Below are 144,179 nucleotides of genomic sequence, written 5' to 3' on the forward strand. Positions count from 1 at the left end.
CAACCATTGGTTGTATGCCTTTTCATGAGATCTCCATGGCAAGCTAGCATCCAATGATGCATCAAATTCATCATGGCATAACATGGGATTAGAGGTCCATATGGCCAAGGTACCATAGGTGTCTCACCAAATGAGGTGTTTCCACCTCTGAGTATTTGTATTGTGGGGCCCTCCCACACCATTAGGGTGTTTCATACCAATATTTATATTGCGGGCCCCTCGCATCCTTGGGCATTTATTCCATGAGCCTTGGCCTCCTACACTAGGGTGTTTAATACCATCACGGACTTGGGAGGAAACCACGAGTTCCTCACCAAGATCCAATTCTACCGTGACCACTTCTTGAGAGTATCAAAAGAGGGATTGTTAGGCCCCATTATCTGGAGGATACACAGACTCAAATTGGGGTGGAGATATTGTTCTCAACTTTTGACTACAGGTGTTGTTTCTTCTCAGAAGTTAGATCAGGTCTCATTTCTTGTGAAGTAAAAAGCAACAATGGTGGTTCTCTTATCGAGAGAAGCCAAGTACCAAACATCACGATTGGCTTGGGAGGGCTTGCTTGCATTACATGCATTAGTCGTGGAAGGTCAACATGACCCTCTTGCTTCTTTCAAAAGCAAGTGCAATAAATAATTTCTTAGCTTTACTTGTTTCAAATAGGAAAGCCCATTCCTAAATGGATGAAAAAGATTTGAGAAAAATGACACTTGCACACTCTTGGATTGACGTATTATACCTTAAAATTTTGATCAACCAGCAAAAGGTTACTCAGCATGCTTTCATCATTAGATTGGGAGGTCTTCATGGATGCTCCTACTTTAAGCACAAGCATATATGTCTCTTTGCAAATAGGAAATAAATGAAAAAGGGCTAAGAAATTAGCTTTCTTTTCTATTTAGAAAACAAATTTGCAAGGTTGAGCCAATGAGTTCAAACATCCTTTCTCCCTTCCTCTCAACATTTCACATTTAAGAGATCAGAAGTTCGTTGAATTTATGATGACGCTAAAGAGTGCACAAGCTTACATTGCTCCTATATACAAACAAATATCCATTTTATCACCATTCCATCCATAATGACATGCATTAATACAAATAAATAGAACGAGATTTGCATTTAAAGTGCTATTTGTGATTTACACTACCCTTCATTTTTTGAATATGGAGACAAACTTGTTTTAGGTAGTAAAAATATACCTAATATTTTCAAATTATTGTGTTTATTGGGCTCTTTTACTTTGTTCTCTTCATTCGAAATTGAAGACCTCTTTCATATCATCTCCATATATTACATTGGTTATATTTTCTCCACATCAAAGCTGACTTTGATCTCCTAATTGACCCATTTGTTGGATCTATATTATAGATGAGCTCTTCCACTTGTGGTTAAATCATGTAAACTTTTTATTAGCTTGCCATTGAGAAACATTGTTATAGAAATTCATATAATTAGTGTGACTTGGGCAGCTAAACTATTATACACATTTTAGCTTAGGGTGAGAAAGATAGTTGTAAATTCATATCTAACTAGTAGGGGAGAGGGGTTGTAGTAGTGGAACAAATTTTGTGGCACTTAGGTTGCTAGCCCAATATGTCATTGAATTTGCTTGCCAACTTGAGGTTAAATGACGTCCTCATCATTGTGACATGGCGTGCTCACAAGTCTCATCTCAAAAGATTGCTTGCCAAAGATTGTCAAAGATTGTCATAGTGTCGCAAAGGTCTACTAGTGCTGAAAATGAAATAACATGTATGCTTAAAGGTGGTTGATTCATACATTTGCGATGAGGAGAGGAGATCAACAAACAAGAAGTGGACATCGTGATAGATAATCTTATCAATGCAACTTTGATGGGTATGCATATTCAAGCCAATCGCTCCTAATCGGTAGTATGCCTAAAACCATTAAGTAGTTTCTGTCGTATCGCCTTTGTCGCAATTAACCTAAGGCGAATGTTTGATTAATTTACTCCCCTCCTTTGCTCCCTCCTCCCACTCTTCAGTCTCTCGCCTGCTGTTCCCTCTCCCTCCACCTCTCAACTTCTCCTTCCCTCCACTCCCCCCCTCCATCCTCTCCCTCCCTCCACTCCCTTCGCCTCTCTCATTGTCTTCAAGAGGCTTTCACAGCCCCCTTCTCCAATAGGCTTTCACAGCCTTCCCTGGTCTTTATACCACGGTGCAGAAGCTTCTCCAAGAAGCTCCCCTCCATTCCACACGCACTGGAATTCAAAGCTTCTGCAAGAAGCTCCCCTCCATTCCACACGCGCTGGAATTCGAAGCTTCTAGATTTCGCCTACTGTGCTTAGGTTAATCGGCACCTTCTGGATTTCGCCTAATCTATCGCTGGGGGCCCTATTCAAGCCAAGTAATTTGGCATAGGAATATATTTTTGTTATTGTATGTAGTATGCCTTAAGTTTTAGAGGCTTGATCTTCCATTTGTGAAGTTTACATATAAAGTTTAGAGTTACATTGCACGTGAATTCATTGTGATGTCTAAAATTCAAAGATTGAATACACGTGTATATATTGGATCTCTCAAGTGGCACATCAATGATTAATACGTTTCCACATGATTAGCTATGAGGGAATTTGTGTGGATTAGTCATATCTTAGGTCCTTTAAGGAGTTTCCAATCCCTTTGTTCAAAGACTAGGAACACTTGGTTTACCCTTTAGAAATTCTCTAAACATCTTGATCAATAGTTTCATTTTATATGAAGTAAGGTTAGGGATGTTGTACCTCTATACATCTACCTCGAAATGAGAGACAAGTAGTGAAAAAAAATAACCCTTTTGGCGTTAAACATCTTATGAAGAATGTCATGCCCAATCAATGGCCTAATCAGAATTTCTAAACATGTATACCCACTCAAAAAAGGTTCTTATGTGAGGAAAACAATGTCCATGTTATCTCCTTTGAGCACAAGCATAGGTGCCACCAAACTTGTATGCTTGCTTAGACGCTATGCAATTGATATTTATCATAATCTTCTATCCAATACACTATCATGTCATAAATGTATGCAAAATCCTTTGTTTTGATCATCTACACACAAACTTTTTCCCAAAACATTTGTTTCTTGTCCCACCCTATAAAAAGTTTCGTGATTTCATCAATAAAAGGACAAATGAATGCAAAGCATCACCTATAGAGAGAGTGGAAGAGGATGTGATGCTCTACAATACACAGTATGACAAGGCAAGCCCCTTGACAAAAACTGATTAGCTTTTGATACTATGTAGCGGCGAATATCCTAGTGATTGACGCTAAAGATGATGCAAACCTCTCAAACTTCACTAACCGTTTTTGCAGCTTCTAATTTTTTGGGATGTCCCCTTTCCTCTTCACAATATTTGCATTTGCATATTTGGACGTCTTCATTTACAGACCTAACATAGTATATTATAAACAAATTTATAATAAGTATGCCCTATTATTATTTTTGGACAATTTGTATTAATATGCCCCACAATTTTCCAAAATACACATTTCATGCATGAAATGCTTTAATGCAAACCTTACAATGGTCAATTTTCCAAAATACACATTTTATGCATGAAATGCTTTGGTCAATGGCAACCTTACATCTATTTCCATGATGTTACTTGATCCACAAACCGTAGCAATAAAAGCACGAAAGGAAATTCTTGTTTGTTAAAGCAAAAACATCTATTGTCCCATGGATCTGACATGTAGGAACCCAAAACGATTGAGGTATTGAAAAGAGCACATGGAGAGTATAATAGGTATACGTTGATATTAGGCACGTTTTGGCCTAGTTATAGCTAGGTCACTGAATGGACACATTTAAATGCATCACAATTCTTTAGCTTTTCAGGAACGCACACATGGTTATGTTGTGAACAAAGGTCCTTATTTCAGGCCAATGTTCCTCTTAATCCTTTCTACACTCGTAATGCTGCTACACTATGCTAAAAATCTCCCAACATTCCGCCAAATCAACAACTTTCGGCAAATCTCAAATTTTTTTCGGAGATAAATATGACAGTGATCTTACACCTTCATGCAGGACTCAAAATTGCATCTCCAATGCCATTCAAGCGGTAGGTAAGCATCACTACTAAATTTTAGAATCTGACAACAAGAGAACGTAGTATCATTACACCGAGTTCTCTGACCCTTAACAGCTTCTATTAGGGCTTCATATATGGCACCCACTTTGCTTTTTTTACAAATAGAGCTGAATTATTTTTATGATGATGAGTTCAGTGCACACTGAAGTTGGAACTTTGCTCCAGAGAAATTGTTCAGGAAACTTATAATCATTTTCTTACGTGCTTGTACACTTTTTCTCTTTCAAAGATCAAATAGGAACTGTATTTGGTAACTCAACCTATGGTAAAAGACTGCTAAGCAATACCATACACAATGACTTTGGCCACATTTACAATGATCTTTCATCATTTTTGAGGCCTAGTCAGGATGTATATGTGATGATCCTATCCTGAATTGTACTTCTGCATAGTGGACATTCTGTACAGGCTACTGCACATGATTTACACACTGCATCCACTCAACAAACGAAATTATAAGTTAAGGTTACGTACATACATAAACTTCCCAGACACACAAGACTGACTAAAGCAATGTATCTTACAAGAAAAATGCCTGCAAGGAAGGAGAACTGCTGCTGTTGGTGCTTCAAAGCACACTTTACAAATATGAGCAGTCCTCTCATCTATATTTTGCTCAGAATCTGCTGTGATGAGTGCATTGTCTTTATCATTTACCAACTTCTCTTGCATTCTAGCCTGCAATTAAATGAAATATGAACAACACTACTGTGAGAGCAAGCAAATAACATTGTACAAGGTTTGGTCACATTCATATGCCTTATAGGAGGATATCAAAAGCTAAAAGAAGGCCTATCAAGATCATGTACCACATTTGTGTCCATTTCATGGCAGCAAGGTCTTCAAGATGAGAAGAATGCAACAGACCTTTACATGGCACAATCGGGTCAATGCTTCAACATGAAGGGCACTAAGATCTTCAAGAGCAGCAAGGTCTAGCCCATCAAGATCTTCACTCTGTGTAAGACACAATAAATGAGAAACATATCTGGCCAATGTCTTTTGATCATTTTCATAACTCGCCACAAAAAATATAATCATCACAAACAACCAACTGGTGTTTGCACATTGATTTACGTGCTGGATATACAAAGCAGGATGGTTCATTTACCCTTTCTCTTGAGAACGCAAGACGAGGTCAGCTCCCATATAATTAATATTACCACCTCTTTAGAAGGTCTGCTACTTCAATGACTATGACTATATCTGACTATATCTTAATCAAACCTCAGCTTGTTCCCCTAGACAAATTATGGCTTGACCAGTCTAGATAGTCTTGTGTTCACAAAAGTCCCCACTCTATTTACAAATGTCAGACTAAATTTCTTGTTTAGACATCCACAAAGAGACCTGGTGGCATCTTATTGTCAAGAGGCCCAGATCTGGTGGCATCTCATTGTCAGTCATCAATCAAAATTTTGCCACTGTAAATGCCAATTTGTCACTACTGAAATTCTCATTATGGTGAAAGGCTTTGTAAAAGAAAAAGGGGCTGTATTACTTTGTGACTTCCAATCAAGACAAGTGAATTAACAACCAAACATAAAATCACTATACACAATTGGAAAAGCAGCTTGGAGATGCAGAAAGATATGAGTGGAAATTCTTGCCCTTGGTCTTAACACTAAGCCTATCACCTGAGCTATCAAGAGAATTTAGATTTCAAGATCACACAATTTGTCATGGCTTGTAAAAGAGATAGTATGCCATGAAGATACCGGCAATAGACTTCAGTATAGATTTTCTACTATTACATTACAAGAGGAAGAGGCTGCCCATCACACATCAGTGAGATGGCTTAGATCTGACATTGAACCATACACACCACCTACTTAAATAGCAATAAGTACATTCAATGTTCCGTAAATGAAGCTGTTGAAGAAGCTATACTTGATAGACTTTGCATTCCAATTGATGCCACCCAAAGAAACACCGAAAGGCGAACAATGGGTCAAGCAATGAGCTCCCCGTTCGGCCTGCAAAAAGGATATAGAATGGACCATCTAGAATGGATGTGGCTTAATGAGACTAAATTTCAGTAAATTTTCACAACCCTGATCTGATAGTCATTAGATGCTCGCGAAAAGGAATACTCATTCATATGATTGACATGAAGAGCAGCTATTATCAAATTAGGATGACGACCAAAATATCTTGAAGATGGCATTTGAGACCTGATTTGGATGTTAGGAGCTCCCATTGGGTCATCATGAACCAAATTGATGTGTTGGGATCTCATCCATGTGGACTGTATCGTGTGTTCTTTACACCTTTTTTAGGAGGTTGATACCACCCATCATCACCATGACTTGAGACTTTGCACCCTATGTGACATGAAAGAGGTCGAGACAGAGGAACTTGGCTCATGATGCCCTCAATACTATGAGATCCGTGAGAGATTCCAGTGCCTCTTTGAGAAAGGGTTTCAACGTTGAGCAGATTCATTGATTACCCGGATCAATGATGGGCTGCTCTTTTTGTCTCAGAGATCACACATCTCAAATGTATACTTATGTGACCAATACCCCTCGAGCATAGAGAGAAGAGGACCACAAACATCTTCCTCACAAAGGAAGAGCCACTTAGTGGATGATGTTGGACACATGGCCCTACGCATGACCTCCATATATGCTAGACGAGCATGAGCGCAGAGACAGAGCAAGAGAGCATCCTTGTGGCAAAGTTGGTACCCATGTGATACTTAGAGTGAGCTATGGGCAGATAGGGAGATTTTTGACATGCTCAAGAGACACCAAGATTTAGATGGGATCCCAATAAAACTCGTAGCTTCAATCACTCATGGCTAGTTTTGGACTGAACCAACCAACTTACCACAGTTGATAGTTCCACCATGCCCATGTGTGAGATGCATTAGACATGTTCCAAGCCTAGTGGACCTAGCTTGGACACCTCACACTTTCTAATATGATATCGATGAGATTGTGTGAGGCAGGATGAAATTGATGTACTTTACATTGATTTTGAATGGTCTCGTGGCATGGATATTTAGATATACTAAAGGTAGACACCTTCGCCTTGTATAATATTGACCTTTCACTTTTCTATGTACTTGTGCTATGATTATGTTTTGTATCCTTCATAAAATTAGTTCTTATGGTATGCACGTATCATGCATGTATGTTATGTTATGATATGCTATGCACTTATGCTATGCTAGACACGTATCTATGGCCCTATGTGTGAGTCATTGCTAGGGTCTACTCTTGGATGGAATACATCGGCTTAACTACCGTTTTACCATGGGTGAGGTTGTTTTAATGATATCTGTTGGGAGGCCGTCTACACGACTAGCACTACTTGCCCCTATTTAGGACCCTACTATGTTTTTTTATTTTACATATTTTTTGCCTTTTAGAGTTCAACTTTTTATTAGATATTTTTAGAAGCCCTTGCAAGTAGCCTACGCCAAGGGTGGAAGTTGATTATTACACACAGCCAGAAGAAAGACCCACTAGTAATTGGCTGAGGTGTTCCAGAATACTAGCAAGTGGTAGGCCATTGTGGCAAATATAGTCTGAGCACTCGTCTACTGAGAGTTTGGACCTGGATCAGTTAGTCATTTCCTCTATTAATCCTCAACATGAGCATGAGGATTCTGACAATGAAAGAAGTATTAAAACTATTTGATCTCATAGGTATTTCTAGACTTTTAAAAACGTTAATACATTTCTCTCAATTGATTTATGAAACACAAAGCAGCAGGTAAGAAGATGATGATATTGCAATGGAACAAAAGTTACCTTTAATTGCGAGACAAGTGTTTCAAGTTCAGCGCTGTGGTGTTTCTCTTCCTCTAGACAGCTTTTTAACTCCTTCGGATCCATAAAAGCTACTAGTTCTGTACATCCTGTGACATCACTTCCACTTTGGGTATCTTCATAAAATTTGGATCCTTCAGGGAGCCCTAATAAATCCTGAAATTCCGAGCCAACAGAGTCAGAATTGCCTATCCCCTTCTTAAGTTTTGCAACAAGCACCCACATGCCAGCAAGATCATTTTCCAAGTTCGCTTCCCGTCTCTTTGCTTCCTCCAACTTTTTTTGAATCTCTGTTTCTAATAACTCCTTCTCTGCCAATGCCGCTTCAATGACAGCCTCTCTCTCCTTGGTCGCCAACAACTCGCGCTTCAGATCTTCTATCATAGCTTCTTCTAATCTCCTTCCATTGTTAGAATGCATGCGTTGCCTTTCGGCCCTTCCAGCACTATTCAATGTTGTATGCGCTCCATTCAACACAGATTTTGATGAAGCCCGAGCACGTGCAAGCTCTTGAGCAGTTGCTAGCTCAGCAGCTAGCTTTGTATTTTGATAAGCTAGCTTTGTAACCTCTTCAGCTAAATTTTTCAGTTCTATTGCAGCAGCAGAAGCTAGCTCCTTGGCATAAGATGACTCCTCGTCCAGTTTACTGCTTTGAATCTCGAGAGCATCTTTTTCCTCTAGTAGTAGGTCCTTCTCCTGCTTAAGCTTTTCAATCTCTGCTCCCTGAAATTTACAAAACATTAAACAACAAAGAGGTCAAGGTTACTCTGAACTCAACATTCACAGAATATAGCAATGCTTGTAAGGATTTGATACAATTAAATTCGTTCAAAAGGCTATGAAACTACAGTCCTCCATGCACTATGTACACTACATGATACGGCTATTCAATGCCAAGAGTAGAGAGAATCACAGTCCCAACTATCTTTCCACTTTATGCTCACCCTTTATGTACAAACCAAATAATGAGTTTCTGAAGGTGGAGCCCACACAGATAAACTGTGTGTGTGTGGGTGTGTGTGCACACAAATGTTGTCGTTCATGTATATGTGCATGTTTTTGTGCACGTGCCTGTGTGCATGCATGCTTATCCATGAAAAGAATTGGTTCGTTCCCACATTTAGCATCATGAACAGCAACATGCCCTTAGTTCCGTCATAGCAGCCAAAAAATCAACTGAAGGCCACATGCATCATGACAACCATGATATCTTGTGTATTCATATTCCCTACACAACACCAACAAGCTGATCTTCTATCAGCCATGGCAAATCCTGCCACTAGAGAGCAGATATAGTCCAACGAATTTCCTTCCCTATCACTGTTGCAGGGATTCAGTTTTGCAACCACAGAGGAGAAACCACCTCTATCACTTCACATGCTTAATTCAGAGCTTCACAAAGCTAATTAAATGAAGTAGCTTGCTGGACCCTTGCATTGACAATGAAAGCCCTCGTAAATCAGCTACACAGACAATTTGAACGAAAAACCTGAGTGATATTCGCATGTCCCTCTCAACACACAAACTACTATGCAGGAGACTGATGATTATAGCAGAACTTGCAATGCCTTGAATTATAGTGAGATCAACTTGAAGCATACACCACATATGATGATAAGAAATTTGTGACTTCAGCATTGTTAACCATGAAAAAACACAAATCAACTCAGTTTCACCTGTTGAAGGACTTGGGATTGCAAGTTCGCCTTCTGGTCAGATTCCTTCGAAAGTTGTTGCAAAACGATCTTTGGAGTGAAAGACCATTCAGCATCTGCTCCCTCGACATATCTAAGCTCCCCAGATACATTTTTTGTGTCCAACCAGACATCTGCATCCTCACTATCTTCCACAGGAGTGTTTGTGATGCATTGACCTTGAACATGCACACGTGTACTTGCTTGCTGCATACTTTCTTCTGTTAGTCGAGCATTTTGTTGTCGAAGAGCTGCAATGGTAGCTTGCAATTCTATATTTTCTGACACCTGCAAAAGGAACAGTGTATAGACCTAACAGCATTTACAGCCATGATTATTAAAAACTCTTTCTCCAATTTGATTTACCCACTCTTCCTCCTCTCCCTATCTCTACATATGCAAAAGTGAGTACAGTACCAACCATATTCTCCTGTCTTTACAGATGCATTCTTCATTGAAGCTCTAGTGACAACTAAGTGGTGGGAGTTGTCTCTAATTCTAGCAACTTGCCAACTTAGACTAAACATTGACTCCACAATATTAATTCAGAGAAGTATCATTCTCTACTGGAAACATTTGATTTCGCATGGCCTTAATCTGAGAATGGCCTTAATCTGAGCACACTTTAATTAAGGGCTTTCATGCAACTACTATAAGGTCATTGTGTTCTTCCTGCATATGATACTGACAATTATACTCTTTCCTTCAGCTGTCCTATAAAATCTTTTCAGGAAGGAGCACACATATTTAAATTGTCTCTCTTCAGATAATATATGTGTGCACAAAATGGAATTTGTCGTTTTTTATTTCTTCTCATTTGGCTCATCTACTTGGGTCTATCAAGTACGTTGATCTGCAGTAGAAATTAGACACTACTTGATTTGCGTATCCAATACTCAAGGCTTGTACATCAAATCCTTCATGAATTTTATTTTTCAGAAAATGGCAGCTGTATAGGTGAATAATAGGTAACCTTGATGAGATGCATAAAAGGCAAAATCAAAAGCAAAGAAGAGGCCAACGTATCCTGCTTAAACCTTACCTTTGCTTGAAACTGCTCTTGAAGAATCCTGTTGTCTGCACTTTTGATCTTCAGATAACAAAACAGAAATATCAGGATAATATAAAATAATACTTTCACGAAAATCAGTAGACCTTTCTGCAATAATATTTTATGCAGATTAATGAATTTTGTTTAAAGAACTCTGCATTAGGGCTTAGAAATGTGATGCACCTCAAGTTCAAATGACTTCTCGTTGAGCTGGCCTGTCAACTTAGAGATTGTCTGTGCATTGGACATACAGTGAGGGCCCCCTGGTTAGTGTTCTCTGTTCAATACGGAGCATGCTGAGAATGAACACTCTAACACAACACATCTCCTACCAGCCTATGCACTGTGCATGTGCATGTTCTATCTTCGATAGTTTCGAGCATTTACAACTATGCAGTGCCCTACTGTGCATTTTCACCTGGCATCTTGCTTTTTTACTATACAATTGAAGTCAATATAGTGATGCACTATTATTGGAATCTTTTTGAATCTCCTTACCTTGTGTCATGGTGGCCTCTAAAGTTAAGCTGGTGGAGAGCTTGAAGGAAAGACAGCGGACAGATTCAAGGATATATCAAGGTATTTGTGCATGCATCATGACAGTCTAAGCTTAGGTCAACTAATATTGACTGAGGTGATCGGGGAAGCTTCAATTTCTGAAGTCCATTAATTACAATTTCCAACATATGTATGCAAGCATGCATATAATATACATAAGCATAAATATTATATACATACATACATATGTGTGTGCATGCATGCATGCCAGTGTCATGAGCAATTCACGAGTCACACCATATCTTTACTAGAATCTGCACAAGCGCATTAGCAAGGCATGGTGTGGGGGGGGGGGCGGGGGGGTAAGAGAAAGAAAGAAAGAAAGAAAGCTTATTAAAGTCTACTAAAGACCGACGGGTCTATGAGACTGATAGAAAACCTGATACAATGAGCAAAAGGGTGGAGCTACTAAGCCAGCATCCTAACCATGCTAGAGAAAACTGTGTAGACATAGTCAATGATATCATCATACATGTTCGCATCATCATCCCCATGGAAGATGCAGTCTGATCCAATACAATACGATACCGTGCATAAAAACGTCAAGATGAGTGCCATAGTAACCCCGGTTGGTCGTACCCCAAGTTGAAACTAGAAGAAATGTTGGTGAGTGTGATCTATGTATCTGTTCTCTATCAAGTGTGCCACATCTCGATCTCGGCGTCTCTGCCTCTCCTGCTATCTGTGGCCGGGGGGCAACATGCTCTGACTGGAAGAACTCTATGATCATACTTTGGGATGGACCAAGCAAGGCCCCCCACTCCTATCTCCGTGATCTGATGAGATGTTGTCTATGTCGGACCGCCGCCTCGTGGATGAAAACAACTAGGCATCTCTAATTTGGGTATGAAAGGAGTCTGGACAGGCCCTCGAATCTGTCTCTGAAAAGGCAGTCGTGTTGTCCACGGATCTCATAGTAGATTGGGCAACAAAAGACAATGTGCTCCTTTGATTCCACCTCGTGCCGCTCACATAATGTGCATATACGACTCTCTCAAGGATCCCATCTGCTCGCCCCCTCTCGATACAAAGTAGATGTGATGACACACGGAACTGTCCAACGGCAATCCTGAGTGACACCCTACCGGGGTCATCGTCGCTCTCGTTCTTCAACATAGGGCCTCCCACCGCCCCCGACGATCGAGCTCGACTAGGCAGCGTGACGTCAAAGGCCAATCATCCATCGCAGGGTTTTTTCGACCTCCCATTTGACGGGCCCTCTATGATTGGCCTCTGACGATCACCACAGGCATATATATATATATATATTTGTATCTCCCCCCTTCTACTGCATTTTTTTTTGTGCCATTTTTTTGTATCATCTGGAGATAGATACACATTTTTTGCACCAGGACTAGACACACCGTCCTTCATAACTTTTTTGAAGAAACGGTTGGCCGGACCGTTTTGAGACCGCCACTGTTATGCTCATTGTACTAGTTATCTTTAGTCTCATAGACCTTCACGGTCTCCTGAAGACTTTAATAAAATTTCTTTCTTTCTTTCTTTCTCTCTCTTTCTCTCTCTCTCTCAACACCTTTAAAGCAGTTACGTTTGACAAGGTACTAGTTGAGATTGTCTCATCATACACTTACCTGGGGGTTCTGTTCTCTAGACCTATCTTCACGATGTGGACGATTTTTTCTCCAAGTATGCCCTAATTTCGAAATTCATGTTCATTACCCTGCAAGTGCTTGTTTGGTTCATCGGTTAAGGGAAGTGTTTAAGATTAGAAGGCAGAGGGTGAGTGAATTCGAAGTTGAGTTGAGGCATTAGGTGAGAGAGAGAGAGAGTGAGGTGTCGCTCGGGAGGGCTAGAGAATGATTGCAGGGGAGCGAGATTGCAGGAGAGAAGTGCTCGTAGGAGTGAAGATATGGGCTGATCGTTGGTAAGCGATGGGCTGAGGCGGAGCTTCGGTTGAACCTAGGTACGGTCGGACTGCGCAAAGACCAGGAGAGCACCATAGGCTGGAGCAATTCGTTGGAGCAGTTCGCAGCCAAGGGGCAAGTTGTGGGGTGCGCCATGGGTTGGAGCAAGTCGCAGGGAAGGCTGTGCTAATTCGCGTAGGGGGGGGGTTTGGATGGTAAAAAAAGTACCACCCCTCCAACTTAGGAGGGTGGGCCTTTTAGAAAGCTGAGCTCTCTAAAAGTTTCGCCCACCTATTCTAGAGCATAGCGCAGCAGCAGCTCCTCCCCTTATCGTGACCCATGCGTAAGACTCTACCCCTCTACGCCCCTCTTGACAATTTCACTCTCAGGTACCACCTGTTGCAGATTTCCGTACAGGCCAGCAAGGAGCTCGGCTCCTGGATTGATAGCCTCCGCCAGCCCCTTCTTCTTTCGACCAGCCAGCCTCTTTCTCTCATCCCCCTCTGTTTCATCAGTTTTCCTCTCTGTTCCAGTCTCCTAGTTTCGAGCCCACCTGTCCCTTCTCTTCTCTCAGCCTATTTCCTTCATCAGATTCGATTCAGTGATGGCTCAATCTGTAGACCCCGAGCTTGCGATGGGAGATCAGGATATGAACTACCATGCGGAGGATGACCAAGGTCTCTACAATGATTTGATTACGAAGTCAGCCTTCAGTGAATTCACCATTGCTCTTGATGAAAAGTTTGAGCAGTTTAACATGAATCAAACGGGGTTGACACAGCAACTCCAAGGGATTCAGACTACACTCACACTTTTGACAAGCACTGTTCATGCACTCATGCATGTGGATGCAGCTTCAGTGTTAGGTCCGAACATCACTCCATATCCTTTTCCCGGAGATCAAAAACTCGTACCAAGGAGGTTGTTGACACTTGGTTGCACAAGTGGCAAGTACACTTCCAGTTTCACCCTTATCCGGATGACAAGAAAATACAGCTTGCAGCAGGGTTTATGTAAGGAAAGGCTTTATTGTGGTGGACGGAACTCCGACCCAAGCCTGCAACATGGATAGAATTAGAAGGGGTCTTCAGGAAAGAGTTTCTAAAGGAGGAAAATTACGATATCGTAGGCAAGCTTAAAGCCCTCGATATGTCCAAGCTGAATCTGACTTTTGAGGTTTATCTTCAGAGGTTTCGAGATTTGAAGACCAGAGCTACAAAGATGGATCCAGTGACCTTGTTAGGTTTCTTTGTGGATGGTTTGCCTGACTCGTACAAGTTACAGATCAAGAACAACAAGTGTACCACTTTGCAAGAGGCCATGAATTACGCGCGCATCTATGATGATACCATGGCCAGTGCAAAGGGAACCACAGTTGCCGACACGGGTGGGAAGAACAAGAGGAAGTTCTTCCAGTCTACCACTGGTACCAGGGAGTCGAAGTCTTTAGACAACGCCTCCAAGAAACATTCGACTCAGGCAAAGAATGGTCATACTCGTTTCCTTCGTGCCTTGAAGCTAAAGAAAGAAGGACGTTGCTTCATATGCGAGGAGCGGGGCCACACTAGGAATGATTGCCCTAAGCACAAGAACAAGAAGCAAGCACCGGGACTGAAGCTCCATGCAGGTCCATGTACCAAAGCTAAGGGAGCTAATCAAGTTTCGATGACACGTAATTCTGTAAATGTCATTACCTACCCACTTTCTTGTAATTGCACTTTTAATAATTCGTTATTTGGTTCCCATGATCTTTTCCGAGTTTATGGAGAAGTTAGGAACCAAAGAGTTCACATTCTCTTTGACCCGTGCAGCTCTCACAACTTTGTTGATTACAAACTTGTGCAGAAGATGGGGCTGTCCACAATACCTAGTGATCACACCTACGAGGTGTAGCTTCCAATAGGGAACTATTTTTGGGATCGCAAGATTGAAGCGTTTTCTATTCGGATTCAAGACTACATAGCTACTCTTACGTGCTATGTCATGCACTTGGAGCATGTGGACTTGTTAATCGGAATAGAGTGGTTTAAAACCCACAATATTCGAATTGGATGGAAGGAACATACTCTTTCTTTTTTGGATAAGGACACTCAAATTTGTATTCAAAATGATGATATTTTCTCTTCTCACGGACCTATTGTATCTGCGATGCAGCTTCGGAATATATTAAACACTTCTCATTATGATGTGTATCAGTGTGTTTTGATTCCGCTTTCTTCATTTGTTATTTCTGTTAATAACAAGAATGATTTTAGTGTGTTTGAATACCATAAAGAACGTTGTTAGATGATTTCATGGATGTATTCCCTGCTCAATTGCCGGAAGGTTTACTTCCAGAACGGGCAGTAGACCATCGCATAGATTTAGTACCTGGGGCTCAACCTACTAGTGTTCCACCTTATAGGATAAGCCAGCTTGAGGAGAATGAGTTAGCTTCACAGCTACAGTATTATCTGAATATGGGCTATATTCGCCCAAGTAAATCACCTTGGGAAGCACCTGTGCTCTTAAGAAAGAAGAAAGATAATTTGTGGAGAATTGTGTATAGATTATAAACGATCGAATAAAGTGACAATTAAGAATCGATACTCTCTTCCTCGTTCCGATGATTTGATAGACCGTTTGGCCGGAGTGAAGTATTTCACTAAGATTGATTTGCGTACGGGTTATCACCAAATCCATATCTATGCTAAACACATAGATAGAACCACATTCCGAACTAGGTATGGCCACTACGAGTTTCTCGTATTACCTTTTGGTTTGACCAATGCTCCTACCACCTTCCAGCAAATGATGAACGATTTGTTTCGAGATTTTTTGGGCAAATTCGTTGTCGTGTTCTTAGATGACATCTTGGTATATAGCCGAATGCTAGAGGATCACATAGGACACCTCCGGATTGTCTTAGTTATTCTAAGACAACATAAGCTTTATGCCAAGATGAGTAAATGTGACTTCTTTATGAAGGAGATCATTTACTTAGGACGCAAGATTTCTTCAGAAGGTATTAGCATTTATCTAAATCGTATCCAGAAGGTTTTGGAATGGCCTATCCCTCAGACTGTGAAACAACTTCGTTCTTTCCTAGGATTCACGGTATTTCTACGAAAGTCTGTGCATGATTATTCACACATCACGACACCCTTGACCAACATATTGAAAGGTCGTGGACGCAGGTCTACCTAGCCGATCTCTTGGAATGATGCATTGAACTAGGCTTTTGAAACCTTCAAGTTAACTATCAAGGAAGCACCCGTTCTTGCATTACCTGATCCTACCCGGCCTTATGTTTTAGAGGCCGATGCGAGTCATTTTGCGATTGGGGCAGCTTTATCAGACCTGTAGCTTTTGAGAGTAAGAAGCTAGATGACACCCAATATTGTTGGCCCACACTAGAAAAAGAACTCTATGCAGTTGTGTATGCTCTAAAAGTTTGGAGACACTACTTGTATGGTTCGAAGTTTCTTGTATTGACCGATCACCAGTCAATCAAATATGTGTATGATGGGTTTGAATTGAGGGGACGAAAGGCTAGATGGGTAGAGTTAATGCAAGATTTTGATTTTGAAATACGTTATCGAAAGGATTTGCTAAATAGTGTGGCGGATGCCTTAAGTCAAGTCAAGTTTGTAAATGCAATGTCATTTACAAAAATATCCTCAGACCTATTTCAATCCTTGAGAGGGCTTTGTGCAACTGATAGTCATTTCAGTTCTTATTGGCAGAGAGTCCAAGATGGAAGCTCCATGGTTGACCAAGACTCAAGGATTGTGCCACCTACGGTACAGGCGGCAGGAGCTCAGTGGATGACTAGGAACGGCTTGCTGTTCCGGAATGGAAAGATATGTGTGTCAGATGTTATGGATCTTCCATCCAAGATTCTCTCGGAGTGTCATGATGCTCCTAGTGCTGGACATCCAGGTATACATTGGACTTTGTCTCTTGTGAAGCATACCTTTTATTGGCCTAAGATGCGTGCATTTATAGAAAACTATGTCGTAGGTTGCCGGGTTTGTCAAGTTACTAAGGCAGAATGCCTTAGAAGCGCGGGTTTATTACAGCCATTGCAAATCTCGGGTAATAAATGGAAAAGTATTTCCATGGATTTTATTACCGCTTTGCCAAGAACGCGCAAGGGTCATGACTCCATTTGGGTCATAGTGGACCGTCTGACAAAAATGGCTAGATTCTTACCTACTAGAACAACCATCTCAGCTGTTCAGCTGGCTCACGAGTTTGTGGACCACTTGTTTAAGCTGTATGGTTTGCCCTCTGACATAGTCAATGACAGGGACTCGAAGTTTACAAGTAACTTTTGGACACTTGTTTTTGAGAAGTTAGAACTACTCTAAGTATGAGTTTCTCAGATCATGCACAATCTGATGGTAGTATAGAAAAGGTCAACCAATTGGTTGAAGATATGCTTCGAGCATATGTTTCTAAGAGATAATCTTCATGGGAGGATTATCTACCTATGGTAGAATTTGCTTATAACAGTGCAAAGCATTCGAGTATTGGTTACAGTTCTTTTATGCTTATGTACAGGTTTCAACCTAAGTCACCAGTTATGGTTGGGTTAAAGGGAATCCAAAACGATGCTGCAAAGACCTTCTTGCAAGACATGCAAGAAATGTTGCAGTTTGACAAGGAGTCTATTAGAAGTGCACAAGATCGGGTCAGATTTTATGCTAATAGACATCCTTCACCTAGAGAGTTCTCTAAAGGAACGACGGTATATTTGCGAATTCCCAAGGAATCCAAGAGCCTAAGTACTGGTTTGGTTCCAAAGTTATCCCCCAGATACTGTGGTCCGTTCAAGGTTATTAAATGAATTGGACTAGTTGCATTTAGACTAGAATTGCCTCCTGATGTTAAAGTACATCCAGTATTTCATGTCAATAGACTGAAAGAGTTACTGGGTGCGGATGATCAAATTGTTTATCCTCAAGAAATCATAGAAGTTACAGATTTGACTTTTATTCCACACGAGCCTGAGAGTATTCTTGAATTTCGTGATAGACAGATTCGTAATAGAACTATCACAGAATACAAGATCAAGTGGAAGGATCGTGTTGAGGAGGATGCAACATGGGAGACATTACAGAACCTCTAGAGGACGTTCGGTTTTTTAGCAAACTCAGAAGTGAGTTCTTAGAGGAGGGGAAGTATGTCATGTGCACAGATTGGTATCTGACGTGTACGGGGTACACAAGACTAGCTCCGGTAGCCTGGGGAGGCTTAGAGCTAGGCAGGCTTGATTCTTGGGTTGAGTGGCAAGGGTACGAACCAATTATAGGTCTTTGCTATTTTTGGTGCTTGGGGCCCGAGTCTATATAAGGGACCCAGAAGTTCAGTTCTCAGGGAGCCGATGGGAGCAAGTCTCGTTCCCTGGTGCTAGGTCTGATCCTGGATTGAGTCGCAGACGCACGCCTGCATCATAGCGTAACCCAAGGCCCAGCAACAGATCCCAGGCTTCATAGTGCCACCTAGTGGTATGGGACACCAGGCTGGTTAGGATCTGGTTGGGAGTTCGTGCCAGTAGCTCAGCTCGTGGCTCGGAGGGGAAACCTCTTGATTTGGGATCGCATCCCATAGATGTCATGGTTGGGTGGTGAGCAGCCTACTCAGTTTCTTCACGTTCGGTCTGTTCTTGTGTTTGCTTGTAGGTCAGAGGTTTCAGGAGTGCTGGGGTCGTGTCATGCCTAAAGAGGATGGTGGTTGCTGGTGACTGAGGGGTGTCAGTGTAGAGGCTACTGCTGGTGAAGGTGTCACAATATCCAGTGGAGGGACTACTCTGAAGAAATCAGTCACAGATCTCTAGTTAGGTGGAGCACGTCTAACAAAGGTCCACTCTCTCAAGATGGTCGATCGGCAACACGCAATCTCTAGCAGGAATAGGACCAGACATCTATGATCCTCAAACTCCATAACCTGACGCAAAGGCCGCAAACCCTCTCTGAACAAGCAATGATACCTCCCTTGGATATCGTAATAAATGGTGCATCTACATATGTAATGCTACTCTGTCTCAAGCTCTCTCCCACAAAGCTGGCATATCCACTGCTCTGCATTCACACGAGGTCCGTAGCTGAGAAAAGTGGCCACACACCACTAATTAGGATGTGCCTGGAACTCTTTGAGTTGCTAACAATTGCTGCTGAATAGACAGTGATGTTGTCCACGGATCTCATAGTACCCCGGCATCGGAATGCAAAGTGCTCCTCCATCTCTGTCTCTTGTGTATCACATAAAGTGCAGATCCGTCTCACATGCGATGCCCTCTGCTTGTCCTGTCCCCCAACCTGTAGTCCATGTTTCTTTTCACGGACTACAGGTTGAGACAGGACATGCAGAGGGAGCGAGATACTTAGTCGCACCGGATCATCCAAGCAAGAATCAGAACCTGTAGTCCAATCTAGACACAGACTGATCTTGTATAAAGAGACTCTAGGTTCTGCTTCTTGCTTGGATGATCCAGAGCAAGCCACTGGTCCCACATCATATTCTACTAGCAATGTTTGGGGTATAGGTTGATGCAATCTTTCAGGTGGTCACTTATCTCCACAGAGTCAAAGACTTAGGTAACACGACAAATGGATGGAACAAATTGCCAATTCAGGCCTTGACTTCATCTATCGCATGGAGGCAGAGGGGGATCAGCAGAGCTAGTATGTGCGGACACGTAAATGGTTTGCAGGCTTCGGACTACAAATGGACAGACGGCCATTGTTCCAATATAGTCTTGAGGCTCCATCCATTCCGCTTACCTATCACTAAGTGAATCAGGCCAACAGAGAGGATTTATTGTAGCTCCAAATGTACAGAACTTGCCTGGCACGTCCTGAGCTTTCAGTAAAACTCAAATTCTACAGGGATCACTATTTGCAGATCTCAGAGGAGGGTTTTACCAAACAATTGGGCTACACTCGTCTCCCACATGCACTAAGGATCTTGCTCCGGATCGTCCAAGCAAGAAGCAGAACCTATAGTCTCTTTATAGAGGACCAATCTCTCTCTAGAAGGGACTACCATACATCCCCACCTCTCCAATGGACAAGCGAGTCAAAGAGAAGAGACTTGATTCTAGGAGATCAAGAAAATGTGAGTGAAAGCACTAACGCTCAAGTCTGGCTAGTCCGGCATGCCCTCTCCTCAAATGGGCCTGCATAGCTCATTGGAGGACCACAAGAGGCAGGAATATACACATGGGGAGAAATCATAAAACTCTTGAGAGAGGTTGGAGGGTGTATTGTGAGTACCCTATTGGAGAGTATCCCACACTGAAGACGTTAATACAACTCTCTCTCTCTCCGCTCAGTCCCCCCGCTCACCCCTCCGCTCAGCCCCCCCGCTCACCCCTCGCTCGCCCCCCCCGCTCACCCCTCCGCTCAGTCCCCCTGCTCACCCCTCCGCTCAGCCCCCCCACTCACCCCTCGCTCACCCCCCCCGCTCACCCCTCCGCTCAGCCCCCCCGCTCACCCCTCGCTCACCCCTCCGCTCAGTCCCCCCGCTCACCCCCCCCCGCTCAGCCCCCACAGCCCTCACAGCCCCTCGCTCAGCCCCCCCGCTCAGCCCCCCCCCCTCGCTCACCCCTCCGCTCAGTCCCCCCGCTCACCCCTCCGCTCACCCCCCGCCCCCCCCCCCCCCCGCTCACCCCCTCGCACTTGCAGCCCCGACCCCCCCCCCTTTTTTTTTTTTTTTTTTTTTTGGGCAGCCCCAACCCCAACTTTTCTTCCCACTTTTCAATGTTGCCGGCTTCCTGTAATTAAAAATGGCCGACACCGTCAAGCATGTTACAGAAGCAGCAACAGCAGCAACATCAATGGCCGCCACGACCGAGATGCTGCACTATAGTAGAAGAGGACTCGCATCTTCTACAAAGGACAGCGCACTGCCCGCACTTGCCGCACTCCCAGTTGCAGGTACACTGGTTTCAGCTCCATTGTCCCATCTTCCGCCCAGCGCAGTGCCCGCACTCCAAGTCGCAGGTTCACCGGTTTCAGCTCCATTATCTCATCTTTCGCCCATAGCTACTTTGTACCCGCAGTTTTTTTCACCCCTCTCCTCTCAGGTTCCTTCTTCTCCTACCCCTTCTCCACCCTTTTTTCTCTCCCTCTCACAGCCCTCTGTCACCTCTTCCCCTTTGTTGCCTATTTTACCTACTTTGCCAGAGGTTACCTCCTCCTCATCCTCTCTACAGACTTTACCCATCCCCTCCTCTCCTTCCCTGGTACCCGTTTTCTCTCCCCCTTTCCAGCCTTCCCCTTCATCCCCGCTACCCACCTTACCGGTTTCCCCCCTGTCTCCCTCTCTTTCTCCTTCCATGCCTTGCACTGTTTGTCCTTGCCGCCACATCCTGTCAGAGCTTCAGCACTTTGAGACCCATCTCCGAGCTGCACTTCAGATGCTTCACAGAAAGGACGAGACCATTTCTCTACTTACAGCTCAGGTTGCATCTCTTGCTGATCGAGTGACACAGCAGGATCGGGAGGTCTTATCTATTAGGACAGATCTTCAAGTCTTACAGGCGACCCATAGGACTCTTTCTGGAGAGATTCATGGACACACAGAGCGAGTGCAGCAGATCGAGACTCGCGTTCAGCACATGGATACATCTCCCACTACAGCAGTAGCAGCAGTTGAGGAGCGTTTGACCTCCCTTCAGACAGAGGTCCAGAGAGCCACAGAGTGGGTGGATGTCGTCCGCCGTCAGCCATCACAGCCTCAGAGATCTACTGTATCAGCTACATTGGTCGAGTCACAGCAGAGGGCCACAAAGGCCCTCAACATTCGCATTCGTGGTATCTTGCCCTCGGCGACAGAGTCCACGATGACACAGGCTGTGACCTTTGTCTCTCAGACATTGGGAGTACAGGATCATGGCATAGTAGGAGCATATAGAGTCAGGAGGGATCCTACTAGAGAGCAGCCCCTCATTATCAGATTCAGAGATGCCCAGGCACGTCTAGCTGCCCTCAGGAGGAGAGGGACACTCAGAGACCACCCACAGATTTCCATGGACGAGGATCTGACTCAGATACAGGTTGAGGAGCGCAAGGCGCTCATGCCTCAGAGAGATGCAGCCCGAGCTCAGGGCAAGTGGGCAGTGATTAGGGATGGCAGACTCATCACAGGCACCTTGAGGCGTGCTCCCACAGTGCTTAGAGATGGCAGACCAGCAGATACAGCCCCACCTCCACCTCCACCTTCTGCCCTGTCCGCTTGACGGGACAGGGCCCATGGGACACACCACCCGTCAGATAGTCTACGCATCGCTGTATGGAACTGCAATGGTTCTTTTACAGCACAACCAGGCAATCTACGGGGGGCATTCTTTGGGAGAGATATCATCTTTTTCACGGAGACACACGAGAGTCCAGAGAGACCTTTGCCACGAGTGACAGGGTATACATGGAGATCTGCCTTCAGGCAGCACGCCCGGACATTTGGAGTGAGGATCTGGAGGAGTGGCCATGTTGTACAGAGAGCATCTCGATCGGATCATCACAGTGGAGAGAGCAGATTCACATGCCCGATTCTTGTGGGTACGCATCTGCCGCAGGGCCCCTCAGCGAGATCTTTTTATTGCAGTTTGCTACTTCCCCCCGGCGCAGTCGATCTATTCTTCCACTGGACCAGGCCAGTCCATATTTGAGGATCTCTCAGCGGACATTGCAGATTTTTCACGTCGCGGAGAAGTCATCCTTTTAGGAGACTTCGACGCGAGGACCTCAGACAGACAGGCCTTCACTTATGACTTCATGGAGGATCCGGTCATACTCCCAGCATTTCACGATGATAGCCTCTGTCGGACTTCATCAGACTGCACAGTACAGCCCACAGATCAGGGACGTCAGCTACTGGAGCTCCTCACCTCGCACAGTATGGTCATTTATAACGGCTTGTCCAGGTGGCCACAGTCTTCCATGCCTACATTCTCTTCTGCTTCTGGGCGTGGTACTAGCGTGATCGACTACATCATAGGTCCCCTCACTCTAGTCCCTTCCATCCATAGCCTTACTGTTAGCCCCTTCATGCCCTCTGCCGACCATGCACTCATCCACTTTACTTTGACTCATGTCTCCCATGACCCACCTCCCCCTCGTTATCACGACCGCCAACCCTACTACGAGGTTCATTTCGACCACCAATTCGATGATGTATATAGCCAGAACCTCAGCCGCCTACTCCGTCCTCATCTATTAGATGCTCTACCATCCACGCGGGACCGGTGGGAACTTGTACATACTTCACTCGTTTCTGCCGCTCACATGTCGTTCCCTGCCACATGTCATTCGTCTAGTCCCCCACCGGTTGGTCTTGTTCCTTGCAACGGTTGGTATGACGAGGAGTGTAAGGAACTCCGCAGGAAACTTAACCTTGAGACCAAGGAGAAGTCTCCCCTCCTTGCCGAAACCAAGAGAGACTACAAGTGGTTGGTTAGGCGCAAGAAACGCCAATTTCTAGCCCGGAATGAGGAGGAGCTGAGAAGCTTGCTTTTCAGCTATGACTCCAAGGAATTCTGGAGAAAATTCCTCCGCTCGAAGTCTCAGAGCCCCCTCACAGATCCACGTGTCTGGTCTGCATATACTTCAGCTCTATACGATGTTCCAGATCAGCCAGATATCGATTTATCCCACTCCCCTAGGCCAGCTTCATCTAGTCTCTTCACAACGGAGAGTGTCCGTGCAGCAGTCCACCGATTGAAGAACGGGAGAGCTAAGGATCATGATGGATTGCAAGCGGAGTATGTAATCCATGGGATTGATACCTTAGCTTTTGTTCTCTCCCGTCTCTTCAATGAGTCTGTTTGTACAGGCCTACCACAGTCCTGGTTAGGCAATACCATAGTACCTATCCACAAGTCGGGGGACCCTATGGAGTTGTCGAATTACAGGACCATCATGATTGGCCACGTTATGGCCAAGATCTATGCATCAGTTTTGGAAAGCCGTATAAATGACCATGCCGAGACGACAGGACTCAGAGCCAGAGGACAGGCTGGATTTCGCACGGATCATTCGACGCTTGACCACATTCTCACACTCAGGGCACTAGTAGAGGAGGCGAAGTCACGAAGGCAACGGCTTTATTGTTGCTTCGTGGACTTCAGGAAGGCATTTGATACAGTTCCGCGATTCAGATTGTTTCAGAGGATTCGCGAGATGGGCTTCAGTGGAGAAACACAGTGGGCTATCATGGCTTTGTATGAGAGGGTCACTGGTCGGGTTCGAACACGTGAGGGGCTCTCAGAGGAGGTATGCAGCACGATTGGGGTAGCACGATTGGGGTAAAGCAGGGTTGCCCGCTCTCTCCTACTCTCTTTGGACTATATATTGATGAGAGCTAGAGATGTTCGTACAGATGACAGGCGGTGTGGGCTCTACTCTCTCAGGATCCTCCATTCCTATCCTCCTGTATGCGGACGATGTGGTTCTCATTTCCTCTACTGCTCAGGGCCTCCAGGCACATATTGAGGCACTCCACAGGTTTTGCCAGGACAGGGGATTGACCGTAAACCTTGGCAAGACCAAGGTTATGGTTTTCAACACCTCTGATCGTATCTACAGCACGGATGAGTTTTGCTTCACTTATGACGGACAGCCCATTGAGCTTGTTAGAGAGTACACTTATTTGGGGGCAGTTTTCAGGGGACCGATCTTTACCATGACATATGCAGCACGAGATAGGATTAGTAAAGGGTATGCTTCGTTGGCTCATCTTGAGCGTCAGTGTTTTCAGTCCCACTTTCAGCATCCCGATACGAAATCCCTGCTATTTGACACATTGGTGAGACCAGCTGCGATGTATGCAGCTCCTTTCTGGGCAGGAGACCTTGGCGCTGCAGATTGGAGACGAGTAGAGAGGTTACAGATCATCATGTTCTCTCGGCTCATTAGGGCCAAGGCTACAGTTCCGCACGAGATCATGCTAGCAGAGTTTGGAGCTACTCCCCTTGCATTGGATGCAGCGTTTCAGTCGGTCATGTATTTGCACAGGGTTAGGGAGTTTGGAGACTCAGTAGCAGGCAGAGCTCGGTTGCCATGGTTAGCACTTGCATCTTCTATGGAGTTGGCACGATCTGGGGCCCGATACTGCTGGTACTTCAGACTCACTAGGTGGCTCACATCTCTTGGACTAGACATGGATAGACTGCCTCCCTTCCGATACAGCATAGATGCCCCTCATCTCGAGTTGACTCGCCACGAGCTTAGTCAGGTCACGAGAGCAGACTTGGCTGCAGCTTCATACGTACCGCACTTGGATTTATCCCACGCAGCTTCCGACGAAGATGGCCACATATCGTGACCACTTCCTTCGGATCTCAGAGGATGGATTTGTCATTCCACCAGGCTACACAGGTATCCACATGTCCCACTCACTGAGGATTGCCCTTGGCCAGCTTAGAGTCTCTTCGCATCAGCTCGAGATAGAGGCTGGTAGGATGCGACGCATGGAGGATAGACGGCGTCCAGGCCGAGAGACCAGGATCTGCCCTTGTTGCACCATGGGAGAGGTGGAGTCAGAGGAGCACTTCATTTGCAGATGCCCGCTATATTATGAGATCAGAGGGAGATTCCACTGTCTCTTCACGGATGGCTTTGGACCTCTCTCACGAGTGATGGATTATGAGGATCAGCATTGCCTAGCTCTTTATGTCAGGGAGGCCACTATGCTTCGACGACACTACCTCAGAGACCATCAGCACAGACCGGAGCGTGATAGAGCCCAGCCCGATAGAGCTCAGACACACGCTATACCAGATGACAGGTATCAGGAGGAGCACGAGGAGGTCAGAGCTCACACAGGACACATGCCTCCACCCTGTGGATGTACATATGAGATGGTTTGTAGACGCCGCAGGATCTTGTTACATAGGGGACGTACTCGCCGCTTCATCTCCAGACGATCCAGGATGATGGCAACTTTTCGGAGGAGACTTACTCATGGAGATCTCGCCCTACCAGCCGCTCACCTCACTTTTGCTCAGATTCGTACTCTCATAGCAGGAGGCAGAGTCGATGGACAGGATTTCCAGTATTATTTTGGTTCTCAGACTCCGTGATACATGGACTTGTATCTTTGCATTGACATATTGTACTCATCCCCCCATTTTGCACCCAGGGGCGGTTTCCTTGCATCTAGCTTACTTTGTATTTAGGCTCGGATTTGACATTATGTACTTTCACTTGCATTGTATTGCGTAGCACTTAGATGATATTCGACGATGCCTCTTCTTTGTGGCACGTTGATTTTGTGCTATCTTGTACGCAGAGTTCTTGATGTCCCATGGGCCCATTTTGGCCTTTAGTGGACAATAATACACTTTCTTTCTTTCTTTCTCTCTGGAGGACTTCAAAAAACACAGCAGGAGCAGTGTGACACAGTGGACAGCACCGCGGCCTAGAAGAAAGGGGTCCACCCAAAGCCCATGCTGTTCACCACATCCTCGACATCTATGGTTACCACCACTATTTCACCACCATCATCCACCTCATCATCTACACCACCTCTCTCCTCCCCCTCTCCTGCATCATCATCACAAGTCTCCTCTCCACTAGCCTCACCACTGGCCCCACTAGCCACGGCTCCACAGTACTTTCCCCTTGTATCACCTCTACCTCTCAATCAGCCACCCTTCATCACCTCGCCCGGCCTCGCTACTCCTACATATCACTCCCCCGCCCAGATCATGCTGTCCCCACCCTCATTACAACCTCAGCAGCCCACCTTCATTCCAACCCCTCTCGAAATCCAGATCCCACCTGGACCAGGACATCTTAGGCCCCCGCCAGATGCTTGGGACTCCCTATTGACTGAGATACACAGCATCTGGGCCCGTCAGGCAGAGCTGACACATTACACCCAGGAGCAGGCCCGCATTATACAGGAGCAGGGCACCCTTATCCAGGGACTCAAACACGACATCACACAACTTCGAGAGGAGCTTGGGACCCTCAGAGCAGCGCCTGGAGGGACCCTAGTCACAAAGATGGAGGCACAAATAGCCATGATACAGTCGGCTATAGCAAAGACGACTAGATGGGTGGACATGGCGAAACGGGAGCCCGCAAAGGCAACCGTTTCAGCCGGCATACAGGAGCAGCAGTAGAGGGCTTCAAAGGCCCTCAACATCCGGGTACGAGGGATCACGCGAGACAACACCAGCACCACTACGATGCCCATGGAGGAGGCGATCACCTTTGTGACCACCACCATGGGAGTCCCCGACCATGGCATAGAGGGAGCATGGCATGTTGGGAGAGATCCCAACCGAGCAGCCCCTAGTCATTCGCTTTAGAGATTCGCATGCTCGACTAGCGACCCTCCGACGCCGAGCCTCTCTACGAGAGCATCCCACCCTATCCATGGACGAGGATTTGACACCACTACAGATTGAGGAGCGATGAGTTCTTCTGTAACAACGGGATGTTGCCCGCAAGGAGGAGAAATGGGCCGTGGTCCGAGATAGTAGGTTGCTGACCAACACCCGTCCGGCTCCCACCTGTACCTCCTAGGGGGACAGGGCCTATGAGACTCAGGTTTTCAAGACCCTAGACTGCACCATTTGGAACTGTAATGGTACCTTATGGTCAGACCCAAGGAACTTCTCAGAGTCTTATATAGGACGAGACATAGTCTTTTACACGGAGACACACCAATGGCAGAGCGTCCACTACCGATAGTCAGTGGCTACACATGGGAGTCAGCCTTCAGGGATGAGACAAGGGATACACGAGCCGTCCGAGGATCAGGCGAGGTCGCAGTATTGTACAGGTCTTCCCTTATTGGAGCCATCTCCATTGAGAGGAAGGACGCACACTCCCGATTCATGTGGATCCAGATCCGACGCACAGACACCCGTGACCTTTTCATAGCTATACGCTACTTCCCGCCAGACACATCCCACTTCGCCAGAGTGGCACGAGAGGAGGGTGAGACATCTATGCACCCTTACATCAAGATATCCCAAACCTTTCAGCCCGTGGGGAAGTTCTCCTCGTTGGGACTTCAACCCCAGGACGAGCATGCGCCAGGCACCACTCATGAACTTCCGAGACGACTCTATCATGCTACTAGACATGGACCTAGATGGTCGGAGCAAGAATGACCAAGACCTCATCGGACCGACACGCGCCTGTTACACCATATGGACACGCGCTCCTTGATTTGGGCAGGATGCATGATCTCATCATCTACAACAGGCTCGACCTATGGCCCTCCTCAGGTGGTTTTACTTGCTTCCCACATGGGGGGGAGCACTAATGTAGTAGATTACATCATGGGATCCCCTACCTTCACTTCATGTATCAACGACTTCACCGTAGCACCACTCCCTCCAGGAGCTGATCACACATACCTATTCTTCACTATCGCCACCCCACGCTTAGCCACATCACACACACCACATAGGAAGCACAACACCTACCACGGCATACACTTTGATCACAGCCTCTCACCGGCCTACTCCAGATGCCTAAACAGACTCCTAACCTACATCGATCACATACCACTCATAGAGGGCCATGCTGCCCTGATTAGTTGCACACTCCACGAGGCTGCCCTCCAAATCTTTCCCCACACCACACAGTCCACTAAACCACCACCTCTTGGTTCTGTACCCTGCAACAATTGGTACGATGCGGAGTGCAAGGCTTATCGCCGACATCTCCGATTTGAAACCAAATGTCACCTCCCGAACACACCAGACACGGTACGTAAGTACCGACGTCTCATACGTCGGAAGAAGCAGGCATTTCTTCGTCGAAATGAGGAGCTGCTACTGCACACCTTGTACAGCAGCAACTCTAAGGATTTTTGACGGAGATTCCTTGAGCGTAGGTCCCCATCACCCCTCACTGACACGAGAGTCTGGCACACATATGCTCACCATATTTATGATGTCCCACACCAGCCCACTCTAGATCTCATACACAGACCTCGCCCCACCACTTGCACATTGTTCACCAGAGGGGGAGTCAAGGACGCGACATTGAAACTACACAATGGCCAAGCGAAGAATCACGAGGGGCTATGCATTGAGTTTATTGCATATGGGATCGACACGTTAGCCCCAATCCTAGCAAAGCTATTCAATATTGCTGTTTGCCTTGGCTTCCCCCGCACTTGGACACTCAACACCATCACCCCCATCCACAAGGCAGGGGATCCCATGGACCCGAGTAACTACAGGACTATCATGATTGGACATGTGATGTCCAAGATCTATGCAGCTGTATTGGATGCATCGGTCAGCCTATTCGCAGAGATGAGAGGGCTCAGAGCAGAGGGTCAAGCCGGTTTCAGGTGAGACCATGGGACTATGGATCACATACTCACACTCAGGAGTGTCATTGAGGAGGCCAAATCACGGAAGGAGAGGATATATTGTTGCTTTGTGGATTTCCGCAAAGCCTTTGACGGGTGGAGCGCCTGCAGATCCTCATGCTCTCACGGATGATTCGGGGGAAACCGTCTGTACCACATCACATCATTAAGGCCGAGTTTGGTGCTTCTCCACTCCAGCTAGATGCAGCCTTTCAGACCATCACATATCTACACTGGGTTAGATCATATGGGGACTGCACATCAGGGAGACAGAGGTTGCCATGGTTGGCTCTCGATTCCTCCATGAGGTTGGCAGCAGAGGGAGACGAGCGATGCTGGTATGCACGGACTCACAAATGTTTTGTGAGACTAGGGTTCCACATCGATAGGATACCTCCTTTTCAGTACAGTTTAGATGCCCCTCTGGTACTCCCACCCGCCATCCCAATTGGGCCACACACCAACCAGGTCATTCGAGAGGATCTCCTGCAGCTACACACCTTTAGGACATGGTTGGAGCCGAGGGAGCTCCCAGTAAAGCTGAGTTTCTACAGAGATTACTATCTTCGTATTTCGGAGAAGGGATTCATGACACCACCGGGGTACACTGAGCTTCATATGCCTCACTCACTACGGATCTCCATCGGAAAATTTCGCGTATCATCACACCGCCTCCGCATAGAGAGCAGCAGAGCAGAGGGGATTCCTAGGGAGCATCGCTTATGCATATTATGCAACTGTCAGGAGGTTGAGCCGGAGAAGCATTTTATTTTCAGGTGCCCAGTGTACTACGAGATCCGAGGTCGCTACCACTACCTCTTCAAAGACGGCTCCGGGCTCCTTTCCAAATTCCTTGCCTACCCAGATCAGAGATGCCTCGCGGCCTTCATTCACGAGGGGATCCGACACAAAGAGTACTTACTCAAGCGACGAGGCTTGCCCACATCAACAGACACCTCTCAGAGCATAATCACAGAGTTCTTCCCATTGAGTGACATTGATCGTCCAGTCTCTAGCCGCAGATGTGACAGAGACCCCGACCCGACGATCGCAGCACGACACACGAGACATCGAGGGGAGACACAGATCACTCTGGGGAACCTCCCGTCATTGTTTAGACCCGGGATACATCCCATGGGAGTCAAGGTGGCTTTGGTCTTGTGTCAAGCCTCGTCCAGGAGACCGAGACGTACGGCACACCTTGACGGGCGCCAACGTCCCATCACCGGCTATGCACGAGCCAGAGCGACATGACATACGGAGTATTCCGCTCCGCTCCAGTCCTTTTCTTTTCTTTTCATTGTTACATCCAGATGTATTTGATTATGTATGATCAGACTTAGGGTTCAGCATGGGTGATGATGCTCGTTTCAATAGCTCCACCCTTCCTATGATTTGTATCAGGTTTTCTTTCAGTCTCATGGACCCATCGGTCTTTCAAAGACTCTAATAAAATCTCTCTCTCTCTCTCTCTCTCTCTCTCTCTCTCTCTCTCTCTCTCTCTCTCTCTCTCTCTCTCGCTCAGTCCCCCCGCTCACCCCTCCTTGCTGCTCCTTTGCCCTTAGCTCACCCCTCCGCTCAGCCCCCCCGCTCACCCCTCGCTCACCCCCCCCGCTCACCCCTCCGCTCAGTCCCCCCGCTCACCCCTCCGCTCACCCCCCCCGCTCACCCCTCGCTCACCCCCCCCGCTCACCCCTCCGCTCAGCCCCCCTGCTCACCCCTCGCTCACCCCTCCGCTCAGTCCCCCCGCTCACCCCCCGCTCACCCCCCCCGCTCAGCCCCCACAGCCCTCACAGCCCCTCGCTCAGCCCCCCCGCTCAGCCCCCCCCCCTCGCTCACCCCTCCGCTCAGTCCCCCCGCTCACCCCTCCGCTCACCCCCCGCCCCCCCCCCCGCTCACCCCCTCGCACTTGCAGCCCCACCCCCCCCCCCTTTTTTTTTTTCTTTTTGTGGCAGCCCCAACCCCACCTTTTTTTTTTTTTTTTTTTTGGGCAGCCCCAACCCCAACTTTTCTTCCCACTTTTCAATGTTGCCAGCTTCCCGTAATTAAAAATGGCCGACACCGTCAAGCATGTTACAGAAGCAGCAACAGCAGCAACATCAATGGCCGCCACGACCGAGATGCTGCACTATAGTAGAAGAGGACTCGCATCTTCTACAAAGGACAGCGCACTGCCCGCACTTGCCGCACTCCCAGTCGCAGGTACACTGGTTTCAGCTCCATTGTCCCATCTTCCGCCCAGCGCAGTGCCCGCACTCCCAGTCGCAGGTTCACCGGTTTCAGCTCCATTATCTCATCTTTCGCCCATAGCCACTTTGTACCCGCAGTTTTTTTCACCCCTCCCCTCTCAGGTTCCTTCTTCTCCTACCCCTTCTCCACCCTTTTTTCTCTCCCTCTCACAGCCCTCTGTCACCTCTTCCCCTTTGTTGCCTATTTTACCTACTTTGCCAGAGGTTACCTCCTCCTCATCCTCTCTACAGACTTTACCCATCCCCTCCTCTCCTTCCCCGGTACCCGTTTTCTCTCCCCCTTTCTAGCCTTCTCCTTCATCCCCGCTACCCACCTTACCGGTTTCCCCCCTGTCTCCCTCTCTTTCTCCTTCCATGCCTTGCACTGTTTGTCCTTGCCGCCACATCCTGCCAGAGCTTCAGCACTTTGAGACCCATCTCCGAGCTGCACTTCAGATGCTTCACAGAAAGGACGAGACCATTTCTCTACTTACAGCTCAGGTTGCATCTCTTGCTGATCGAGTGACACAGCAGGATCGGGAGGTCTTATCTATTAGGACAGATCTTCAGGTCTTATAGGCGACCCATAGGACTCTTGCTGGAGAGATTCATGGACACACAGAGCGAGTGCAGCAGATCGAGACTCGCGTTCAGCACATGGATACATCTCCCACTACAGCAGTAGCAGCGGTTGAGGAGCGTTTGGCCTCCCTTCAGACAGAGGTCCAGAGAGCCACAGAGTGGGTGGATGTTGTCCGCCGTCAGCCATCACAGCCTCAGAGATCTACTGTATCAGCTACATTGGTCGAGTCACAGCAGAGGGCCACAAAGGCCCTCAACATTCGCATTCGTGGTATCTTGCCCTCGAGACAGAGTCCACGATGACACAGGCTGTGACCTTTGTCTCTCAGACATTGGGAGTACAGGATCATGGCATAGTAGGAGCATATAGAGTCGGGAGGGATCCTACTAGAGAGCAGCCCCTCATTATCAGATTCAGAGATGCCCAGGCACGTCTAGCTGCCCTCAGGAGGAGAGGGACACTCAGAGACCACCACCCACAGATTTCCATGGACGAGGATCTGACTCCGATACAGGTTGAGGAGCGCAAGGCGCTCATGCCTCAGAGAGATGCAGCCCGAGCTCAAGGCAAGTGGGCAGTGATTAGGGATGGCAGACTCATCACAGGCACCTTGAGGCGTGCTCCCACAGTGCTTAGAGATGGCAGACCAGCAGATACAGCCCCACCTCCACCTCCACCTCCTGCCCCGTCCGCTTGACGCGACAGGGCCCATGGGACACACCACCCGTCAGATAGTCTACGCATCGCTGTATGGAACTGCAATGGTTCTTTTACAGCACAACCAGGCAATCTACGGGGGGCATTCTTTGGGAGAGATATCATCTTTTTCACGGAGACACACGAGAGTCCAGAGAGACCTTTGCCACGAGTGACAGGGTATACATGGAGATCTGCCTTCAGGCAGCACGCCCGGACATTTGGAGTGAGAGGATCTGGAGGAGTGGCCATTTTGTACAGAGAGCATCTCGATCGGATCATCACAGTGGAGAGAGCAGATTCACATGCCCGATTCTTGTGGGTACGCATCTGCCGCAGGGCCCCTCAGCGAGATCTTTTTATTGCAGTTTGCTACTTCCCCCCGGCGCAATCGATCTATTCTTCCACTGGACCAGGCCAGTCCATATTTGAGGATCTCTCAGCGGACATTGCAGATTTTTCACGTCGCGGAGAAGTCATCCTTTTAGGAGACTTCGACGCGAGGACCTCAGACAGACAGGCCTTCACTTATGACTTCATGGAGGATCCGGTCATACTCCCAGCATTTCACGATGATAGCCTCTGTCGGACTTCATCAGACTGCACAGTACAGCCCACAGATCAGGGACGTCAGCTACTGGAGCTCCTCACCTCCCACAGTATGGTCATTTATAACGGCTTGTCCAGGTGGCCACAGTCTTTCATGCCTACATTCTCTTCTGCTTCTGGGCGTGGTACTAGCGTGATCGTCTACATCATAGGTCCCCTGACTCTAGTCCCTTCCATCCATAGCCTTACTGTTAGCCCCTTCATGCCCTCTGCCGACCATGCACTCATCCACTTTACTTTGACTCATGTCTCCCATGACCCACCTCCCCCTCGTTATCACGACCGCCGACCCTACTACGAGGTTCATTTCGACCACCAGTTCGATGATGTATATAGCCAGAACCTCAGCCGCCTACTCCGTCCTCATCTATTAGATGCTCTACCATCCACGCGGGACCGGTGGGAACTTGTACATACTTCACTCGTTTCTGCCGCTCACATGTCGTTCCCTGCCACATGTCATTCGTCTAGTCCCCCACCGGTTGGTCTTGTTCCTTGCAACGGTTGGTATGACGAGGAGTGTAAGGAACTTCGCAAGAAACTTAACCTTGAGACCAAGGAGAAGTCTCCCCTCCTTGCCGAAACCAAGAGAGACTACAAGTGGTTGGTTAGGCGCAAGAAACGCCAATTTCTAGCCCGGAATGAGGAGGAGCTGAGAAGCTTGCTTTTCAGCTGTGACTCCAAGGAATTCTGGAGAAAATTCCTCCGCTCGAAGTCTCAGAGCCCCCTCACAGATCCACGTGTCTGGTCTGCATATACTTCAGCTCTATACGATGTTCCAGATCAGCCAGATATCGATTTATCCCACTCCCCTAGGCCACCTTCATCTAGTCTCTTCACAACGGAGAGTGTCCGTGCAGCAGTCCACCGATTGAAGAACGGGAGAGCTAAGGATCATGATGGATTGCAAGCGGAGTATGTAATCCATGGGATTGATACCTTAGCTTTTGTTCTCTCCCGTCTCTTCAATGAGTCTGTTTGTACAGGCCTACCACAGTCCTGGTTAGGCAATACCATAGTACCTATCCACAAGTCGGGGGACCCTATGGAGCCGTCGAATTACAGGACCATCATGATTGGCCACGTTATGGCCAAGATCTATGCATCAGTTTTGGAAAGCCGTATAAATGACCATGCCGAGACGACAGGACTCAAAGCCAGAGGATAGGCTGGATTTCGCACAGATCATTCGACGCTTGACCACATTCTCACACTCAGGGCACTAGTAGAGGAGGCGAAGTCACGAAGGCAACGGCTTTATTGTTGTTCGTGGACTTCAGGAAGGCATTTGATACAGTTCCGCGATTCAGATTGTTTCAGAGGATTCGCGAGATGGGCTTCAGTGGAGAAACACAGTGGGCTATCATGGCTTTGTATGAGAGGGTCACTGGTCGGGTTCGGACACGTGAGGGGCTCTCAGAGGAGGTATGCAGCACGATTGGGGTAAAGCAGGGTTGCCCGCTCTCTCCTACTCTCTTTGGACTATATATTGATGAGAGCTAGAGATGTTCGTACAGATGACAGGTGGTGTGGGCTCTACTCTCTCAGGATCCTCCATTCCTATCCTCCTGTATGCGAACGATGTGGTTCTCATTTCCTCTACTGCTCAGGGCCTCCAGGCACATATTGAGGCACTCCACAGGTTTTGCCAGGACAGGGGATTGACCGTAAACCTTGGCAAGACCAAGGTTATGGTTTTCAACACCTCTGATCGTATCTACAGCACGGATGAGTTTTGCTTCACTTATGACGGACAGCCCATTGAGCTTGTTAGAGAGTACACTTATTTTGGGGCAGTTTTCAGGGGACCGATCTTTACCATGACATATCCAACACAAGATAGGATTAGTAAAGGGTATGCTTCGTTGGCTCATCTTGAGCGTCAGTGTTTTCAGTCCCACTTTCAGCATCCCGATACGAAATCCCTGCTATTTGACACATTGGTGAGACCAGCCGCGATGTATGCAGCTCCTTTCTGGGCAGGAGACCTTGGCGCTGCAGATTGGAGACAAGTAGAGAGGTTACAGATCATCATGTTCTCTCGGCTCATTAGGGCCAAGGCTACAGTTCCGCACGAGATCATGCTAGCAGAGTTTGGAGCTACTCCCCTTGCATTGGATGCAGCGTTTCAGTCGGTCATGTATTTGCACAGGGCTAGGGAGTTTGGAGACTCAGCAGCAGGCAGAGCTCGGTTGCCATGGTTAGCACTTGCATCTTCTATGGAGTTGGCACGATCTGGGGCCCGATACTACTGGTACTTCAGACTCACTAGGTGGCTCACATCTCTTGGACTAGACATGGATAGACTGCCTCCCTTCCGATACAGCATAGATGCCCCTCATCTCGAGTTGACTCGCCACGAGCTTAGTCAGGTCACGAGAGCAGACTTGCTGCAGCTTCATACGTACCGCACTTGGATTTATCCCACGCAGCTTCCGACGAAGATGGCCACATATCGTGACCACTTCCTTCGGATCTCAGAGGATGGATTTGTCATTCCACCAGGCTACACAGGTATCCACATGTCCCACTCACTGAGGATTGCCCTTGGCCAGCTTAGAGTCTCTTCGCATCAGCTCGAGATAGAGGCTGGTAGGATGCGACGCATGGAGGATGGACGGCGTCCAGGCCGAGAGACCAGGATCTGCCCTTGTTGCACCATGGGAGAGGTGGAGTCAGAGGAGCACTTCATTTGCAGATGCCCGCTATATTATGAGATCAGAGGGAGATTCCACTGTCTCTTCACGGATGGCTTTGGACCTCTCTCACGAGTGATGGATTATGAGGATCAGCATTGCCTAGCTCTTTATGTCAGGGAGGCCACTATGCTTCGACGACACTACCTCAGAGACCATCAGCACAGACCGGAGCGTGATAGAGCCCAGCCCGATAGAGCTCAGACACACGCTATACCAGATGACAGGTATCAGGAGGAGCACGAGGAGGTCAGAGCTCACACAGGACACATGCCTCCACCCTGTGGATGTACATATGAGATGGTTTGTAGACGCCGCAGGATCTTGTTACATAGCGGACGTACTCGCCGCTTCATCTCCAGACGATCCAGGATGATGGCAGCTTTTCGGAGGAGACTTACTCATGGAGATCTCGCCCTACCAGCCGCTCACCTCACTTTTGCTCAGATTTGTACTCTCATAGCAGGAGGCAGAGTCGATGGACAGGATTTCCAGTATTATTTTGGTTCTCAGACTCCGTGATACATGGACTTGTATCTTTGCATTGACATATTGTACTCATCCCCCCATTTTGCACCCAGGGGCGGTTTCCTTGCATCTAGCTTACTTTGTATTTAGGCTCGGATTTGACATTATGTACTTTCACTTGCATTGTATTGCGTAGCACTTAAATGATATTCGACGATGCCTCTTCTTTGTGGCACGTTGATTTTGTGCTATCTTGTACGCAGAGTTCTTGATGTCCCATGGGCCCATTTTGGCCTTTAGTGGACAATAATACACTTTCTTTCTTTCTTTCTTTCTCGCTCTCTCTCTCTCTCTCTCTCTCTCTCTTCAAAGAAGGAGACTTTTTGTGACATTCCATTGGGTCCCATGGGTCGATTTCAGGCCCCCAGAGGACGATAATAATAGTTTCTTTCTTCTTTCTTCTCTCTCTCTCTCTCTCTCTCTCTCTCTCTCTCTCTCTCTCTCTCTCTCTTCAGCTCGTCATCACTCAACCCGTCGCCCGTTGTCGCTCAACCTGTTGCCCATCCCATCGCTCAGCCCGTCGTCATCCTATCGTCACCCGTGCCTCATCCCGTCGCTCCTATCGCCTACCCCGCCTACCCTTCAACAGCTGTAGCTGCACCTAGCTAACTAGCTAGCAAGGCCGTCGCCAGTAGCCAGCAGCTCCCAACAGCCAGTAGCGGCCAGCCACCAGCCCCCCCAGTCTTGTCGTCGACAACAAAACCCCCTAGTTTTCTTCAAACAACAAACTAACCCTAACCCTAACCCCGAGTTAGGCTAAACCCCCAACCCAACCCGGGGGTTAAGTTCAGCTAGAAGGTTCTATAGACAACCGATTATGGACTGGCCTACCCTCTCCTCCAAGTCCCCCTCAACTCCTTCAACCTCCATCAGGATTCAGTACCCTACAGTTGCCGCCATGACACCCTCTCCGTATACACACAATTACCAACAAGAAGGCTCAAAACGACCCATCCTTGGGCAACAGGATCAGATTTTTTATCTACAGCAAGCAGTGAGAGCTACGATTAGAACTAGCAGAAGTAAAGGCTCAACTTCACATTCTAGAAGGGCCTGGTAAGCAAGCAGTAATTGATGAGGCTGTAAAATCTTGTAAGGATTCCCCCCTACCCCGGACCTAGTCTCTATACTCAAAGATCTTGTTCACATTGAAGTACAAACTGCTAAGAAGGAAGTGATTGTGGAAGTGGACACCAAAGCAAGTAAGTCTGATATTCAAGCATAGATTAAAGAACACGAAGCTAGATGTGATAATGCACTGAAGATTAGAATAGGGAGACTCCCAAAAGGTTGATACAAAGAGAAGGACACTTATAGCGAAATATTGACAAAGATCAAAGCAAGCTTGCCCAACATTGAATGGACGGATGATGATGAGCAGGATGATGATGACTCCAGGCCAAGCTTCTATTACACACTATAAAGGTCATGTAATCCTTACACTGAAGTCAAAACATATGTGAATCAAGCTTCTTTGACAATCTTACAAGCTGAAGGGTACCAAAGTATGGATAGCTGAGGAGCTTACACAAGCTCAACTCAAGAATAAGGCAATTGAATTAGCTAAAGTCCGGGCTGCCAAAAAGGATGGAAAATGGGCAGTTTACCATGAAGGTGTAGTCCTGGCATAGAAGAATGGCTCACATTAATCCCACAAGCGGATTCCTCAGATCCGGTAAAGCCACATATATATTTTTTGAGGGCTGTGTTTATGGGAATATGCACAAGTTGCCTCTCCAAAAAAATGACAAAAGAAGGACACAGGCTCCTCCTGATCTTGTGCACACAGATTTAGTAGGGCTTATGAACATTGAATCATTTGGTAGAATGAAATATATCTTGACTTACATAGATCATTTTTTAAGAAACGTTTGAGTGTATTTGTTAAGCAATAAGTCGGTTTCTTGAATTCAAGGCTCTTGCAAAAAGAAAGTAGTAAGAAAATTTGAATTCTAGAAGTGACAGAGAAGGTAAGTACAGACGTAACAAGCTCAAAATATTTTACAGCAAACAAAACATAGAACAAAAGTTCACTATTGCATCCACTCAATGGAATGGCATGGCAGAGAAAAAGAACAGGCACCTTCTTGAGGAAGCCATGTCTATTCTTAAAGACATGGGAATGCCAAACATATTTTGGGCAGGAGCAGTATTTACAGTTGCAGTATTTACAGTTGCTTATGTGCTTACAGGTACTAAAGCAATGAAATACACGACAACCTAGAAGAGGCCAAGTGTAAATGCATTTGTAATTCTTGAATTCGACTTGTTATAATCATGTTCCAAAACAGCCAAGACGAAATTGAACAGCAAGACATAGAAACGCATGTTCTTTGGTGTAGTGAGCAAAGAGAGTATAGGATGTACTACCTTGAATCCCACAAGATAATCATGAGCAAGAATGTGATCTTTAGGGAGAGGGAAAGTCACAATGATGTCTCAAAAGTTGCAGCCAGATGTTGGGATAGATTAAGGCAAAAAGGAAACCGCATATTGCCAATTTCAAAATCCTCGCATAAGAAATTATACTAGAATACTAGAAATCCCACAAGAATAGAAAAATCACTCTCTTCTTTTGGCTTTCTATCCATGGTGGGATTGCAGTGAACCTTTGGAGATCCACGTTCGGAGCCGACCCTACTTGCCCTCGTTGCCTCTCTGCTTCGGAGACTATTCAGCATTGTTTATGGGATTGCAGACAGGCGAGGATGATTTGGATGGGGGTAGCCAGGATTTTCAGTCACTTTGCCTAGTCCCCATTCTTTATGACATGGGGCTTAGTGGCTTGGCTTTCTCTTACAGGGCCTCAAGTATTCTATGAGAGACTTGACTTCTCTCGGGCCATTTTGGTTCGACGTCATCAGATTGAGTCCTGTTCATTGGATGTGGTACCACACCTTCCTTTTACAGATGTACATGCCTCTGTGGATACTTCTTGGGAGATTTTAGTGAGCATAGCATCCTGGCATATCTAGAGAGCCAGATGCACAGAGGCTATGGAGGGTACTCAGGTTCATCCCTCGCACACTTTGGCTAGTATCTGGACAGACATCTGGACAGACACCGTACATACTTTGATGGCCGTATGGATGAGTATACAGGGAGACTCCCATGCAGCCTCGGCTAGGAGGGCTTCTTTCTTCAGGGAATGGAAGAATTCTCCTTTCTTCTCTGAGACTCCTACAGGGTTGAGGTGGCACTTTCAGCCTCAGCCTTGGTTGTTTTCCACCTCACTTTGAGAGGGTTTTATTTATCCTCATGATTTCATGATGTTGTATTTCCGCTCAAAGCTTGCTCTGGCGAGTTTCTTTCTTACTTAATAGAAGTCTCTTTTTTGCAAAAAAAAAAGAAATGATACTAGAATATGACACTAGACAACCTTCTGAAGAATGCCACCAATCATCAAATTTACTTATTTATCACACTTGTGGAGCAATGGCTAGGAAAGATAAACAGCCTTGTGTTTTCGATAGACAATCTAAGAGACCCCTCGTAGTGCCATTTCAATGTGACTTACACTTCTGGTGAATCGATGTCAAGTACATGCATGATAACCTATTCTGCATAAAGAGCAAACCTTATTTTTCTGTGATGTTTGTCCTCAAAAAAAGGGGACTGCCTGTATACCTGAGATAACTCAAAAGAGGCTGAAGTATTGGGTACAGCTTCTCCACTACCAACTATTCGATGCTCAAGCACACGCATTTGCCTTTTCTTTTCTAGAATTTCATTCTTCAAGTTTTGCATTTGTGCCTGGAAATATGAAAGCAAGAATAAGCAAGAATAAAGGCTCATGATAATTGCATTAACACACATTTGCCTTTCTCTTCAACACTCTCATCCTCCAAATTTTGCACTAATGCCTGGAATATATCAAAGCAACAATAAACAATCAGGATAGCTGTATTATATGGACAACTCTTATTCTTGACAGTACAAGATTAGGAAATTTCTTCATATAAATTTTGCTTTGCACTTACAGAAAGGTTACCTACCTGTAGCTGAGTTTCGTCTGGATTGGCTGCAGCTTGTTCTGATAACCTCTTCAAAGAACTAGTATACAGTGCAACTTCTCCTGCAAGCATCTTGACTTGCTCTCTTAAAAGATCCATCTGATCAGCCACAGTTGTCCCTGTCTGCAACATAAGCATATTAAGTTTCCAGGACCGGTTTGACTAGCAAGTAAAACATATGCAGCAGCATAGCAACCAACGAGGTTGGATCGCCTGAGTTTAACGAGACTTTTATGCACACACCCTTAGGATGTCGGAATACCTTGTCACAGCACAGAATGATATTTATCCATAAAGTCATTCAGCCCCTCTTGTGGATGTAGGACAATGTCAATTAGATGGAAACTCTCATCCTGGTACTGGTTGAAAGGGAAAGCCATGAGCAATGGTCTCATTTTTTAGATGGCAGTTTTGCAGACAACTATGCAACTCCAAAAAGAAATGGCAGTTTTGCAGACAACTATGCAGGGCAAACATGCAGAGTTTACTCAGCAAATCACAAAGGGGAAGGCAGATATGCTTGCATGGAAAGATGTACTATAAAAAGGTACAGTAGCACCCAAAAGGAGCTCATCTCTAAAACTTTGGAGGAAGAAAAGAGGCGTAGCAGCAAGGCTTTGAATTTAATGGTTAGAGGCCTAACAGTAGGTGACCCCCATGTCAAATGCCCAAGCTCTATTTGCCAAGATGGGAGTCAACCTCACCTGTGAATCAGCTTGGAGGGTGGCACCGACAAGGCCCATGGTAGTGAAATTCCGGACAGCCATAGATAGATCCACCTTTGTGTGCATGAGAGCAACACTGAAGGGCATGAAGATTTTCTTGGATGATGACCTCACACTCCTACAGCAAGAGCATAGGAAAGAAGGGATGGTGTGAGTTATGGCAGCAAGGCAAGAAGGAAAATGGGCAGCCTACAGAGACGGCAAGGTGATTATCCGTGAGAGGGCACCAAGAGGAATGAATGCACAAAGCAAGCTGAGAATGGCTGTGTGGAATTGAAGGATGGTTGTGTACTAGTGAAATGTGACCCCAATTGTGTGAGCAATGGTCTTGCTGCAGTGTTTTTTGAGGCAAGGTAGAAGAGTGGTAAAAGGAGGCAATGACGTGGAAAATTTACGTAGAGAGGTGGCTTGCATGAGGAAGCTACAACTTTTTTTGCCGAAAAAAACAGTGCTAATTATATTACTTCGAGAACAAGATACAAAAGGTCAGCTTGTAGCTGACGGGCTGCGTTCACAAATCGGACACAGCCCTAAAAGGTAACACAATAAATCACTCTCTCACGTCGGGATAAGGTGAGTGTGAATGAACAGCCATCGGGGTGGTGAGTAGCGCCATCGAAGGCCCTGCGAGGCCTGCTCGAAGAAGAGGCCCTGAGTGTTCCAAGTCCGAAGGAAGCGTCTCCGCTTCTCTTGACCGGACCGGGAATCTCCCTGAATCTGGTCCCACTGGCCTCTGAGGGTATGAATAATCTCGCTCCAAATATCAGTCATGATCTAGGCAGTCGATAAGGAGGTGCCACCGAGGATCTGCGCGCAACGCGAGGTCCAAATGTGCCACCCTGCTATACTGCTAATAATCTCCCAGACTGGCTGCCTCTCCTGAACTCCTGTATCCGCCTCTGCTAGGTGCTGCGGGATACCCTCGAGCAGCCCCCATGTACCCTGCGTGATAAGGAAAGTGGGGTCTTGCTGGCATGCCTCGAATAAGTGATATAGACCAGGTACGGTGCTGCACCAACAGAACGCGCCCCACGTGATCAAGCCTAGCTCTGGTGCTGCGCGAGTGAGAATCCCGAAAGTCCACCTCCACACTTCCTGGGCGCGAGTGCAGCTCCACAGGCAGTGCTTTGGTGACTCCTCAACCTCATGGCAGATTTGACAGCGTCCATCCTGGCCTACCTGTCTCAACCAGCTCCCCACCGGAAGACCTTTGTGGGCGAGAAGCCACAGGAAGTAGGAGATCTTCCGCAGCCGCCAGCTCTCCCACAAGGCCTTCCAGAAGGCCTGCAAAAAGAATCTGGAAATACCCTGTGCATACCAACTGGGCCGCTGGGTGGGGGGGCGGCTCTGCATCCTCCCAAGAACTCGCCTGCCCAAAGTCGTGCTGTAGGCGAAGAAGGAGGTCGGCCCCTGTCCTGTCACAACCTCTGGCCAGCTCCACTCTCCTGGGTCCCACTCAAGCTCTGACAAGGCCCGCCCCTCCCAGAGCCAGAGTCGCCAAAGCTGCAGCTGATCCTGCTCAATGCTAGGATCGGTACACCAGACCTTCCCCAAAAGGCCTACGATCCGAACCCTCTGCCATGGGAGTAGGGGGTCGATGAGTGCATCCTCTCTCTTGAGTCGTCCATCCCCCATAACCGCGAAGAAAGAAATAGAGGAGTCGACCATACGTCCTGCGACCACCAGTGGGATGCCACGGGGGGTGAACTGTCCCAGCCAACGGTCGTCACCAGGCATGAGGATCTGAGGCTCCGGTGGAACCAACCAATCAGCTGGGATCGCGCCGTCGATCTCCGTGCGGATCGCCTGGGCTCCACGAGCACCTCCAGCTGCGTCTGCGAGATCAGCCGTCTCAAAATATCTGTACGTGTCCCTCCAAACTCGAAGGGACCGGGCTGGCCCCCTCATCCAACCATCCCACCTGATATGTGATCTCTCCCCCAACTGAAGGCCCTCGGCATCTCTGACCTGATCATTCCAGATAAGTGGCTGGCGATCAATCTCCTCCTGACACCGGGGAGGGGACTGAATGAGACTGAGGTGGAGCCGCCTCCAAACCATGAGGAGGCTACGAACGAGTGGAGAACAGGGCTGAGTAAGCGGGGCGGAAGTGAAGATCCACCTGAGGGATGGGAGCCACTCTCCACCTCGTCGCGGGACACAAGAACCGACCCCCTGCTGAAGTAGCATCTTCCACATCTGCCCCCCCGGGGTCAAACCGTGGATGACTAACTTGCCTAACAAGGCCTGACTCTGCAGCTCTGGATCGATGACTCCCAGGCCTCCCTCAGCCTGCGGAAGAATAACTGTCTGCCAAGCAACCCTGGCTCTGGTATCTCTGAGGCCATCCTCCCCAGACCAAAGGAAGTTCCGAACCAGCCTCCTAAGCTGTGCCACATTGGATCTCGAGAAACACCAACAGGAAGCCACATACCAAGCCGTGGCAAGGAGGACTTGGTTGACTACCAAGGCACGACCTGCAAGGGAAAGCTTAGCAGTGCTCCAGAAAGCCAGCTTCCGTCGGATGGAATCTAGCACCAGGAGAAACTGCTGAGCTGGCGTGATGTCCAGGCCGACCTGAAAACCCAAGTATCTAGCTGTCTGTCCCCGCGGGATCCACCTGAAACCCAAAAACCTCCCCCACTAAAACGCGCCCCGGGGTCTGTGAGGAAACCAACTGATTTGTTTTAGTTGATTTTCGCACCAGCAGCCGAACAGAAGACCTCCAGGGCCATCCTCACCCTCTCCAGCATCAACTCATCGTCCTGGACATACAGGGCTGTGTCAGCCGCGTACTCCGAGTCCAAGAGCTTCGTGTCCTCTCGGAGGGGAAGGCGAACACCCCTGATCCCTGTAGACCTCGCCCGGAGGTAGTAAGTCATAGCCTCGGCGAAGAAGAGAAACAGGTAAGGAGCAAGGGGGCAGCCCTGACGCACTGATCTCTCCAAGCTAAAACGCTCACCCATCCTGCCTCCAATGATGACTCTGCTAGAGGCTGTCCTGTACAAAGCTGAAATACCCTGAATCCAACCTGCTGGGAAACCTAGCCGCTCCAGAGTCCCCTCCAGAAAGGACCAGTCCACCCGATCGTAGGCCTTCTCAAAGTCGAGAAGTAGGATGGCAAGGTGTGATCCACTGTGCTGAGCCCACTCCGCCGCCTCTGAAAAGGTGAAGACATTATCCAGGATACTGCGATCCTGAACAAAGCCTATCTGAGTGTCGTGAATGAGGTCTGGAAGTACAGGCCGAACTCTGGCACTGATCATCTTGGCTAGGATTTTGTAGGCAGTGGTAAGGAGAGTGATCGGGCGCCACTGACGGATCTCCTGTCTATCTCCTCCCTTCGGGATGAGGCAAATCAGTCCCGAGGAGAGACTCTCTGGCATATAACCACTGCTGAAAATCCTCTGAAGAGCTGCTAAGAGGGGCTGATGGATCTGGTCCCAGAAGGAGGTGAAGAATGCCCGGGATAGCCCATCCTCACCTGGGCACTTCTGTCCATCGATGGCCATCAAGGCCTCCAGCATCTCATCCGTGGTAAACGGTGCCAACAGCGTCGCCTGCATGCTAGGCTGGACCAAGGAAGGAGTGTGTCTCCACACCTCCTCACGGGCACGACGAGTGCGAGGAGCAAGCGGCTCCTGCTGAAAAAGGGTCCTGTAGAAGTCGGTGGCCAATCCCAAGACCTCTCCCGAATCCGTGACGATGTGTCCCGCCGCTGTCCTGATACTCCGAAGCTGATCACCTGCAGCTCTCTGGCCATGTGTCCTGAAGAACTCCCTGCACATCCGGTCACCCTTTCGAGCCCAGAAGGAGAGAGAGGCGTGATAGGAAAACTCTGAGCGACGCTGGAGTGTCTCCTCAAGAAGGGCTCTGGCTCGAAGGGCCTGGATCCGAAGCTCCTCCGAGCCCGGGGATGCCTGCTGGAGCCGCTGAATGGAGGCGAGGTCTCTCCAAAGGGCTCTCTCTCTACCCCACCACTCCTGTCGAACCTGTAGGGCTGCGAGCTGGCAAATCTGGCTGGACTCCTGCAACGCCTGCGCCACCAAATCAACCAAATCCGCGCACTCGCCCCAGTCTCTATCCCAAAGACCGCAAATACTGCTGCGCACGTCCTCCCTCGAGAAAATGGAGTCGGGAATCCGGCATGAGCGGGGGGGAAGGGCCTGAGCTGCCGAATCTAATGATAAGAGCACCGGCGCATGGTCGGAGAGTGTCGTCCCTGGAACTATACCGGCCTGACCGCCTCTGCTGATGGCCCAATCACTGACATAGAATCTATCCAGCCTCTCCAAGAGTCTGCCTCCTTCCCTGCGGAAACCCCACGAGAAGTCCAAGCTCCCGTGCCAACGCCGGAAGGACGGGTCTCGCCAACAGTCCCTTCCTCCTGTCGCAAAGATAAAAGAGTCCCAAGCGGACTGCTCTGCCTGAGACATACCTGTAAACTCCGGTCCTCTGCCCTGCTGGTCCTCCAAGGTCTCCAAATTGTTGAAGTCACCTCCAACAATCCAAGAATCCATGTCTGGGAGAATCCCTGTAAGTGTCCTCAAGAAGGTGGCTCTACAACAGAGATCTGTGGGGGCATAAATGTTGAGAATTCCAACTCTGGAGCCCTCTAATTCTAGGCCTACCCAAAGGGCACGACCTGGAATCAACGTGCCATGACCAAAAACTCCCTGGGCTAGCTGCTCTCCCACGGAAGTACAGACACCACCACTCCTCCCCAGTGCGCCGATCGAGGGCTCCCAATAAGTGTGAGAGCGACCAGGGAGGATCTTCCCACATCTATAGGAGTGAGCCGCCGAAAGCTTGTGTTCCTGGAGCAGAAGTACATCCAAACGTCCTATCACTGATGGCTGAAGTTCCTGTCTCAAAATGAGCTTCCTGGGACCACGGGTGCCAGAAGAATGAAACCCGTTCACATTCCAGGATACGAGGTGTAGGCTCATGGTGAGGACTGGGAGGCAGCGAACAACTGTCTGCTCGCGGTTGAGGTCGAAGAAGAAGCTGACATTTCGGAGTAGAGGCGCTGGCGCTTATGGGAAGGTTTGGAGGGGGAGGCGGGGTCGTCCTGCCCGTCCTTCAACACCTTCAGCAAAGGCGAGAGGCCTTTGGTACCATGAACGAAGGCTTTCTCGAGCCAGCTCGAGATCTCTGAGGTGGACATCCCGTAGAAGGCACACAGTTTCTGAGGCGTCCAGGCTCTGACATCTTGGGGGAGGGGCCAAGACAGGGGGGGCCTCAGGATCACAATCAGTCTGAATCGTTTGGCGGCGCAGCGCCACCGCAGGCGCACGTCACCCTCGGACCACTGAGTCTCGAGAAGCTGCCCTCCGGACGGGCCTATCCAGGAGCAAATCTGAGCATGTGTCTGCTCCCTGAGAGCCTTCCAGACCGAGTCGTCTGTCCAGGTCTCGGTGCCGTCACTGAGGAACGTGAAAGCAAAGCTAGGGCCATCCCTAGGGGCCAAGGCGGCTATCTTCCCATCCGCCCCTTTGCGGAGCAGGAAGATACTGATGTCGAGGCAAGCAGGGAAGGTCCCGAGGTCGGCCACATCCAGGTAGTCCCAGGGGCCAGATCTGTAAAAGTCGCGGGGGAGCTCTCTCTCCTGAAGCTGAGGCCCATCAGAGTCTGCCACTGAGGGGCTAGCGGACGGAGAAGCCTGCTCCGGTGGTGGTGTAGACTCCGGGTGTCCTACCAGCGGAGGGGGAGGGGGAGGAGGCTGGGGAATAGGCAGCTCAGACTCCTCAGGGGCGGCTGGCGGAGGAGAAGAAAGAGGGGGAGCGGGAACTGCCCTCGGCTGAGGAACCGTCGGAGCAGCTAGCTCTGCGGGAGAACTGAAAGAGGCGGGGGGGGGAGGGATGGGGCTGCAACTGGAACTGGGGCTGAGAAGGAGGGGGAGAAGACTGAGGAGGACGAGGGGGCTGAAGCTGCGGGTCGGGAGACAAGGGGTGCCGTTGGGGGATGGGCTGGGGCTGGATGGGGAGAGGCTGGGGAGAGGAAGAGAGGGGGACCTGAGGCTGTGGAAGGCGGGCTACCGTCGAAGAAGATGCTCTCCCATGTCCCTGGGGCGGCTGCCTATCGGGTCTCTGAGGTGCAGCTACAGGTGGGGTAACCTCTGCCTCCTTGCCTTTATCAGAAATCTTGTTGTTCTTTCCTCTTTTTCTTCTAACCTCAGTCCAGCCGCCAGCTATCTCTGGTCCGGGCTCCGGCTGCCTCTGCTCCTCCTGACATGGCTGCCCGGAGGGGGGAGGTTGGGGCGGAGAGGGGGGAGGCGGGGGAGGCCGAGAAGAGCTGGCGAAACGTGGGCAGGCAGCCGCCAGGTGTCCAAAGCCGTGACACCTCAGACACTGTCCTGGCTGTCGAGTGACTACCATGCTCTGTCTGGGTGATGCTGCCGGCACCTGTCACGATCTCGATCACTGCCGGGAGAGTCGCAGGATCCGCCACAGCCACACGGACTCGGGGGGCTCCTGCCGTAGTCACCGCATCGGCGAAAGTATCGTGCATAACCCAACCGAAGTGGGACCCCAGGTCCCTAACAATCGGCCGCAGCTCAGCAGCAAGACCAGGAAAAACTAGCGTCACTGGATGGCGAGGTATACGGAACCGGGCATCAAAATCTGCTGCGCTGAATCCACGGTACCACGGGACTATCATGATAATCTTTCCGTCCACTGACATGGGGGAGCCAGCAATCAAGTTGCTCGTAGCTTTCGCACTGGAGAGTTTAAGCCAGAAGATGCCCCTTCCCATAAGGGCCACCTCCTCAATATGGCCGTCCTCTAGCATGAGAGTGGACTGGAGCCAGTCCCTGATGGCTGATCTGGAGGGGGAATGTCCAATGACTCTGCCATAGACTGAGGTAAGAGGGCGGGGGGGAATGGAGGGGCGGAGGGGGCGGGGTGGGGCGAATGAACGGGGGGGGGGGGCAGGGGTGAGGGCGGGAGGGGAAGGCGGAGGTGGAAGGGGAGGGCGGAGAGGCGGGAGGGGGCGGGGCGGGAGGCGAGGGGTGAGGGGACGGACTGGCGGCGGGGGTGAGCGGAGTGGAGCGAGGGGGTAGCGGGCTGGGGCGGTAGCGGGGCGGGCTGGGGTGGTAGCGGGCTGGGGCGGGGGTAGCGGGGCGGGGGTAGCGGGCTGGGGCGGAGGGGGGTAGCAGGGCGGGGGTGAGCGGAGGGGGTAGCGGGGCGGGGGTGAGCGGAGGGGGTAGCGGGGCGGGGGGTGTGGAGCGAGGGGGTAGCGGAGTGGAGCGGAGGGGGTAGCGGGGCGGGGGGGAGCGGAGGGGGGTAGCGGACGGGGGGGTGGAGCGTGGCGAGGGGGACGGGGCGAGGTGGGGGTGAGGGGGGAGGTGAGGGCGGAGGGGTAGGGGCGGGAGAGGCGAGGCAAGGAGAGGCTAGGGGGAGGTAGAGGTACGGCGGGGGAGGGGGGGAAGCTCGCAGGAGCTCGAGCAAAGTCACTCTCTGTGCTTGATTGTACAAGCTACAATTAGGAAGCTACAACTTTACATGGAGCCAATGCTGCAATACGTGGGGACTTGGCTCATTACGTGGGTGGCATGAAGGATTTTCCAGAAGGAGTTGATGCTGCGTTATAGAGGAGGAGCGCAGACTGTAGAGAGGGGGAGAGAGGCTTTCCAAAAAGCAGGAGAGAGACGACTCTGGTTTTTTTTAAGAAGAGAAGGAGGTGTGCACTGATTGCACGTCGCTGGTGATCTATGATGCCTTCTGTGCTGATTGTGAAAGAGAGCTTTGCTTGCTTGAGGCGCACGTACAAAGCTTGCCCCCCCCCTTCGATGGATTTCTGTCGTTGGTATTTGAAGAGCTGCTGATAGCTTGTTCTTGAGGTGAACGAGAATTTGAGGAGAAAAGCCAAAGGATTGCGCAGGAGACTGCTCATACACTGAGGAGAGATGGCTGCGTATGTGAAGACAATGCTGATTGGAAAGTCGCCCATACGTGTGGACAAGGAAGGGTGAGGACCTGTTCGACTGAAGTCTGGAGGATCTTGGATGATCTGCAGGAGTTGTGGCTCATTCCTATCGCTTGTGGTACCATAGATGTGCATTATTCCTGTCTGACTGAGTCTTGTTCATCGTGTCACTTGTGCCATCTCAGTTGAGAGTCTTCCTGGTGTCTTTGTGCTTGTTCGTGGCCTGTTGAGGGTATCATCTCAAGTCATTGTGGTCCAGGTACATGCTCTGGGCGTTGTGCATTTGCTCTATTTCTATTGGAGCCCATCTTGCTAGTCTGATCCCATCATCTACAGAGCTAATTGAATTATGGTGATTTGCTGGTTGTTTATTTCTCTCCTTTTGCTTTCATGAATGTTACTCCTGGCTGTCTGAGGCATCACCATGCCTGCTGAACTGGTAAACATTACCATGGAATGAAAAAGAGTTGCTTCACACCCGTCCTGTCTTCAGTTGCATAGGTTTTTCACTAGGTTTCCTACCACTTTTCTTTCATCACCGTTTGGTCTGACCTGGGGGGCTTCTTGGAGACATACACAGATAGAGACATTATCTTCTACACCGAGACACATGAGAGCCCAAAGAGAGGACTGCCCACAGTGACAGGGTATACATGGGAGTCAGCTCATAGGAAGGAATTGAGGAGAGATAGTAGTGTATGAGGCTCTTGAGGCGTGGCTGCCCTTTTTAACACACACTTGAGACCACTCATATCTGTCGTACAAAGAGAGGAGCATGCACGCCATATGTGGATATGAGTCCAGCTACCAGAAGCCCGACCGATCTTCATTGCAGTGCACTACTTCCCCCTAGACATGTCATCATATGCACGAGAGGTCACGACACAGCCCATATGAGACATACATGATGACATCATAGAGTTCCCCAAGCAGGGAGGTACCCTCCTTTTGGGGGACTTCAATGTACGGACAGGAGATAGACAAGTGGGTCTACTAGACTTCGCATATGAGAGAGATCCCCATATGGTTCCGGAGCTAGATGCAACAGAGCTCGGAATACTGAGACACTCCGCATATGCCGCACATGTAACAAGGTATGGGAGACATTTACTTGAGTCAGGGGCAGTCCATGACCTCATCATCTATAATGGTCTTCAGAGATGGCCATCACCTGGGGCACTCACTTGTTTCCCACATGGTTGGGGAACAAGCATAGTGGACTACGTACTCGGCCCATTAGCCTTTGCCTTGCAGATACACGACCTCATTGTACCCCCTCTCCACCTCGGAGCTGACCACTCATACTCACATAGACTTCGTATCAAAAACGGCAGAGCAGAGCACCTAACCAGGGAGAGGCGCATATGCACATTATGTGACATGCAGGAGGTTGAGACAGAGGAGCATTTCATCTTCATATGTCCTGTTTACTATGAGATCCGAGGGCGTTTCTACTGCCTCTTCAGATATAGTTACGAAATTTTGGCCCAATTCCTCTCCTACCCAGACCAGAGATGTTTGGCAGGCTTCATTCATGAGGTACTCAAACACCCCGAGAGGATACTTCAAGCGCAGAGACAGGAGCAGACTTCTTCCTTGGCTGATCCTTCTCAGAGATCTATCACAGAGTTTTTTCAGCCAGATCACATGGACCCCCATGAGATGAGGCCTCGACATGACCGTGACCAAGAGCCAGTGACCCCATAGCTCAAACGGAGGGTTGACACACAGATTACACTTGGGGATATCCCCTCCCTGTTTAGAGTCAAAGCCCAACCGACAGGGGTTACTGTAGCCCTTGTTAGGCGTAGATTTATGACCAGGAGACGTGCCAGGGGCACACCCATGAGTGGCCGACAACACTCTATCGCCGATTCCATGCCTCCATTGCCTCATCCACCCTAAACGTGTGCGCGTGCGAGAGAGAGAGAGAGAGAGAGAGAGAGAGAGAGAGACAGAGAGAGAGAGAGAGAGATGTATTAACATCCGCAGAAGGCCTCGCAGGCCTATGGGACAAAGTGCACAAAAAGAAGACTTATACAAGCCTCAATGGGCTGGGGCAAAGGGCACGCTAGGGCCATTGCTGAGTACTAATTCACACAAAGGGAAAGCCACCCATCCCCATCATGGAATTGGCCTTCTGGCGCACATACACCTTATCACTCCATTATGGAATGTGCACACTGCATTGCGTTGACTCCATAATAGGAGAGCAAGGACCACGAGCGGCTACAAACCAAGCATTTTGCAGATGGATAGGAGGTCGTGGACCTGATCCTAGCACAGATGTTCAACCATGCTATGTGCTATGGCTTCCCCCCTTCTTGGAGTACCACTACATAGTGCCGATACACAAAGCACGGGTTTCCATGGGTACTGGAAACTAATGCATTCTCATGATTGGTCACACAGGCTAAGATTTATGGGTCGGTACTAGATAGAGAGATCAATATACACACAGAGGCACAGGGGTAGAGAGCTTTGGGATAGGCTGGATTCCGGAGATAGCACTCTCCTCTAGACTGCCTCTTCACTCTACAGGCCATCATAAAAGATGTGAGATAGAGATCCTAGAAAGTCTACACTTGCTTTGTATACTTTCGAAAGGCCTTTGACACAGTCCCACGCTTTCGCATGATTAGGAGACTTCAGAAGTCGCAAATCCCAGTAGTCATGATTTAGGAGGTGATGCTATATGCGTTAGTCAAAGGGAAATATGCATATGTTCTATACGCCACAGATTTGGGGGGGGGGGGGGGGGGGGAGTGCCAGCAGTTCCCCACCAAGATCCAGCTCTATCATGATCACTGCTTGAGAGTACCAGAGGATGCAGTGATTATCAGACCCCAGTACCTGGAGGACAAATGAGTCTCACATGCAAATGAGGATTGCCATTGGGCAGCTATGGATATCGTTCCACCTGGCGAGGATTGAGACGAAGAGAGCCACAAGCACACCTAGAGAGTAGCACATCTATAGGCTATGCACACTAGAGGAGGTGGAGACAAAGGAGCACATCTGTAGGCTATGCACACTAGAGGAGGTGGAGACAAAGGAGCACTTTTTATGTACATGCCTACTCTACTATGAGATTCGTGGATGATACCACTGCCTTCTTTAGGAGGGGCACGGTTTAAGACCTTTTCTCAGCTGATCCAATTTCATAATCAGGTTTGCATTGGTCTCACCTAATCGAGATGTCACGACATAGAGAGACCTAATGAGAGAAATCAGACAGCAAGAGGGTGATGGTGGCACAAAGGACAAAGCTAGACTGGACACAGTGACATGTCACAAGCTTCCAAATGTTTGAGTCAAGCCCAAGGCATAGTGGAGTGGAGGAGCAGCAGCTAGCTGAAATGAGGGTAGAGTGGATTAGTGGGAGAGACGATGTGGAGTTGTGGAGCCAAAAGCCTGCTGGGAAACAGTAGGGAGCTGGTAGTTGTATCTGTTGAAAAGATATGGATTCCAGACATTTTTACCCCCAAGAGGTCCCCTGTGGAAACTCTGTCCCCACATCCCAATTTTTACAGATCCTCGAAGATATATGAGGCAATGGTTAAATTGCAGAATGAAAACACCTTGCTAATCAAAGATGTCAATCAGTTGAAGGAAATCATGAATGAGCTGTCCCAGAAGATGCTAGCAATGGAAAGCAAAACAGAAACGGGGTACACCAAAGTAAGCAACATGGAGCAGAAAATAGAACAGAAAATGATGTAGCCCCCACGATGCCAAAGCCATGAGATATCATCAACACCATTGATGATTTGGTGGATAGCAAAATGGATGAAATAACGTTCAAGCAGAGAGAACATAAGAAGGCAGCAGGACAAGGTCCTCAACCTCTGAACTGTAGGATGAGGACATGCAAAAGTCCTCACCCATGTCTTCCAAAAGACTATGCACATCTCAGCAACAAAATGGTAGGATGCCTTTAGAGTGGAGAGGAAAGGTGACAATCCAAGGCAAATACTTGTTAAATTTCAGAAAACACTATCCCACTTTAAAGTGCTGAACCATAAGCATCACCTCAAGGGACACATATGAGGATCTTACAAGGAGCCAATACTCCCAAAAGCTCAAGGAACTTGATAACAACAATACTGCAAGAAACAGACAAAAATTTGCTTTACAAAGAGCAAAGGAAGGACATGGGTATGCCCTTTTGCAACTGGTACGACCAGGAATGCAAAACAGCAAATAAGACTTGGAAAACAACAAATACAGCGAGGAAAGAGTCCAAGGGGTAAGAAGCAAGGAAAAAAGGTTTTTCAAGAGAAAACAACTTGAAGTTTCGAGGAGCTTAAAAAGAACCCCAGAAAGTTTTTTCAGAAGCCACATGGCAGCAAACGTCAGGAGAGGAAATCATCATGGGAAGACATTATACGATTTGTCAAGGACCTCTACGAAAGAGATGGGAAAGATCACCCATGATTTCTCTATAAAAGCAGCAAATGACACCCAAAGAAGATGCAGGGAAAGGTCTGAAGAAACTAGTAAACAGGAAGGTTAGGGGAGGAGAAAAGACAAAGGGAATGCTCACCAAAGCTCATGAATAAGGATCTAGAGGAGATTTCCCCTCAAAACGGCAGCTTAAACCACAAAATAATCATGGTGAGCAGTCTAATGGACAAACTGTAATGCACCATCATTGAAAATCAGTACATGGGCGGAGGCACAAGGAATTAGAGCACCACCCCAGGTAGGGTTCCCTCCCAAGCATCCACAGTGTATCATTTAGTCACCATAAGAGTGGCAAAGAAGGGAGCCGCGAATAAGAAAGGGTCTGTCTACTGCTGTTTTGTACACTTCAAGAAAGCCTTCGACACAGTTTCACGTAAAAAGCTATGGGAAAGACTAGAAGCTCCAAGTTCCTATACCAACAATACGAGATGGATCATGCTTCAAGGGAAAGGCCATCATAAGTAGCGACATAGGGGTCAAGCAAGGCTGTCCGCTCTCGCCGACTCCCTTTGGTTTTTATATCGATAAATTGGAAAAATGGATGAGAATAACCAACAGAGGATGGGTTGCAGGACATGCTTTACTATTGCTCATCTATGCAGATGACATACTATCTTCACAAAAGACAAGATGGACATGCAAGCACACTTGGATGCACTAGGCAAATTTTGCGGACACTCAGGCATGCAGGTCAACATAGCCAAGACAAAAGTAATGGTAATTGAGACTCAAAATAAACAGATGGACTTCACATTCAAAGGGGAGCCTTTGGACATAGTGAAGATAATTACAAGTGGAATGCATGTGTGGAAAGGAGAATTTTGAGAGGTTTAAAAGCTCTATACCGATTTCAAAATAAGTGCAGGAAGGCACACCTATGGAACCGGGAAATGAGAAAGTTTATATGTACCATGCTTGTGCAAACAGTGATCCTCTATGGATGTCCAGCATGGGCACTAGGGCTCTCTACATGTAGCTTATGGAGAAGAATAGAAACATTACATAAACACTTTCTCACAGGAGAGCTAGGGGTCAAGGTACAGGCACCTTACCCCATTTTACTCGCTGAGACTAGTATGATACCTCTCAAAGGGGAGATGTTATGCCAACACATGGTCTACCTCAACAAGATTGAGAAGATCAATGCAAGCAGGAGACCACACAAAGCAATGGGGCCTACACAGACCACTGGATGGCACAAATAGGGAAGGAAATAAATGGAGTGATGGGGTATAGAGGCTGCAAATATACCAGAAGATATAAGTGAAATCATGAATTTAGTAATGCAGAAATTGCTATAGAATCTATGGCAAGACCTGGGGACAAAAATGCAGTTTTACAAACAGGAAATTAATCCGATGGACAGATATGAAATGCAAAATACCTCGGGAAGATATATCAATATTCAAAAGGCATTTAATCTGCAAAATAAGAACCAGCTCACACGACCTATAGAGGTGGAGCAGGTGTGCAAGACCTAGGATCCCAAGAGATGCAAGAATCTGCAAAATCTGCCCACAGGGGAGGTAGAAAATGAGCAGCACGTGCTCCTAAAATGTCGACCCTATGCACAAATCAGAAAAAATATGTAGTGACAGCAGGAAACACCTGAAAACCCTGTTGGAACAACCATCCAAAAAGCTGGGGAGCTACCTAAAGAAGCGTTGGAATACCACAGCAAAGTCCTCGGGCTAGCACACAAGTTAGCTAAGCAAGTCCTCACGGGTCACAACATAGCAACCTTTGTAAGGATTTCTGTCACCAGATGTAAGAGATTACAGGAGAAAACACCTGAAAACCCTGTTGGAACAACCAGCCAAAAAGCTGGGGAACTACATAAAAAAGTGTTGGAGCAGCAAAGTCCTTGGGCTAGCCCACAAGTTAGCTGAGCAAGTCCTCACAACATGGCAAGCTTTGTAAAATATTCCTTTCACCGATGTTAAAGACCAACAGTGGTCAACAGTCCCGTAGATCCTAAAGGGTCTCAAGCAGACTTTACTACAATCAGATTGAGGGACCATCCACAGATTCACATGGATGAGGACCTTACAGCTCTTCAGTGGGAGGAGCATAGACGTCTCATTGCACAGAGGGATGTTGCCCGTCGTGAGGGCAAGTGGGCCGTGATCAGAGAGGGCAGACTTTTGATAGGAGCTATGCGATCTAGACCGGCTGGAGCCCACAGTTGACGACACGAGGCCTATGGGACACGTAGTCTGCCAGATAGCTTGAGTTTCGCAGTTTGGAACTGTAATGGTTCCCTCACAGCTCAGCCTGGCAACTTACGAGAGGCCTTTTTTGATCAGGACATCGTCTTCTTTACAGAGACCCATGAGAGCCCAGAGAGAGGCTTGCCGCAGGTGACAGGGTATGCCTGGGAGTCTGTCTTTCGACAGCAGACTAGACGATCAGGAGGAGTCAGAGGATCTGGCGGTGTGGCAGTTCTTTATAGAGAGCATCTTAGATCGATACTCACAGTCATGAGCAGAGACCATCGGGCCAGATATCTTTGGGTACGGATCAGGAGACCCCCCCTGAGAGACTTGTTTATTGCAGTATGCTACTTTCCCCCGAGACAGTCTCGTTATGCCTCAGATGGACCAGGACAGTCACCTTTTGAGGATTTGTCAGCCGATGTATTGGAGTACTCACGCCGCGGAGAGGTCATCCTTTTAGGAGACTTCAACGCGAGGACATCAGACAGACAGGCAGAGATTTTGGACTTTGCTGAGGATCCACTCTTAGTTCCAGCTGCCCCAGATGAGAGTTTTCCACGCTTATCTTCAGATAGAGGGGTAGAGGTGACAGATCAGGGACATCGCCTATTGGAGCTTCTCTCATCGCACGGCATGGTCATTTATAATGGACTTCGACAGTGGCCGCATTCATCCACAGCCACATGTTTTCCCTTCGCGGGTGGTGGTACGAGCGTCATTGATTACGTCTTGGGTCCCCCGACTTTAATCCCTTTTGTACATAACCTCACAGTCGACCCTTTTATGCCTTCAGCCGATCATGCACGTCTGCACTTTATTCTTACCCAGATTCCTCATGCCCCCCCTTCTAGACATCATGAGCGTCAGCCATACTATGAGGTTCATTTTGACCACCAGTTTGATGATATTTATAGCCAGCACCTAAGTGGTCTTCTCCGTCCGCACCTTCTCGATGCCCTACCCTCCACACAGGATCGGTGGGACCTTGTACATACCTCCATCATCTCAGCAGCCCACAAGTCCTTCCCCGTCACTTGCCACACATCCAGTCCTCCACCAGTCGGTCTTGTGCCTTGTAATGGATGGTATGATGAGGAGTGTAAAGAACTCCGCAGGAAGCTTCGCCTTGAGACACAGGAGAAGTCTCCCCTCCTCATTGAGACCAAGAAGAGTTACAAGCGTTTGGTGCGACGCAAAAAGTGCCAATTTCTAGCCCGGAATGAGGAGGAGCTGAGAAGTTTACTTTTCAGCTGTGATTCCAAGGAATTCTGGAAGAAATTCCTTCGCTTGAAATCTCAAACTCCTCTTACAGACCCGCAGGTTTGGCTTGCCTATACTTCCACTTTATATGATATTCCAGACCAGCCACAGATCGACTTATCCCATGTGCCTAGACCCACCTCCTCTGCCTTATTCTCATCCAATAGTGTCCGAGCAGCAGCTCATCGTTTGAAGACTGGGAGAGCTAAGGACCATGATGGATTGCAAGCGGAGTATGTAATCCATGGGATTGATGCCTTAGCTACAGTCCTCTCCCGTCTTTTTAACGAGTCCATTTGTACAGGTCTTCCACCTAGTTGGCTAGAAAATACCATAGTACCCATACACAAGTCGGGGGATCCTTTGGAGGCGTCGAACTACAGGACCATTATGATTGGCCATGTCATGGCCAAGATTTATGCGACCATTCTAGAAGGACATATAAATGACCATGCCGAGGCGACAGGCATGAGAGCTAGAGGGCAGGCAGGATTTCGTGCAGAGCACTCGACTCTAGATCATATCTTCACACTCAGGGCTTTGATTGAGGAGGCGAAGTCACGTAAGCAACGGCTCTATTGTTGCTTCGTGGACTTCAAAAAGGCATTTGACACTGTGCCGCGTTTCAGACTCTTCCAGCGACTTCGTGACTTGGGATTCAATGGGGAGATTCAATGGGCGATCATGGCCTTGTATGAGAGAGTCACAGGTAGAGTCAGGACACGGGCGGGGCTGCCGGCGGAAGTACGCAGTACGATAGGGGTGAAGCAGGGGTATCCTTTGTCTCCGACACTCTTTGGTCTCTATATCGATGAGTTAGAGATGTACATACAGACGATGGGTGGTACAGGTTCTTTACTGGCAGGATCCACGATACCGATTCTCCTCTATGCAGATGACGTGGTTCTTATTTCTTCCTCCCAGCAGGGTTTACAGGCACATCTCCATGCACTCCACAGCTTTTGTCAGGACAGAGGGTTGTCTGTAAACCTTGGGAAGACCAAAGTCATGGTCTTCAACACGTCATACCAGGTTTATAGGAGAGGCGAGTTCTCTTTCACATTTGATGGGCAGGAGGTGGAGCTAGTTAGGGAGTATACATATTTGGGTGCCACATTTAGAGGTCCAGTCTTCACCATGACGCATGCAGCACGAGATAGGATCAGTAGAGGGTATGCCGCCTTGGCTCTTCTCGAGAGGCAGTGTGCACAGTCACATTTTCAGCATCCCGACACGAAGTCCTTACTTTTCGATACGCTGGTGAGACCTGCAGTCATGTATGCTAGCCCCTTTTGGGCAGGAGATCTTAGGGTTGCAAATTGGAGACGAGTAGAGAGGTTACAGATCATCATGTTCTCCAGATTGATCAGAGCGAAGCCCACGGTACCGCATCAGATTACGTTCGCAGAGTTCGGAGCTACACCCCCAGCGCTAGATGCAGCATTTCAGTCAGTTACGTACTTGCATAGGATCAGGGCGCTCGGAGACTCAACAGCAGGCAGAGCACGATTACCGTGGCTAGCACTGACATCCTCGCAGATGTTAGCGGAGAGAGGTCATACTTTTTGTTGGTACCACACACTCTCCACATGGCTCACCTCGCTGGGCTTGGATATGGATAGGCTGCCACCATTTCGATACAGCATAGATGCCCCTCGCCTCCCTCTCACTCGACATGAGCTCAGCCAGGTTATCAGGGCAGATTTGTTGCAGCTACACACGTTTCGCACTTGGGTTCATCCCACGGAGCTTCCTACGAAGATGGCCACATATCGTGACCATTTTCTCAGGATTTCAGAGGATGGCTTCATCATATCCCCAAGATATATCGGCCTTCATATGTCGCACTCACTCAGGATTGCCTTGGGCCAGCTCAGGGTATCTTCCCACAGATTAGACGTTGAGGCTGGCAGGATGCGTCGTACAGCTACCGGACATAGACCCAGGCGAGAGACTAGGATATGCCCTTGTTGCACTATGGGGGAGGTGGAGACTGAGGAGCACTTTGTTTGCAGATGCCCTTTATATTATGAGATCCGTGGCAGATTTCACTGTTTATTTGGGCACGGATTTGGACCTCTCTCTCGGATTATGGAGTATGAGGATCAGTATTGCTTAGCGTTGTTCATCAGGGAGATCACCAGATACAGAGAGAGATTCCTCAGAGAGCACCGTCGCATCCCTGCCAGAGACCTGGTTATTCATGAGGAGCAGGACGAGGCGCAGGACCATGAGCACAGAGATAGCCCATCTTGCCAGAGAGCACCGATGGTTCCACCCCGAGGATGTACATATGACATGATCCGGCAGCACCGCAGGATGATCTTACACAGAGGCCGTACCCGTCGCTTTATTTCTAGACGACGGAGGATGATGGCAGATTTTCGGAGGAGATTGCTCCATGGAGACTTGGCACCGCCAGCAGCCCATTTGACACTTGCCCAGATCTTCACACTCATGGCAGGAGGCATGGTCGATGGCCATGACTTCCATCATTTCTTTGGATCACAGACCCCTTAGGGAAGACGATGTTCCTCATATTTCATATTTTACATTTTGTATCTAGGCAATTTTGGTACTCTATTTCATTTCATTTTGTACCTAGGATTTTTGTAGCCATTTTTGGCATCTTAGCGGTATTACGATGAGGCCACCTAGTTGGCGCATCGTTGATGATGTATTTTCCTTTCGGATGATTTTGTGTCCCATAGGCCATGTATGGCCTTCCGTGGACCTTTAATAAAATTTCTTTCTTTCTTTCTTTCTCTCTCTCTCTCTCTCTCTCTCTCTCTCATTCCTCATAAAATGAAGGAATGCCTTGAGGAAAGGCACCTTGTTTCCTTCATAGAAACATTGTGAGTGCACGGAGGGGTCCGTAATATTGAAGAACCCAATAAGGAAGACAGACTCTTGCAATTTGAGCTTGATCAGCTGCTTCCTTCCTTTCTGGAGCTTATGTCGACTATCGAGCAATTCTATTTTGACTTATGTAACCCCTTGACACAATACAGTGGGACAATCAGGACCCACAAATGGATGTTTCTGCTGAGGGAAAAGCTATTGTTCCTGTTGGCATCCCAGATCAAAGCTGAAGGATCACCCTAACTAAACATGGTTCCTTGCATCCAGACAATCTCCCCTCTGTGCTTTCAAATGTTTCTGTAGATCTTCCTTCTCTTGGACTGACCCTCTCAACCTTGCTAAAGCATTGTCTGCTAAGAAGAGGTAGCACAAACCAAAATACTGAGACAAGAAACACTTGGGTTCTCATCAGTTCCCAACCATAAGCTGCTAGATGTTTTCATAAAAGTCATGAGCTTCATTCTTTCCTCTCTATCAGTCATGACCATCCTGAAGTTTAAAAATCAATGCAAGAACCTCAGTACATAAGCCTATAATTTTAATAGATAAACGTGGTACTAAAAGTGAAAGAGTGAACAATTGAAGAACAAGATAATGATGGAAGACATAATGGAGAAAATTGGGCTGGAAAGAACATTAAAAATTCAACTTACAGGAGGTGGCCTCCTGCCTCGAGTAGTAGCACTGAACAGTTCACCAGCTTGTGTAGGTAAAGAATCAAGAGGAGCCGCCTCATCCACTCTCCGACTAAGAGGATTGAGGCGCCCTTTGACATCAACAGCATCCAGATGTACCGTCAAAGACCCACTTGTTGCAGACGACCCACCAATAGAGTTGTCTGAATCCAAACTCGCAGTGCTACCATGCTCATTTTTCTGAAAGAAGGATACCTATTCAGTACACACTAGCACTAAAACCTTACAGACCCAAGCCTTGAACTGAATTGTCATTCTCATTTTATGTGCATTCAGTAAATAGTGCAGTCTTGCCTTACAGACCCAAAGCTTTGAACTGAAATTGTCTTTCTCGTTTTAATGTGCATTCAGTAAATAGTGAAGTTAAAGACTTGAACTCAGCTAGCTTGATCTGTATAATTTAAGCATGTCCGTGACACACAAACACCCATGCACACATGTCTATAAACATGTATACCTGCATATATGCACAACTACAAACGTAAATATGTTATTTTCTATATATTACATTTGTCTTGTGAATCATATGGCACCATACATACTCAGACCTTCCGATTTGAGCGTACCCACAAATCTGTAAAAATGGGCGAATGTTTAACTGACAGCAGACACTAGATAAGAATCCTCGTCTAAATGTGTTGAAGAGAAAGAGACTACTGATACTCATCTCAATACTCAAGTATAATTAATTTCAAAATCTATTGTCATTCTTCTAGAAAAGAGCACATTTCACACCTTTTGCATGTCAATAGGCTTTTCGAGCATTGAAATCTAACTAAAGAGAACCACATCTCTCGACTAGGGGTATGAAAAATTAAAACTGAAATTTTTAATATTGTTTACTGTTTTGGGATCTAAGTCAATCATGTTTAGAAATTTGTTAGGTAAAATAGAAGAAAAATCTTCTATCTTACAAAACATACATTTAATATACCAAGCATATGTGCATTACAAGCTGTACAAGCTTAGCTACTTACCTTGAGTTTAAACCAGGCCAACATACTTCGTCTTTTGGTCTTCTTCTCCCCTTTTAAAAGTTCATCGACCAAGATATTGTCAACTCTCCCCTCTAGAGATAATTCGGAATCCTGACCATCTTCATCTTCATATGTACCTCCTCGTCTTCCCTCTGGTAAATATGCAAGCTGCAGAAAAACATAAATCACCAGTTTGTTAACCCTTCCATACTCAAGTCTCTTTGAAAAAGATATTTCATTCCTTTCCTCCTCATCTTCCTTCTCTCAAAGAGTCCATGCACATAACACGCCCGTGGGCTTGCAAAGTTCGAGCAAGAGTATCAAACAGGTAGCACATGGACATATTTCCCGCCTTGTTAAGTCATATGCAGGAGCTTAAAGTTCTTTGAAGAAATCCATTCAGTACCTCCTCTTCACCAAAAGAGTGCCTTCTTCGATAACTTTGTCTCTCAGGAAGACTTTGAGGAACTGTGTTCTTGGTGGAAACAAGTATAAGCTTAGTTAGTCTTTGAATTCTGCCCATTAAAGCTGCCTTTGCTTGTTCTTCCTCTTCTAGACGAGATTGAAGTTTAACTTGGCCAGCTTCAAGCTGTCATACATGTTTAAACAAAAACGAGGATCACAAAAAAGAAAACTCAGGTTAAAGCATAACAGCATTCTTTTAACAAAACATCGTACGTGATGCAATTATTCACTATTTTTGGTGAAAAGAAATGTGATAACATACGCCTTGAGTACAGAGCAACTAAAGAAAAAAGAGTTTAGAGAAACCACTCTTATACCAAGATAAGACTGATTCTGTGCTCGTTAATACTTTGAGATGGGTGACTGTCCTACAACATATCTCCCTCATTGACAAGCAACTGGAGATGGATTCCCCCCTATGGGAAAGACCATAAAGGATTCTTAAGTTGTGCAAGAAGCATCCTTTGGTGGAGTTCATGGAAGATTATTTGCTGAAGATTGTCCTCCTTATTAAGTAGGAAAACGAAAACACAACATGCATGCCTTGGTTGGACAAATCTCAACCCCAAAAATTCATTGCAACCTAAGATAAGGAAAAGGAAAAAAAGCACAACAACAGGAAGTCCATGTACATATAAAACAATCACCAAGCGTGGAAGTAGCTTATGGATCAACATAGGTATCTAAAAGAAATTAAACTGTTTGTAGAAGGTAATGACAAATCCTAGTATGTCTATGCCTGATAACAGCCCTCGTTGAAGTACCAAATGCCACCAAGAATGCAAATAAAATCTGGCCAGATGGCTTCTAGAATATTCAAGTTGGCAGAGGCTCTTTGTGGCCAAATGCCAGCATGACCAAATAATAGAAATATAAATAACTGGCACCCATGTATTAACAAAAAGCCCACAATATGGAAGTACCAGAAATTTGATGAAATGCATCGTACTCGACAACTGTCATAAGGACATGCCAAAGGGCTAACAGAAACGGGCTGATATGCCTCGAGCCTGCCAAGCAAGTAGTAAACCTAAGAACCCTAAGTACAAAGCTGATCTGACAGCCAGCCCAAGTTGTATACCAATAAGAAAGTGGCTGGATCTCCAGAAGGAGATGGAAAGGCGACGTCTGTTCTCCAAAAACCCAGTGCACCATCAGAAATGAAACTCTCCAACGTCACAATCGCCACAAAGGATCATCCAAAGGGTCTTGAAGACCAGACCAACAAACTAATGAGGAATCTCTTATCTAGAATGAGGACTGATGCAAGTACAGGTTAAAAAAGGGAACTCGGGGATATTGATCATGGCAACCAGCATCACCAATGGACAAAATCCTGTTGGATCAAGCAACAAGGTCAAACTACCCCTCCTTGCCCTCCGCCTCTTCCTACTTAGAGTCCCACCCTAGTTTCCTCGGTCTCTCCCTCTCGCATTTTGGACCAGCTTCATCCTTTTCTTAGGTCTAGGGGGAAAGGGCAGGCCCCGCCCAGGCCAACCACTTGCACAAAAGTTTTGGCAATTGGGGCCCTTAACTACACAGAGGACCAGAGGTTCCTACGGAGTGCCCCTTGCAATGGAGGTCTCAGCGTTGATTTTACAGCCCTTGAAAGGGAGCATCATTAATGTGCTTGGAAGCCTTGCTCGTCACTTCTGGAAATTTTATTTTGCTTCCACACGAAAGGAGCCTTGGAACCCTGTTCTCTTCAACATGGAGGTGGGGTAGCACAAATGGGATCTATGGTTACCACATGGCCACAATACCACAAGGCAAACCTGGAATCGGGTGTGCAATGGCAGTGATTCATCTGGATGCGACTGACAAGTTTCTCATTGGCTATGGATCAGTGTGCTACTAGATTGGGTTCATTAGCTTCCTTTTTTATGAACTGGGTCCTCAAGGTGGGTTTGGAGTGCATCGTCGCACAGATTTGGACTACCCCCTGAAACTCACTCGCTCAAAAGTGATCACATAGGCTTCTAGGCATCGGAAGGCCTTGTTGGTCATCCTTGAGCTAGACACTAGTGAGTTGGAGCTAGAAACTAGTAAGTTGGACCGTGCACATTGACAACTGCAGCGCTCATTACGATAGGAGTTGCAAAGAGCCCTTGTTAGGTGGTCAGTGGACATTTTGACACTTCAAGAGAATTGTTCTCAACCTTGGACAGTTACAGCCGGAGCCACCTCCTTACTTTAGTGATAGAGCACCCTTTTGGCAACAAGTTACATACAGTCTGCCAAACATGGCAACAACTTACAAAGAGTCTGCCAAATATGAACTTCTAGATTGTTGGAGGCTTCAATAGTCTGGGGCTTCCTTCTCCACAATGCCTCCCTCTAAGCTTGGCACATGGAGTAGTTCATCTTCTCCTTAAGTGGTCAAGACCCTTGGTACCAAGCAAAGTTTACTAAGATGAAAGTAAGCATCCGATAGTCCTTTAGCCACTATCGAAATGATAGGCTCCTAGAGAGATTGCTAGATTCTACATTGGTGATGGGGCATGCATAGGGATAGGTCCACACGTATACTGGCAGGTATGATGATGTCGGATCATTCACCTATTGTTTTACATGTGGAACAGCACAGCAAGGGCTTCCCCAACAAGGGGTGAGGACTCTAGATGCATTGTAGTAGGAGGAAGAGGTTTAACAAGACACGTCAGATTTGGTCCACCGTGGAGGATGCCCTCCCGCAACATGGCTGCACTAGGATGACAAATGCCATTAAGAGAAGCAACATAGAGCCACATGTTCATGACTATGGCACAAGCTGACCCTCCAAGATAGAGAGCACGCACTCAGATGGGATTTGGCCTCTATCAAGAAGCTGAGGGAGCAGGGACCAGACTCAGAATGATCCGCAAATAGATAGGGTGCCAAACTTGACTTGCAAGCAACACAGTTTGACAAGCGGAATAGTCCTATCACTCCTCTCAAGCACCCTAAGTCCAACAGGGTGACAAGATGACATGGCAATTCTTCTAGATCAAAGGCCCCCGCTTAGCAAGAATTCAGCTCGTACACTTGAGAGATGATGGGGGGCAGCTTCACTAGGACCTGCAGACTCATAGTTATCGGTAATTAGATATGAGAGTGCCAACCTTGACTTACAAGCATTGACGAGTAAAGTAGTCCCCAAGTCCAATAGGGTGACAAGATAACGTGAAAATTCTTCCAGATGATCGTAGGACCCTGCTTAGCAAGAACTCAGCTCCAACACTTGAGAGATGATGGGGGGCAGCTTCACTGACCTGCGAGAGATATGGGATATGACTACCTCCTTCTACTGCCAGCTCTTCTAGGCAGAGGAAGAGACTCCACTAGTGGTGGCAACTAGAGAGAAAGGGACATCCAGGACTCAGCTCAACCACTCCAATGTAGGAATATCCTAGATTCTCATTTACCTTGACCATATCCTTCAATATGGGAGGTCTTACTTTACTGTAGAATTCTAGCTCGAAAGGGTTTACACCTAGGGCTTGGGGATTTCTCATCATTGAAACTTTGCCTAAGAACTCCCTGTATCCAATTTGGGACTGGTTTATTTTTAATACTAAGATTTTTATGTATCAATTGAGCTATCTTGCAACAGGCTAGAAACTGGTCTGTGAGTTGTGACACCTTGCAACCCCTCCAACTCAACTCCAACCAGTGCCATCCGAAAGAATACAGGAACCTGTGTTACAACATTCGATATTTAAATAAAAAGCAGAAATAATTATAGGGCACAATCCATGGATGCTGAATTTCAGGAGAAATGTGCAGCTTGAAATAACCAAAGCTTGTCCGCAACATCCAAAGTGGTAATGCCAATCGGAGCAAAGTGTGCATGTCTGTCCTACTTGTAATTACAAGGAACCACAGAACATATGAGCCCAACGAAAGAACAAACTATTAATCACCATAATACAACCAGCAGATACAAGATTAAATTGTTTCTGTGCACAAAAAAGATAATAAACAAGGAGGGGAAAAAGTGAACAATTGCAAAGCACATCACGCAATAGCACAAGAGGCATACATTGTCTTACCATCTACAGAGACATAGTAGACCTGTATGAACCAAATACAAAGAGATGTCAACCAAGACAGGGAAGAAAACCTAGGAGAGAACTAAGGAAAAACCAGGGATGGCAAAAAGGAGACCTCCAAACCTGTTGTTTGAGTGTTGCAAGATCCTCTTGATTACCCATTAGGTATGTCTTGTCAAGCATTCCTCTCTTGACTTGCTCTAGTTCATGTTTCAAGTTTAGAATCTCCTTTTGATATTTCTTTATCAATGAATTTTCATCCATAATCTGCAAAATAAACAATCTTTAAAGTGAGAACGGCATGGTACAGGAGTAGAAAATCGCCAAGAATGAAAAGCAATAAGCCATGTGAAACTATAACCTGAAGAACAAAGCCTTCACATATTAACTTCCATTCAACATGTTCAAGGAAATAAAGAAAGATACGTTTCAAAAACTGGTTTCCTAACATCAAATTTTAGATCCTTCCCTCGCTCACAAGCACGAACCCCAGCACACAAAAAGCAGCATTTAAGAAAAAAGAAAACTGGTATACCTTATTTTGAGAGGTTTGAATCTGCACATATTTAGCTCTATGAGCAAACTTTAGTGTATTGTGTGTCTCCTCGTTAGTGCTAGAAGCAGGAGTAACTGTGCATATGAGCTGCAAAAAGACAAACAGATTGGCAAGCTATAGTGTCCCATTAGGGATGCTCAAAAAAAAGCATTCTTCTGTATCCCTACAATTCTGCAAAGACAAGGATCCAGACTTTACCGATACACGGCCATGCCCACTTAAAGAAGACTGCAGTAATCTAGTCAGTTTTGAGTCTCTAAATGGTATGTGTGTTGCTTTATCATCTGTTAATTTAGATATGACCTGCATAAAGCATGCATCCTAACATCAATGACTGAGATGACACTCTAGTACCTCCAGGTAAATCGTATCAAAATTTCAACTTGTTCCAAGGGATGGAAGCATATTCTGCAAAACTTACAGTTCCCAATGTTAATAAACTCTTGTTTATGTAAGAACCTTCCTTACGCCGCAACCCAGTAGTTTCTGTTTTTGAGCTCTCAGAGCCTGCTAAGTCTATCAGGTTCTGCATATTCACGCAACTGTAAGACTGTACATCTGCCAAAAACACCTTTTTTATTTTTTATCGAGACAAAAAGCCTAAAAAAAGATGCTCAGACAAATACTTATTGTTCCTTGTCAAAGCCCTTAAAGCCACACTGGCAAAAGCATATACCAGCTGTGAAAGAGACACTTCTTCGTCACTGAAATTATCCCCTCGGGGGCTGCTTTCAATTGTCTGCAAACAAGCCACATCAGCTTCCAGTTCTAAGGCTGAAGATATAATAACTATGAGAGTGGATGAAAACTATGAATTAATGATCACAATAAAGAGTGGTCCATTGCACAGCCAATCCCAAGAAATTCCTACAAGTATCTTAGCAACTGACATCATGATTGAGCCAAAACTGCCTACCAAAGTGAAGATCGTATGGCTGCGGCTGCTCAATAAATTAAAATTATTTGAACCCACATGGCGATGCTCTGATTACAGGCTCATACCAAGAGAGAACGGGTCAGAAAATCAGATGCACAGAACAATTTGTAGCCCATGTTTATATAGAAAGCTTTAAGTATGAGCGCAGAAAGTTGAAACTACATTATCTTTCTATGAAAACTAGTCGACTCTATCCTCTATTCCCTTTTTGACCATTATAACACTAAACTAAGCCCCTTATCCAGATGACCCCATGTAAATTAAAAACCACATTACTGCTACACTTTAGCAGGTTCCAATGAGTGCCAGATAATAGTATTCTTGTTCTCACAAAAGCATTTTTTTTCCCTCCCCTCTTTTATTCAGTAAATGCACAAGAGAATGGTTTTGTATTACATCATAACTGGCATAGATTTTTACACAATGCAAATCCGTATTCAGCACCTTCTCCTGTGGCAATTAGAGAGAGACAATGAGCTGGAGAGAGAACAACTTCCTCCTTAATTCCTTCAACATATGTGCCCTACACAAAATATATCTGTCATTTAAGGGAAACCCAAGGTCCATGATAAAAATCCCACCTATACATTTAAAGATCATTTTTATATGTTTGTAAGATGCAGACTTTTCTGTTTTCCCTACATCCACCCCCTGAAGCTCCAATACAATGTGAATTTCTCATCCATATTGGACACTTGGTAGGAATCTTTGTAAAATCTATGTAACACCATAGTTAAACTTGCATTATAGACCTTTCTGGATTAAGCATCTAAAGTACAAGAAGACTGTAAAGCAGATGAAAGAAACAACTGAGAAGCAGATAGTGGAAAGTTAAAACACAATTTACACAGCAAGATCCAAGTCCTTCGTAGACATGATTCCTCACCATCTGTAGTCATTCCTTAATACTTAAGCAGCCCAGGCTTTGGTTCTTAAGCACAACTGCTTATCAATGCTGTCCCTAGGCATGCCTTTGCACATCATGGAAGTATTATAACACTGAACCAACTTATTCACATGGACTACCAGCCACAGATTTGGCTGTGGGTTTGGGCATGTGAATCTGCAACGTGTGTGTGGAAAGGTTAATCAGTCCCACAAGGGAACCAAGGCTGTCATTATCCCTTAAAAATGGCATTGTTAATCTTTCCCCCTAGAGGAAAAGGAGGGCAGAGTGCGTGTTGGGGCTAACTCCAGGCTTCTGTAATGTTTCCTCTTATAGGATTTTTTCATAAGATGCCTTAAGAGTAGAGAGCACATGTAAACCTTTAGAGCATTAAGAAGTCTTTTTTATGCATGAATTTTTAAAAATGCCTCTAACAGGTAGAGGTGCTCTTGGAATGCGATCATTCACATTTATAAGTTGCCTACGGAATTAATGTTCCGGGAAGTCTCAAGCTGCTAGACTCAGAGAAAATGCTCTTCTTACCGGAGAGATTCAGGATTTTTTTCCAGTTAAAGTACAGCATGACTTGGTTTCAACTCTCATGTTCCAAATTTTAGGGGTTGGAGAAACTTTTGCTGCCCCTTCCCTTCTTTCACTTGCTGAGACGTATTACCTAGCTGCTTTTGGTATATAAAAAGGTCTAAAGCCTCTAAAGTTGAAACTACAACATGGCTGCATAGCATAAAGCCTATTTGATTTATTGAATTTTGAATATTCCCTCAGGGTCCCAAGGGACATTTTTGAACATGAAAAAGGAATCATGCAAGAATTGAAAGAGTGCCCTCTGTCAACAATGGAGCTTCTGTTCCTATACGATGACCTTTGACAGGAGTTTTGGGTTTCAAGAAGGCAGCTGCAGTCAGCCTTGTTTGATGCCTGAATACCCAAAATCTAAAAAGAAGGAAGAGTCACACATCATGCAATTCTATCAAATATTGAATGATTTTGACCTGAGAATCCTCCCGTATCCTCAAATTCTGCCCTGCAGGATCTAGCAAGTCATTGATGACCTGAAATCCAATTAAAGCAAGAATAAACTACTTAAGAAACCAGGTTCATGTGATAAAGCACTTATCTTCATCAAACACGGACAACAGGCATATAAACATAACAAACTTGAGACAAAGATTAAAAAGCTGTGTTGGAAACTTTATAACAAGGAAAGAGCTATATAAATAAGACCTCGTTATAGATTTCAAGATAAGACACTCGAAGAAGGAACTCTCGCCCTGGAGTCTGCAAAATAGAGTCAGAAAACAGATTTCAAATGACCTAAAATGGGACATATTTTTCCAAAAAGATCACCTTATATCTTGTGGCTATAAGAAATGTGTTTATGGTCTAGTTAATAATTATGTTATTTCAACAGGACAGCTCTACTGTTTGCAGATAGGATTATCTTGCACTCTAACTGGAAATAAAAGGCAATTTTGTGATCGACAATCATCGCATAAAAAATAAAGTAAAGATTCATTAACCATCTAAGGGCTTTGTGAAAGCAAGACTTTGCAATATATTGGAATGTCAACATTCAGATAAAGAGCCACTTTAAAAATGATGAGCAAAGCTAGTAGCTCTTTTTTCTTTCGAGAAAGAGACCTTTACATCTTACATGAATTAGCCTTTAAAGCTCTACTACAAAAGTCAGTTTGAATACTCCACTCCAAAATATTGGAGACTTTCCAAGGGTACCTCAATACAATGGTGAACAGAATCACTTCAACAGCAGTTATCTACAATGGACCCTAATCGAACATGTGCACAGACCCATCAAAGAGTTGTAAATGGTTCACCGTTACTTCTATTGTGAAATTTTGACATACATCCAAAGATGCCTTGCATCACATTGGTAGATTTCTATTGTTACCACTGATCCCAAATTCTGGAGAAGTGGGCAAGTTACGAAGCCATCTGGTGGCAATGACGTTGTGGAAGGTGACGACAAAGAGGATATGAAACCTGAAGACATGGTGGATGGGGCAGGAAAGATAATAAAACCAGCTGACCTAGACAAGGTAGAGGCATGGGATGAAAAGGATGTTGAAGCGCTGTCAATGATCATTGGGACAGCAACAGATAAGTGATTTCGTACATATAGCTGGCAGCTACTTTGAAGAAGGCATGGGACATCCTGAAGGACCTGATGAAATCAACAATACTACAAAGATCCTCAACCTCTAGAATCGATAGTACACCATGAGGATCGAGGCGGGAGATACCGTGTGTGACTACCTCACAAAAGTGAAGGCGTTGAGACATCAACCTGGAGCAATTGGTGATAAGGTGGACCTGGTTATGAGCTGGCAATGCTCATGCTCAACATGTTGCCAAAGATCTTCAGAACCATTCTAACCAACATGAGGAAATCAAAAAGGTCAACACTGCTCACTTTTGAGGAGCTAGGGGCTATGTTTGTATAGAGGAGGCTAGGGCAAGAATCTATGACGAGGATAATGGCAAGGACAAAGCCTTAGTTGCACGAGGCAAGAATAAAAGGCACACTAACAATGATGAGCCCAACAAGAAGAAAGAAGACAAATCTGATGAGGAGGACGACTCTTTTGAAGGAAGAAGAAAGAAAAAGAAGAAATGATTCTATTGGCATCAAGCGAGGGATTGCAGAAAGAAGAAGGTTCATCACAAAAGGAGTCCAAGTAGGAGTTAAAGGAGACCAACGGCAAATGTGGTAACGGAAACAAGAGAGCCCTTCTTAGTGATGCTTGACTCCAAGTGTTGCCAAGATCAAGCATGCAGATCTAGGTGGTTTCATATTTGTTAGAAATATTATTCAAGGTAGTGGCCAATGGATTAACTAATTAAGAGGATTAGGGGAACTTTTTCCTTCTAAGATCCCCCCCCCCTTAACCATAGTTGTAATTGAGTTTAGCTTTGCATGAGTTTTAACCCTAGTGTGGGTTAACCTAGGGTCTTAACGTTTGTCATGTTGACAGCCCCTTGTACTCTCATTCTTGCAACTTCTTTTCAACAGAGCTCCATGTTTTTCTCTCTACACCATTTCCATTTAGTATCAGAGCCTATTTGTATCGCTGCCCTGCACTCCCCACTCCACTCATAGCCTGGGACAGGAATTCTGGGGAAAACTCTTCAAAGAGCCATCGACTGGTTTTCCTGCAGCCACCTCATTTAGCCTGCTGTACGGACCTATGCGCCCTGTCTAGTGCACGCTTGAAGTAATTTTGCAGCCTTGCAACCACTTCTACTTCTGTTTTTTAGGACATTCTGCTTCTGTCTTGGCACTGAAATCACATAAAAAGCTGCTCTCCAGCCTATGCTATAACTTCAACTTGTTTTTGGAGATGCTTACGCAGTTGTCAAGCTGTTTTGAACCGTTTTGAAGGTTTTAGGGATGCTGCAGCTGTTGACAAAGCAGCCTACAGTGCACCAGCCAGGAACAGCAGCTGGAAGCACCTTCTGAGATTTTTTTGGACTACATGCAGCTGTGCGGAACTGTTAGTACAATCACGCCTAACAGACGTAGCTGTTGAAGGGCATTTCTACAGTTTTTGCATGTTTCAGGATGTGCGCAGACATTGGGAGTTGTACAAAATCGCCGCACAGTTGAAGCAAGTTGCACTCTTGTTTGAGGCCCTACTAGCTGTGGAACAACAGTTACAATCTGCTGCAAATTTTTGGATGCCTTTGGAACTACTTTCATTCAAGGAACATGTGCAAAACATTTTTAGGGAAGTTTTGATTCTGCATTGGTGCTGTCCTGAAGCTGCCTAAACAGAGGTCAGGCTTTCAAGATTCACGTGGAGCAGACTTTTCTGGTATTTTGCTGTCCAGTTTGAAGAAGCACAAGTGTGTATTCGGAAAGCTCAAACAGCCACTTTTTCAATTCTAAACTGCTATAATCAGACTGCATATTTGCCTAGTCAAGCATTGGCTTGTGGAATAGTTTTCTTTTGTTGGTGTAGCACAATTCACAACACGTGAATTTCTGGGACTATTTGTGCATTCATCTTTGACAATGGATCAGAATCACAATTAAAATCTAGGAGATGTTTTTGGAGTATTGATCTAAGAGGATAAATTGGATGGCACCGATTATACCCCGTGAAGTTTAATGGTAAAGAATCTATTGGTTGCAAAGAGTCTATGGGGTTTTGGTACTGGTGAAGATGCCCGTCCAAGACAGCTAGTCATTGCTCAAAGTTGCACTTCCTCTGAGCAAAATTGTATGAGCGAGGTTTTATGATTAGCAATACACTCAAGGAGTGTTTAGTAGAGAAATTACCTTGGAGATTCAATCTATCTCTTCTATATCTTCATTTTCATCCTGGATTGTATAGTAGAACGCGGCTATTTCTAGAGTGTTTAGGAGTGTTTAGTAGAACGAATTTTACAGATTGTCTATTCTATTAAGTAAGCACAATTAGAAAGCATGAAAAACCAAGGCAAAAACAATGACCCTATAACTAAATACCACACTTCCATCAAACCATAGCTTATTATACTCCTCTCCATAGATTTTTCTTATCACTTTTTGTGGCTCTCATCAGAGGCTTCATCAATGAGAATCAATTATTATTTCACTAAAAAGTCTAAAATCTACTAAGACTAAATATATATTATGACTATTTTTATACCCTTAAAAATTAAATTCAGAATTTAAGACTCTAAATGATATAATTTATAACTTATAACCTTGTAGATGTGCTCAAATGGCCTTTTTCGTTCAAATTGAGTGACTAAATGACTATATTGGATGTTGGATTTGAACGTTGTGACATTTTGAAAAATGTTGTCCAAGATAGTTTCGCCAACAAAACTACCTTGGAAGGCTTCCTGCAAATGGCTTTCTTTGGAGAAACCCCCCATGAGGAGGGTGATGAAAGCGTTTGTTCAAAGTCAAAGGTAGTTTCACAATGGAACTGCTTCCTTCAAATGAGTTTCTTTGGAGAAACCCACCAAGAAGAGGGGTTATGAGAGATTTTCTTCAATTTTACTCCCCTATCAAATAGGACTTATGAGGGGATTTTCTATGAGAAACCCACTCTACATGTGGGTTTTTTCAAAACCCTTTCCATCCTAGTATCCACCATGCCTAACATCATTGTCATTGTTTGATGAAGTGCTCCATCTTTGTGTCAAGATCTATGGACACGATAGATAGTCTCATTTGAAGCGGAAATGTGCTTTTTTTGTAATTAACGATAAAAATATAGTTTCTTTGCGAAACATGGTTATAGTAACATACCCTCATATGCCTTTTTTTGCAGTAGAAATGTGAAATTTTTGTCCTTCGCTCGGACGCTTGGAGGTTTTTGCTCAAAAGAGGGCTACCCCCTCATTGCTCCTAATACACCTCAGCATGGGGATAATTCCTGTGATAGGCAACAAGCTCAAGTGAGGCCAACTGCACTTGCTATCCCTACTCAATATCAGAGGAGATGGGATGCTAGAAATGCCCAAGCTTTCACTCATTGCCTTGTCTGTTAAAAGGTTCGTCATAACTATCCGTTTCTCCAAGACTTCCAACCAAGCTTGGGATACTTTGGAGAACATGTATCAAGTAAGGAATAAGGCCAAGGTCTCTTACTTGGAAAGATAGCTAGACAATGTCAGGATGCCAAAAAATGATTCAATGTCGGATAATTTGACTATGATCCAAGATCATAGAGAGCATTTATTAAACATTGATGAAGTTATACCTGATAGTTAGCTTGGGTCTACAACTATAAATTCTTTGCCAGATTCTTATTTGTCTTTTCATACTTTGCTGGATTGTCTATGAGGGATAGTAAATATGTCTATTGATGTGCATGATAAGGATCAATCCTTGTTGGCTAAAGTTAAAAAAAAAGCCTCAGTTTGGTGGCTCTCAGGCCAGGACTGATTAAACTCAGCCATCAAAGAAAATTCCAAAGAATGCAGGTCAGCCTAAAAAGAAGTATAGATGCCATTTTGCCAAGAATCGTGGACAAAAGAAGGAAGATGGAATCACAATTTCAGATTCAATGCATCAAATACAAACACGGTATCGCTTCTACGAACTTTGTGACTGCAGACTGGTCCTTTTTGGTATGCAATTTTGATGCCAGGTGTCATGCCAACCCTACGGTTGCCTGACTCAGTGTGAGTGATGCTTCAAATAAAGTTTGGTACTTTGATAGTGAGGCTTCCGGGCACATTACTTCCAGGAAGAATTTATTTGTACATTTGCAGCTGGCTCCAGTTGGCAAAAGAGTGTCTCTTACAAATCGTGGACAAAAGAAGGAAGATGGAATCACAATTTCAGATTCAATGCATCAAATACAAACACGGTATCACTTCTACGAACTTTGTGACTGCAGACTGGTCCTTTTTGGTATGCAATTTTGATGCCAGGTGTCATGCCAACCCTACGGTTGCCTGACTCAGTGTGAGTGATGCTTCAAATAAAGTTTGGTACTTTGATAGTGAGGCTTCCGGGCACATCACTTCCAGGAAGAATTTATTTGTACATTTGCAGCTGGCTCCAGTTGGCAAAAGAGTGTCTCTTACATTCTTTATACCCTGTAAAGGGAGTTGGGAGGATTTTGCTTTCTTCTATTGATTAGAATCAATTATGCCTTCCAAAATCCAAATGTCCTGTATGTGCCAGGGATTAAGAAGGATTATTTTGCACTGTCCTCTTACGGAAAAAGAGGCTTGGCTGTTATTTTTGACGATGATAATTGCATTGTCAAGGATAGAGAAAATAACTACAAAATGATCACTACATGCACTTTGAATCAGGGATTGTACCATTTGAATGAACATGATAGTAGTATGTCTAATGCAGTGTAACAATATTGACTTCAAAAATGAAATAGACATGTCTGTGAAGGGTGCATTTTGGGAGAGATGCACAAGAATAATTTTCCTAGAGAAAGATCTGCTATAACTGAGGGAAAATTGCAGCTCACACACAGTGATGTGTGTGGTCCTATGAGGGCACGATCTTTGGGACAGCATCTGTATTTTGTCACCTTCGTGGATGATTTTTCCAGATTTTCATGTATATAACACCTAAAACAAAAATAAGATGTCTTTCAGTGCTTTGAGCACTTTGTTGCTATGGCTGAGGATAAGTCTAGGGGCAAAATGCAGACTTTTACAATAGATAGAGGGGGGAATATATGTCAGATGGCTTCAAAGATTTCGTGAAGGTGGGAGGGATTATGCATCAATGTACAGCCCCTTATACACCTGAGCGAAATGGTGTTGCTGAGAGGAAGAAAGGCCTCTCATGGAAATGGCCATATGCATGATCAAAGGGAAAAGGTCGCCTCGCAGATTTTGGATGGAGGCAATAACTTGTGCAGCACATATTTTGAACAAATGCCCAACCAAGGCCCTTAAAAATGTGACTCCCTTCGAGGCTTGGTACAACAGAAAACCCAATATGGACTACATTCACAACTACAATTGCATGTGTATGGCTCAGAATATTGATGGCAGATCTTCGTGGTGGTGTGCAACCATCTACTCCCATATTCACTGACAATGAGAGTGCTATTGCAGTGGCACCTTGTTTATGCACACACAAAACACATTGAGATCCATTGTCATTATGTTAGAGAGAGATTGCATGTAGGAGAGATCATTTTAATCTGATCCCCTATACATCAAAATGTTGCAGATCTTTTCACCAAGGCTCTATCTAGAGAAACGTTTGAAGCTTTCCGCAAAGCTTTGGCCTTCCATTTGGTGATTGAGATCACTCCTTGTACCCCAGGACATTATCATTGCAAGGGGGGTTAGAAATATTGTAATATTTAAGTCAATGGCCAATGTATCAAGTAGTTAGGAGGGGTAGAGGCACTTTTTCCATAGTTTTCCTCCCTAACGACAGTTAGTGGTTGAGTTTAGGTTTGTGTGATTTTAACAGTAGTGTGGGTTGACCTAAGATTTTAGGGTTTTGTCATGTTGACAACCCCTTGTAATCTCATTCTTTTCAATGGAACTCTACGTTTTTTGTCTCTACACGATTTTCCATCTCTCACAATATTAATATCTAACATTGGGAAATGGTCGAATGAGCTAGAAGGACAAGAAGCCTTTGTGAAGTTGGAGGACAGCATTGGTTGCTCTAGTTGTCATCTGAAAACAAGGTTAACACCACATTCACAGAGGAGGTGTCTTTGTAGTTACAAGATCACAATCAGAGGAGTATAAGGATACCTAAGATGGCAATATAGAGTTAGTAGTTACACATGGATGTTGTGAGTAGCTCTTGGAGCTACCTGGCTTGTATTCAAGGCAACCGGCATACAATGTTGGAAATATTAAGGTAGTGGTTAGATTAGTAATAAGGTTAGGGACACCCTTTCCCTCGTTGAGGTTTAACCAGAGTTAGTGGTTGAGTTGGTTTTTAGTATGGGTCCTACCCCCAGTTTGGGTTTCACCCTAGGGTTTTAGAGTTCACCACCCTTGTACTAATTTTAGCCTCTCATTCTTGATACATGAGCTCAGCAAGTTGACCATTGTGCTCCCCACTTCCGTTTCTCACAAATTGGTATCAAAGCAGGTTGCCTCTTGCTCTACCATGTCCGGCACTTTTGTTGCAAAAGCCCTTAGTTTTATCACAAGAAACCTTGCTGAAGAACTGGTTTTCAGTCAGATGCCTCCAGTTTTGGCATTGGGAAAATCCTGGAACTGCTCTGCAACGAGACACTCCTGTTCTGTGATAATCGCCTGCAAATTTGCAGATTTTGAGATATTTTTGTTTCTACTTGTTTAATTTTCAGCTTTTGGGGCTGTCTTGAACAGCCGCGACTATTGTTAGGGTATAGTGCCGTACTTGTACGGTCATTTACTATAGAGCCACCATCTCATGCAAACATTTAGAGCTGTTGCACGTCTATATGACTGATTTTCTGCATGTCTTTTGCTGCTTTTGAGCTGCTGCAGCTTCCTTGGCCAAGCGACCTATTCTAGAGTGATACTAGACCCGTTTTAGGGTTTCAAATCTGTCCCATATAGTTTTAGGATTTTGGACTCCTTTTTTAGGGTTTCATACAGGCTGCCTCTTGTTTTGAAGTTCTTGCTGCTGTCCTGAACAGTTTTTACCTGTGTTGAAGCTGTTTTGGAGGAGGATACTACTGTTTTTTGGGTGCTATACAGGCTTCAACTTTCCTGCTTAGCTTTGCCTCATTTCTGCTTGCATTTGGAGTGTCTTTTGCCCTTAGATATTTAGGTCTTTTAGTCTCCATTGCTTGCATTCATTGGCCCTTGTGCTGAGTGGATTGTAATTTGTAGATACAAGTCAGATTTCGGTCAAATTGTGCTAACTTTGGCTAAGCATTGGCTTGTGGAGCAGTGAATTTTGTTGGTGCAATTTGAACAGCAAGTGAATTTTGTAGACATCATATTCCTGTGCATTAATCTGAGTTGGATCAAAATCCTAGTGATGTGTTTCGAGTCCTCTTGAGCAGAGAATAAGCTGGAGCACAAACTATTCTCTTTGGAGCTTTATGATTAAAAATCTTTTGGTTTCAAAAGGACTCTGAGATTTTGTGACAAGTGATGATGTTCATCCTGGAGCTATAACTCCTAGCACTCCTCTGCAACAAGGAGCTGGTCGAGGCGTTACCATGATGGGCAGCAAGACCCAAGCCAAACATCTACTAAACTAACACGACATCGAAGAAGATGGGATGCCCGAGATGCACAAGACTTGGTCTTTGATTGCACAGTGAAGAGATTCATTATACCTCATATCAGGTCCTGCAAGACTTCTAAAAATGCATGTGACACTTTGGAAGCAATCTATCAAGCCCATAATGAGGCAAGGGTTTCATCTCTGAAATGAGAACTTGATTCCGTAAGGATGCATGAAGGAGAGTCAATGTCAGACCATATGAGTAAAATTTAGGATCTCGAGGAGCCACTCCTGGACATTGATTAAGTTATTCTGGATGCTCAGCATGTCTCAACTACTTTGAACCCCTTCCGGAGTCATATTTGTCTTTTCACATATCGCTCAATCTAGCCCCGAGGGGTCATTCAAACACTCACTTTTTAAGAGCATGTTGGACTTCTGTTGCACAAGGAGCAGACATAGAAAAACATGTCAATTAATTTGCGTGGTGGAGAGAGGCACTTGCAGCTAAGTACAAGGGAAAGTCAAAGTTTTCCGGTTTTCAGCCAAAGCGCGATGCAGAATAGTCATCTGGAAAGGACAAGAAGGATGTAGATAAGCCCAAGAAAAAAGGGCAAATGCCAATACTGCAAAAAGCTAGGTCACCACATCTCTGAGTGTCCAAAGAATATTGCAAGGGAAGAGGTTGGCATGGCGGTTACAGATTCTTCACATTCGGATGCCAGTAAGGATAATGCTCCTTGAGAAACGTATCCCCATAAAATACTGGAAGTGGAATCCTAGGAGTGGTAGTGGGAATGCATTGATGCAGGAAACCATGAGAACAGCCTCCCTTTCTTCTAGTACACTGTTAACAGTGCCAGAAGGTTTCAAACTCATTGTTCAGGGCTGGAAGGCCACCAGAGCCTCTCATTGGGAGGAGTTTCAGATTTTTGCAGCGTCGAAGATTTTTTTCCAAAAAAAGGCTTTGAAAGTCTCAAAAATAGAAAATTCGCTCTTTTCTTTTGGCTTTCTATTTATTGCGTGCATTGCCGCTCTGCTCAGGTGTCCATTCAGCATGGTTGATGGGATTGCCAAAAGGCCAGGGTTATTTGGAAAAGGATTGCGGTACTTTTGAGTACATTTGCTCCAGCCGCTTTCTTCATTGCCTAGGGCTCAGTGACCTAGCTTTCTCTACGAGATATATAGCTCCTGTCAAATCTCAACAAGCATGGGAAGATGGATGCAAGTCAGATACCACATAAAGCAATGGAGGCCACAAAGACCATTGGCTGGTATAGAGATGGGGAGGAATGGATGAAGATATGGGGCATAAAGGCTCCTCATATACCAGAAGACTCAAGTGAAATTAGAGAATTAGTAATGCAGAAAATGCTACAGAAATTATGGCTAGACCCAGGAACATAAATGCTGTTTTACAAGCAGGAAATCAACCTAATGGGCAGGTATGAATCTTGGGGATGAATATAGAAATGTTCAAAAGGCATTCAATTTGCAAAATAAGATCCAGCTCAAATGGGTTAGAGGTGGAGAGGGGCAGGTGGGTAAGACCCAGGATTCCAAGAGAGGAAAGAATCTGTTAAATCTGCCCCACAGCGGGAGGTAGAAGATCAGCAACAGTGCTCCTAAAATGCCGAGCCCATGCGCACATCAAAGAAAAGAATAGTGGCAGCAGTGAGAAACTGAAAATTCTGCTGGAACAGCCAGCCCAACGGCTTGGAAGCTACCTAAAGGAAGTCTTGGAACACTGCAGCAAAGTACTCAGGTTAGCACACAAACTAGACATGCAAGTACTCACAACATAGAAAGTTTGTAAAGATTTCTTTTCATTGGATGTAAAAGGACACTATTAGTTAATAGTGGTCACCAGTCCCATAGATCCTGAGGGTCTCAAGAAGACTTTAATACAATCATATCATATATCATATCTTCTCTCTCTCTTAGGGGAAGGTGATAGATTGATAGACAACCAGCGGATTTCCCTCGGTGTTTGCTCCCCCACTGGCTTTCTCTCATAGCGATAGCATGATATACAATTTATTTCTCGCCACAGGCATCAGCCTTGGGTAGGGGTGCCCATTTTAGTGGCCCCAACCCTTAGGTTTCATTGATCTAGTTTCTTTCAGTCTCATAGACCTTTTGGTCTTTCGTAGATGTTATTAAACACTCTCTCAGGGCACATAAGCAAGACTAGGGGATGCAGCCAGACTCCACTCAGAGCATGATTACTAAGTTTTTCTAGCCAGACAGCACTAGCAGCAGGGCTCAGGGACATGGCAGATCCAAGGGCCAGAGCGAAACATGACAAACTCGCCAGCAGATTGAGGCACAGGTCAGACTAGGGGACCTTCCCTCCACGCTTACTAGATCAGGGACAAACCAACGGGAGTGACAGTGGCATTGTTATGCCATAGGGCTATAGCTAGGAGACCACAATGGACCACACTCACCGACAATCATTGGCACTCTACCACAGGCTTTTTGCCACTGCAGCCTCATACATCGCCGACCTCCTCTTAGGCTGACATACCCGCCAACTTCTAGATGCCCACCACAGCAATGGCACGGAATCCTGGATTTCATACAAGCACGAAACACATTAAGATCCGTTATCATTATGTTAGAGCGAGGTTACATGAAGGAGAGTCTACTGTCCTACACATTGGAACGTCTTAGGTCTTTTCATTAAAGCCTTATCCAGAGAAAAGTTTGAAACTTTTCGCAAAGCTGTGGACATACTTCCATTTGGTGATTGAGATCACCCATTTATACCAAGACATTGTCACTGCAGCGGGTGTTGAAAATATTGTAATATTTAAGGTAGTAGCCAATTTATTAGTTGATTAGGAGAGTTAAGGGCACTTTTTCCTTCTAAGGTATTTTTCCCTGACCACAGTTAATGGTTAAGTTAGTAGTACAGGTAGTCTGAGCTCACCCCAGGTAGTTTTAGGGTTATCATGTTGATAGCCCTCTTGTATCTCATGTTGAGCTCCCACAGGATCTGTCCACTGCAGTCTTGAATTTGATCACCATTGGCCTTGTTGGTGCATCAACTTTACCAAGTCTCACACTATCTTAAATGTCAGCTTAATACCCATCTTGTTAATCAATGCTTCAGCATCCGGGTGTTAGTCCTCAGAGAGAAGAACAAAAACACCCTCACATGCCTGGTCCCATGAGCACCTTGCTGCAAGCAAGGACTCACTAGTAGACTCTTTTGGAGGGTAGAGCTGAGCTTTCTTAATCATGCATGGGAACCTTTTTGGATTAAAGATGGGAGGAAGAGTCAATAAATGCTTTATTAACCTCTTGATCCTAGACATGGTAGAGAAAGTGTTTCTCAGCTAATCAACTCTAACAGGATTTTGTAATCAGATCCAAATCTGTCATGCTTATTACTTCAGATTTGTATCCTTCCATCTTTACTACAGATCCCAACACAACTGATAGAAACAGTACCAGATTGAGGGTTTGATAGATAGTCCCACTGTTTGCAAAACAGAATATGAGGATACTTAATGCACCTTTCACCAACTTGGAATTTAGAACTGCTTTAGTTTGCCCTTCACAAGGGTAAATGCCCATATTAAAATGGTTTGACCCTTTCTTTTTTCATTGCCTTTGGGAGGACATTGGTGATCATATCCTTTCAGCTCTGCAGAATAATGGCACTTTGGTGTTAGGCCTATTTCACTTACTGAGGGTCTCGTTCATCTTGACACCACCAGGCCAAGAGGGTCACACCACCCGTAAATAAATTTTCAATCATACACAAACGAAGAGGAAGAAAGAAGAAAGGAATGTGGCAGAGTCCAAAGGGGTGCTTAGTTGTAGAACAAAGCAGGCAGAGGAAACAAAATGACACACACTTTTGACGAATAGAAATGTCTGAGGTCAGAAAAATCACCTCTTGAATAATGCTGAAAACGTCTTTCACTGCCAGAGGAATGACCCCAGGAGATTTCTGATCTCCCTGCCATAAATAATAAGCAATGTCTACATGAAAAAGTACACTTGTAAACATCCTTATAGACATGATGACTATATGATGAGATTTTGCACATTCAGTGTTAAAAATTAGTTCAGTAGAAACAAGATGAAAAAAGCCATAGCACGATCCGTATGTCTAGATTCCTAACTTATCGTACAAGCAACAAAGGAAAGATGACAGACTGAAAGTTAGTCGACCAGTTTATCTATCAATATATAGATTTACATGCAAACAAGGAATAGGAGATTGAACTCAGTGTTGTACCACTTGCAAGTATTGGTCATCACTATTCCTAATTCTGCTAGAGGCATGTGCACATTGATAGACTTACATGCATGGTGTGTGTCTTGCCACTACTAGTGACGCCGTATGCAAAAACAGTACCTGTTCAAAAGTCACTTCAAAGGTAAGTCACAAAATTGCCCACCACTGGATTGACTAAGGCCATAATAAAATGTGTCAGGTGAAACTGCCATCTAGAGAAAGGAGATGACCAACATTGAATGACTGCTTAATTTCCTGGTTTAAAAGAAAAACCAAAATCAGCAAGCATCAATCTGGATCTAGGCAGCTTTAGTAAATTATGTAAAAGGGTGAATTCTCCATCAAGAATGTGAACTAACAAACAGGAATTACTCCTTAAAGGCAAAGGCTATTATTCTCACCATTGACTCCCTCCATTGCACCGCCAACCACATGTTGGGCTGCCACATCGTACACATGTCTGGTCGTAGTTGCAGGACCAAACACTCGGTCTGCACATCCAGACAGTAAGTTCAAAAACACATTGAATCTGATTAAAACTATGATTTCTGCCGCATCTCTCTATTCATTCTCTTGTTTTCACTTCCATCTGCAGGCAATCAATTGAAAAATGATATTGAAATAAATGGGGTCACCTGAAAAGCTGTACATTGAGAAAAAGATGATAAAATAAAGACAACACATACGTGCAAATCCTTAGGGCACACTTTTCCACAGATTCACAAGTGCTCTTATGATCTGTGTCTTTATGGAAACTGATATATTTCTGTGTCAAACTTGCTCCTTCCATAACAGACAACTACATAAAACAGTTTCCAGAGTCAACCCTTCAGCAACCATAAATTATTTGCTGAAAGGACACACCTTCATAGGCAACGTGTAGATGACGACATCTTTCTGCAATCGGTTTGTCCTGGCCAAGGAGTCTACTGACAAGGTAGAGGCAGCATGAAGGAGTCCTAGGTCCAAGTTTCCAGGGTGATTTCGGGTACCATATCAGCTGCTTGGAGTCCTCATTCAGAAACAGAGTTTTGACTTTTGATGCCCTCCCTTTGGGTTGGGTATGCTTCCTCGTCCAAGAAATTGATAGAGCTAACATCACATAATGGCAGACGACCACCCTTTTATACACAACCTAAAAGATTCTTAGCCAAGGTCTTCAGTTCCTATCTGTGGCCTTTCCTACCAAATATTGTTCATGATACAAAGACAAGTTTTATCCAAGAGCAAAGCATGCTTACCAACATGTTCATATCTTGGAAGGCCATTAATTGGGCCCACCAAGAGTTTCAGACTCTCACGATCCTACGAGCCTTACAATAGGGTTTTCTAAAAGGCATGATGAGGAGACTGGGTTTCTCAGCTCAATGGGTCAGAGGTGGTGTAGCCCTTTATGCAAGCAACTCTAATTAAATGCCATCGCCAGCCACATGGGGGAGGCCTTTTCTCTTTTACAATACTGGTCCCCTTGCCAAAGCCTATTTTCTCATATCCTAGAAGGCAAGATAGATATTGATGTGCCTCCCAATTTGGCTAGAGGGGGAGCTTTTTGCCGTTGGCAAAATAAATCTATGTATAAGGTATTGTTACCTTCCCCCTCGGTTGCTCCACATGCCAATCGTATTTGGTCCGTGGCACTCGTTGGTGGAGGAAAAGATTGCAGTTTATTTGCGCTTCAAAGCTTTCGCTATGGTTAAAGGTTTTCTTCTGGCGAGTTTTGCTTGGGGTGCTTCCCGTTGGACAGCTTCTAGCTCGTTGTCATATTGCTACTCCCACTTGCCGACATTGTTTGCTCCCGCATGCGGGAGTCTATGCCTCATTTGTTTAGGCATTGCCCTGTATCTACGGATTTCTTACTTCTCTTGCAGCTAAGGCTTCAGGCTCGTTTTTTGAGTGCTTGCTTCGGCAAGCTTTTTTTATTGTTTCGCTTTCATCCTCAAAGGCAGGGATATGATTCGTTCTTTTACTGGGTTCGGTACTAGGCACTCTGGACCCTATAGGAAGGATCGGGTCTTTGGTGATCCCCCATTGTTATATATCATTGCTTCCTCGCTTTTCTCCTGATTGTCTTCAGGCACAGGAACTTGACTATCCTACCTTCTTCTCTTATAATGAGATCTTTTAATGTTTGTAATTAGCTGTCCCTTGCTTTGGGACTACTTTTTCTAATATAATGACAAATGGACTTCACCAAAAAAAAGTGTGTGTGTTTAAAAAACAAAACCTTTTAACAACACAGCACACGAAGCTCAAAAAAGGGTAGATAAGAAATTTTTCATTATATGGTTGTACAAAAAAATATGTATAAAATTGGTACAAAAATGTCGAATCTGTCAGACAGTCCAGGCTCCGAGGTCAAGTTCCACTTTTCTAAGCGAGAGGTGCAGCAAAAAGATGTGTGTGTGTGTGTGTGTGTGTGTGTGTGTGTGTGTACATATATGGTTTAATTGTAACCTTGCACCAGGGTTAGTTTCTTTGTTAGCATATTGCAAGGGTCTTAGTCATGGCTTGTACTTGGAAAATTGACTTTGGATGTACTTTTTTGCCTCATAGGCCCGTAAGGCCTTTTGAACACGGCTCTCTCTCTCTCTCTCTCTCTCTCTCTCTCTCTCTCTCTATCTCTCAACAACGCTCTTCTGCTTGTTCATAAATGAATTAGAAAAGATTGGATGTGAGCATACGATGGAGAGGGAGTAAAGCGTGCCAAATATGCCCTACTCCATTCATTTATTCACACACTTGGGAGTTCTTTTCTCTAGCCTCATTTTCAGGATGCGACCAGTGATGCAAGCCCAACTGAGAAGGGGATACATACACTTAAGCAATAGTGCTTTCATTCTCATTTTCAAGGCCCCGGACCAAGTCTCTTCTCTTTGATTCCTTGTTCTGCCCAGCGAGCATGTATGGCATTCCTTGATTGGAGCCTAATCTATCAGAGGTAGACTAGGGTCCGGTGGAGAGGATTCAAGTTCTCTTGTTGTTACAAATGATCCATAGTAAGTGGTCACTCCCACATCAAATCAGTTTGGCTGAGTTTCGGGTACCTCCACTACAGGTTGATGTCGCATTCCAACTAATCATATATCTTCATCAAGTTTGGGATTAACATTCCTAGACCTCAGGCCAACGCAGGTTACCCTGGCTTGCCTTGTTTGCATCCATGACATTAGCACTTGAGGGCAATCAGAGGTATTGGTATGCCCATACATGCAAATTGTTTAAGAGCCTGGGACTCATTATGGATAGATTACCCCTCTTTTAGTATAGCCTTGAGGCCCCACTGTTCCAATCACTTACCACGAGCCTCCATCCACTTGCTCTAGCACCTCGCATACCTGTCCCGCCTCCCTCCAAGACCCCACCTACTCCTCTAGCACTTTGCTCCAGTCTGCGATGTGTTGCTTCCCTGCAACGACCTGTAGGTCCTTTTGCTCCAGCATCACTATGCTAAGAGCCCCTATTGCCCTTTCAACTTCTGCCTCTGTTCTAGCCAGTCACTTAGTTGTGGTTCTTGGCCTTGCTACCCAGCTACAGCTTCTTCATACCCCTCCCATTGCCTCCATTGCATCACAGTCTTGCCCTGTATATCCACAATTCTTGATGCTGAGTTGAGATCCTTATAGTTCCGATAAAAGGACCTCAAACCCCCCATTTTATCCTCAATTAGGACTCTTGTACTCCCTCTCATGGATTGGGATACGAATAAGGACAAAGCCAAAGTGGAGAAGCCCAAAGAAAAAGACAAGAAAGAAAAGAAAAAGGGGAAAGGTGTGGCTCCGAAGAACATCAAGGATCAAATCAACAAAAGGTGCACTCGCAGTGGGAACAAGATAGTATCGCCCCATATCAAGATGCCTCCACCTATGCCCACTAACTACTAGTGACTCCCGATGCCATCCCCTCTTGATCCCCGAGTCTCCCATCCTATTTCCTCTCATCAGACACCTCTTAGAGCAGGATCACAAAGTTCTTCCCATCGAGTGACATTGATCGTCCAATCTCTAGCCGCAGACGTGACAGAAACCTCGACCCAACGATCGCAGCACGACACAAGAGACATTGAGGGGACACACAGATCACTCTGGGGGACCTCCCGTCATTGTTTAGACCCGAGATATGTCCCACGAGAGTCACAGTGGCTCTAATCTTGCGTCGAGCCTCGTCCAGGAGACCGAGACACACGGCACCCCTTGAGGGGCGGCAACGTCCCATCACCGGCTATGCACTAGCCAAGGTGACATGACGTACGGAGGATTCCGCTCCGCTCCAATCTTTTTCTTTTCATTGTTACATCCAGATGTATTTGATTATGTATGATCAGACTTAAGATTAAGCACGGGTGATGATGCTCGTTTCAGTAGCTCCACCCTTACTATGATTTGTATCAGGTTTTCTTTCAGTCTCATAGACCCATCGGTCTTTCGAAGACTCTAATAAAATTTCTTTCTTTCTTTCTTTCTCCCAGCCGCACAATGTCACCTCTCTGCCCCCAGGTCACACCTCCCCTGGATATCCATGCCATACCAAACCATGAATGGTTTCTCTCCAGCCCCTATGATGCCCACCACCTCCATGCTGTACGCCTATCTCCGATAGCAGCCCATGGCCCACCCAGACATCTTGCAGAGTAGTTACAACAGCAAACACAACAGCTTCTCATGAAGATGCACCATATGAGGGGTAGAGAGGTCGAGCGGTAGAGACAAATAGAGACCCTACAATGATTTCCTTGCAGCCCAAATAGTGGCCGCTGATCTTCAAAGGGAGGTAGACGACCTTCAACGCCATGCAGAGGTAGTCCTAGGGAACAGCCCCGCGGTAGAGGAGAGGGTCACCACGATGGAGACAGTCATTGAGGAGGCTTCCATGTGGGTGAAATGTAAACCTACAAAGGCAACCGTTTCAACCACTCTACTTGAACAGCTAGAGAGAACCAGTAAGGCTCTCAACATCAAGGTCTTTACATGCACCAGCTCAACCATTTCAGAAGCTAGCACCTTTGTGACCTCCACCTTGGAGGTACCAAGTTATTGATGGAGCATGGCAGGTGAACAAGACCTCATTAGAGATCAGCCTCTCATGACATGTTTCAGAGATACCCAAGCTTGACTAGTGACATTGCGCAAGCTCTCTACAGGGCCACCCACAGGTTCATATGGACGAGGACCTTACCCCTCTCCAAGTAAAGGAGAAGCAAGCCCTCTTACAATAGTGGGATATCCCACATAAGAAGGGGAAGTGGGTTGTGGTACACGAGGGTCGGCTCTTAATAGGACCTAGGTGAGGGCCCATTGACACACCAACATAGGGATACGAGGCATGTGAGACTCATAAGTCCGAGACCCTCACATGTACCATTTGGAACTGTAATGGAACCTAATGGTCACAGCTAGGGGGTTTCTCGGAGTCATACATAACAAGAGGCATTGTCTTCTATACAAAGACTCATTAGAGCCCAAAGTATTCGCTACCACCAATATGTGAATACATATGGGAGTTTGCCTATCAGGATGAGACCAGAGAGGTCAGAGGAGCCCGCTGAGTCGTAGTTTTGTACTGATCATCTTTGACGGAAATGATCACTGTAAAGAGACGCAACCCACATGCCGAGTCCTTGTGTTGGGATTTGATGGTTCTTTGACATACATCACATCTTTTGACATAGTCATAAGCATCTGCCCAAAGGGTTAGCCACCAATATCCTACTCAGAGGATTTTTCTTGATGTTGTTCCCCCTGAAAATTGTCCTCCTGCAATGCCTTCATGCGCTTCACGGATGATGTGTGGGATTTCATGTGACATGATGCATCTGTGCAAGATGTGATCTTTTCCCATTTTATAGAGTTGGTATGCTATGAGTTGATAGCGTGCATCTTTGCCTATGAGTTTTTTAGCTTCAACTGGTCGCAATTTTGGTGGGGGTCTACTTGTCATTAAGTATCCAATGATATCTGCACACCAATCTGGAACAACATCTATGTGAAATAGTGTAGCAACGGGCGAGTCACCTTTCACTTGAGTGGCTTCCTCTCACAACTTGACACGAGACACGTGAACGGCAATGTAGTGTTTGGCACCTTTGCGGACCACTATTTTGAAATTGAATTCTTGAAGCAAGAGGAGCCATCTGATATTCTTCCTATTGTACGCAGACATTTCACAAGATAAAGCAATGCTTGATGGTCGGTGGAGAAGACAAAATCATTTGCCAATAAATAGTGTCAAAATTTCTTAACACTATACACCATTGCCAGGGCTTCTCGTTCTGTGGTGGTATAGTTAATCTCTCCATCATTGAGTTGTCGACTAGCAACGTAGAATTGGTAGTCCTTCTTATGTTCACTAGGTTGACAAAGCACACTCCCAATTGCATACTTAGAGCCATTAATATGAACATGAAAATCAATATCCCAATTGGGAGATATAAGGATAGGTGCTATGATTAGGCGCCACTTTAAAAGCTCGAATGCTTGGTCGCACTCTTTAGTCCTTCATCACAACTCTAGTCCTGACTATGCCTAAGTCCTTCATCAATGAGCTCAAGTCCTTCATCATAACTCTAGAAGGTACAGGTTTCCCCTTAGCGAACTCCTTGATCCTAATTCTACTATAAGCAGATGACTTGGCCCTACTCTCCTCTTTAGCTGAGGGCCTCCAATAGCATTTGGATGCACTCCAGTCTTTTTGCAAGATACATGATTTAAAGGTCAAACTAGGTGAAACAAAGGTCATGATTTTCAATATATATTTTAAACTAAAGACAATAAATTACAACAATGTGGCCACTTGCATGCCTACATGCATTAATAAGTATGGAGCTAAAGAATAATCTATAATCGTAAGATCTATCAACTGTCACCTCACCTGTTTTGAACCATTGGTGTGCAGATTTTCTCCAACTACGTTATCCATCTGTTGACACCACCAAGCTCATTCCATTTTGCAAACTCCTTCCACAAGGGATGAAGCATGTGTGCTATTAATAGTATGGATTGGCTTTGGAACCAATCCCACCCCCTAAGATATCATCCTTCCTGAGAAATAGGATTCAAGATTGGACTTTTTAAGTATTAGAGAACTTACAATTACTACTTAAAATCTGGATGGAATTTGGAACCTTCATAATTTGTACCTACTCTAGTCGAGGATAGGTCAATTCTTTGTTGCATTTTGGAGCTTCTGCGTGAACTCATGAAAAAGGTTCCTTGTATAACCCTCATTATCAAAAAAATGAAGCACAACGTACAAGGGTTCTACAGACAACTGAACTAATCTGTCCTAGTCATGATGCGACAAAGGCTCTCATTGGTTTTAACCAAAGTATGAAAAGTATGAAAATGAGCCCTTTGTAAGTTGATAGCAAAACATAATTCAAATCCTATAGTGGTCTATAATTTTCATACTTATACTTGGCACCTTCTTGAGCACTTTGGCTGACTGCTCTATGGGTGATTGACTTGACATCCTATGCTATTGCTCTCCTGATGACTCCTTGTTGAGCATGCCCAAACGCACTATGAAGCTTGAGCACCTTGGTTGACTACTCTACAGCGAGTTTTAAGCTTGGCAACCACATGGTCCTTGAGAAAATCCTTTGAGCTAGTGCCATTAAAAAGAATGTGACGTTGTGTCTTGTTAACTGTCCATAATAAATGACCTCTCTAACTGGTTCTCCAGGAAGTCTCCCTTTTGATGAGTACCCGCCACCTGTGAGATTGATGAGACTGCTCTACAGGTTGCGACACATCTGCCAAAAGGGAGGTTGTGAACAATGCTTACCCTTTGCATATAGGAGATGATACACCTATGTGGTGGGCGACAAGTTTACCGAACAAGCCTAATTCCTCCGTACCCGGACACAGTATTTCACACCTCAAGTTGCTTGGCACTTAATTGATCATGTGCTTAAGCACTGTAGATTTCCTCAAGAGATTGTTGCAAGAGTGATTTACAGCATTGGGCAGACTACTCACTCCTAGTACAGCAGATCATCTTAAGAAGACTGATCAGTCTGAGAGGGTGAACAAACGGGGGACGAAGTATCTGAGGCACTTTTGCATTGGCACTCAAAGGCCTTGGGAATGGCTTGGACTTTCTAAATTTTGCTGACAGCACCAAGCATGTATCTATTGGGATGAGCCCATTTGAGGCAATGTATGGATGCAAGGTTGGGAGGCCTTCTACAAGAGCGGATATGGTTGTCAAAAATCAGCAAGCAAGGGATGATCTAGAAAGGATGGATGCTCTCTTGCAATTGGCCAAAAAGAATATGCAGCGGGCTCCGCAAAGCAAATAAAGCAGTGGTCCAAACCCGTGCCCCTCCCGGAAAAGGCAGTGATATCGTCCACGGATCTCGTATTAGTTGGGCATGTACAAAGAAAGTGCTCCTCTATCTCCACCTCCTCTAGTGTGCATAACCTGGAGACTCGCTGCTATGAGTGCAACCCTCCTTATCTCAATCCTTAGTTGGTGGGACGAGACCTGCAACTCTCCAAGGGAAATCCTTAGTGCAAGTAAGACTCATCTGTTCTCCAAATACTGGGTGATGATCACCCCATCCTCGGTTACTCTCATGAAGTGATCGTGATAAAACTAGAGCTTGGTGGGGAACTACTCGTGTCCGCCCCCCCCCCCCCCCCCCAAAAAAAAAGTCCGTGACTAATAGAGTGGTATCCCAGATTAGCTTTCATAAAGATATGATAAAGTAAAGATTTCAGCTAAAAGGCAATGTGAGCCAAGTGCCTATGAGAATCTAAGCCTTTGAGATCTATTGTTGGATATAAAATTCTTATGGTGGTTGATTCGTCAAGCAAGATCAGAGCTGCGTACACCAAGATTCTGTTTCTTGCCAAAAAAGGTCTAAATTCGAATAATGGTACTTTTAAGAATCACCTTAAATTCAAAAAATGGTTTGTAGTTCTGTGGAGAACAGGTTTGTCTCCCAAAAAGCTTAGCCCGAGCATTTCTCTAGGCAATGCCAATCTACAAAGAGCCTTGATTTGCTTGGAAGGTAAACTAGAAAGCAGACAAGATAAGTTGGTTGCTTCAATATTGTCCGGCTAAATGACAATCCTTTCCAGCGACAAGGCTGACAAATATTTTGATGTGAGACCTGTTAAGACTGAACTATGAAAAAGCGCCAATTTGGCACCTTGGATGCCAGTGATTGTCTTGCCCGCTCTGCAACGGCTACGGAACACTTGAGGTCCTCCTTTGCCAAATAGGTGCATTTTACATACAAACCATGACGTCTATCTCTTCATTCCCGATCGGCCTCTTCTTCGATTTCCTCAGAGTTTGATCATCGATCATGATCTTCTTCTGGGTAGGAGTCCACAGCCTGCGGCTTCTCTCGTTTCGGCGTTTAGAGCGCTCAAGAGCAAGCGTGGTGGGCGAATAGATCAACTAATCATCAGAACATTAGACGCTTCTCGATTTCAATTTCATAAGATCTTCAATGCGCCAACGATGAACAGCAGAAACCAAAGGCAGGTCGGTATGAATATGCCAGTGTCAACGCCAGGGAATGCACGCTTCCACCTCAAACGTGCACTTCACGACGATAACGAGCTACATTGTGTCGTGCTTCGGAGAACGGAAAATATGAAGTGAATCACGTACCAAAAGCATACGCGGTAGATGCATTGAATTCACTACACACGGTAGTATCACCGTCTGCATACCACGCCACTTCATCTCCTTTTTGCATTTCTCTCGTACTGCAACAGAAATTGAGTTTTGTTGCACGATATCAGTGAAATGCATGGTGGCTTGGCTGTGCATTGAAAGAGAATAAACATGTTCGAAACGCCTCCACCTGAGAGGGCGAAAGCGGACGGTGACGGTGACGCTCTCTGTCGACCTGCAAGGGTCGTCTATCTTCTCTGATGTGGGAGAATTCGGACTTCCAGAGCCAACCGATGAGTTCGAATTGAGGTGAAGGTTTTGAGGTGTGGGAGGTGTTGGCGGAGGCAGACTCCTGCCTCGACCGGGAGTCGACGAACGTTCCCCCAAAGGAGGGGTTTTGGAGGAGGAGCTGGATCCGAAGGCTTGTGAAAATGCAATCGAAGCAGGCGATTGGCCCGGCAGCTTCCCATTGAAAGAGGATGGTTTGCGAAATCGGAAAGGTGAGATTGATCTGGGCTTGGATGACATTGCTAGCACGGACAGGATGGAGCATGAGGACTGTGGGAGCTCATGCTAGTGCGAAATGCAGCAGAAGCAAGCAATGGGAGCTGCGATGGTGATGAAATGCAGCAGAAGCAAGCAAGCAATGGGAGGCAATGGCGATCAAATGCTAGTTATCGTTGCAAACGATCGCCGGATTTCTGCAACGGGCAGCGCAGGAATTCTTCTAAGACGGTGGTGCGATCAGGAATGCTGCAACGAGCGATGTGGGAGGGGAATGCTGCAACGAAAATGGTCTATAATTCCGGCAATTTCCGGTGAAGAATCAAGAATCGAAAGAGAAGGATGGAAGAGGGAGGTGGAGAAAGGAGCAATGGCGATGGAGGACAGGGCAAAAAACAATGTGTGCAGGCAAATGCAAAAAGCTTGAAATGGCAAGCTTTCTTTGCCAAGTTTCAAAACACCAGAATGGAAGATTACCCCCCTACTTACCCCCCCCTTTCACTTCACATTACCCTGGGTTCAAACCACTCCTCCACATAGCTCTCACAGCTTGCATGCTTTACGACGCTTGCTGTACGGCGCATCAGGGGATATGAACCATCTTATGAGTTCCTTTTCGCCCGCATGGAAAACACACTTTGCTCTATTAATCTTTTCATTCTTCCTCAGTCTGTTCTCACCTTTTCTTTCTTGCGCATTTCCGTTTTTTCCCAGTTCACGTGCGAGATAGCTTTCGTGGACGAGTTAGCCACCCACCCAGGCTCACGAACGACCCTTTTGCCAGTCCGGCGTCCACCTCGTCTCTCAACCCACCCTAAGTAATCCCTCAAAGGTAAGTTTCACAACCTGCACCAACATTATCCCCCCACCAATGGAAAAGCCCACCACATCGTCGACCCTCTCACTGGCGGCCATGTGGGCAGAGTGTGCTTTCTAATCTGCACGCATGGAATCGCCAGTTTCCCTAGCGACTTCACCCCTCACCCATCTCCTGCAGTCACTACAATTGCAAGGTCCACCCAATGTTTTTGCGAGGAGTTGCTGAGCTTGAAAGCTATGGGTAGCCTTTGCAAACTAGAGACCATGCTACCTCAGCAGAAGACAAACATCTTTCCAAAGTATGTGGGTAGGCTGACGTTTGTGAAAGCAGTTGGGCTCGTCCACTGAATTTTACGCGAGCACTTGACATCCAGATAGTTGTGAAACCTACCTTAGACCTCCACCTTCCCATCAGCAACCTTGAATAATTATAATATGATGTATCTACATAGTCTATTAACTGAATCTGAACCTCTAGTGTTGTCCAACAATGTACGTTCACCTCCCCTAGCCTTTCACGGTTGGAAAACTACTAAAGACACCATTCACCTCAGGTAAAACGGCTCGCGGCAACATCCGCAACTCATCGTTTTTCCCTCAGTGAAAGGTGTCCTCCAACATCATCCTTGCTTCTTCTCCTTTTGACTTTCCTTTTTTATGTTTCTTTTACTAGTAAAATTGAAAACTTTTCAGCAACTTTTACAATATTTCACAACACGCACCTTTGCATTGCCCTCTCACCCATGGTTTATTTTTTTGAAGTTCCCACCCTTGCCTTCCCCTTATTCAACTTTGCCCCCCCCACTAATACCGCTCCCTTCAGTCACTCAACCTCCACCATTTTCGTGTGCACTGCCCCATGAGATTGTGAGGGGTTATCATCCCTTCCCGCCCAATGTCATTGTCCCCTATCCCATCAAGGTTGATGTAGAGGTGGAGAGGGAAAGATGGGATTGCCACCCCCTTGACACAAACACACATTATTTAATGTACATCCATGGGCCCCCACACCATTGCTCACCTTTTTCACACTTTAAATCGTTGCCGAGGGAATAATGCCAAACTCGCCTATCACTAGTTCTGGGAATTGCCATTTCAAGGGCTATGTATATCTTAAAAACTTATGCCTTTGAAGGTAGGTATTGACTAGAGTATAAACATGTGCCTCGTGGAAAGGATACACATTCAACTAAGCTGATTGCTTCGATTTCAGTGGCTTTTTAAAGATTCTCAATTGGGGGGGATTCTTCACCTCTCACTTTTCCAAACAAATATCATAGTCTAAAGTTTGCTTTGTTTAGGAAAATTACAATTTCTAACTCCTTGCTCTACCTCTAATCTTCCTTGCTGTTGCAAAGCTTTGAAAAGTAGGCTTCTAAATGACTAACGAGATTTGTGAATAGCACTTCCTTATACCGACTCCTTCACATCCACATTACCTTGTTAATAAGCATTGCCTCGTACATTTACTTTATGTCATACCAAGGATAGGTCATTGTTTGTTCTTCCACGCTTTGATGATGACAAGAAAACTAAGCAAATAAAGTATAAAGTACAAGTTGACTATTATTTAACAAGCACATCACATTGGCATACTTAACTATAAGACCTCACTCTCAACCTTAGGTGGTTCATCACATCTACTTGATGTCATATGAAGGATAGGGAACTATTTGTTCTTATAGTTCTTATAGACTTTGATTGATGCTACGTGCATTGCTGTATTATAGTTCTAAACCCATTGTGATAGATTATCATAAAGTACTACATGAAACTCCATCGAATGCGTAGGGGTTCTAGAGGATGCCTTTTGTGGTTTTGTTAGGGATGCCTAACTAAGCCTATGTTTTGCGATGCTAGATGGTGGGTATTGTGGGCGATTTCGTGTTAATACTGATGTCGCTAACATTTTGAGTACTATATTTAATTATTGTATGTGAAGCATAATTACGTTGGGATTGATTTAGGGATTCATTCAATTGATGCTTACTAATGTGATTGTGCCTTGAGTATGGGTGATAGGACATGTGATGAGGAGTGGAGATATTGCTAGGATACTAATTAAGGTGTTGCATAATGGAGGCATTATGTGGCCATGGGGCTTGAATTTGTAATTAAATTGTTATCCTATGCTGCGGCCAATATTTTATTGAGAGGACATAAACCCTTTTAGTGATTTAATATGTAAAAGCATGTCTTCTATCAGTGGGACAAAGGATAACTTTGGACATGATATTTTTAGGTCTAATGGAATATCTAAAATACTATAGATGGGGAAGTGTGATCCATCCATCTAGAGGGAGAGATTTGTCCCTAGTTTGATTGACCATCTTCTAACTATTGTGTTTTGTTCTTCCAATTACTCAAGTTGTGCCTTTATGAGGTTGTGCCCAGTTTGATTCACCATCTTCTAGCTATTGTGTTTTGTTCTTCCAATTACTCAAGCTGTGGCTTTGTGACATTTCTTTATTTCAATTTTGGTTTCTCTTGATGTCATGATATTATGAAAGCCAATGAAGTATGGTTGATTGCTAAGAGACATGTCACTTTTTCTTGATCTTGATCTTTCCTAAAACTAGTTATACAGAGTTTTCTTGATATTTCTTGATCTTGATCTTTCCCAAATAACTAGTTATAGAGAGTTATTTCAATGCCTTCTCTATGAGTAAATATGAATAGCTAGAATTGTTTGACAATCGCATGACACAACATATACACACACCTACATAAAGAAAATGTAGAGATAACTATGAAAGCAACATGTTCTCATCAAATGGAAACTTACAATTGCAATAAGTTGGGACAACCTAGACATGAAACGTTTTGGTGAATTAAAGATGTCATATCAAAGGTATGCATCATTGCTATAATAAGTCCTCATTTCATCTTTAGTCATTTACACTTTGAGTGCAAACTTTAGAAGCATTGTGCTTTCCTAAAAGGTTTGTCAAGCCATAAAATGCTATAAATGCATATCATTGAAAGTGTGTGTTTTTACTTAGATGTTTACGCAAAACCTAATTGATATAGATGCTAACAAACTCTACTAAAAATATTGGAATATCCAACTTAATATATAAATTATATTCTAATTGAAAATGCATAAAGAGGTAGTATGTTATCGTAACTTAGGAAACAAAATTTACTCCCTATAAACTATTGATAATATATACATTTAATTGGCTAAGGAGACAAGGTTTAAGGTTTATAATTGGTAAGGAAATGAAACAAACATAGCTAAACTAAACTAAACCTACTAAACCTTCCTCTCTCTCTCTCTCTCTCTCTCTCTCTCTCTCTCTCTCTCTCTCTCTCTTTGTGTGTGTGTGTGAAGACTCGACATATTGCTTCCTCTATTTGTCGCAAATGTCTAGCCCCGAGAGAGACTGTGCCTCATCTCCTTTGGCATTGTCCTTCCTCTCGTGCTTTCTTGGACTTCCTTGGGCAGATTTTGAGAGCTCGGTTTTCTTAGATTGCTTTTGGCGAGTTCTTCTGGCTTTTTGGTGTACATCCACCCAGACAGGAGTTTGATTTCTTTTTTGTTTGGGTTTAGTACTGGGCACTCCAGACTCTCTGGAAGGATCGTAATCATAGGGTCTTTGGTGATCCTATTTTTTCCACTTTCTCTTCCTTCATACACTCTTTGCAGCAATCACTTTTTGATTGCTTGCAATCTCGTGTCCTTGATCATGATGTATATTTGTCCTATAGTGAGATTTTCTCTTGATGTATTATAGCTCTCCCTTTCTGCGATAGCTTCTTTATAATATAATGACTCAAAGATTCCACCCAAAAAAAAAAAGTGTGTGAAGACTCGACAAAACCCCATTTCATAGTGAGATGAAAACAATTTAAGTAATAGAAATGAAAGAGAAAAGTGCTATGAGATATTACAAAAAACTGAGAGGAGCACAATTTGCAAAAGACTTATAGAATGCATGACTGTACAGACAAGTTTTGCTTTGATAAGTCGTCACAAGCATCACTTTTATTGAAGAGGGGAGTTTGCATACCTGCCACCATCCAACAAGAAAAATGATAAGAACCATATTTTAACTTAGTTGGGAAGACACATGTCATAAACACCCCTCCCTTATGATCAAGATCACAATAAAAATAGTTGCTCACGCTATAGACTTATGAAGCTAATTTTTGATATTATACTTTAAGTGTAAAAATAATTGAGGCGAGTTTAAGGGAAAGTAAATAAATGGTTATGTAAGGCGGGAAAAACTTAGTGTATTTAAGTGTGTGAACGTAAAGGAGAAGGAGGCGGGGAGAAATTTAGGATTAGAGCAATAAATGTAATTTTAAGATTTAGAGCATAAGGGAAGGAGAATTTATAAGAAAGAGGAGCTTAAAGGAATTTCAAAGGTATTTAAAGAAAGATTTTTAAGAATTTTTAAAAATAAGAAAATTAAAGAAAGAATTTTAAAGAAGGAATTTCAAAGAAGGGAAAATTAAAAAAATTGGGAAGAATTAGGGGAAAAATAAAGCAATATGGAGAAATAGAGAACAATTAGGGGGAACTAGGAAATTAGGATAAGAATTAAAGAAAAGAGGGGGGAATGGGAGAATAGGAAAAATCTAGAAGAAATTAGAGAAAAAAAGGAAACAATAGGGAACAATTAGGGAAATTTAGAAAATTATGATAAAATAAAAGAAATTAGGAAAAAAAGGGGGGGGGGGAGAGGAAAAGCAAAACTTACAAAAAAATAGGGAGAGAGGAAAAATAGGGAGAGGAGAAGTTTGAGAGAGTTGAACTTAGGGAATTTAGGAAAAAGAGAGAGGAGTAATTAGTGAGAGGAGAAAATAGGGAAATTGGAAGAACTAAGGGGAAGTTTAGAGAGAGAGAGAGAGGGAGAGAGAGAGAGAGAGAGAGAGAGAGATTAGGAAGAGGAAACATGGAGATATATTTAAAAAAGGAAATTAGACAAAATAGGGATAAAAATTTAGAAAAAATAGAAAAATTTTAGGAAGATTTTACAAAAAATTAGAAAAATAGGAAAATATTAGGATAAGAATCTTTTAAATTTAAAACTAAGTTTTCGACTAGGAAAAAAGAGGGGGGGAAAGTTGAGAAAGGGTGTGAGGGAAATTAGAAGAAAGAGAGGGGAAGGGTAGAGAGTGTGGGAGGAAGCTTTATTTGAAGAGAGAGAGAGGGGAGAGGTAGTTAAAAAAGTTTTACCAAAGAGTAACAAGGGAAAGAATGTAAGTTGCATGAAAAAAACTAAGAAAAGGATTGTGTGTGTGTGTGCGTGCATGCAGAGCACCAATAGAGATGCATGAAGACAGCCACGGCTAATGGCCATCAATAAATGCCTGCCATAGAAATTAAGCACTTCTAACTCATTTATACTATCAGAATTGAATTTGCTAGAGATAAAAGTCAGACAGTAGTCCTTATTCTTTGACTATTAATCAACAAAGTCCTTATTCTTTGACTTTTAATCAAAGAAGTCCAAATTAGTGAAAAATGGATCTTTTAGGGTGAAAATTGTCAAAATTGATCCTTACTCCAACTTGGAACCTCTTGCTCCTCACTCTAAAGCTTACCCACTCCATTCCCTTGACCTTCCATCCCCTCATCTTCTAGGTCACACTCTCCATTTTTCTCTTCTCTTCTTATTTTCACCTTTGCTTAGGCTACCTTCCCCTTACCCTCTTCCTTAGTCCTTGGGTTGTTCTTCTTCATAGGAAAATAGTGCCCCTCTCCCTTGAAGCACTCCTCCCCTTAGCATATTTTGTAATTATTGTTGGAATATTTAACCCCCTTATGTTGTCCCTCACCTATGGTTACATTGTAGTTTCCACTTGTGTGTGTGGATGTTGTGAGTGGTGATAGGGGGAGGTGTATTGGTGAGCATGGAGAGAGAGAGAGAGAGAGAGAGAGAGAGAGAGAGAGAGAGAGAGAGGCAACACATTTAGCCACCCCAAAGAGCCTTGTTGCCCCCTCAAGCAACAACTCTAAATGTTAGTAAGCGTGCATGCGCGCACACACACACAAAACTAATACATGAATCCCATGTGCCATCTGAGCAAACCCATCTGGGGATACCCCAAAGGAGATGGAACTAACATGCATTCTTTAATTGATGATATCAAGTGGGTAAAGATCGTGGATAATGGGACAACGAGCATGCAAGGACTTATTCATTGATACTATTTATATTTTTCCAAGGTTGTTTATGCACTTTAATCCATGTTCCTCCAATTCAAGTAATGATTTACTTTTTTAGCAATTTTCACCCCAAACATAACATTCTTCACTAAATGGGCCATAGGGTTGGATAATGACCATGGAGTGGCATGAAGACTATGAAATTCCTTTGAAGCACTATTCACAACCACTTAATAAATTCGTTGAATGCCCTGGATTAGGGTAGTGAGTATGCACGGACTTATTATTTAATTATATTAATCTTGAACTAAAGCTATCCAAGAGTTTCAACCAACACATGGTGTTTTTACAAGACGTTTTTTATATATTGGGCATACAAAGATTGGTAAGGAGCATTGAGAGACAATTTGATAAGGGAAATAAGTGCATAAATCTTTAGTCATTAATGGTGGACATATAAGGTAAAACCATGGAGTGGGGAGATAAGTGCATAATTCTTTAGTGTTAATGGTAGAGAGCTTTATTAAATGAAATTTAAGCGTTGGAATCCATTTATCTCTCCAATCAACCAATTATCGTCTCTTTTAGCACACTTCACCTCAAAGGAGCCATTTTTCGCTTATGCGGTTCGCAAAGACCATGAAGTGGGGCAATGAGTGTGTAAGGAATTTAGCCTCCAATGGGTTTGGCCTTGCCAAAGCCTATTTAAGCATAAATACCCTTGTCCAAAGCCTAGATGCTTTTAGCACTTTTCATCCCAAACGATGCATTTTCAATAGATTAGGCTTTTGGAATGGTAAACGGTCCAATTGGGAGACAGCATGTGCATGTCTTCAATGATTGAAGAAAGCTTGGTGCAACACCCCATTTAATGTTTTTGAAATTGTTCATACATTTGGAGATAGATTTTAACAACACTGAAATAAGCATCCGTATAGGCATTAAAATCAAAATTTAGATGCTTGCACAGATGTTTTTCAATGTTGTGATTTTCATTTTCATTGCTTGACATACAATCTAGCTTGCAATGCTAATTTTCTCATCCTTCTCCTAACTCTTTAAGATTTTGTCTCAACCATCCACCCCAACCTAGGCTTCCCTCTCTCTTATCCCTTCCCTCCCTCCTACTCACCCTTGATCTAAGCTTATGCAAGGAGTCTATAAGTATCTACAAGGGAAAATGTAATTTTCTTCCAATCCTTGTGTCTTTTTGCATCTCTTTTGTTCCCTTATTTGTTTAAGAATTGTACCTTCTTTCTCTCAATGTCCTTGCTCATCCCCATCCATATTAAGTAAGGGATAAGTATTAATTTAGAAACGAGGGGCTCAAGGCTTGAGAAATATGAGGTAAGAGCCCTCATCACAAGAGCCATGCAAGAAAGTGATGAGCACACGAGATTCACATAAGAATATAAAATTGGTCATGTTGCTACTAGGAATGATTACATCATATTGGAGTGCAACAATTCAAGAACAATTACCAAGAATCTATTTACTGCCATGTGTAAATATGTTTGTTAAAACTTGGGACTTCAAATTTATATATTCCAACAACGTTTGGGGAGTTTGAGTGTTTTCCACCTCTCTCTTTGCACTTTGTCTAACTTGCTGCATGTTTCTGTAAATTTCAATTTATTGAATGCTCCACAGCCCACAATCCACACTCACATGCAAATAATGTGATTTTTCATGCTTTAAAAATTGAAATGTTTATCTTTCTATTTTAGGATCCTAAATTTATCTTCTTTGCTTGGATACACCCATGCTCTTTAGTCCTAAACTCTCTGTCTCTGTCTCTCTCTCTGTCTCTCTCTCTCTCTCTCTCTCACACACACACACACACACACACACACACACACACACATGCATGTGCATGCGTGTGCATGCACATGCACATGCACATGCACACGCACATGCATGCACACATGCACGCATGCATAATGATCATTGACAATTCTTGTCAAGTATGGAGGTGACAGTTTGCTACCAGGGCATGTGTTTCTAGTTTGCACACTGATTCAAGCTATTTTTCGCTTCTAGACAAGGCGATTCACTGCTTTGGGTGTTCATAGGGCTGCTCTAGCCAATTTTGCAATCTATAGAAGCTCCCTAGCCTGTTCTAGAATTTTGCACAATTCATTTTCAAGTCTCCTCATCTGCCAAGCCATCCAAGTGCTTCCTGGGTTGGAAAATTTCTCTAGAAGGCCTCTACGCTTGGCGATATTCTTCCAATGGGTTTTTAGGGTTGCTTATGCTGACTTTTATCTACTTGGGTGCCAGAGATCTTACCAAGGGAAAATCGTTTTTGATGCTTGTTGCTTTTCCCAGGGTTTCCCAAGCTTTCCGAGAGCAAGACGAAGAGCCGAGGGAAACATTGGATCCCATGACTTGGGTAGCCTTAAGCAGAGGAGGCGTTGGGGTTGTAGTTGAAGATTTATCACAGGGGTGGAAGGGGTAAGGAGAGGGATTTTCATGGGTGCAACAAATTGTTTCTCTCCCCTTAAGGCCTTTATATAACTAGGTTGGAGGACTTGTGCCCTCCCACTCTTTTTTCCTTCGTTTCTTACATTAGCTCGTTCGACTCTGGTTGCCTATAGCTGCTATGATCACACAATCCACCACTGGATTTCGCTATGACTAGACAATCGCGATACTGACAACTAGCACCCACCTTGCTAGTAGCCTAGCCTAGCATAGGTGGTCATATACATCATCATCTGGCCACCCATGATGTACGATTAGATAGTTGCCATGGGAGAATTGCTCATTCATCAGAGCCAAGATCATAATAATTCAATAGCAAGCAAACTACCATTTTGAATGGCATTATAGCTAGCAATTCTAACAATGTGATTTCTTATTGTTCTTACAGTCTGATTTCGACTTAATACTAATTTGAGCCTATGGTCCATTCATTGTTATAACAACCTCTGTGAGGTAGAGAATTTAGATGGTCATGATCGCTCTCATGCAAGGCCGGTGTTTACTTGGTGGCTATAATTGTCCAGATGAACTTAGATCGTCCAAAATCTTAGAGCTATCCAAGAATAGACATCAATCCATTTCAAGGATATTTCAAGCTGCAATGTGGATCTTGAAAATCTAAGCCTGCAAATTAGATGGTCCCAAGTCTCCAATGTCGATCTTCAAAATCTGAGCCTGTGAATTAGATGGTCTCTTAGAGCTACCCATTTGGAATAGACATCGGTCCATTTGAAGGATGGTACTACAATGTGGATCTTTCAAATGAGATGGTCCTAAGTCTGCTCACCCAACATGCACAAACAACCATACTGAACCCCCTCTTTTTGCACTACGATGAGGAAAATAAAACAAAACACTGTACGTTTAAAATCACTGTCTTAAAAAAATAAATTCAACCACTAGGCTAGTTTAGGACAATCACATAAAATCGAGCTAATAATTAGACAATCAACTAAACTAATCAATCTAATAATCAAACTAATCAAGCTACTAGTAAAACAAAACAATTTTAGTTTAGGATAGTTACATATAATCAATTAGACTAATCAAGGTAATAATTAAACTAATCAAGCTACTAGTAAAGAAAAACAATGAGGCTAGTTTAGGATAGTCACAATTTCAACCACCAGGCTCTAAACTGAACTAGCTCAAAAATTTATTGTTGTATGTGCAAAAACACAGTCTCATTCACCTAATCAAGCTAATAATTAAATTAATCAAAGCTACTAAAAAAGAAACAATTTCTACCACTAGGATGGTTTAGGAGAGTCACATAACTGGTGTCTGACCTGAACAGTTCTCAGAGATATATTACAATTAGACAATAACAATATGTTGCTGTTCAATTTTGTATTTCTGTCCAACCACATAATCACGTAACTACTATTTGACTTGAACCATCTCGGTGATGTTCCAAACACCAAGCTGGTTTAGAATAATGAGATTTAGAAATTCATTGGTATATGACCTGAACCAATAAAAATTATATTTAAATAATTTAACTAACGAGGAAACATAGCAAATTTTAACCAATGGGCTAGTCATCAATTAGACAATAACAATATATTATTGTTTTGTTGCAAAATATATTGTTGTTAAACATAACTACTGTTTGACCTCAGTCATGGTTGCTTGATGTTCCAACTACCGGGTTGGTTTAGGACAATTACATTAAGTTTGAGCTAGTGCGGTGTAGAAATTAAACATTCCAAAACTCAATCATAGACAACCACCAAGTTGGTTTAAGATAATCACATGATGTTCCAACCACCGGGCTAGTTTAGCAGAATCATATTAAGTCCAAGCTAGCCCAATTTTGAAACTAAACAATTAAACTAGTCTAAAACTCAATCACAAACAACCATCGGGCTAGTTTAGGTAACCACTGACTTGAGTTGTATCGAGCATGTGTATGATGTGCTTGTCCAACTTCTTGTATCCCGTTCACTTTCTGTAGATGTCCTTTTTATTTCAAATAGATGATCGTGCATTGCTTCCACTTTGCATCCAACAGCTAGAGCCACATTGGTCTTTTTTATTAACAAGGTCTTTGACATTGTGCACCCAAGCCATTTCTCCTGTGTTTCAAGGGACACCAACATAGCTAATGTTGCCCTCTTTGCATCTAGTGGATCTAAGCTCATGTTCTTTGCTCTGATGGTGTGCAGCTGCAATCGCTTCCTACTGCTGCTACTCTGTAAGAAGTCTTCTTTCTCTCATTGTTTCTCCCTCCACAAATGTTGCAAATGTGTCTTTCATTGCCATTTCGATACCGTGCCGTTGCTTTCCTTGACCCGTAATTTGTTTCTTATGCCTTGACCAAGCTTTTCAGCTTTCCTATATCACAGCCTCTGTTTGTTTCTCTTGCAAGCCATGATGAGTTGCATCTTGCCATTGACGTAATGGAAATGATTAGTGAACCACCAAAATAGAACCTCCAAAACATAGAGTAGCTAGCTTGTGAGGCAAGCATGGAATAGAAGACAACTTACTCGAGTCGTGCAACCTCAATGTTTTTATGCAACACCACTTGCTACACGTCCTCTAGGGCCATCTCGACATTCAACATCTCAATGCCAATGCTCCCTAGGGGGAGGGAGGTTTTGGGTGTATGTTCAAGAGCAAGATTGATGAGCAAGGATTGTGTAGGTTGCAGGGCAGTGTAAGTTGTGGTATTCAAAGATTTGCAGGTGGGAGGTGTGAAAATTCAAAATTTGCAGGAGTAGAAAAATTTTACCTGTCGGCATTTTTTTTCCTCTAGCGATACATGTTAGTGAAATTGGAGATCTCAAGCAAGTGTAGTATAGCCTAAATTGCTTTAAAACTCAAATAGGCCAAAGGGCATGCAATCGGGTTTGATGTTGTGTATGATGAAATGTAATAACCTTTGACATGCTTATGAGCCATATAGCAAGCAAGTGCATGGAAAAAGAACCAATACAAAATTGTAAATAGTGTTGGATTTATTAAAAGATATTTGCACATGCACAAATTGTACATTTTCAAATTCTTCCATTCTAAGGTGAATCTAGGTATCAATATCACCAATTATCAATGTTTTAAGACCACCATGTAGTACTCCCACTAGTTTGGATTCCAAATTTTCAATCCGTTTTGGTTTTTGACAAATCAAGAAAAAGTTATGGAGCGTGCGAATGGGTGTGCATAATTTTAGCACAACATTGGAGTCCCCTTAAACCATACCTAAGGTTCTCGATTAGGTTTGTCCTTAGGTTGACGAGAAGCTCATGTAGTGTACTTTTGAATAATTACATGGCTACATGTATGTGCAGAACAAATTTCTGATGTTCTTGAATAAATTGTTATATCCTATACTCTTCATGATGCATGCTTCAAATGAAACATAGCACTTATAATGCTTTAACGATCTCATTCCAAATCTTTATTCCATATTTTTATAGTTTCATGTTCAAGTTAGAATGTGTATTACAACTTAAAGACAAAGTTTGTCAAATTCCATTGAGCAATGCATAAGTTATGGGTCAAGCAAGATACCTATATAGAAAAATGCCCTGAACCTCACAAAAAATGGCTACACCCAAGCAAACAATGACCCATGAGCATCATGCACATTGGGAGGTTACTATTTGACAGCAGTTGATATTCTCTTTATATTTGAGGATGCTACCAAAGCCTTGGCAAATCCATCGGCAATTCGTCCTTGAGCAAAAATCAAAAAATTTTTGAACTACTACTATAGGCATTCATGGCTCCACCCGTTCGCTGATGTTGCATGTAGAGCTTGAGAGGTGATCATCTAGAGGCCATAATCATGATGCATTGGGCGGTACTCCATCAATAATGAGTAAACCACCATGTAATAGTACCTCACGTATCTTGAATGGCAATCCATGCGCACCGAGTTTGTTGACTATTAATTACATGTCTATTAGGGCGCACCTTTCACCAATACTTAAGTGTGTTGTGTGCACGTAGAAGCTAATGTGGCATGCGTGTATTTGACCACACCATATGTGGCAAATAGCACTGAGTGGTAGATACTCAATACGCATGTGAAGCAAGCTGTAGCTTAGTGTGCCCAAGCATTTCTGAGCTAAAATCATACCTGAAGGATCACGATCCTTTACAATGACCAAAATGCTTTGAGTAAGGTGAGTTGATGAGATTAGTAAGTTTTGAGAAAGTCAGAACTCATTTGGTTTTTAAATACAAGGGAGGAGACATTTGGCTATCCATTTTCCACCACCTCACCTTTCCAAGTAATGCAGTCGATTCATTCTGATTCCTCCACATTTATGTATACATTTTGCGTTATTAACTAATTGCCCATGTACATATTGGGTTTCCATGGAGAGCCCAATTGTACACCGAGTGGAATTAATTTAATTAGTCTACTATTGTGAGATTGACCTCACCATGCCAAAACTATAAAGAAGATATACTCAATAGGATATGAAGGCTCTAAGGCAGTAGGAATGCCTCGGGCAGTAACACACTCCACCAGCCATAGCCATGACTAAGGGAGTTGTAGGATTGGTAGCCAAGGGAAGCGGTTTTGATGAGGGGCTTCCAATAAAGGCTGGGTATAGTTGGTGCCATGTAGAGGTGGAGAACCGGATCCTAGTAGGTCACATGGCATGCTCTTGTTTTGGTTCTCCTATGGATCTGTCATCAGGCCACCATTTCAAAAGGGAATGGCCAAGCCTATCCATTTTCCCTTACTTGAAGTCTAAAGGCAAGGGAAATGGAAGTTCAGATGATGTTGGGCATCTCTCATACCATCCTGGTTCCATGCCTATCCATTTTCCCTTGCTTGAAGTCTGAAGGCAAGGGAAATGGAAGTTCAGATGATGTTGGGCGTCTCTCATACCATCGTGGTTCCGTTTATCCCATCCATGGGTAGCCAACGTTTTTCCACTATCATGGCTTGTACCATTCCAAGTATTGAGCCAAGGCACGATGGCAAACTGTTCTAGCCTTGGTAAGAGAAGTGCACTTTATAGTAGCTCGCGAGATGCTGTGTGTCTTGGAGTTGAGAGTAGTTACTACTCTCAACTCCAAGACACTCAAAACATCTCTGGAGCTATAATGTGTACTTCCTTTGCCTAGGTTGATTTCTTCTAGTGCCTTGAAGGAAGCTACAATGAAAATAGTTATGCCCAATTACAAGGTGCTCGTATTGTCCCTAGCTACTCAAGCTTAGGGAGGTATGAAAAATGAGGAATGTCAAGAGTCAAGACAACCCAACTCAGTATGATCATAGAGCTCAATGATGATTGAGGAGTGGTGGATGCTCTTGACATTCTTGATGTAATCTAAGGTGGTACTACTAGTTAATGACCTATCATCGGTATGATAGCTTCTTGGGCTTGCATGCGATTTTATATCCCCAAGGTATTTTTCAATTATTTTTAGTGCAGTTAATTACTAGTTGCATGCCATTAAATAGTGGCTCATTGAAGTTGTTCATCACAAGCATATCCTCCTCCCCATCGTCTACCTCAAAACTCTCCTCACCAAAAACTCACATCAACACATGGCAAACAAAAACACATGGCAACTCACATCAACACATGGAAAGTGAAAAAAAAAAATAGACAGAGGACTTGGAGTCTTTGTTCTGCAAGTATTTTGAGATAATGAAGCACGAAGTCGATATCATGCGTCTGTCGGGAGCACACCTCGTTCCCACTTTGAAAGATTTTGTCGACATCGATCCCGAATACATGGGGATGCCTGAGGAAGAGGTGCTGGAGATGGCCATTGAAGACTTATAGGATATGACTAAAAAGGAGGGGCACATGCTTGTTACCAAACCCGCCTCCAAGACCTCAAAGGATAAGAAAAACACTGCGAAGACCCCAAGCTCCGTGTCTAAACCCAAACAAGACTAGTTACCTCTGTTTTGAATTTTACTTTGCTTTGAGAAGTACTTTTGTACCAAGCATAAACTCGATAGGGATGAGCCTTTGATAATAAAGTAACCCCTCCATTTGTTTTTTTTATCGTGGATTTTATTTCTGTAGAAATGTTTAGTTCTATTTTTCTTGGCCTGCTAAGGGTCTCTGGAAGTTGGGATGGTTTTTTGCTAATGAGGGTGGATGTTGTGAGTATATGGCCACGTTAATTGTGTATTTGAATATGTGGTTAGTGTTCTTAAGTGTAGGGTTAATCATGTTCTTAATTTAATAGTCTTTTGTCTTCATTTGCTTCATTTTTTATCTTCATTTGTTCTTACATTGAGAAAGAGTATGTCATATTATAGATAATGAGAAATGAGATACCGATCCCTGGGATCATAATTATATGCAAGTGGCTAAATACAATTCCAATCCTAGGGATAGAGAGAAGGTTTGAATTAGAAAATCTATTGTAGTTGTCATTGAATATATCCAAAACAAGTCTTGCACCATCGAGCTTGCATTCAGAGGGTAACACTATAGCATAGATCTTTTAGGATCTATGTGAGGGGATTGTGTATGTCACAAAAACTATGAGAGGAGCTCTCTTATGTCATGATTGCAAGATTAGGGGAGGACTGATTGTGTGAGGAATGATTAGGGGAGGAATGGCGGCTTCTTTATGATTATTGGAACCCATTTGGAAAGGACTTCGTCTCCCACAAGACAATAGTTAGAAGAAGTCTTGTTGCTATTGTGGCTTTCCATTACCAAACCCAGTGACTAAAGCGAGTTTGCAAGGGATGGTTATGAGTAGTAGTGAAGAAAGACAAAAGAGGTGGTTGAAAAGAAGTAAGCAAAGAGAGAGCTAATAGATAATGGAGAGTGCACTCCATGATGGCTTGCATGAAATTTATTTACCACTTAATTACCAGTCACCTGCATGGTGGCTCCTTCATGATTATTTGGATAGCATGGCTGGGCTTGCCATGAGATCTCAAGGTGCATTGAATGCATCTGCGATGTGGGCAATCTTGCCCATATCGTGGGCAATCTTGCCCATCCATACACTCCTTCATGATTATTTGGATGTCCTATTGCAGTTAATCACTAGTCACCATGGTATCATGTGATTGCATGCCACGCTTGCATGTGATTATTTTTGGGGCAATATCTTTTTAGTGCGGTTAATTACTAGTCAGTTAGCAATATCTTTTTAGTGCAGTTAATTACCAGTCACCATGCTGCCTCAAGGTGAGACTGTGTGAGGGGGTTTGTGACATTGCAAGCGACTGGCCACCCCCATGAGATATGTCATCGGCCTACTTTAGAGAAGTCACAGGAATAGTTGGGAGTTTAGAATTCCCCTGATAGTGGGTTGTTAACTTAAAGAGAAGCTATATATGTTACTTACGACATTTGCTCGAGTTAGGCTGGATTGGTTGACAAGCAATGTGGTATGGTGACCTTTTGACTTCCATGGGTGGATCACTGGTTTAGGGATTGATCCCTCTCAGTTGTCTTGGCCTACTAGTATACCTAATGTGCTTCCTCATATTCTTAATTTTAGTAAAGGTCAGTGACAAAGTTATGCACCATTTGATCGACTGCTGGCAATTTGGTCACTTAGATTATCTCGAGTGTGGATTGCTACACCATCACTTCGGCTCAATTTCCTCCTCGTGTTGTTGGATGGGTCAGATTCTGTCCTGCATTTGTTCACAGTCTTTGACCTCTCCATCGTCTCCTCTGTCAGCTCCCCAAAAATTTGGACCCAGCAAGCGAGGCTAGCCTCTATAAATATGATAATGTATAGTGGCCTATCAGCAATTGGCAATACTGAGTTGTACAAATATCCTCTTTGCAACTTTTGCTCAAGGAGGCTCATAACCACTCTTTAATGGTTGAGTGGTTATCCTCATCGGATGTAATCTTTTGGGCACTAAGGCTCTCAGTAATTTGTTGAGGTTTTATAAATGTGATCTCTTTTGCTCCATGAGGCTCTCAACAACTACTGAGTTGCTAATTTTTATAAACTGTCTTTGGATGTAAATGTAATGTCTTTTGTTCAATTTTTGCTCAATGATGCAATTGCTGAGTTGTTATAGGTTGTCTTTGGATGTTATCACTTTGTTTAACTTTGGCTGAGGGCTCTCAACAATGGCTGAGTTGGTATACTCACCGAGTGTAATCTCTTTTAAGTTTCAACTTTATATAAATAGTACTATTATCATAGTCATTGTTGTTGGTTGCAATTGTTGCACAAGCAATTGGTGCACAAGGAAATACATTTTCCTTAAAGTAAAATAGCTCCAAGAACCTGCGTGATGATTGCAAGGAAATACATTTTCCTTGATTTAGGATTAACAACCGACACTAGGTTGCAAACAGAAATACATTTTCCTTCGTTTTAGGATTAACTGCAAGCAACACTGAAATAGTTCTAAGAACCAGCATGGTGGTTCCAAGGAAATACATTTTTCTTGGTTTAGAATTAACTGCAACCCCACTCAAATAGAACCACTGTGGTGGTCACACAATGAATTTAAAACAAAGGGAAATGTATTTTCTTCTATTAGGATTAGCTTGTAATTGAAGGAAAATGTTTAACTTTGTGCAACCATCGTACTAAAATACAACCAGGGTGGTTGTTGCAAGGAAATACATTTTCCTTGGTTTAGGATTAACTGCAACTTGCACTAAAATAGAACCAACATGGTGGTTGCACAAGGAAATACATTTTCCTTCATTTAGGATTAAAATTTTAACCACTTGTTTCAAACTCGATGCGAGATATATGAACAATTATGGGACAAGTGGTGAGTAGCAGTTAGATGACATGACAAACTGGGATGTACAAAGATGCAACATAGAGATTGCACGAAGGAGGGAAAAAGTGCTCGTGTAGTGACATGTGTCGATGTTTAAAACGTTAAGTTTTAACAAGTTGCATCTTAGTATTATGCCAATAAGGCAATCATTACATCAGGAAAATTTTTGACGAGAGCGTAGTTTGCCCCGAACGCCCCGAATTCAAAATACCGCCCACACACAAAAATAGTTCCTCAATTTGCAACGCCCAATTGTGCATCAACCCTCATATACTGTCCCATGGGCATTCGGTATATGTATATGATGGCGGACAACAATAACTCGCCATGCAGTTGATTGCACAAGCCTTTATACACATATAATCTAGCGCCTGTTGCCTATACTAAGTCTGTAATTAATGGAGGACTTTGACATGAACACAAACTGAAGTTCATGAGCCGTCTCTCATTGGATATTATCCCCTATATGCTCATTCTTTTACATATATACATTCTCCTATATGTATATTCTCTTATATGTACATTCACTTATACATATGTACATTCTCTTATACATATGTACATGATGCTCCACGCATAGGCTTAAGAGATATTCTCTTATACATATTGTATACATTCTAACCTATGGCTATGGCATATTGTTGTATATATCTTCTTTCTCCTACATATGCACATTCTCTTTTATGTTCATGAATATAGAAAGTTGTACTATAAGCAAAATGGGTGAGTGAGGATGTAGGAATTTCTCCTTTTCGTGTTTTTTTCATGATTTATTCTTGTACTTTACTTTGGACATTGATAACAAGTTCAAAAATGCTATGAACTTGCCTTACCTTTTTGTTTTGGTCCTAAGTTAAAACTTTTGCATGGTGGCAGGTATCAGCATTGCTAGTTGAGGTTTTGTACAAAGGTTCTACCACAAAATTCTTTAATTAATCCAATATTTTGTTTTGAAAAGGATTCAACTACACCAACTCTTTATAGATACCTCTTTTATATACTCATATCCCATTCAGTGGGATGCAAATATTCTTGGAACTTCATGAGGGGTTCTAGTCTAATCTTAACACACACACACACACACACACACACTTTCCATGTCTTATACATGCACACTCATGATGCCCACAAAAATTGCCCCCTTCTGAACTCCCACTCTAACATTGTTGAATTTTTGTTTTCCCCCCCTTGGATAACCGCTTTCTTTTTTTGGTTAATCCTTTTCTCCCCCTAAGTAAGTCGTGTAAACCTAAACCTTTTTCCCCCCTCCTTTTACTATCCTCTTTTAAAACTTGTCACCCTTAACTAATCCTTTATGCTTATAAATTGTTAAATCCCCGCCCCCCCTTTTTCTAAAAAGAAAAACCCCCTTTTTTGCTACCTGTTTTATGCTACCTTAGCTACCCTAGCCTCCTAATTTTTCTTGTAGAGGGAGAAACTCTAATTTTTCGTTCTGTGCTTTAGAGTTACAGAAAACTCCCTAGTGCCTACTTATTTTTATTTTTAATTTATTGATTTATTTGTTTATATTGTCCCCCAGTCTTTTATTTTTGGTTATACTCTTTTATTTGGTAAAATTTATCACCCCCAGTACCTTTGTTTCTACTTCATTTTGCTTTTAAATTGTTTCTTCCCTCTTAAGTTTTCTTATTTCATCCCAAACCCCCCAATTTTTAATTTTTGTCCCCCTTGTGTACCTTTAGTAATTCTTATATCTACTATACCCTTTTATAACCCCTCTAATTGTCCCTTGACCACCAATGCCCTTTATACCCTTAAACGACACCTAATATTGTTTTTTGGGAAAAGTGGCCTATTGCATCTTATTTTTCTTGCTCGGACCCCTTTCATAATTATATACATATACTAATAATGAATCCCTTGGCCCCCTTTCATAATTACTTAAAGTATTCATAACAATAATTGTTACTTAATGCTCATTGTTAGTATACTATAATATATTAATCCCGTACACTAATTACCTCCTTCACACTCTCTTGTTAAAATACCCCCGTTAATTTTCTTTCTCTCACATTCACAACCTTTTCTAACCCCCTAATTATTGTCCCCTTAACCCAGTCTCTTTGATGGCTTTTACCCTAACCAAATTCTAACGTAAAACCCAAAACCCCCTTAGCCTCCCTTAACCATTTTTACCCCCTAACTAAGCTCCCCTTAACCCTTAACCCCTAATTAAGTTCCTCTTAACTCTTACAAAAAACCCCCAACCTGTTTCTTATCCCAACCTAACCAACCACACATACCTAGCCTCCACTACCTAACCCACTTCCTTCCTCCACCACACCTTTGTTATCATTATAGTTTTCTTGCCTTTTAACTCTTCTATCGATTTTGTTATAGAAGAAGCCACCGTCCATGCCCACCCTTGTTTACATGTTCTGCCTCTTTTTATGGCATACTGCCATTCTTCTTCTCAATGATCTGCCACCTTGGCTTCTTACAAATTGCCTTGACGACCAGTGACTCCCTCATTGAGTTGTCCCCTTTTTGTTTTCTCTGCTTGGCTGCCTTTTAACAAGCTCTTGGCTACAAGTTCGTTCCTGGGTGCATCCTCTTTCTTTTACTATGCCTTATTGTTGTCGTATGTTGCATCACTTTTTACTGATGCTTCAGTCTGCATGCAAGGCTATGAGCTCTTATTCTCCGTGCACATTGCTCTTCATGTACTCTAATTTTTGCTATCTATGCCTTACATTATGACCCTCACCATGGAGCATAGACTTCCTACAATAAAGTGACTTGGCAGCCGTCTTGATCACTGCTTCCTTTTTGTAAAGGTTTTCTCTGATTGTTGCTCTTCTTTGCTTTACTCTTACGTACTGGTCTTCTCTTATGATGCCTAGCTTAGCTTGACCTCCTTGTTTCATTTCATCCTCTTCTTTACCTATTCCATTGCTCGATTATTCTCCTTCTTAAAGTGTTGCTATAGTCCGTGAGTACACCTATGATGTGCTACTCTCAGCTCCTCCAGTTTCTTCAATGAAAAGTACTCTTTCATTGATCGGTTCTTACGTGTTTGGTGACGTAGATCCTAGGTTCTATGAAGAGCTCAGCATGGCGACTTATGCTTCCTTTAAATTTGTTGCTCATGACGGATTTCTCCTACACTTACTTGGTTTTCTGCATGCTTTCCTGTTACTTGCTTTCCTTTTGCTTACTGTGTCTCTTCTCTTACATTCTTGGTGTTGCCCAACTTAAGAGACTCACAACATGGATTGGATGGTCTGACATAACTAGCATTCTAGCTCTATGGGTGCACAAAACTCTGCCACTGTCTCCTTTATCTGTTCTTGTGTGCATTTCTTCAACTCTATTCATCCCTTCATAGCGTTATTTAATAGTGGGTGAAGGCCCGAACTTTTTTTCTCCTCTCTGTAATAGTTTTGTGGAGTGGACGCTCTTTGACGAAAGCTTTGTAGATCCATAGGTAGCAGGGACTTGCTAGCTTTCACGAGGGCAAAAGCAATGGTTGAAGTGGCTAACACACCACACTATACTTCATGGTTAACTTTGTGTTGGCCTCTTTGTTTATTGTTGTGATCTAGCTCCATCAACCATCTATTTCCTCCTTCATGGACTGTGCCATTTGCTTGTACCTGTGTGACTGCTTAGTGTCTCTTCAAACTCTCTTCACTTGCATTGGGCCCTTTTACATCGACAAAACTTTGGTAGAAGGCACTTGTGTGTAGCGCGGCTGCCTTCTTCTCGATCTACTTTCTTTGTGATTGTGTTATGAGTATAAATGCTCACCTTTACAATTACACCCTTTTTAGAAAAGAGTAATTAAAAGTTAATTAAAAATGGGGGGTAATCCTCACCCATCATTGTACAACAAGGGCAATTTAGACAAAGATTTCTTTTAAAAGGGAAATTAAACCAATTTACTTAAGAATTTCTATATGTATTAGTGGTAATTAATTGATTAAAGCAACTAATGAACCAGAAAGAGTCAAAACATGTAGGTAACCAAAATAGATAACACTAAGAAATAGGAAACCATAATAGAAAGTTTTAAAGAGCAACTTAAAAAAATAAGTAAAAGCTTTCTTATCTACATAAATAAGCTTAAAGAAATGGACAAATTGTAAACACTATATATATATTATATATATTTGTATATAAAGTCAACATTACATAAATCAAGAGGAACCACGATTTCATAAAATAGAGGGAAAAGTCTAAATCTCTCTATCTTTCGAAATATATAAATATATAAATAGAAAGCATAAAAATTAAGCTATAAAATAACAAGCCATAAATATGCAATAAGGTTATTTAAATACAAGCCTACTCCATAAATATATGTAGATATAAATATATGCGTTGAAAGCAAAGGACATGGATATGAATGGACGAGGGAGAGAACTCTTCCTTTTGTAAGAAGTGGGTCTACTCTAAGAGCCGTGTGGATTCTAAGGAAGGATATACTCTCGTGTTAGAATGTTTAATGTCTTATGAGAGAGCATTTGTGGTTGAGTGCGAGTAAGATCTAAAAGGTAACGTGTAAAAGTTAAGGATGGCAAGAGATATGCCTGCAATTGAATTTAAGAGCGAGAGTTGTGCATTGTATTTGTATGTAGTTTGATTGTTCATTTTATGCTCGCTGTTATGGAGATCTCAGCCGTCCTCTCGTTCCTCAATCAGGCCGCCCGAACTTGCTTCTCTCTTCTCTCCTCCTTCATCACCTTTAGCTTCCCTCTCGTCGTGCATTTTGTTTCCCTGTTCTTCCAATTCCTTGCCCAGCTCTTGCTAATCCTCCTTCGAGGATCTTTTGATCCTCACTCCCCTCCGCCCCAGCAACCTCCAGCTCTGCTATCGCAACCATCCGATCAGCCTGGTGGTGGTGAGACTGATGACGACTTCCATGATGCGCTGCATGGACCCATCACCGACAGAGGCCCCGACAGAGCGGCTCATGACCAGGCCAAAGAGAAAAACGTCTTGAAGGAATCGACTTCAAGGCCAACAGTGAGGTTCATGGACGAGCCGAGATCGACAGTCAGCGACTTTTCGGCTAAGATACCGGATTCCCGGTCGCAGGATGGCAATGGCGGGGCGAAAACACGGCCGAGAACTCTGCCTCCATCGTGGTCTATAGTCAAAAGGGAAGTCGACAAAAGCTCGAATAAACCTTCAGAGCAGGAAAAGCAAAGCTCTGCATAAACTTAGTCTTATTAACATTAGATAGCCTCTTATAACTTCACGAATATAATTGTAGACTCTATGATATTAACATTAGATAGCCTATTTTCACTTCATGAATATAATTGTAGACTCTATGAATATATTTGTAGTTTTTCTACGAAACTAGTATGAGTGTCTAGCCATAGTATAATGGTAAAAGATGATTCACAAGCTACATGAGGAGCTATGTCTTAAAAGGAACCATAGTTGTCATGTTGCCTTGTTGAATAAGTTTTATCTCATTATTTTTATTGTATAATTTAACATGTCATGATGACTCAAGTATTAAATTCTTTTGAGACTATATAAACTTTAGAGAGGAAATTTGGAAGCAAAAATTAGAAGATAACACATTTAGAGCAAATAGGTTTTGATATTCAAGAAGGTTTTATGCAACATCTTTATTGTAATTATATTTGCAATTACTAATAAATCCACATATCTACATTTTATATAATTCAACTATTGATTGTGCTCGAAGAGCTTTTCAAAAGAGCAAGCAACCCGCAAGCAATAGCAAACTTGTGGCACAATTGAAGCCATACATGTTTACATGAAAGGCCATGCATGTTGTAATTAGAAAATAGAGAAGTGAAATGATAATATAAGTGAATTATGGATCAATCATCAACATGATACATGAGACCAAGTCCATGGATTTTATTACCAAGTTAATGGATGCCAAACTATTGTATTTTTTGAGAATTAAGACCAAACACATGAATAAGACATACAGACAGCAAGCAAATTCATCAAAAATAGCTTTGGACATATGATAATGTGGTTGCTCTTGTGTGTGTGTGAGAGAGAGAGAGAGAGAGAGAGAGAGAGAGAGAGAGAGAGAGAGAGGCTTACTTATATTTATATGCATATAATATAACTGCAATTACATCGGAGTGAAGAGGGTACACTTTCTCTTTCGAGCACCACTTTGGTCACACTGCATAAAAATACTATTACCATATTTTTATGTCATGCTAACTAAGCAAATTCACATAAATTTATCAACATATCAAAGATGTCTTTCATGCCCATTTATTTTGGATAAGTTAGTAAATTTTCCAAGTATAATCGATACCTCTAGGACTTCTAATTCAATTCTTGATTTAGAATCAAATTTGATCATGGTTGCTAATGCCAATGAGGGCTAAAAGGGATGGTGTAAGCATGATGTACGATATTTGCTTCCCATGTGCCAATAATTTTCCCAAGATGTGATGATCATATGGATTGATCATGGTCAAGGGAATTTTTTCCATAAGGTAATTAATTTTTCCCAAATGTTATCTACTTTGAATCCTCGCTATTCCAACCCATTCTGCAACCATGATGTCTAAATATTGCTCGCATAAGTTAGGATAATGTAGATTTAGCATGGAGAGAGAGATTATCAATTATTTTTTGTAATAGAAATGATTTTTTCCCCAAACCCATGAATGGATAATTTTATGTGATTTAGAGTGATCAAACTAGTTAACTTATTAAAACTAGGGAATGTATTATAGCTAGAGATTGCCTTTTTTTGGGGTGGGATGGGTGGGGGGGTATATGGGGGGGCGGCGAGGGGGGCATGAAATCTATCAGTGGTCCTCGAGACATTGTAAGATTAGCCTCATTCCTATCCATTGAGATCAAGATGCCCATCGCGACACTATTACGGGGTAATCCTACTCTATGGATGAATGGGCAAATAGTGACACCCCAACCACAAATCTGGATAATGTTGAATCTCCCAATCATGCTCAAAATCTTCCAAGGGTACCAGTCAACAAATTGGGCCAATATTTTGAAAGTGATGACATGAATGCAGTGTTACCCATCTCCTTCAGTGATAAGAAAGCTATGGCAATCTTAGACAGAGGAGCATGTGTTAGCATCATCTCACGAAACAATGCTGGGAAAAGTGGGGAAGCCCCGACTAAGAGAGTACTTCCTTGGTAGTTAAATTAGTTGATAGAGGCATGGATCATCCCATAGGAGTACTCAAGGACATTCAAATCAAAACCTGTGGTCTCACATATCGGGTGTGCCTTGTTGTAATGGATTTCCAAAACAACCCTGGGCATGCAGCTATTCTAGGGAGACCTTTCTTGCGTATGGCAGGATTGGTCCATGATTGGCGCTCCAACAACATTTATCTAAGGAAAGATCAGCAAGTCGTGAGGGTTGATCTCCAAACATGGAAGGCTCACACTATGTCCAAAAATCTATATGTAGCTGAATCGGATAGCACCGATAGGTCTGTGCTGGTAAAGATGGTTAAAAAATATGAGAAAGAGGACAGTGAGAAGAGTCTTGATGAACCTTGGTGTGCTCCTTTACCAAAACTAGAAGACTCACTTGATTGGATGCATATACTAGCCATAATAGATCCGCCAAGTATGAAAGGAACTCAATGTATGCACCTTGGCAATGATAAACCTACCGCCGTTACACCTTTTTATACCATAAGAGCAGTACTACCTATTCAAATTGAATTAGGAATTGATAATTCCCTTGATCCTAACGAGATAGATATGACTCCATCTCAACTTTGGGTAGAGCTAACATTAGCAGGTGCAACATGCCAAATACAGGCCAGGGTAGATGGGCGAGCAGGCCACAACCTCATCTCTTGGGAGACATTAAAGCATCTTGGCCAGGTATGCCTTCAAGTATGTGATTTTGAAATTCAATCCATAGAGGGTACCTCTATTAAGGTTATTGGTTTGTTAATGTTGAATGTTTCGTTGGGACAATTACATTGTGCCTTGCAAGTCCTTTTTAGCTCAATGCAAGAGGATCATATGCAAAGGAATTCATCTACCTCCTCTCAAGCAGTTACACAAGAACCTGTCTCAAAAAGGCAGACAGTAACACAAGGACCTGCTTGATCACAACTAGTCTATCAAATGGGATGTCCATTTATTGCATCATCTTCAAGGCAACTGGTAGTAACACAAGAACCTGTCTTGAAAAAAGAGACAATAACATAAGAACTTGCCAAGACAAATGCTGAATCCACATTGGGAGCCACACAAGAACCTTCCTTACTAAGAAAATTTGCATCTATCATCAGGGTAGCTATTCAAGAATTGGCCACACAAGTAATGCCCATCACAATGGAATTCCCACAAGAACCTTCCAATGTGAGCAACGAATTATCTTCATCCCTGACAACTTTCTTAGCTGAAACTTGGGCTCAACAAAAGCAAAAGATCTCTAAGACATTGCAATCCTACTCACATTTGATACATAGAACATATATCACTTCATTACGATGAGTTTCATAGAAGTGGTATATGTGGGAGATCACAATGCTCAATGATGCAACACCGACAATAAGAAACATGCCAATAGTAGATCCACAAGAACCTGCTCCTAAAAATGGAGTAGCTCCATAAGAACCTATTGCTCCAATTAAGGATCTCAAAGAACTTTAAGCAACATTGCTGCCAATGAGATGACAATTGCTCGCCAACAAAGATCTCCATAGTAATGTCTTAGTGACTCTCCTTCAAAGTGATTATTAGACTTACATGAGGTTTTGAATAGCTATACAATTCATATTCCTTTGGTGGTCTACATAAAAATGTTCTTTTTGCTAGGTCGAGGTTACAATTGGTCAATATGTCACTGCACTCACCTTCTAATGTACTCATAGATACTAAGGCCATTTAGGTGAATAGGAACTCAATTCCAAGTGCTAGGTCTAGGTGTGTCCATAAATAGCAATAAAGTTATAACATGTGGAAGTCCTAGGTGAAAATAGGACTAGGCACTAAAATTGGCAATCAGTCCTCTTTCGGTCCTCAACAAATCACAACTACATCAGCACAAGGGCTCCTTAGTGAGGAAGATAAGCTACAAACACTATGGCAAGTCAATACACCAATCATCATCAACAACACATCCCTTCAGTAGAGCCAAAATGGAATAGGGCACTGATTTATGCCTAAGTCATCCGGGTCTTTGAATTTGAGTTTACACATGGAATGACAAGTGGTTCTCTACAAGCAGCTCTCTCGAGGATGCATTCAACTCCAAGGTGAAGGTGATTACACCAATATGGGCTTGGATGAGTTTCTTGTGACCTGCAAAGCCTTTTTCACATTCCTTTACTAGCATCACCATTAACTATCTAACTTCTACTCATCCTCTTTTCTTTATTTTTATTTTCTTTCAGTTCTAGCTTAGAAGCCTTTCCTAGAATCCCCCTTCTATAAACCTCTTTAGCCACAATTTTCATTTCAGGGGTCTATATGGTGTATTATCAAACTCCTCTTGATTTGACGACTCAGACAAGCAAAGCTCTTGATAAATTTTAATCCATAAAATGGATTTTGAAGGCACTTCAATGTAGAGAAGTAAGACAAAATGTCATGCACAACTCTGGATGTTCAAACATGGCATTACAAAGACATAGTCTGATGAGAATCCATTAGAAGTCCCACTCAAATCAAATATGGGACTTAAAAGGAGCATGAGAATGCACTTTACTTACTCTGCTAACACTAACACCACTAGGATATTACATCAATCCCTACACCCTCTTCCTAATAAGTTACCCTTTAGATTTTACTTTTTCTTTTTCTTATTCCTTCTTTGAATGGCTTACATCAATCCCTACACCCTCTTCCTAATAACTTACCCCTTAGATTTTACTTTTTCTTTTTCTTATTCCTTCTTTGAATGGTCACAAGTACTCAACTCGGCTAACACAAACCTTGAGGTGCTAGTTCCAGAAGAATCACTCCATCACTCATCCATACTTCCAGGCAGCAAGCATTCCATAACAAGGAACCACTACATGCCTCTGCTTCAATGGACCAAAAGAAGATTCAGCCCAATACACACGAAAGACTACTTTGCATTATCTTCATTGAAAACACTCCAACAACCATTAACTTTGCACAATCCGGCCTGGCAGGAAGGGGGGCATGTTAACAGATTGGTTAACAATATGCACCACTGGCTAAGTGATGTGATTTGATGGGACAGTGGCAAGTCCATAGATCTAGGATTGTGTCTTGGAGCTAGATGGCCCTAAGAGGATGGTAAAATAATGATAAGGGAGAGTGGTATAAAGAGATTATTAGGGTTGGCCCTCCCTTTAAAAGGTGACTTGTATAAAAGGCCAAATGGTTAACTTTGGTCTTCATTGTTGTTTGCACAAGTTTGAATACAAGCTCCCTCTTCTCTTCCAAGAGTGTTTGGGTGTTCCCTTGTTTCCATTGTAGTGCCCTTGTGTTTGCTCCTCCATCCCCCTTCACTCTCCTCTTCCCTTCTCCTTCTCCCTCCCTTCTCCCCGCTCTTCTCCCCTCTCCCCCTTCCCTCTTTCTCTTGTGGAAACACATTGCAACAATCCAGAGGCTGCTTGAGTGACACTTGCGGATGGCTCATGCCTTTTATTGGTCTCACAAGGAGTAGCTTGGAGTGGAGGCTCCATCAACATCTCTTCAACATCCCCATGAAATAGAATGACAATTTTGGCTAAAATAGAATGACACTCACTTTACAAGAATCAAGTTTGAGTCTATGCCTACCATTCATTGTTACCAAGTCTAACTTTCTTACTAACCCATAGACATTGGAGCAATGGCTCACAATGCACAAAGTGATATGACAATTTTGGCTACAAAGAAACCTATGGGACAGTATGAGCATTGGACTTGGCACATCAATGAATTGTGGCTAGAGACAACCTTGGTTCTTGTAAAGAGGGTGATTTTATCATTAGAGCAGTGTTGTTATCGTTTAATGAGAGAACAATGGAGGCAATTGTTAGTACTTAGCCCTAGTATGTGCCTTATAGGACTAGTCAACCCTTAGGTTGACTTCTTTGGTCAACCACAATGGTTGAGTTCGAGGCAACCTCTTGTATTTTCTCATTATCCATTTGCAAGTACCTCATTTCCACGCCTTGTTGTTTGCTCCTTTGCATTCCATCTCCACTCCATTGATCCCCACACCCAATAGTGGTATTAGAGTAGCTTTTGGATCCAATGTGCTCTCCCCTGTGCACTTGCTACCCATTGCTTAGTTCTAGCTTTAGGTTGGAAGATGTGGTCAAAAGCAAGTTCTTGCTTCATCCATCATCAATGACAAGCTATCATACAATGTCTTGCTGTGTTGTAATTCCATTCATTGTGTATCTTGTAGGACACTTGTTGTACAACAAATTTCAAAGAAGATTTGTTATAGGTTGTATGATTGCACGACCAATTGTAGGGAGTACCGTATAGATGTACGGTTAAAACACAAACCTAAACAGCAACTGTATAGATGAATTGTATGTCAAGCATATGGAAGTTTGTCGTAGCTTGTATATGATATTGCCATATAATGTAGAAAAAATGGTGCAGCTTGCATGTAATGCTTCACCAACTCTATATTAACAATCTTGTAGCAACGTGCAGATGACAAGCACAAGTGATCGAAGCTCTTACTCATATAACCGTGAACTTTATCATAAAGTTTGCAAAAGTGCTATACAATTTGCAAATCTTCCTTGTGATTAATTGTTCTAACCACAAATCATCAATATAATTGCCAAATCACTACATTTGTCACACATTTGGGGCTTTTGGTTCATATTGATTCAAGTTTGTAACAAGTAGGCTTAGATTTACAAGGATATTGTTAGGAACAGTTGAAATTTGGGGCTTTTGTGTCATATTTGCAAGTTTTTAGTGATATTTTCTCCTTTGGTAACATTTTGGGGATTTTGCAGTACTTGCCCTTTTGGATCTCTGAAATTGGGGCTATTGGATCTATTGTAGGAAGATTGCAGGCTACGTTTAGATTTGGAGGTTATTTTTCTACATTTTCCTTAATTGCAGTGACATTTCGATGCTTTGATATGAAATGGGGGGCTTTTTAGTGACATTAGCAAGAAATTATAGAGTAGATTTAGTCACATTTGCAAGGTTGCAACTTATTTTGGGGCTTTTACCAATTTGCACTCAATATTTGGAGCTTCTGTCAAATTTGCTATTATTTGCAATGATTTTTGCTTAATACAACCAAATTTGGGTTTGATTTGCATTTTCACTTTGATTTGGGTACTTTTCCTTCAAAATTTGGGGCTCTCACTATAGCTTCAATTAGCTTATTACCCTACTACTATAGGAGGAGTAGAGCTACTCCAAACGGGCTACCTTCATTCATGTAGACAAAGCTTTTGCTACAAATCATAGAGGCAAAAGTAAAGGGGGCTAGAATTTCAGCAAGCCCAAACCTTCTAGCACTTCATCTCCTTTTTTCCCATCTAATTGGAAGGAAAAATCAAAGTGTTGTAATTATTGCAAAGAAGCCTAATCATGACATCTCAGAATGTCTCAAATGCATTGCTTTAGAAAAGAAAAAATAGCAAAAAGCTCTTGCTATTACAAATGCTCCTATTGAACTTGAACACACTCATGAGGTAGCAAACATGGCTCATGATGAGTGGGCATTTGTTGTGACATGTGAAAGCTCGCATGCTTCAAAACCATTTTTTTAATATTCTGAGTCAGATTGGTTTTTTGACAGCCATGAATCTAAGGACCTCACTTTTTCCAAATCTCTCTTTCAATCCTTGGGGGCTACTCCACATGGTAGCATTGTCACTTGTGCCAATAATGCATCCTATCCTATGAAGGGGATAGGCTAGGTTGAGGTCACTTCTATCTCACAGGATACACTCACACTTTTGGACGTGCCTTGTGTTCTAGGTATAAAAAAGAATTTGATTTCTATCTTTGCCATCTCCATAAATGGCTTCAAGGTTCGTTTTGATGGCTATTGTTATGCCCTGTACAACAACCAGGACAATGACTACATTATACTTACTAGGTTACTTTCTAGTGGGTTGTACCATCTTGATGCCTATGAAGAACAACCGATTATTGAAGCAAATTTGGTCTCTAAATCTATCATTTTAGATTCACATTTGTGGCATGAGGGATTGGGGCATCTGAATTACGTAAGTTTGGTGAAAATGCATTTGAAGGATATGGTGTGTAGACCTCCCACCCATGCATGGACCTACCAAACATGTTTATGAGGGCTATGTATTGGGAAACATGCATTGGTTCTCATTTACCAAAGATGGTTCCATTGGTGCATTTAGCAAGTTGCATTTTGTGTATCGTGATGTATGTGGACCAATGCAGATAACATAACTTGGGGATGGCTTATACTTGTCCACTTTTGTGGATGACCTCACTAGATTCAATTGGGTTTATGGCATGAAGGCCAAGTCACATGTTTCTCTTGTTTCAAGTGCTTTCTTACCATGGTTAAGAATGAAAGTGGGAACAAACTTTTGACCCTCCGCATTGACAAGGAGGGTGAGTATATGTCCCATGAATTTTCTAAATTTTTAGTAGCCTAGAGCATAATGCATTAGTGCACAGTGCATTAGTACACTCTGCAATAGAATAGCCTTGATGAGTGTAAAAATTAGACAAAAATGGAAATGAGCAGATGCATGCTTAAGGGCAAATATTTGCTAAATGAAATTTGGTTGGATGATATCCAACTATGTACTCAACACAGTACCCACACGGGGCAAAGGATATTGGTTGTATTAGCATAGTGCAGGGAAGGTTATCATCATTAGAGATGTTTTTGCTGAGAATGTCACTTTACCGTGGTTGGACTATAAAAACCAACCATCAATTGAAGCCTCTAATGTATTCTTCATCTCTCAACATCAATAAATGTGCTATAAGTACTACCATTAAGAGGCACCAATTCACATCCAATTGAGATCATGGCGGTTAGTTTGCTCAAGTGAACAAGCTTAGGAATTGCATTCACATATTTCAAACACTAATGCTCTTTTTAAATCATGTAGACTTATTGAATTATGATGTGGAAGTGGATGAGGCCACTTAGGAGAGGGCTTATCTTAGGGTTCCTATCTCTACCATCAATTCCTTGTAACTAATTTCATGAACTTGTAACTAGTCTAGCAATACTCGCTAGATGAACTATTTGTAGGGGTGTGACAATGCTTTCATAGTAGCCATTAGGGAGTGAGCAAGTCAGACCGTTAATAGAGTGATTAAGGAGTTTTTAGCTAGGTTGCTAGCAAACTTGATTTTCATAACCTTGAACCTCAAAGCCTGGAGGATGGGTGACATAGACATTCTTCAATTAAATCTCCATGAAGAAAATCCCTCCTGATGGACCTCCTAATGTCTATGGCATGTGAGAGCAATGACGCACCAAATGATCATAATGCATGAAGTGGGAGAAAAGGTCCCCTCAAATTCAATGCCATGTTACTATGCATATCCTTTAGCAACAAGGCAAGCTTTGTATTGCTTAACACTACCATCAAATTTTTGCTTTACCTTGTATACCCATTTCATGCCTAATTGAGTATGAGATGAATTTAACAATATGCCATGAGTAGAAATTATTCAAATTAACATGGTTGTGTTCTACACTAAAAGAGCTTCAAATATGTCTTTACACCTTAAAATTTGGGTAACACATGAAAAAGTTACATTAATTTGAAAGGAGATAAGTTTTCATATTTTAGTGTATTTTTTGTTTTACCCCCCCTCATCCAAAAGACCCCCCCTCCTTGGGCCTCACATATTATGAAAAATATGTACAAATCTTAAAATCTTGCATATTTTTCAAGGTATATACCTTATATTTTGTGGGTGGGGGGACATGAAATTTTCATATTTTTCCCTTGCATATTTGAAAATTTTATAGGAAATCCATGCATATTATATATGGACCTTGTCCCTCCATGCCCTAGATTTTGGACGAGGTTAGTAACATATTACATATTGAGTTGGTGCCCCAGGCACTCAAACTTTTGAAGATACATTTTGCAAAATGTCATCTTTTCTATTTCACAATCTAAAAATACATAAAATAGCTAGCATTTATAAAGTATACAAAGCATAAAATTTGTAAAGGGTAATGAATATCCTTCGAATAGATTGTAAAGAAAGCTCTCAAAGTTGAGTTTAAATAGTCCAAAAATTATAGCCTTTCCTTTTACAACTTGACTTCCATAGTGTTAATGCTTTATCATGTGGAAAGCTACTAACATCATAAGAAGAAGAGTACAATCTCAAGCTAAGATCTAAGTTCTTAGCCAGCTTACTGTGGAGCTTATTCTTCACATAACCAAAGAAATCCATCTAGTATCCACGTTCTTCAAAATATTTCTCCCTTTTGTACCCACTACTTCTGTAATAACTCGAAATCGATTATATCTTTTTGGACTCTTGCAAAAGTGAGAATAGAATTTTTTGACCAAAGTCTCGATTCTTTGTCTCAAGGGAAATGTGGATACAACTTTTTAAGCTAGATATGTATGATGTGCCATACAATGTATCTCGACACAATAAGGAGCATATTTTGTTTCTAATTGTATAGAAACACCATTCCATCAACCTTGCAAGGCCTAGGAACCATCACATGCAAAACAAACAAGTTTCTTGACCATATTAGACTCTGTCAATCACCCATAATCTTTTAAAGCTTGAATCAAAACTTGCACTAAGTTATTAGCATTGGATGCTAAATCAACCTTGTGTACATGCAAAAAATATGGTTTTCTCTTGTTGTTTTCTACCACATACAAATGCATCCCCGACCATGATGTAGTATCGATTGCTGTGTACTCATCCAATGATGCATAAAAATAGTTTGCGAGGTTTAAAGTCTCCTTCAAATCATCAATTACAACCTGGTTCACATGGTTAGCCATATCTGTTGCACTATTCCTTGACCAATGCATGCTTGACAAATGAGGAAAGTCCAAAATTTGAAGATATGATTGGTAACTTGAGAAGTCTATCAATGAGTGGTCTTGCTTCAATATTTGCATAATAGTTGCAAGTTACACTATTTTTTCTCTATCAACCTGATCATCAATACATCCCCAATGCTTTTGTAATGATCCTTCACATTTATTTCTACTCGATTATTGTGCAAGCAAACATTTATTGTATTGAATTTCATTTTTCAAGTGATGATTATTCTCCTTGTCCCACTCTTTGATCACTCTTTTTTCATGGTTTGTACCTTCTATGGTCTTGTAAACCTTCCCACAATGCTTCTCAATAGTATCAATCTTCAATTGTAACCTTGACTCCTTTTTCCTTGCCCATGTGCATATTTTACAAATGGCCCACTTTGGTGCATCCCTTGTGTCCACTTGTTCTACCTCCAACCATGGATATTTGGCTACCCAATCTTCTTGAAAATTCCTGTGAATATCCCAAGCTCTCTTTCTCTTCTGCTTACTTGCGGAGTTGCAATTTTTTGATGCATTTCCGATGGCTTCATCCGTCGATATTTGCATGGATGACATTGTTTCTAACATTTTTCCACTTTTCAATCCACTTAAATCCATGCCTCATCACTTGTCAAAGGTGTGCACAGCAGATGCATTTTTTTTGAAAATTGCATTCAATGGTGTGCCAGCTGATGCATTTTCTATAACAATTGCATTTTCTTGATTACAACTATGTAAGCTTGATTGGCCTACTTCCAAGACTTGAAAACTCAAGTCCCTACTAAAATTATAATCATTAATCAATGATCTTAAACATTGATTTCTAGCATGATGTTGTGTGCCTAAAGCACGTTCAGGAGTCCTGTAAATTTCCTTATGATTCAAGGAAGAAAGATTTAATAGTACATTCTCTAGTGTATTTGCTATTGTGATTGAGTTTTCATTAGTGAGGCATTAGTGCCCATTGACATGCAAGGTAATAAAAAAGATGTCATTTTGGTATTTTCCCCCAAAACTTGAACTCTCTTCTTTCTCCCCATGGTAAGCACCTATTTTACAATTTATTCTTGTATTATTTCAACATAAAATAGCACAAAAATTATTGTCTCTAAAAATTTGTTGAGAGTAGTAGCATCAAACTTCTTATCTTCACATGATTATTTGCACTTCAAGTACATTGCAAATCAAATATAACACATCTATAATAAAAGCTATACACATCTTAGGCATAAATACAATTTAAAAATTAATAGCATAATTCACATAGAGAAGGAATAGATTAGTCAATTTTGATACAAGTATACTCTATGATTTGAAATTTAATACAAGTTTACCACACAAATACAACTCTAAGAAAAAAAAAAACATTTTTTTGTACAAGAGCATGTTTTATATGTTGCTAGCATTATAGCAACATTCATCTCATCAAGAAGCTGCATTGCTAGGATTACATTACATCATATGTATCCATAAGTACTATTCTCTCTCCAGTATTCTTAGCCATCATCTTTTCAAAGACATGTCTTTTTATGTTTCTTTAATCCAATTGCATTTCTATAGTTATCAATCCTAGTGGATGATAGTGACATGGGATGAACCAGGAGTACTTTCAACCTCAAGGACACAACTTGAAAGAGTAAATAGAGAATATGGTCAAGATTCACAAACATGAAGTCATCTTCAAATAATAATTTCATTTGTAAATTTTCACTATGCCAATCAAATCATTGGGGCATATACTATGCAAATTTCCTACACAATATGAAATAATATTTTCCAACACGTAATAATTTCAAATAGCATAAAACCATGTACTAGTATTCAAAATGCAATAAAGGGAAACATTATAGTTAATAAATACAATTTTCTAAAGAGTAGCCTGATAATCAAAGTGGATTAAAAACACTGAGGCATCATCTCAATCATAGGCTGCAAACAAGCATGGGGTTGAGTGCTAAATCTTGCCAATCGACTGTTCATCTTGGCCAATGTCATTCTATTTTTTTTTTCCACCAACATATAGTTGGCCACATTGAAATAAACATGCCACAACTTGCCACTCCATGCCGACTGTTCTGTGTTATCCTACTTGAAATAGTATTGCTTACACTTCTTATAGAAAGTAATAAGCCCTTTAATCATATATCCCAAGGCATACACATCTGATTCTTTACTATAAGCATTATTATTATCAGGGTCTATTCTTTTTGGAGCTTGCCAAGGTTGAAGTCTATTTTGTCTTGTTGCCCTAGCCTTCTTAATATCATAAGTCACATTATCCATGTCTGGAGGGTGTTTTACAAAACTAATAAATTCTCTCGATTCACTAGATCGAAGTAGTAGTCCCCAATCAATAATGCCAACCAGCGGATAGTGACCTTTGGTAAAATCTATGCTCATGACATTGAAAGGGTGTAGATCACAATGTATAATTCTTTCTTGGTGTACATTTGATAATGCATCAACCATTGCATGTATGATGTTTGGGGTAGCTTCCACAAATTCCTTTAATCTAGTAAGGTTTGCATCACCTAGCAGTGGATCTGCTTCTCTCTTAGTGACTCCATTTCCTTTCAAGCACAATACGTGCTTTCTGAATGTCCCTTTCTCAAAGGGTAGCTGCATCATCATATCTCCAATACTCACTCCATTGAAGTATGGAAAAATGTTGATCCAAGGTAAGCTTCTAGCAAATCCTATTCACCTTATAATCCCTACATGTGATATCTGCATTCCACATCCCTTATCAAATGACTTTAGCATGTGAGATATGTCCCCTTTGTAGCACTTTGCTACATATAAGTGATACTTCAAGGAAAGAAAGAGATGCCATTAAAAGTGACTTTAAAGCACACCCCAAACGAGCCAGCACCAATATTCTCACCTCCTCTATAGCCTCATGGGGACAGCTAACACAATTGAACAATTGAAATTTCTAAATGAATGTGCTTTGTGAGAAGCATTCCTGTGACTGCCCTCCATGGCTAACCATGCCTTGGAAGTTGGATTGCATGCATGTTTTAATTGAAATGGTGAAGTGTGAGTCTATCTCTTTTTCCCTCTTGCTTCTAGCCTTCTCCACTTTCCACTTCGAATCCCAAAAATCTAAAATTTCCATGTCAATATTAGCAGGTAATTCATCCCGCAAGTCTTGTGCACATTTATTCATATTACCTATGACACTATTAATCATGTGATGCACCCTATCTTCATTAATTTCATTGGAGATGGGCATCTCTCCCATCATGTTTGTTATGACCTCATTGTAGAAACACTCTACGTAAACTACATTGCTAGTTGCGTCTATTATTTGTTTATGACTCATCTTTCTTATCCTTGTACAAAGATGTCATCTAATGACTTTGAACCATTATTGCCAAGTAGTTTTGTCAAAGAAATGCATGAAAAAATCAATTATAAAGAGAATACAAATTATATTAATATTTTAATATAATCAAACACAAGGTTAATTGTAATAAAGAGCACAATGAATTCCGTAATGAGATGACTCCTTAATCTATACTCTTATGCAAAAGAAATATGTCTTGAATCAAAAGTAATATCCTTGATACTAGTAATATTCATGATACCACAACAAAGAGGCTTAACACTAGTTTGGTAATAGGAGGTTAATATGTCCTTAAACATAAAAATGTCCTACTAAAATTTAGGAATGTCACTAGGTTTTGAATTCTATCTTGTTTTATTTTAATCAAAGAAATTTTCATCAAAATGGCTATCCCTATTTTGAGATTTCTCTATATGGATGGAGATATCTTTGTAGTTGAAAGATAATATTTACTTTTTCAAGTCCTTAAATTAACTAATTGTGGGGTTTTAATTCTAATTGACTGGTCAAAAAATTATTATGAAGAAAATGGAGGCTTTGTCATTGAACAAGTCAACTATACATCTTAATGGGTAGTTATATTGAATAGAGGTTAAAAGCACAAAACTCAAACCCATAAAATAGATGATTTTTTACCTCATTGAGGTACCAAAATAGTGTAAATTATGTCTCATGAAGCTACTAAACTAGTGTTACAAATGGGACTCAAAATGTGATATTATTACATCATTGCACCAAAAGATGGCTGAAAATATTTGCCTTCTATTACAATTAACTACTTCGCAAGGCTTAGAGCAAGGCCCATCTCTTCAATAGGCCGCATAGCCAACTCTCCATCGCAACCAAGCACCTTGAGTTACCGCATTGCCTCATTAGGTGCAAGCCTCCCTAATGGATTTTTTGCCATGATCTTATGACCAACATGTGTCGAAATGCATGTTTTAATGAACGCTTATGCTTAGAGCCAACAAAACCTTCCATGTCAAAGAAAAAACTATGTAGAAGTTTGAAATCAAATATAATTTTTGCATATACAAAATCCGTGTGTTAATAGCATGTACTGCATGATACAACGTGTTAATAAAACTTATGGAATACAACAAATAGTACATGATATAAAATGTGTATAGAAAAAAATAAAATTAGCACTTAATTGTTAGATTTATTTCAATGCAATTAGTTGTTAGATTTAAATTTAGCACTTAGTTATTAGATTTATTTCAATGTAATGCATATGAGGGGGGTTGTGACTATGTGAATGCATAGAGTGGACTTTAAATTTATTTTAACATAATGCATAGGGGGGGGGGGGGGTTGTGACTATGTGAATGCATAGAGCGGACTTTAAATCAAATAGGCATGCTTCTTATGTATGAATAAAAAAGGCTGTTACCTCTCTCTTTGAAAGAGTCCAGGAACCTGACCTTAGAAGTGGTCCCATCTAGTCCCATTACCTTGTGGGCGTAGGGGCCAGGAACCAATCCCTTGGCCAAGCACTAGATGGGGCTTAAGAGAAGGGATAGAGATCTATCTTCACTACTACCATGTGGCATATTTGAACCTCATGTGAATGGTTATGGAAAAGTCTATTTGTCTAGCAACTAGTTGTCAGCTTTATTTCAATGCAATGCATATGAGGGGGTTTGTGACTAGGTAAATGTATAGAGTGGACTTTAAATCAAACTCAACTTAATTTTCATCTTTATTTCATCATAATGCATAGGAGGGAATCCTCCCAGCCATGGATTTTCCTCATGAGCTCGTCTCTCGTTGTTCCTAAGTGGTGAGATTGCTCTGCCCAAACCTCCTTTTTTTTTAGCTCCCTCTAGAATCCTCCCTTCTAGTCCACTGCATGCCATGTGGACTTCTAGATGCCAAGTGTCCTTCTAGGGGAACTTAGTCTTTACCCCTTCTTGGCATCCCTCTCTAACACCGTTGTAGTGTCAAGCCCTCTCAGTTTCCCGCCTCACCATAATCGCGCCTCATGGCTCTAGGATTATGGTTGATGTAACATTCCCTTCCCCTTAAGAATGGTTTATGTCCTTGAAAACAAAATTGGGAAACCTCCTCTATAGATTGCTTACCCTCTCCCATGTTGAACTCTCTTCATATCTATCTTTCCACTTAACCATACATTCTTGCCATATTGTGTGTCGCGTTCTTTTTTCTTGTCTATCTAAAATTCTTTCTGGTTCATGTGTAAAGATGTAGGTTCAATGAGTTTAACTAGGACTTCATTTCCAATGAGATTATCATCATCTCCTAACTTTCTTTTAGCCTACTAACATGAAAAAATGGATGCTCTACATCCCTCAGGTAAGGCTAATTTGTAAGCAAGTTCTCCAATCCTCTTCAGTGTTGTGAATGGTCCACAATACCTAGGAGACAACTTCAGACATTTACCTATCTTTAGAGATTCTAAAGATTCAGGTACCTTTAGGTAGACTTTCTCATTTACTTCAAACTCCAACTTTCTACAGTGGGGGTTTGCATAACTTCGTGCTCTATCCTGAGCTCTTCTTATGCTATCTTTAGCTAACTTAGCGTTTGATTCATATCTTCAAGAAAGTCTTTGGCCACTTGAACCTTCTCTTTTTTGAGTCTCACACTCTTAGTTGAAATCCATACATCATCATGAATGGACTAAAACCTGTAGCTGAATGTTTGGCACGTTATATGCAAATTCTAATATGGGCAAATACTATTCCCAATTAGTTTTCCGTTTACTTACATATGCTCGAAGCATATCCTCAATGATCTGATTGACCCTTTCTGTTTGACCATCACTCTGTGGATGATCCGCAGTGCTCATATTCAATGAAGTTTCTAATCTCTTAGACATAGCCCTTCAAAAATGGCTATTAAATTTGCTATCCCGATCACTAACAATACCGGCTGGTAGCCCATACAACCCTCTATAGATATGCTCCACAAATAGCCTGGCTAATTCTGGAGTTTTAACATCTTCATTAATAGGAATGCAATGAGCCATCTTGGTCAACCGATCCACAATTACCCACACTGAGTTGCACCCCCTCTGTGTCCTAGGTAATTCCATAATAAAATCCATGGAGATGCTTTCCCATTCGCCATATGGAATCTCCAATGGGTGTAGGAGATCTCCTACCTTAAGGCGTTCAGCCTTATTGACCTGGCATTTTCGGCACTTCAATACATAATCTTGGATGTCCTTACCTATTCTAGGCCAAAAGAATTGTCTTTTTAGAAGCACATATGTCTTCTGAATTCTTGGGTGTCTAGCACTCAGACTATCATGACATTCAAAAAGAATTTGGCACTTAATATCATTATTATCCGGGAGACATACTCTACCCTTATAGAGCAGCAGATAGCCATATTCAATAGTATATTTTTTCCACTTGAGTCCTTTATCACCAACCTATGGTGTGTCACCAATTCCATGTGACTCCTCAGTGAAAGCCTCTCAAGTAGTTGGATCCCTATTTCTAATTGATTTCCATATTTTAGAGAAGTGAGGATCAAACTCACATTTCCCCTTTAAGGACTCTTGGAAATCATTCTAAAATTGAGTAAAACTCAATTCATTAACAATTGTCATTCGGCTAAGAGAGTCTGCTACCACATTGAACTTCCATTTCCTATATGTCAATTGTATATCAAACTCTTGCATTAGCTCAGCCCATCTAGCTTTTCTACCTTTAAGCTCTAGCTGATGATTACAAATCCACTTATTGCTCCCTTGGTCAAAGATGATCTCAAATTTTGCACCATATAAGTAGTGCCTCCACTTTTTTAAAGCATATAAACTATAGCATATAGCTCCTTCTCATATGCCGACTAATTCCATTGGGAACGATCTAACTTTTTGCTTTCAAAAGCCACTCGTCGACCTTTTTGTACAAGTACCACCCCAACAGCAAAATCACTAGCATTTGTCTCAACCACGAATAGTTCATTGGGATCCACTACATTTAAGAGAGAAGTTGCTGCTATAGCTACTTTTAATTTTTCAAAACTTCTCTTTTGAGGTCCATCCCATATGAAGGTGCTTCCCTTCCCCTTAAGCTGGTCTGTCATTGGAGCAACAATCCTGGATGAATCTCCTATAGAATCCTGACAAACCAAAGAATATCTATAATTCTTCTAGATTTGTAGGATGTGGACATTCCAATATAGCCCTTACTTTGTCACGGTCTATACAAACCCCTTCTTTGGATATTATATGTCCCAAATATTTCACTTCTTTTGCAAAGAATTCACATTTGGATTCTTTAGCAAAGAGTGAATTATCTCTAAGCAGCTAGAACACTTTTTGCAAATGTTCCAAATGCTTTTTCGTAGTTTTACTATAAATAAGGATATCATCTAAAAATACTACAATAATTTTCCCTAGATATGGCCTTAAGACACTATTCATAATTGTCATGAAAGCTGCTAGAGCATTTGTTAATCCAAATGGCATTACTTTAAATTGATAATGCCCATACCTAGTACGAAATGATGTCTTAGGGACATCCTCTTCCCTAATTTGTACTTGGTGATATCCTCATCTTAAATCAATTTTAGTAAAGTATTTTGCCCCTTGCAATTAATCAAAGAGCTCATCAATGCGAGGCATAGGATACTTATTTTTTATGGTGATTTTATTTAGTGCTAGGTAATCTATGCATAAATGCATAGTACCATCCTTTTTCTTTACCAGTAAAATTGGTGCAGACCAAGGTGAGCTACTTGGTTGGATTTGGCCCTTCCTAAGGTATTTCGTTAACTGTCTTTCGACCTCACGTTCTTCTATTTGACTAAGCCTATAAGGGGGTTTACAAACAGGGGTAGATCCAGGAATTAAATCTATTTTATGATCTACTTCTCTCTCAGGTAAATTAGACAAAAAAACATCTTTAAATTCAAACATTCAATCATTGAAAGAAGATTTATACTTTTTAACATTATCCAAAACAATATTACTTCTTTTCGATGTAGAAGACATAAAATCACCAATAAAAGTAAGTTCATAGAGATATACCTCACATTCTTCTTGGTGTCGTAGTTGTTCCAATTCCATTGAACAAATAAGAGGAGAGTTAGGCACATCATGTTCTCCTTGAATCTGGAAGACTCTACCCGCTTTTTAAAACATAATAGAGTTATTAAGATAACTCCGCTATAAGCTATGCCCAAGACTATACAACCATTCTCAACCAAGCACTACATCTGTTCGGTCGAGATGGATGATTTAGAAATCCAAGGCATCCTGATAACCTTGAAAATCCACCTCCACACCATGTATCATGGTGTCCCAAACTTTTTTATCACTGCCCTTTGCGAAAGAGACCACATATTTATGGGCACTGGGACTCTCAGGCAATTTTAATTACTTAAACAAGTAGTTCAAGAAATTATGTGTTGCACTATCATCAATTATCACTCTTACTCTTTGCCCCTTAAAATTTCCATGCATTCTCATTAATTCGTGACGACCAAAAGTGGGCTGCCACATTGCTGATGATAGACAACACATGTGGGTGCTATCCTCATGATAGACCTCTACCTCAGTGTACTTTTTAGTACCATTAAGCGGCAATACTTGCACCGCATGTACTTGTTTTTGTGGAGGTCTATTTAGGGATCTAGCTCCCACTTGTTTATTTTTAGGGTAGTTCCAAGAAGCATGGTCTTTGCCTAAACATTTAAAGCAAAGATTTTCTCTTTTAGTTTCCTCTTCTTTGAGTTTGACGAGGCTTAGAGAAGAAAATGATATGGGCCTTGGAATTTTTAGAGATATCGACGATGAGAGGGCTTAAAAAGGCTGGTGACATGGCTTATGCAAAGGTGTATGACCTTGAATGATGTGGCCTTCCTAAGGTTTGGAAACCATATATCTTTCAAACAAAAGAAATCCACGCGATGAAGAAATCAGCCCGACGATTGATCTTCGTCAAGATTCAGGAAGGCCATCTCGCATCACAAGGCTTAGTTTGCAGATCACCATCCGGTTGTGGTAAAGCATTTGCGATGCTTTCCTTCCAAGTAGCAGCAGCAGCAGAAACGGTGCCCGACGTTCCCTACACCGTCACGTCAGGTTCACCAGGCTGCTTCCTTTTCTAGTGCCATCTTTAGCTTATAATCAAGCATTGTTGGAGCAAGCATCATGGGCTTGCCAGCCACTATGAGAACTGTTGGCTTGATTTCGGTAGTTGTCTCTGATAGCCTTAGTGAATATTTCAATTTGCAATATGCTTCAAGGCTCAAGCCCAAGGTTGGGACTCGGGAGTCAGGAGCTTCACATGGCCTCAAAATTTAGAATCCTGAAAGGCTACAGCAGCCAGCTTTTATTGACGCTCTCCACGCAACGTTCCTGAATCCTGACAGCCACAATCGGCATGAAAATTGAAGTCATTAAAGCCAATTCAGTCTCCTTGAACCCCTGAATTCTTTGCACTGTTTGCAGTCTCGACGAGTCAGCGTATATGAAACTTCAAGTCTTCAAGTCTCCTCAACCGATCACGACCTACGCTGATGCCAGTGTAACGGGACCTCAAACATAGAGGGCTTTTTTTTGCTAATCCTCCCACAGCCATGGGTTCTCCTCATGAGATCGCTTGTTGTTCCTTAGTGGTGAGGTGCCTTTGCCCAAACCTCCTTTTTTTAAAGCTCCCTCTAGAATCCTTCCTCCTATGGCCATGTGGACTTCTAGATGCCAAGTGTCCTTCTAGGAGACCTTAGTGTTTACCTCTTCTTGGTATCCCTCTCTAATGCTTAGGCCCCACTTATGCCTAGCCACACTTATTTACATCCACCGTTGCAGTGTCAAGCCCTCTTGGTTTCTTGCCTCACCATAATCATGCCGCATGGCTCCAGGATTATGGTTGATGTAACAATACCATTCTGAGAAAATGTTAATATGTATATCTATAAATAGCACCAAGCCAAAAGAGCATTCCAAAGGTCCTTAAGGAGCTACCAATGAAATCTGGGGGCCAAAGAACAATAAATGTAGTAAAGGCTTACCTTAAGAAGATGATTGACGAATGCTCAATGAGGAAAAAATGGGTTGAAGCTGAGACGAGAATAAACTCCCCACTAGGCTTAAACACCACAGTCCTTGGTGGCCAAAGAATACTCTCCACCAAAATCAGAGGATACTTGATGTCAATGAAAAGAGAAGAACAAGGCTATGCCAGCATGTAGCAGATGGAAGAGAACTTGTATGCAACCACCACAACCACGATCAACAGAGAGAAGAGATGACGAAGTCCATCCAGAAAGAACTGTCGGACAATAGGCTGCAGATGGAAATGTAAAGTGGCCTGATCATCTCCTCGACTGCAATGTTTTAACTAAAATTGATCGGCCACATGCAACATGAAAACAAGCCTCACAGTCTGGACAATGACGTCCAAGCCAAGGCGACCTTGGAGACCTTGGAGAAGATGGTCAACCACGGATGACTAGCTTGAAAGAAATCATGATAGCCTCTCTCCTTCTAAGATAAATAGCTAACACCAAGGAGATGATGGAGATACTAGAACAAAGCAAAACGACCACCTTGATGAAAAGGAACATCAAACACTTGCTGGGCTTGATAATCCAACGGAGATGAGCTACCTAAATAGTCAAAAGTACACGGGCTTTTTAATACTCACAAGGCTTGAAGAAGAGGCTTTAGATATGGAGATGTAGAACTCAGTGCTTGAGGTAGAAGCACCATGCACATTATTTTAGCCCTCCAAATTGTCTTAACAATTGGGTGAGGATATATGGAGATCACGATAGCTTGTCGTATGCACACATGTGCGAATTGGGACCCTCCCAGTCAACGGCTGCTGAAGCCCTAGACCTCCGACGCCAAGAGCCGAATTTGGTAAGTGTACGTGGCAATGGCGGCCTGCTACATGGCAACCACGTCCACATCAACTAGCCGCTGGCCTAATCATCCGGCTAGCTTGGAGAGACCTCCCGTTACGTGGAGGTCTGCATGTTAATTGCTCTGGTAGTATGCATTGACACTCCACCATGCAACGTCGCCAATATTTCGAATTGCAGCCTTGCCTGCCGTTTCTTCTCATGTCGACAGACATGAGGCTCCTTTGCCTCTGCGTCGATGGGATATGGATAGTGCCTCATCCTCTACCTGCCTCAGAGCATCTACCCTATTGAAGATTGCATCTATGGCTCTAAAGGATAGCGAAAGGGACTTGGCGAAGGACCTCACCCTCTGGCTCACGAATATCCCAAAACAATGGGTGCAGCTTCCCCTTCTTCGTTTGATGCCGACGCCAGTGTGGGAGACGGCCATGAAGCGGGAGAAGAAATAGGGAAGGAAGTGGCGCAAGACATTTCAATGGAGGATGCCCATGTTCCTCTTGATGAATTTGATAGCGACTGGGTCCTTGGTCGCCATGAAGACATGGTAAGTTCTCTCTGTCTTACATTTCCTAAATGCAACACTTTTTTCGATGGAGGGGTTCATGCAGTGGGGTGAGCTAGAGCGTTCTCTACTCTTGGGCCATCTGATCTTCGCTTCAATAGATAGGCAGAGGTCTTGTCGAGAGAGAGTGAGAGCTCCAAGGGGTTGTTTCGTTGATAGTTTTTATGGCTTCTTCTCCAGAACCTTCTTCTACCGTTTCATAAGAATTGGAACAATTCGAGGAGCATGTCAAAGGACCCAAAGAACGTCGCTTCTTTTGCAAAATTGGCAAGTGTGCATTCGAAAGGCCCCCATTCCCCCAGAAGACCTCATTGGATAGCCATTGTATACGAGCCCATGGTCCTGGCCCCATTCCTTCAATGGCGGAGAGGTTGGGTCTCCACTACAGAGATGAGCTACTCCACGATGGAGTAGACTCACGTACTGCCCATTCCCAGCAAGCAGAATGGGCTATCAAGAAACAACGGCAGATGCTGATACGCAAGGCTACCAAGCAGTGGGAGAAATCTTGAGAAAATAAACCTCCACTATCTCCATTGATGCTCGCTAGGGAGAAAAAAGCCTACATTAGTGGCTTTGTAGAGCTTGGGATGGAGTATTACGCCCATCTTTAGCAAGAATAGATGGTCAGTAAAGAAGGAATTAAAGCCATCACTTATTACGAAGCTTGTGAAGCCATCGATTACAAAGCTTGTAAAGCCATCAGTTATGAAGCCTGAAGGAAGAAATTCAAGCCATTGCAATATATCATCTCCAGGTATGCGTCCTTGTTCTTGGTGTTGCAATGCAAAGCATTTGCTCTTCTGATTTTTCAGGGTCTCCACATGTACTCACACTTTCCTCATGTAGGTCCCTCAAAAGCCATTGCTACGATTGATCTTGTTACCACGCCTGAACCTCCCCAGAAACATGTATCTAGGTGCATGCCGGCCTCTAGCAAAGATAGGACAGAATTAAAAAAGAGCTTGGATGCAATGCTTCTTGCAATAAACAACCTCTTAAAGACCCTCATTCCTGACATGCCTCGAGGTAATTCCCTTCTCTAGCACTTGCAATATCCTTTCGGCCCCTTTGTTTGTGTTTGCTTTCCCAAGTCTTAAATTAGTGTCTCTTTTCATACTACTTTGAAAGCACATACGCTATGTCTTTGAAGCATAAATGCTATGAACCTTTGTTGCATGTACCCACATTAACATATATGATTTTGGAAGTTGTCCTCCCTACCTAGAAGTGCTTCTACCTACTTTCCCAAGTCTTTAATTTCAATTTCTTAGAACAGTACTTTGAAGCATACGGCACCCTTGCATGTCGAGGCCAACTTGCTCTCGTATATTGGTCTAATGGACAAGCGATCTTGAGACATGTAATTGCAGTCCCACTTGTCTTGTACAACTCTCTACAAGCAACCCTACATGTCTCGATGTGCAAAAATGTACAAGCGTTAAGCCAAGTGTCAAATGGACAAGCGTTAGGTCCCAAAAGCCTGACATGTCCTCATGCATGTCATATGCTCCAGGGTGGTGTACATGTCTTCAACTTCATTTGCCTACCCGTCTCCATGTGTACACATATGCCCAAGGCTTGCACACATCTTCATGGTTTCAAAGGTACCTTTTGCATGCAAGATGTCCTACTGTGATTCAAGCTTATCCCAATGCAGAAGTATCTTCAACTCATCTCACCTACACGTCTCAAGGTGCCCTTGTTTGATGTTTTCGTGCATGAGTGATTTCAAGACATATGCAGATTATATGTGTGAGCAGCCTTGCATGTCTCAAGGTGCCCTCATGCGTCCGTCTAATAGACAAGTGTCATCTATCAAGCTCGGACATGTCTTCATGACTTTAAGACTTTATCACCTACAAATAGGATGCAAGACGTCTTGATGCTCTGCTGTGATCCACGCATGTCTCGATGGGAAGGTGTCTTCTTTGCCATATCCTAATGTTACTATAAGACTTTAAGACTTTCTCACCTGCAAATAGCATGCAAGACGTCTTGATGCTTTGCTGTGATCCATGCATGTCCCAATGGGAAGGTGTCTTCTTTGCCATGTCCTAATGTTAGTATAAGTAGATCGGCCTAGAATGGGGACATAAAGAGACTCGAATGCTTGAATAGATTCATGTCCCAATGCAAACAGAGACTTTATGTGGGTGCAAACCTATTGAAGCCCAGTCCCATATCCATGCATGTCCCGATGGGAAGGTGTCTTCTTTGCCATGTCCTAATGTTACTATAAGTAGACTAGCCTAGAATGGGGACATAAGGAGACTCAAATGCTTGAATAGATTCATGTCCCAGTGCAAACAGAGACTTTATGTGGGTGCAGACCCGTTGAAGCCCAGTCCCATATCCATGCATGCCGTCCCGATGGGAAGGTGTCTTCTTTGCCATGTCCTAATTTTACTATAAGTAGACTGGCCTAGAATGTCGTGATGTACCAAGGCTACCTGTCGGTTGTATGATCTTCAAGTTGGGGACATGATGGGTTGAATACATGTTTACCCAATGCATATGGGGACATAAGGAGACTCGATGGCTTGAATAGATTCATGTCCCAATGCAAACAGAGACTTGATGTGGGTGCAAGTCACGAGGCTTCCAATCCCATTGCATAAACTATGGGCCAGTCCAATCCCATATTCACTCGCAACTCTCAGCTCTCTCTTTGCATTTATAACAATCCACCAAATGATCCACTTCCATTGTCCTCAATGTCTATACATATGCATATGTTGTATTGCACTCTCACTATTTTTATACTGTGCAATTCTAGAAGAGAAACATGGCGTTCCAACTATCAGCAATCCAATTGATCTCTGTAGCCTTGACAAGGGCAAAAAGTCTCTTGCTGATGGTGAGAACATGTCCCTTCAGTGCGTGTTTGCAATTTTGCATTCCTATCACGCATGGACTCACGTGTTTAAAAGTAACCGATAAAAAAAAAAAAAATTTTCTATGATGACTTGCCTGACCCAGTCCAACATCTCCGGATGTGCATGTGGGCCCTTCAAAGCCGATGACTATGGACCATGGAAAAGGTATGTAGATGATGTTAACTACTACTGCAGTATGGTTCAAGGGTAATTGAGCAATCTAGCTTATTGACTTGTGATTTATAGCAGCTCGTACATTTCATAATGCATGGAAAATCTATGGTAATGATGTTATCTGCTAGTGCAGTGTGGTTTTTGGATAGTCGAGCTTGTTGACTTGTGATTCAATGAAAGCCCATATGTTTCATAACGCTTGGTCGAGTTATGGTGATGATGTTATCTACTATTGCAGCATGGTAACATGGGTTTTCGGGAGTCTAGCTTACTGATTTGTGATTCAAAAATAGCCCATGTGTCTCATAACAATAGATGTAGGTCGTTTTGTTAATGCAGGGATTTCACAAGATGACTTGCCTGAACCGGCTTTGGAGGAGATGCCTAAAGCCCGTGGAAAAGGTGTGATGTTAATCACCCTATCTAGTATTGTTTGTTGCAAGTGGAAGACTATGGCTTGCTAATTTGTGATTTTAGGATAGCCCATATGTTCCATGCTAATAGATGCAGGTCATTGTGTCCATGCAGGGATTTTGCATGATGATTTGTCGGACCCAAATCCGAAGGCAATGTTTGCAGCCCATGGAAAAGGTATGATATTTATCACATTATGTCATATTGTTTGCTGCATTGGTGACACTCTAGCTTGCTGATTTGTGATTTTCGGACAGCCCATGTGTTCGTGCTAATAGATGCAAGTCATTGTGTCCACGCAGGGATTTCGCAGGATGATTTGTTGGATCCAATTTCGAAGGCAATGGACTTGTTGGACCCAATTTTGGAGGCAATGTTTGTAGCCCGTAGAAAAGGTATGATGTTAATCACCCTATGTAGTATTGTTTGTTGCATTGGGAAGACTCATCCCATATGAAGGTTCTTCACTTCCCCTTAAGCTGGTCCGTTATCGGAATAACAATCCTAGTGTAATTTTGGATGAATCTCCTATAAAATCTTGACAAACCTAAGAATATTTGTGATTCTTCTAGATTTGTAGGATGTGGCCATTCCAATATGGCCCTTACTTTGTCAAGGTCCATACGAACCCCTTCTTGGGATATTATATGTCCCAAACATTTCACTTCTTTTGCAAAGAATTCACATTTGGATTCTTTAGCAAAGAGTGAATTATCTCTAAGCAGCTGGAACACTTTTCGCAAATGTTCCAAATGCTTTTTCCTAGTTTTACTATAAATAAGGATATCATCTAAAAATACTACATCAAATTTCCCTAGATATGGCCTTAAGACACTATTCATAAGTGTCATGAAAGTTGTTCGAGCATTTGTTGATCCAAATGGCATTACTTTGAATTGATAATGCCCATACCTAGTACGAAATGATGTCTTAGGGACATCCTCTTCCCTAATTCGTACTTAGTGATATTCTGATCTTAAATCAAATTTAGTAAAGTATTTTGCCCCTTGCAATTGATCAAAGAGCTCATCAATGCGAGGCATAGGATACTTATTTTTTATGGTGATTTTATTTAGTGCTGGGTAATCTATGCATAAACGCATAGTACCATCCTTTTTCTTTACCTAGTAAAACTAGTGTAGACCAAGGTGAGCTACTTGGTTGGATTTGGCCCTTCCTAAGGTATTCCGTTAATTGTCTTTCAACCTCATGTTCTTTTGTTTGACTAAGCCTATAAGGGGGTTTACAAACAGGGGTAGATCCGGGAATTAAATCTATTTTATGATCCACTTCTCTCTTAGGAGGTAAACCATCAAGTAAATTAGACAAAAAAACATCTGTAAATTCAAACATTAAATCATTGAAAGAAGATTTATACTTTTTAACATTATCCAAAATAATATTACTTCTTTCTGATGCAGAAGACATAAAATCACCAATAAAAGTAAGTTCACAAAGATATACCTTGCATTCTTCTTGGTGTAGTAATTGTTCCAATTCCATCAAACAAATAAGAGGAGAGTTAGGCACATCATGTGCTCCAATTCTCCTGGACCCACATACAAATGCTCTGAGTGTCATCCCTGTGGTACTAGAAGGTGTCGGTGGAAACCTTTGCAGAGACATTTAAAACATCTCGGAGAGTTAGGAAGTCATCCCTACCAAGGAGGACTGATGGGTTTTCATTCTGCTTGTGCTGTGGATGACCCTTATGTGTAAATGCATGACATGCTGTGGGGTACATCCCTTAGGAAGATGAATGAAGATCCACTCCATGACTGATGACAGCCATGGAGCAAACACCAAGCTCCGTCCACCCTCTCCCCCATAATGGACCCCATGGTAGATTTCATCCTTAGCATCCGCATGATTCATTTGGATTAAGTGATGGATGCTACCTGGGGCCATAAATAAAATTTCTTGACCATGAAGTGGCATCTGCAACCTTGCTTGAAGGCTCTTTTATGCCTTTGTGGCGTGCTTCCCACACCACTTTTTGGTCGACTACCTTCACCTGGTGCATGAGTTAGAGCAATATTACAAGGTTCGAGAGCTGTCCTGTTGTCCTCAGGTCCATATGAACACCAACACGTGCAAGCATTTAC

At 43.4% G+C, this 144,179-nt stretch overlaps 1 protein-coding gene across 1 annotated transcript; it reads right to left on the reverse strand.

The window, feature by feature from the left end:
* Positions 1-3,950: 3,950 nt before the first annotated feature.
* LOC147899551 (kinesin-like protein KIN-7E, chloroplastic) lies at positions 3,951-93,205 on the reverse strand. The gene is made up of 26 exons (XM_087378019.1): positions 92,458-93,205; positions 92,262-92,359; positions 83,042-83,131; positions 82,708-82,760; positions 82,293-82,358; positions 69,979-70,032; positions 69,747-69,806; positions 68,295-68,373; positions 67,830-67,897; positions 67,590-67,652; positions 67,335-67,439; positions 67,112-67,216; positions 66,893-67,000; positions 66,481-66,624; positions 62,268-62,450; positions 61,862-62,029; positions 60,843-61,064; positions 40,713-40,853; positions 40,345-40,470; positions 10,806-10,856; positions 10,614-10,661; positions 9,554-9,859; positions 7,860-8,600; positions 4,966-5,055; positions 4,623-4,776; positions 3,951-4,528 (listed from the first exon to the last, which is right to left on the reverse strand). Exons 1-26 carry the CDS (start codon positions 92,793-92,795, stop codon positions 4,443-4,445), a joined length of 3,747 nt encoding a protein of 1,248 aa, XP_087234145.1. The 5' UTR covers positions 92,796-93,205; the 3' UTR covers positions 3,951-4,442.
* Positions 93,206-144,179: the final 50,974 nt, after the last annotated feature.

The sequence above is a fragment of the Dipteris shenzhenensis genome, chromosome 8 (genome assembly GCF_047967505.1).
Source record: "Dipteris shenzhenensis isolate YYH24624 ecotype China chromosome 8, Dip_SZ_1.0, whole genome shotgun sequence".
Classification (NCBI taxonomy): domain Eukaryota; kingdom Viridiplantae; phylum Streptophyta; class Polypodiopsida; order Gleicheniales; family Dipteridaceae; genus Dipteris; species Dipteris shenzhenensis.

Bases quoted from the DNA above. Each gene is read 5' to 3' on its own strand.
- LOC147899551 (XM_087378019.1), bottom strand. From the start codon at position 92,795: ATGTCATCCAAGCCCAGATCAATCTCACCTTTCCGATTTCGCAAACCA. The intron at 9,860-10,613 runs GTAAGGTTTAAG...TTCCTTTTGCAG, and splicing joins AAGAGCAGTTTCAAGCAAAG to GTGTCAGAAAATATAGAATT. The intron at 4,529-4,622 runs GTAAGATACATT...GAGTGGATGCAG, and splicing joins TCCTTGCAGGCATTTTTCTT to TGTGTAAATCATGTGCAGTA.